Source organism: Mauremys mutica, chromosome 1 (assembly GCF_020497125.1).
Source record: "Mauremys mutica isolate MM-2020 ecotype Southern chromosome 1, ASM2049712v1, whole genome shotgun sequence".
Classification (NCBI taxonomy): Eukaryota; Metazoa; Chordata; order Testudines; family Geoemydidae; genus Mauremys; species Mauremys mutica.
Window position 1 is genome coordinate 282,247,848 of NC_059072.1, and position 144,179 is coordinate 282,392,026.

The window sequence follows — 144,179 nt, forward strand, 5'->3', positions numbered from 1 at the left end:
GTATTGGCAGGGATATTCACACTGAAAATGTTTGCTTGGCCTTCTTGAAATGTCTTTGTTGGTTTATGGGTTGGAAGGTCATGCAGTTAGGGAACAGAACAATATAAAGTAACTTAAATGACCAAGTAAGTGACTGGCAAATATTGAGTTCTCATGGTGCCTAGCCCATGAGCAATCAACAGGCTGAAATTTCTTCACACAGAATATTTTCCAAAATGTTGCAAATAGCAAACGTGTTTATAAAAATCATTTTCTGATAGCAGAAACATGAAAAGGGCAAATAATATTAATTGTAAATTGTTCACGCAACTCCTAACTACAGCTATTATAGCCTGCATCTTCAAAAGTGACTAATGATTTTGAGTGCTGCAGGTTTTGGGTGCCCAACTTGAGATGCCTTAAAGGGGCCTGATTTCCAGAAAATGTTGCAATCAGAAATAACTGCACACCCATCTCTGAAAAATCAGCCCTCTTTAAGGTGTCTCCAGATGGGCAACCAACAACTGAAACACCCAAAATAACTAGTTTCTTTTTGAAAATGTAAGGCACTATTGGTGAAATCCTGACCTATTAAAGTCAACTGCCATTGACTTCAATGGGGCCAGGATTTCACCAACTCTTTAATGAATACATTTTACACAACTGTTATAGGACACTTATAAAATACATTTGAGAAAGAGATATAATACTTTAACTGGCACATTAGCTTTCTTGTGACATTTCAACATGCTCCATTGCCTCACATTCAGAGCTCCGTTCTTTGGACTGTATATCTTCTTCACAAGATTACACTAAGCCACATGTATCTTAGTATATTAATAGGAAATATCTTTCCCTCATGGGACCCCTTCACTGAGGTAGGTAATTTATATTTTTAGTTGAACTATCTACTGAGCTCTAGTACAGGTGTTTAGTTTCAGATTTGTAACATAGTAGACTTTAAACAACCACCAACTTTCTGAGTATGTCACTGAGTGACAACAACATAGCATTTAGTTCAACATATATTAGTTTCAATTTTAGGTTTCTAAAATGCTGCCAGTTTCATGTGTGTGTATACTTTTTTGTTTTATACTAAACAAACACAACAAAAGAAGAATCCACATTCTTCAGAAAGAAGGTAATATCAGTCTAATGATCCCAACCTTCATGCCTCAGGCAAAAGTCTGGGAAAAGAGATTCTGTTCTATTCTCTTCAGGTTCTTTTACTATTCCCATCACCCTGGTATTGGAGTGCCATTCAGAAGTGCATTAACTGATGTGACTAGGATCTATCACATGTTCTTCTTTCTTTTCTCTTTGTCTCCCTAGGAGGGAAATTACGAGTTTTAAAGTTATTTTATGTCTCATGTGTTACATGTTTTACTGTTGAAGACCAAGTCACAGAAATGCACCTTGCAGTATAAACAGAATGCAACAAGATCTTTGGTGGTTCTTAGTTCCTGTAGGAGCTCCTGTGGGAGTTTACTCTTGGACCAGCACCGACTAAACTCTGTCTCTGGCATACATGATCTTTTCCCAATGCTTGAGAAGTGGAGTTGTTGATCATGGTCATTGTCCTTGATCTTTAGGCAATCTTTTAGGGAACCTGGGTTTGGGCCATTAACAGCCTTGAAGATAAAGACTGAGGCCTTAAATTTGACTTGATATTCTCTGGGAAGTGAATGTAGTGAATGGAGGACAGGTTTGATGTGCTCATGGTAACCATGCTGCACAATTATATACTAGTTGGTGTTTTCTAAGGGATGATGGCTTCACTACCAGGTGGCTAGTATTCCTGCAGTCCAGCTGGAAGCTGATGAAAACATGTATAATTTAGACCAGGTAGAATAGTTACTGTGTGAGAGCTCAGCATCAACAGAGCATCCAATAGTACTCCTAAACTACTGACTCAACTGACCAGTTGTGGATGTGTATTCTCAACCAAAAGAGACTACACTGTAGCTGCAGACTCCTCAAAATGTCTTCCTTTGTCCACTAACACAACCTCAATCATGCTTGGGTTCAGATTTGACTAGTGGTGCTCCATCTATGCATTGGTCTTAGCCAAGCACTGGGTGAGCTTGAAGACAGGGAATCTAATCATGACATTAACACTTGATAAGCAAGTACTATGTCCCCCTTTTATGGTGTTTTTAATTTTTTTTTTCATGGATGGGGAGTGAGACAGGGCCAAGTTCATTCCTGGTGTAATTTCATTGCAGTAGAACTACAGCAGGGATGAACAGAGTCAAGAACAAATTCATCTTTGATGTAACCCCACTGGCTTTAGTGGAATTGCGCTAGGGATGAATTTGGCCCAGTGAATTTAACAAAGGTGAGGAAACAGTTTGTGAACATGTCTATTCTGCAATCTTATAGGAATATGACTGACAACACATAGTTCATTAAATACCATACACAAAATACAATACAAAGAACAAGTCCTCGAGGAACATCCTTTCTAACAGTCCCAGTGATGTCAACCAAAAGTCCTCTTTCAAATTGTTATTATTTATAGAGAGTACCTAGGCCATTGCCTTGAGGAGCTTACACACTAGACAAAACAAAAATGAAAACAAACAAACAAAAAACCCACATGATATTAACTTCAAATGACAATAAGGAGTATGGAGACATCACTGATTAGATCACCTGCAGAAAATATTGCAAAAGAAATTGACTACTAAAGTGCATCTGAGGGAGTAAGCCCAGCAGTCTTCAACATGTAGAGGTTGACATGAAAAAAGGCACAAAGCCAAAAGTGAGGGGAGATGACAAAGGGTGAAATCCTTTCTCCAATGAAGTCAATGGCAAAACTTCCATTGACTTTAATGGGCCAGGATTTCATCCATAGGGAGCAGTAAGGAGCAAGAATATGGAGAAGTTTAAGGAGAAAGAGAGGTAGTTAATTCTGATCATCCTAGGACAAGACAATGATCATAATACCAAACGTAACTTTCAAATATCCAATTTTGGAAAGAGTAGTCCATGGATGATTTTGGGTTCCAGTCCTGCAACCCTCATTCAGATGTCTAAGGGCTGCAGGAGCAGGGCTTTATGTTGCTGTCACTGTGCCTCAGAGCTGAGGATGCCAAATTCAGGACAAACTGCTGAGAAATAAGGCAGACACACTCCAAACTGGTGGTTATTCTTCCATAAAATATACTAAGCCAGTAACACTGGTAACATACTGGTTACCAAGAAATCCAAACTGCAATCTCCTTAGGCATCCCAGCCCTTGTTTCACCACCCAGACACTAGACTTTATGATGAGTGTTTATTTAAAACCAATTTTAATCAAATATAAGGTCCTTCTAATCCCAAGAGATCAGTCACCGCCAGGTCAATAGATAACTCAGATCTTACCCAATAATTATACTATTGCTAATCCTTTAGTCTCTAATATCTAAAGATTTATTTATAAAAGAAAAGAATAAGGAGAGAGTTAAAATGGTTAAGTATCAGAGGGGTAGCCATGTTAGTCTGGATCTGTAAAAGAAGCATTCTCCCACGAAAGCTCCAATACATCTGTTAGTCTATAAGGTGCCACAGGACTCTTTGCTGCTTTTACAAAATGGTTAAGGAAATCATATACAGCGATCAGAACAGGAAAGAGGCAAAATGGGGATGCTTCCAGGGTCCTTTATATCTTTTCCCATGTGGAGGGGACTCTCTCAGTCTTAGTTTGTGGAAAATTATATGCAGAAGATGGAGTCTAAGGTCACATGAGATAGTCACATGCCCTTGTATGTTTTGATAACTCATAGGAGCATCCATTTCTCATATTCTGGCTAAAGAGTCCATAGGAAGGCTAACAGGGAGAAGACAAGTTTCATCTATGGCCCATTGTGTTCTTCAATAGGCCATCAGTTTGAATGGTCCATTCACAGTGTGCTGGCTAGACTGGATGTAAACTACCTTGTGGATGTTACTCCATGAGCAAACACATTTGAAATACTGCTGTATAGTCAATATTCATAACTTTAGAAGATACATGCATATGAACAGGATAATCATATTTGATAGATTTCAACTTTTCCATTGTTACCTTACATGCCATACTTTGTACAAGCTTTGTTGCAATTGTCTAGCAGTGGCAATATTAATGATATAAACAGGGCCGGCTCCAGGCACCAGCCGACCAAACACATGCTTGGGGCGGCACCTTGGGGCGGGGCGGCGCTCAGTTGTTTTTTTTTGGTTCGGCCGGGCGGCGCTCGGAGGGGGGGCGCGGGCTTCGGTGGCGTGGCGCTTGGGGGGACGAGGGGCTTCGGCAGCGCGGCACTTGGGTGGGCGGGAACTTGGGCGGTGCGGCGCTCGCGGTGGTTGGGGCCTTAGGCGGTGCGGCGTGGCGCTCGGGGGTGGGGCCTTGGGCGGTGCAGCGCTCGGGGGGGAGGGGACTTGGGTGGCGCGGCACTCAGTGGGGAGGGGCCTTGGGCGGCAGCGCGGCACTCGGAGGGGGCGGGGGCTGTTACGGCAGGGCGGCGCTCTTTTTTTGCTTGGGGCAGCAAAAAGTTAGAGCCAGCCCTGGGTATAAATGGTCATATTTCAATCATACAGCATCACAGTTGCTGTTTATTGTTCTATTCTTTTTTTGTATAATGCACAGAACTGAACCACTTTATAGTTCTCTAGCTTAGGAGACGATTCTGTCATCTTAATTACATAAAATAGTTCTTTACTCCATGAGTAATTTCAATAAAATATTATTCAGTCAGTATAAGGTAGGTAGAATATGGCCTTTAGTGAGCAAATTGTCTGCTACATAGAATGCACAGAATGGATTACACTTCAGAAATGCAACAGCTGATTTGATAGTTTGAAAGCTCTGTATGATAAATCTTATGAAAGAAAAAACAGGCTTGCCATAGTCAAAGACACACAGTGAATCTCTTTTCAACAGTGCAAAGGAGTCACATAGGTTATGTTTTTAATTTTGTTTAGGGAAGTCTTTATAAAGAAGTTTCACCGTTGTTAATGTTTATAACCTGTTATATGAAAATAATTGATTGGCAAAGAGTAGAGGAGATTACTGGCTCCACATGGAGTGTAGATAAGGATATATGAACATTGTTATAACCCTGATTTCAGACCCCTAATTTCTGTCCTGGATTCAATGGGCTTTGGAGAGATGGCCAGTCACAGGATTTTAATTTGTCACAAATCCGCAGCAGATGACTTTTTGTAGAAGCATACCTCTGGTAGTATAAGAAGTTACAAAAACAATCATTCAACAGTTGGAGGATTTTGATATATTTTCCGTTATGTATTTAAAACAAAACAAAAATCACAATGGTTGTCAGTATGTATGTCTTGGAAAATCAGAACTATATTGAGTTAATTAAAAATCTGTAGTTTAAATTCAAGGTACAATAGCCCAGAATTGAAAGGGTTAATAACACATAGTAAAAGGCACCTTATTGTAATAGTTTAAGGTCAATAATACACACTTGTAGAGTAGCATTCTCTAATCCTTACAGCATCACCTCCTTATAACAAAACTGCAAACATTCGAAAATAAAACTATCATATGATAAAAGTGAGAATTTTGTATTTGTACTGTCATCATGCGAGCCGTTCATTAAAAACACCATCCGATTTTATACTTTATGAGGATACTTCCAGTTCTGCAATTTTGTCTCCTTCAACCACCAGTTTTGCCTAAAATATACTTTGTTATAATATGATGGAGGATGACTTCCAGATTTTTTTAAATACCTCACCGCTACCTTGCCTTTGAAAAACAAGTAAATAAACCCAGCAAGCATTATTGCATCACCAACAATAAACAACGTTTGATCTCCCTCTGCTGGCTCTGGAGCAGCAGTTCACTAAGCAAACACTTTCCAGAGCGGTACTGGTATCACGAATGGGGCCTGTGCATAAATCAGAAAATAAACGTAAAGGGCCATGTTCATTTCAACTCTATTATAAATTAAGGGAAAAAAATAAAAGCAATATCAAATGAAAAGTGATAAAATGGCTTAAAAAATTACAAGCTTTGTTGAAGGTATTTCAAACACCTGAGAGTAAAAAAATATAACAAAGTGGATCATAAATTAAATTTTAAATATTTTTGTATCAAATCCAATGTAATGATTCTCAACAATTTTGAATAATGAACATAACACAAGAACTAGAAGTTACCCAATGTAATTAACAGGCAGCAGCTTTAAAACAAACAAAAGGAAGTACTTCTTCATGCAACGCACAGTTAACCTGTGGAATTTTTTGCCAGTGGATGTTATGAAGGCTAAAACTATTACAGGGTTCAAAAAAGAACTAGATACGTTCATGGAGGATAGGTCCATCAATGGCTATTAGCTAAGATGGGCAGCGATACAACATCATGATCTGAGTGTCCCTAGTCTCTGTTCGGCAGAAGTTGGGAGTGGATGACATGGGATGGAACACTTGATAATTACCCTATTCTGTTCATTCCCTCTGAAGCATCTGGTATTATCCACTGTTGGAAGACAGGATACTGGGCTAGATGGACCATTGGTCTGACCCAGTATGGCCGTTCTTATGTAAAAATTAATTGCAATAATAAAAATGTTTAGTACAGAAATTCCCCAAGATAACGACCACTCAAGACAGCAACAAAGTGAGAGCACTACCTTTGAAAATAATGTATTTTAAAAATCTTGGCCTCCTAGGAAATGTATACTTATATCAGTTTCCCAGTCACAAATCTAACATTCTGGAGCAAAGTTACTAAACATATAGTCTAAGAAACAAATGTTCCTTTAACGTGCTCCCTCACTTCTCCCTCCACCACATCCCACTCATAGTTGTTGTCCTTGAGACCCAGAATTCAGAGGTGCTTTCACGTGAGTTCAGCTCCCATCCTGGAGGGGAAAAGGCACCTTGCTTGTTCCTCCAGCCACTCACCACTCACTCCGGTTGCTCGCTCGCTCTGGCTGCTGTTGTTTGACATGTTGTTTGACATTCATTCCACTGTTCTGTTGTTGATGGCCCTGCGCCATCATCTTCTGCAGCCACCTACCACTGTGACCTCTGAGAATCAGTCTCTTGAGGTTCCACCCAGCTCTCAGTGATTTCAGATCTCAGGAGGAAAACCTCACTGCTAGTGCATGCTGGGCTGTCTCTTCCACAGAAACACTATCCCGCATATGACACTGCACCCCATATTATTCAGTGATATTATTATATGATTATGATGTAAAGTGTAAAGCAAAATGAGAGGAGCACTCCTCATAAGCAGCAGAATTCTCACTACCCCTGGATGTCTGAAAGCTTGAGGAGGCACTCTGACTCCCAGGACCTGAATGCCTCCCAGTGATACCCTAATTCAGTGCAGCTACACATTACCCCTTACTTGACTGCCTCAAAGTCAGATCTAGCTGTGTATGTATGTACATTCCCGTGCTTCTCTTTCTCTGGCTGTACATCTTGGCACCTATGTGGTAAGTCACTTGGCCAGATCCAACTAGCTCAAGTTGTTGGGCTAGACGCAGTTATCACTCACTGGGTGAAATCTGTGGTCTCTATTATGCAGGAGGTCAGACCAGGTGATCCCTTCTAGCCTTAAAAATCTATTAATCTATGAATGCTCAATTGTGGTGCAGTTAAGGGATGTTAACTGCAGTAAGGGTGATTCGATTCCCCAGTAGTGTTGGACACAGGGGATTCTGTGCTATTCACCCTCTCTACTGCTTGAGTAAAAGAAGAAAGGTGCACGGCTGGAGAAATAGGGGTGTGGTCAGAATGCCTCTATGCCAGGCTGATCTCAGGCTGCATTTCAGCTCCTGTGAGGCATACTGAAAGGGGCCTTTCTCCTCCTACCCCTCTATGGGACCCAAGCACATATGTGTTCCCTGAGCTAGCCCCAGCAAATGGGGGAGAGTGGGGTAGAAAGGAGGTGGACCACAACCCTGCCCCTATCCCACAGGTAAGGGGATGGCTTTCAGCACCCCCACTATTAAAAATGTTCCAGCACCACTGCCCATACTCCCCTGTGCAGTCTACCTGTCACACAAGTGACAGCAATTGAGGGAGAGCACTCTCTACAAGGCTGTTATACCCCAAACCATCCAGATAAATGTGCCAGTCTGGGGAGTGGGCAAGGCCTGGATTCTGCCTTCCCTTGCTCCTGTCCAAAATGCCATCATACCAGCTGAGCTGGTGCAGAGGGAGAAATCTTTACAAGGTAGGGGTGGTGCAGATTATGTCCCCCCAGGAACAAGAGGGATACTCTGAGTTACAGTATGGTCCCTGGTCTGCTTCTGGGACATCGCAAACTATATAAAGCCATAATCTAGCCCCATTAAAACAAACAAACAAAAAAAAACAAAACCAGGAGCTATCACAAACTGTACTTTGTTCATTTATTTCAAAACTACTATGTTACTTTTAAATACTGATTTTGTAAGTAATTGTTTAGTTGAAATGTAATACGGAGAAATCAGCAATCTTAAGTGACCTCTCAGAAGAGCAACATAAATCACTTACTAGTGGATGCAACCAAGATATCCTACTATAGATGGAGGAGAACTATACCCAATACATTTAGGGATACTTTGGAAGATTCTCCATACCAGTCAAGATTTTATAGACCTCAGTCATATTCCCTCTAATTTTCTCTTTTCCAAGCTGAAAAGTCCCAGTCCTTTTAATATCTTCTCATCTGATCCATACCCTTAATCATTTTAGATACCCTTCTCTGTACCTTTCCCATTTCCAATATATCTGATTTCAGTTGAGGTGACCAGAACTGCATGCAGTATTCAAGATGTGGGCATACTACAGATTTATATAGTAAAACTGGAGGAACTTGGTTTGCCAGACCTATCAGCAAAGCCAATGATGACAACCTATGTGAAAAGGCTGCAAAACACCAAGCCTCTGAACTGCACTGACATGCAGAAAGCCTTATAAGATAGTCACTGTCAAAGCCAATTTTAGAAGTACTTAATGAGACTATTAAGAATGCTGAAGACACAACACAGTTTATGCAAACAAACATGGCTGTTGGATCATACTTTCTATTTAAGCAAGAGATACCATACACTATAAGCTGGAGGCCAATGTTAAGTCCATTGCCACTTGTTAATCCTGAAGTTCAACATTGGTTCCCAACAAGACCAACAAATGCTCACTATCTTTCTGCAAGAAACTTAGCTGACTGATTAGAAGCATGCAGTGCAACAGTAAAGGACTCAGCAGTTGAAAAAGTTAAGAACTCCCTCATCACATTAAAAAAAAATATGCCAACCTGGGCTGATGAATGCACCGATGCAAATGAGCATCAAGTATTAAGTCATTGTGTACATTATCTTGATGTCACTGGCAGGCCAGAAGATGCATTTCTAGATGTTCAGGTATTAGAAAACATATCGGCAGCACCTGTAACAACTCACATCACAGAAGAGTTAAATGCTTGTAAACTGGACCCCAAACAGAGGGCTGCTTTTGCATTTGATGGAGCTGCAAACTTCTCTAGAAGACATAGTAGAGTACAAGCTTTGCTCAGAGAAAAGTGTAACCCTAATCTCTCCTATATACACCGCAAAAGCCATCTACTCCAACTAGCACTAGTATGAGCTGCAAAATCTTCAAAAGACATTAAAAAAGCCATAGCTTTATCATCTTTGTTATATTTTTTTTTCAGCAAGAGTCCTAAGGAACTGAAAGTCTTGGAAAAGAATAGATGATACACTGGCAAGTTCAAATTAGTCCAACCCGGCAAAACTTGCTGGCTTTTTCATGAGTGATCCTTGATTGTTGTCTTAAAATTACCTCAACCATTATTACTGGCTTTGCAAAGTATCTATCAAGATGGAACGGATCTAAGTAGTGAGGCTGGTGGACTACTTTTGCTCCTAAATTCAGAGAAGATTATCGCCATTCTGTCTCTTGTAACTCTACTGTTGAAACCACTTGAGTCATTAAACAATGCATCTGCTACAACAGTAGTAGATCTTTGTCCAGCAATAGAAACCAACACTTGGATCAATCAGAGAGATGTCCATTGAAAATATACTGAAAGATGCAAAGATTTGGTTCAGAAGTTGATTAAGTAAGTCACTTATATTTACTCCTTAAGTGAAGAGGAAAAGAAGTGTTTGTTAAGCCATCTGAAAAAGCAAACATACTTGATTCTTCCAAATCTACAACAGCAACTTCTGGATTCTACTCAACCTCTACATAGCTTTTGCAGATGACAGTCATAAAACACGGCTACCCCTTAAACTTATAAAACACTGACAGTTGAGCAGACTGAGGGCTGCTATGTGATCAGGGTAGAATAGAGAATTTGAACACAGAATGGAATATCATATGAGGAACAAATGAAGAATTGACTTCATCAACTTCTTTATCATCAGAGCCTAAGATCAACGCTTCCGCCAGCCGCAGGACCTGGGGCTGGGCAGCGAGACCCCAGCCGCAGCGCGTGACACCAATGAAATTCAACCACCCCCCTCCCGTCCCATCACTAGTGGGTCGACCCAATCTTTGTGCTATGTTTCCTGGGATGAAAGATGTACGGATTAATCTCTTGCTACTCCCCATCACAACAGCTACAGTAGAGCGCTCTTTGTCCTCACTGAATAGAATTTTATATTCTGAAAAAAGTCGCCTTCTGCCTGATCATGAGCATCTCATGAAGGACTTGAAACACCGGCGACCCGAGAAGTCACCAAAGACGAAGGCACTGCATTTAAGAAGTTCATTAACAAAGTTGTGCAAAATTACAAGAAGGATGCAGCTGTAGTGCTTCACAACAGTCGGCTTGAGTAGCCAATTTTAATCTATGTGATACTCATAAAACATGAACTAAAACTAATAAAACGGCCGCAAAACATACTAGGGAGCCATACAGCTCCCCTTCACCCCCACGGGCTCACCCCTCCTTGGCCCTCATCACCCCTCTGTGTATTCAGACCCCGCCCCCCGCCATTTCAATCGCCGGAGCCTAAGATCAACGCTTCCGCCAGCCGCAGGACCTGGGGCTGGGCAGCGAGACCCCAGCCGCAGCGCGTGACACCAATGAAATTCAACCACCCCCCCTCCCGTCCCTCACTCTCACCCCGCCCCTCTGCAATCCCAGCGCCCTCTCCTTCCTCGCGAGGTTTTTATATTCTCGCGACATTTCAGGGCCGCCATCTTACCTGTTCGTGTTGCGGCTACGGGGGAGGGGCAGGGGCCGCGCGTTCGGGAGCCACGGTCCGCGCTCGGGTCCTTCCTTCGTCCGAGATTTCCCCCGTGTGGTCGGGATCTTCGGGGCTGTTGCGCCGGGCTCCCCGGGGAGGCTGCGGCGAGAGCGGGGGCCCGCAGAGCGCGGCCCGGCGGGTTCCGAGCCCTCCGCGGCGTCGGGCCCCTGTCCCGTCCCCGGGGATCTAGACAGAGCCGGGCAGGCAGCTCGGGCGAGGGGCGCGGAGGAGCCGGGACCCGGCCTGCGGGCGGGGCGGAACCGCTGCTGCTGCCAGGGAGGCGGGAGGCCCGGGCCGCTCTGGATGGTGGCGAAAATGATCATAGAAAACTTCGAGGCGCTGAAATCCTGGCTCAGCAAAACCTTGGAGCCCATGTGAGTAACCGGGGTAACCCCTCCCCCGGGACACCGCTCCCCCCCAATAGAGCCCGTGTGGGTAACGGAGGTAACTCTCCCCCCTTCCCCCCACCCGGGACACCGCTCCCTCTCTGGAGCCTGTGAGAGTAACCGGGGTAACCCCCTGGGGTAATACCCTTCCTTTCTCCTCCGAGCCTGTGTGAGTAACCAGGGTGACATCCCCTCTGTTACAGCCCGTGGGAGTAACTGGGTAAACCCTGCAGCACTCCGCACCCCTCCCCTATAGATCCTGTGGGAATTACTGGGATAAACCTCCTGAAACACTCCCATCACCCCCTCTGTGCTTTTACAAATGGGCAGCGGGTTTTACGAATTCTAAGTATAAGAGTTGTGGGCTGAAAGCTCTTAGATAGATAGTTCTTTAGCAGGACATATAGTTGTGTACCACAGGCAGCAACTTAAGCATAGAAAAGACTTAGAAACGTATCACTGTGGTTAAGATTTGTTGTTTTTATTTTTGTTATGTTTTTCAAGAAACTTAATTTTTAATTTAGGATTGGTTAAAAACTAGCTTTGAGTTATTTTATGTGTGAACATTTCTAAAAAAGGGGCAAAAGGCTTTGCTGGAGGAATGGTGCATAATTATATTATGAGGTGCTGTATTATATTTCCTATATGCACATAGAGGGAATTGCTGGAAGTCCTCTGAGGACTAGTGGCACTCAAGTGGTGCTACTGTATGTCCACAACACAAATGTAGTTGTGGGAGCAGCTGCTGAATTGTGCTACCTCAAGCTTTAGCCTGTACTCACTGACAAACTGTCCAACCGGAACTGAAATCACCACCACATGGTGATTAAGAGGTTATGTGTATGGAAAGGACTCAAGTTAAAGGCAATCAAGTTATAATTCAAGTTAATATTGCGATGAAGACACACTCTTAGACCTACAGGACTATCTAGTTATGCCAAAACTGTGGAGCTGCCTGGAATTCAGATAGTGCAAATGAGTTTTGAGAGTCATACTAGCCAAAAAAAAACCCCAAAAAACCAAACTCATCCCCCATAGCCCGGGGCTGTGTTGTAGGCAATATGAAGATGGAACTCTTAGGACATGTCTACACTACAGACTTATGTTTGTATAACTACACTGCTCAGGGGTGTGAAAAATCCACACTCACTTCTCCCGTCAACATAGCTACCACTTCTCATGGTGGTGGGTCAACTACGTTTACAGGAGAAGCTCTCCATCAGGGTAGCACATCTTCACTTAAACACTGCCCATACGAGTGAAAGTGACCCAATAAAATAAATATTTTTGTTAAAGCTAATGTTAAAATCATATAATACACAGGTTGAGAAAAGAGTGTCTGCGCATCTGGATATAATGCTTGGATTATCCACAAATACAAAGGACTTCCAGTAATTCCCTCTGTGTGCCCAGAAAGGACAGAAGTTCTCCCACAAGTCACTGGGGAAGAATTCATAGAGCATCTCAGCTTATTGCAGTGCAAGGAATGTACCATGGAATATCCTCCTAGAAGTCTTAGTGCCACACGTGAATGAGTGCTGTGCCAATGTGGACACAGCAGCTCCAGTGTTGTTTCCTGGTGAGGCTGCTCTCACTCAAACTGGACTAATGAAGGGATTAACTTGGACATAGATAAATGGAGCTAACTGTAGTGCAGACATACCCTGTGGTTAATGTAGCCTGTCTCCACCTGCTTATGAACTACAGCACCTCCTGTTCTCTGTAATGGAAATACTGTGTCCCGGTCCCTGGCATATCTCCTACACAGGGCTTGCAAAGCTGCCTTCAGAAGACAACTTTAGGTCAGACATTTGCAGTTCCTGTGGTTGGAGAGTCTCCTCCCTAACCATATCTCTGGCTTTTAGAGCCCCTTTATGCCACTCTGAACTATTCATTTTTTGTAAAGGGACTGAAGTGCAGGTGAGAATCTCATCATTAGTGTTTAACATCCACTAGAACCAAGTTCTGGTTTAGCAAAGGTCTAAGCAATTTTTATAGCATAAATATGTCATGTTTTAATTACCTTCTTGTAAATCAAAATTAATTAAAATCTTCTGTTGGCACATTGACTTTCCTCCATACATGGTTTAAGACTCTCAGGTATTGAGGTTTTTTTTTTCTTTCTTTTGGTTTTGGATCTTTGTGCAGGCTTATTTGGTTTGCTAATTCAGATTTATAGAAAAAGTTTACTGTTCAAAATGTGAATTAAAGTAGAGTTTATATGCCATAAGGGCATAGCCTCATAAAAATGGAAAGTATTCCTTTCACTGTGCTATGGGATTTTGGTATTGTAACTACTTACTACAGAGAGAATAAAAAACAAATTGTTTAAACACCATTTCTAACTAATATATTAAATACTTTTATTTACAACATTTCATGGCAAAGAATCTGTCAAAGCACTCTGACCATTATTAGTCTCTAAACAGTCTTTCCTTCTTTCCATCATTTTACTCTCATCCAATTCTATATTGTTAGCTTTTCTCAATTAACTGGACTCAAATTCTTGCTCAGTCCTAACTCTTTTGTAAATTTATAAATTAGGTGAGTGCTGTGGTCTGCCCCACTCTGTTCCTTAATAGAATTAGCAAGCCAACTGTTTTGTGACCATTAAGGTTGTGGCAGGATACCACCCAAAACATTAAACGATTGGACAATCTTAAAATGAAAGACTTGTGCATCCTTTCTACCTTTGTATTACCTACTATGCTATTAATTAACACTATCAACTAACTCTAGAATGCCACAAAGCTTTCGTTTCAATCTCTAATAGATACCGAAAAGCAATATGTACCCCATTTTCATCAAACTTACATTCTAACACAGGGTTGGCAACCTTTCAGAGGTGGTGTGCTGAGTCTTCATTTGTTCACTCTAATTTAAGGTTTCACGTGCCAGTAGTACATTTTAACAGTTTTAGAAGGTCTCTTTCTATAAATCTATAATATATAACTAAACTTTTGTTGTATGTAAAGTAAATAAGGTTTTAAAAATGTTTAAGAAGCTTCATTTAAAATTAAACTAAAATGCAGAGCCCCCCCAGACCGGTGGCCAGGACCTGGGCGGGCAGTGTGAGTGCCACTGAAAATCAGCATGTGTGCCATAGGTTGCCTACCCCTGTTCTAATGTAAACAGTGAATTTATATCAATACTAGCAACAGATCAGCACATCTGACTGTCTCAGGGCTTGTCTATACTTGCTTCTATAGTGCTTCAGTGTAGGTAATCCACCTGCCCAAGAGGTGGTCATCAGATAAGCAGAGAAATTTGTCTGTCGACCTAATGCTGGCACGGGGCCTTAGGTTGTCTTAACTACATTGTTCAGGTGTGTGGATTTTTCACATTGCTGAGTGACGTAGCAGGGTTGAGCTAACTTTTTAGTGTAGACCAGGCCTCATTCCCTGTAATGTTGGAAAATTACTGTACATGAACACTGTTGAGGTAACTGGACTTTACTGGAGTGTGTCATGCTGCAATCTTAATTTCCATTAAACATAGTTTTTGTTTGCTAATTTCCTGGTTTTATATATCTCTTTTGTGCACCTCAGTGGACAGCTCTCTACAATCAGGAAAAAAGGAGCTGTACCTACTTGGGAATCAAGGAGAAACTAGTGCTGCTACTGCTAGTTTCCCCTACTAAAGAGTGAGAGTGGCTGTTAAGTGATTTAGTAAATCCTTTGTTTATAACACTTTATCCCCATTTAAAAGTTTACTGAAAGTGAGTGCAACAAGAACAGCACTGCACTTGAGCATTGACAACATAACTTGTCAATTTGAGAGAACGTTTGTGAAGGAAACTATCATTGCTCTTATACCAAAACACACTCATGGATATTTTGAAATTGGATACAACTAAAAGTGGTTGCAGCAGCAGATTGGGTGGTCCTGCATTACATTAGCAGGTCTACCAATATGCCGAGCCCCCACACTTTTCCAGTATGATGCATACCTCTCTTACATTCCAAAGTACCAGTGTGGGTCATCTGCAAGGGTCATCTTGGCTGAAACTGGGGATTGAAACCATGATCGCCAAAGATAAAAGCATGCATCTCTACAGCGTGTTAGAGCCAGACTCTTAATCTGAAAGCCACCACAGGAGTCTCATCCTCAGTGGACTGGGCACAGAGTGGTATGCATATCGCATACGCTGACAAGTGAGCCACTTTGTAGACCAGCCGCTGTGGGAGGATTGACACACTTTCCCAGTGTGTTACACACATATTTAGCAGTTAGCAGTAGAATATTGCTGATCAGGAACTCCAGATTCTATCACTGGCTCTGGGAAAGTGTAAACTTACAGTGGTTATAGAGGTAGGTTAACTGAAACTGCTTTAGTGACTTTGAACGAAAATCGGTACACTGGGATAAAATTGGCTTTTTCATGTTAGAGACCTGGGTTCTTATGTAACCTCTTTGATGGGGTATGAATCAGCATTCACGTCGCACTCCCCATCAGTTCCTGGCCTGGGCTGGGGAAACTAATGATCCATCCAACAGACCAGTCCTGATCATGGGCCACCTTGAGGCACGTTGCGCCTACACTAAGAAGACTGATTTAAAACATAATGGGGACTGTTCAATAGCTGTTCCTTTTGTTCCTGAGTTGAGGTTCTTGACCTTAGTCAATAATAAAGATAGTGAATTGCATTAGAATTTTTAAAAAGTTACCTCTAGAGTTCAGGGGTATTTGGTGAAGGAATCCGTCGGTCTCTTCCCCAACTTTTCTAAGTGAATGACTGTGTTCATGCTGTGTTGTCAAAAGAAAATTAGGTTCAGTTTGGCAGATATTTTCCATGATGGCTAAAAAGTTATAAAATATTTTGTAAACAAACATTACTTATATATAAGTAATTCTAGGAGTCGGCACAAGGAGCAACAGTGTGGCCAGATGGGCAGGTCCCAGAATATTAGATTTCTTGCAGAAGGGTACAAGAAAAGCGAGATAATCCAGTGAAAAATTGCCCCAAGAGGTGGTTTTCAAAGTCCTATTATTCTCGCTTTATCAATTTGTTTTTTATCAAAACATCATAAATTTAAACAGTGTCCAAAATTTATATTCTGGTTTTAGTTTTTGCCATTTTCATGAGATCTTAACAAAATAAAGGTTGAGAGCTCCTGTTAAAAATGAACTTTGTACTAGCTACTACTGCACCTTAATAACAGGTTTCCCTAAATGCTGCAAGAACAAAATCAGGTAGATGAAGTTAAGGGGAAAATGAGGCTGTGGAAATTTTGACCAACAGATGAAAACTATTGATGTTCATATATTCAAATTTTGGGCAAATCAGAGATTACATTAGGTATGAATAATTTAATGAAGTGATGCTCTCTAGTGCGCACAGGCTGTGGAATTCAGAGGTGTTAACAGGTCTGTGACGATAAAGGCTGATGGTGACCCATTCCCCCTCTCCTTTACAGGTAGCAGCTGCAGTCTGAGATGGAAACTAAGAAAACATTCTTTCCATCTAAATGTTTCAGGCTTTTCTTCATGTAATGACTTAAATAGTAGCTTAAATGTTTCAGCTTGATACATACATTGTCAGTTTCTGCGTCCTTGCCTCCCTCCATGCCGTGCCAGGTTAGAAAAAATTTGCTTGAGAAATAAAATTACAAAGGAATTAGAACAGTGCGTTGTTCATTCTGCACAAGTACAGAATTAATCTTCCCTGCAGATTTTTTTTTTACCCCTGCAGAAAATAGATTCTGCTGTGGAGGTGCTGCAATTTACACCTTTCACCCACCAGGGGTTTCTGTGGCACCAGAAGAAAGGGGGTAGCAGCCTAAGGGTTGGAGCAGGCAGCTATGAAAAGGGAGGGAGCAGATGCTGCTTTCCTCACAGCACCTTGTTTGCAGGACCAGGTGAGGATATATGTGTGTGTGGAGGGGAATGGACAGAGTGGGACACATGGGGCTGCTAGGGGGTGTGTGTGTGTCACATAGACTGGGGTTCGGAAGGGCTAGTGGGAGGGGACAGAGAGGGGCAGAGGAGCTAGTGGGGTGACAGCTTTGAGCCAGGGGCTGAATGGGAGTGCAAAAACACATAGGGATGGGGAGAAGGAGGGGTGCAGGGACACACAGGGACAGGAGCAGATGTGCCTAACTGAATGGGAGAGGCTAGGGGGTCAGCCAGGATCTGCATGGGGAGGCTCTCCAGCTCCCTAACAATCCCCTGCTCAATCCTCCTCCACACCCCAAAAAAAACCCCAAACAAACAAACCTGTTCTATACTTCCCACCCACACCCAACCACCTTCCAGGTTCACTCCCAGGCTCCTTCCAAACAATTACTTCCCTCTCCCTCAGCTCCTCCTTTACCCCTGACTCCCCCAAGCCTTTGCACTGCTGAGCGGTGCAGTAAATACTTTTCTGTATTGTAGTTTAAATGAATTATTACTCAGAGTTGTGTATTAATATGCTTAGTAAGGAATCTGTTTGTCAAAAATCATTTGTATGAATCCTTTTTGTAGTCTGTATTATTACAGAGATACTTGCTGAAAGCTATTTTGAAATAAATTATCAAAATAATTGAAATTGGTATGATTTTGTTGTATTAATTTGACAAAATATGCAGAATTTTAAAATATTGTGCGCAAAATTTTTAATTTTTTGGCACTGAATTCCCCCAGGAGTAGTTACTGTCTGTAACAACCTTAAACATTGATCAACTGTATCCTCTTTTGTTGTAATAGTATAATCTAGACTTGGCACAACTGTTTTAATGGATGCATGTTTCACAGAATTATAGAAATGTGGGGCTGGAAAGGACCTCAAGAGGTCATTATTCCAGCCACCTTCATTGAAGCAGGACCAAGTATACCTAGACCATTCCTGGCAGGTGTCCAACCTGTTCTTAAAAAACTCCAATGATGGGACTCTACAGCCTCTCTTATAAGCCTATTCCAGTGCTTAACTCTCTTTATGGTTAGAAAGTTTTTCCTAATATCTAACCTAAATCTCCTTTGCTGCAGATTAAGGTGATTACTTCTTGTCCTATCATCTGTGGATGTGGAGAACAGTTCATCGCCGTCTTCTTTATAACAGTCCTTAATATATTTGAAGACTCTTATTAGCCTCACCTCAGTTTTCTTTTTTCAAGACTAAACATGCCCATTTTTATTAAATTAATCTCTATAACAGAACCCTTTATCGCTCTTGACCCTTCCTGTATCCTGGTCGGTCCTCTCTAATTCCCTGAATTGCTTCCCTCACATCTTGCCTTAAGAATGCATCAGAGACACTCAACAGTCTGGTGGTCTTCCTATAGGGTCTTGGTGCCTACATATTCGTAGTTTGTTTGTTGTGGGGCTTAGAGTCCTGAAAGTTTGCAGTTTGCTGTATCCAGTCCAACAGAGGTTGCCAGACATGCTGGTCCCTTTCTGAGGTATTCATTTTAAAATCAAGATTGGATATTTTTATAAAAGTTTTGTTTTAGTTCAGTGTTTCTCAACCTTTTTAGGTTTGATATAGGGTTGTAAGAGTTTAACCGGTTAACGGATAAGCTTGATGCTTATTGGTTTCTGGTAACGGTTAAACTCCGCCCAGGGTCTCCCACCTCCAGTTGCCAGTTATGACTTGAGAAACCATGGTCTAGTTCAGAAGCTGGCAACCTCTGGCACCCTGGCGGGCCGGGCCAGTTTGTTTATCTGCCGCGTCGGCAGGTTTGGCGGACCGGGGCTCTCACTGGCCGCGGTTCGCCGTCCCAGACCAATGGGGGTAGCGGGAAGTGCTGCGGGCCGAGGGATGTGCTGGCCGCGGCTTCCCGCCACCCCCATTGGCCTGGGACGGCGAACCGCGACCAGTGGGAGCCGCGATCGGCTGGACCTGCGGACGGGGCAGGTAAAAAAAAACCAGCCCCGGCCCGCCAGGGGCTTTACACAAGAGGTGTCCCAAGTTTGGGAAACACTGGACTAGATGATCCTTCTGGCCTTGAAATTTTTATATCTGAGAACCTGTATTTTTGTTTTGGTGAACTAAGGCAGGATCATTTGAATTCTGTGGCATGTTGAATCCAAATTTTGTGGCAAGAGTCTGGATTCTATAACAGTTTGTTAAAAATTGAGTATTCGTGAAGTAATATGAAAATGAATAATGCAGTCCAGTGTCCTGTATTTTGATAACTGAATTTATTTCACATTTTCCCCAAATTTTTAGTTGTTGGTGTGCTGCACAAGTTCTATACTACCAGTGTTTAACTGCAATGTAGGAACTATCAGAGGAAACCTGGAGATTTTGGTAAATGGGTAAGGGACAGATGAGGCTTTTGTCACCTGGAAGGGCAGAGGAAGTATTTTGGTGTTGTGGTTAAACACGTTACTTGAATGCTTCTGAAAAAGTTAACAGTGAAATAGTTACGTGCTGACATTAAATAGTCTTTTTTTTAGGTTTCAGAGTTAACAGTCCAGTGAAATCAATGGAACAGTTATATCTTTTAGAGCTATTGTTCCAGTGCTGTCTGCAGACTTGGGGAGAGATTACTGCATGGTTTATGCTTGGTTCAAATTTTCAAAGTAACTTAGCTTTGTATCCATAAGGGCTAGAAATATAATAATAATAATAATAATAAAAAATTAGGCCTGGGCTATACTTGAAACTTTTGCCAGTATAGCAGTGTTGGTTGGAGGGGGGGGGTGGTGGTGGTGGTGGTGTTTTGGTGACATTTCTATACAGGTAAAAACCCTTAGTGTAGATGCAGTAATACTAACACAAAAGTGCTTTCACTGGTATAGTTTAGTTCACTTGCTGAGCTAGTATATGTTCTGGCAAAATAACTTTCTTGCTGGAATAAGCTTTCTCTCCACTAGGAAGGTTTACTGGTTGTTTGACAGGGTGGGCCTGCACCTGAAACAGGGAGCGAGGTCTAGGGCACTTGTAACGGATTACCTGCTGGCTATTTCATGTCTTGAACAGTACTGCCAAAAACGAAGCATTCAAAAACAGTGGGTCAAGTCCCCAAAAATCATGACTAAATTAATTTTTTTTTAAACGTTGGGCTTGTTATTTACCTTTGGTTTCTGAGTCTTTAGGGTACACCTGAGATACATTTTTCAGCTTTTCACTGCCACCATGAGAGCTAGAAAGTTACTTAAAAAAAAAAATTTGAAGCCAAGATGCTCACATTATGTCTTTGCTCTAGAAGCTGGAGCTTTAAGAAAAAAACTCTCAAGACTTGCAATAAAATTTGCAGGAAGTCAGGCAGCAGAGCTTTTAAGCCTCTTAGATTGAACATAAGACTGGCTGTACTGGGCCAGACCAAAGGTCCATCCAGCCCAGTATCCTGTCTACTGATAGTGATCAATACCAGGTGTCCCAGAGGGAGTGAACCTAACATAATGATCAAGTGATCTTTCTCATGCCATCCATATCCACCCTCTGACAAATAGAGGCTAGGAACACCATTCCTTACCCATCCTGGCTAACAGCCATTAATGGACTTAACCTCCATGAATTTATCTAGTTCTCTTTTAAACCCTGTTATAGTCCTAGGCTTCACAACCTTGTTAGGCAAGGAGTTCCACAGGTTGACTGTGCGCTGTGTGAAGAAGAACTTCCTTTTATTTGTTTTAAACCTGCTGCCCATGAATTTCATTTGGTGGCTCCTAGTTCTTATATTATGGGAACAAGTAAATAACTTTTCCTTATTCACTTTCTCCACACCACTCATGATTTTATATACCTCTATCATATCCCCCCTTAGTCTCCTTTTTTCCAAGCAGAAAAGTCCTAGCCTCTTTAATCTCTCCTCATATGGAACCTGTTCCAAACCCCTAATCATTTTAGTTGCTCTTCTCTGAACCTTTTCTAATGCCAGTATATCTTTTTTGAGATGGAGACCACAACTGTATGCAGTATTCAAGATGTGGGCGTACCATGGATTTATATAAGGGCAATAAGATATTCTCCGTCTTATTCTCTATCCCTTTTTAATGATTCCTAACATCCTGTTTGCTTTTTTTGACTGCCGCTGCTCACTGCGTGGACATCTTCAGAGAACTATCCACGATGACTCCAAGATCTGTTTCCTGATTAGTTATAGCTAAATTAGCCCCCATCATATTATATGTATAGTTGGGGTTATTTTTTCCAATGTGCATTACTTTACATTTATCCACATTAAATTTCATTTGCCATTCTATTGCCCAATCACTTAATTTTGTGCGATCTTTTTGAAGTTCTTCACAGTCTGCTTTGGTCTTAACTATCTTGAGCAGTTTAGTGTCATCAGCAGATGTTGCCACCTCACTGTTTACCCCTTTCTCCAGATCATTTATGACTAAGTTGAATAGGATTGGTCCTAGGACTGACCCTTGGGGAACACCACTAGTTACCCCTCTCCATTCTGAAAATTTACCATTTATTCCTACCCTTTTTTCCCTGTCTTTTAACCAGTTCTCAATCCATGAAAGGCTCTTCCCTCTTGTCCCATGACATCTTAATTTACGTAAGAGCCTTTGGTGAGATACTTTGTCAAAGGCTTTCTGGAAATCTAAGTACACTATGTCCACTGGATCCTCCTTGTCCACATGTTTGTTGACCCCTTCAAAGAACTCTAATAGATTAGTAAGACATGATTTCCCTTTGCAGAAACCATGTTGAGTTTTGCCCAACGAGTTATGTTCTTCTATGTGTCTGACAATTTTATTCTTTACTATTGTTTCAACTAATTTGCTCGGTACTGATGTTAGACTTACTGGTCTGTAATTGCCGGGATCATCTCTAGAGCCGTTTTTAAATGTTGGCGTTATATTAGCTGTCTTCCAGTCATTGGGTACAGAAGCTGATTTAAATGACAGGGTACAAACCATAGTTAATAGTTCCACAATTTCACATTTGTGTTCTTTCAGAACTTTTGGGTGAATGCCATCTGGTCCCGGTGACTTGTTACTGTTAAGTTTATCAATTAATTCCAAAACCTCCTCTAGTGACACTTCAAACTGTGACAATTCCTCAGGTTTGTCACCTACAAAGGATGGCTCAGGTTTAGGAATCTCCTTAACATTCTCAGCCGTGAAGACTGAAGCAAAGAATTCATTTAGTTTTTCCGCAATGACTTTATCGTCTTTAAGTGCTCCTTTTGTATCTCGATCATCCAGGGGCCCCACTGGTTGTTTAGCAGGCTTCCTGCTTCTGATGTACTTAAAAGCTAGTGTTTCTAGTTTTGCTCTCTTCCCCTTTAAGCTTCTTCTTTTGATGTATGTGTATTTTATTTATTTAAATAAAACGAAGAAAATTTCATAAACTAATAAAAAAGTTAGTTGCGAAGTGAAACAGTTAAATCAGCAGTATAACAGTTAATTGGGAGTGTAGTCGTAACACTCCTCATGTATGTACAGTACATTACATTCTATACATTCTAATTATGTGATCATATACCATTTCTCATAGATTGTTTTGCATCCTAAAACATGTTCTTGTATTTTTAAAAAAATATGTAAGAATTGCCATACCGGCTCAGACCGGTAGCCCAATATCCTATCTTCCGGCAGTGGCCGTTACCAGATGGTTCAGAGGGAATGAACAGAATGGCAATTATTGAGTGAGCCACCTCTTGTCATCCAGTCCCAGCTTCTTGCATTCAAGAGGGGACATCCAAACTATGGGGTTGCGTTCCTGACCATCTTGGCTAATAGCCATTGGTGGACCCATCTTCTGTGAACTTATCTAACTCTTTTTCGAACTCAGTTATATTTTTGGCCTTCACAGCATTCCCTGGCAATTAGTTCCACAGGTTGACTGTGTGTTGTGTGAAGAAGTACTTCCTTATGTTTGTTTTAAACCTGTTGCCTATTAATTTCATTGGGGACCCATTTTTTGTGTTTTGTGAAGAGGTAAATAGCACTTTCCTGTTCACTTTCTTCACAGCATGATTGTCTAAGGTTTTCTGGAAGTCCAGGTACCCTATGTTGACTGGGTTGCCCTTGTCCACATGCTTGTTGACACCTTCAGAGAATTGTAATAGATTAGTGAGGCATAATTTCCCTTTACAGAAGCTGTGTTGACTCTTTCACAACCTACTCTGATAATTCTCCTCTTTACTATTCTTTCAACCAGTTGCCTGGCGCAGAAGTTAGGCTTACCAGCCTGTACTTACCAGGATCGCCTCTGGAGCTTTTTAAAAAAAATCAGTGTTACATTGAGTATCCACCAGTCATCTGGTACAGAGGCTGTTTTAAGGAACAGGTTACATACCACTGTCAGTGGTTTTGCAATTTCATATTTGAGTTCGTTTAGAACTTTTAGGTGAATAACATCTGGTCTAGGTGACTTATTACTGATTAATTTATCAGTTTGTTCCAAACCCACCTCTATTGACACCTCAGACTGGGACAGTTCCTCAGCTCTATCTCCTAAAAAGAATGGCTCAGGTCTGGGAATATCCCTCACATCCTCTGCAGTGGATGTGAGGATCCAAAGAATTAATTAACGTCTCCACAATGTTCTTGTGTTCCTTGAGTGGTCCTTTAGCAACTGGATTGTTCAGTGGCCCCACTGATTGTTTGGCAGGCTTTCTGCTTCTGATATACTTAAAAAAAAAAAAAAGTGCTGTTGGTTTTTGTGTCTTTTTCTAGTTGCTCTTCAAATTTTAACTAAGTCATTCACTTTATATGCCATTTTTGGAAAAATGTCTGTCTTGTAAAACTAAAAATATAAACATTAAAGCTATTTCATCTTCTCTAATTCTGTGTAAAAATGTTGTAACTTTATTAAGACTAGTGAGGATAGGTACTATTAAAGATAAAAAAAAAAATATTGTGGTGTGTTCCATATAATCACTAGACAGTTGTTTCTCTTAGGAGTAACTGGTATACACCTTTCGAAGAGGGAGGGACAAGAATCTTGCTTATATGTGAAGTGACATTATAATTAAAATTGCATTAAGGAACATTAAAATATTAATCTTGCAAAGTCAAGCACTCCAAAGGTAGGAAATACTAGAATTAAGATCGCTTAGAGAAACCACATCTCCACCACTAGACTCCTCATTTGTGTAGGCCCACAAAGATCAGTTCTCCCTTTGGCCCTATTCAACATATGGATGCAGCCACTAGGTGAACCGGTCAGGTGATGTGGACTTAAGTGTCAGCAATGTGCAGATGAGATACAGCTCTATTTATTTCTCACCGTTACTCCTGAGGGCATTATACGCCAAAAAAATTAAAATTTTGCGTACAATATTTTAAAATTCGGCAAATTTTATTTGTCAAATAAACGTGGAGGCTCTAGCATGGCATTGGGGAGCACAGGCTACTGGCTGCACAGAGGTGGGAGGTTACTGAGCAGCTCCCCCCTTCCCAGGACATGGACTCATTGGTGAGGCTGCACCCAACTCTGACACAGCACAAGTACTATGCCTGCCCCAGAAACACCCCAGAGCCCTGCCTCTCCATGCCAGGTGTGGGCAAGCAGGCTCAGCAAAGCAGGATCCTAATGTGGGGGGAATCCAGATGTGGGTTGAGAGGATTCTGGTTGGGGCAGTCTGGGTGTAGGCAGTTCAGTGGGGGATTTGGGCACGGGGCGGGATCTGTATGCACAGGGGCTTGTTGGGGAGGTTCTGGGTGCAATGGTAATGGGACTCTGCAGAGGGGGTCCACGTGAAGGTTGTTGGGAGTTCAGTGGGGGGGGTCTGAGTGTGGGTGGGGATAGAGCTCAGCAGAGGGGTCTGGATGTGGGGGGTTCAGTGGGGGGTCCGGATGCCAGGGTAGTGGGGCTCAGTAGGGTTGGGATCCAGGTGCAGCTGTTTGGGGCTCAGTAGGGTGGGGATCTGGGTGTGGGTTGCTCATCGGGGTGGTACAGTGGGGGTGGGGCTTGTCGGGGGGTACACCATGCCACTACAACCAAGCTGGCCCAATGCTTGGATCAGATCTGCTTATGAAAGAAGAACAGCTGGTTGAAGCTGAATTGAAGCAAGATAGAAGTGATGCTGGTGCACAGAGTTGAAATTTGCAGCTACTATGCAGTCTCCTCTGGATGAAGGTACATAGCCACAATTAGTCAGTTCAGTCTGTAGTTTGGGAATGATCTGATTTCTCGCTGACACACGTTCTTAAGTATTAATATCCTTCAGTAATACTTTCTACCATCCCTGGCTGGCTGGGAGACTGTCCTGTCCTGGGAGACCATGACCTGGTCTCAGTTGTTCATGCCTTTGTTGCCTGAGGACTGGACTACAGCAATGCAATATACCTGGACATGAAGCCTTCAGCCCTTAGGAAGCTCCAACTAGCATAGAACACTGGAGCATGTCTTTTGAGCAACACAGGTTACTGTGAACACATCAGACCTGGCCTCCGCTCGCTACACTGGCTTCCTATATAATACTGAGTCAAGTTCAAGGACTTGGTCCTTATTTTGAAGGCACTCAGTGCCCCAGGCCCAGCATATCTAAAAGTTTGCCTGATGCCTCAGAATGAAGACTGGAGTTGACACCTTCCTCTTCTGGCACAATGAGGGTAAGCTTATTCTGTGTGGGAGACAGAATTTTCTTGTGGGCAAGCTTGAAACTGTGAAACAAACTCCCCCAGTAACTAAGGACCACTACAAATCTCTTGATTGTTCACTGCAAGTGCAAAGCACATTTTTTTGACCTTGCCTTCTCCAATATGAGTAAAGAGGAATGTGTTTATATATGAGAAAAAACAAAAAAACAACCCCAAAAATTCAACAGCAACAAAATACAATGCTCTACTGCAGTGGTTTTCAACCTGTGGTCTCTGTGGACCCCTGGGGGTCTGCAGAAGATGACTAAGGAGTCTGTGAAAGTTGGTCATTACCATAGAACGGTGGTTTTCAGTCTGTGGTCTGCGGACCCATCGGGGTTTGCAGACTGTATCTGATTTCCAAAGGGGTCTGCACTGCTGTTAGAAACTTTTTAGGTGTCCGCAAATGAAAAAAGGTTGAAAACCACTGCTGTACTGTATACGTGTTTCCCCTTGGTGAAAGGATGAGAGAGCAAACAATAAATCACAGATGTTAGTCAACTCACTTAATATAATACTAGACAATGCTCATATCCTACAGTGATGTGTGGTATAAGAACCTACATATCTTAGAGTCTTAATTCAGCCCCATTGTGCATATGCATTATGATTGCCTTACCCAACATCATATTGTCTATGGACAAGCCTGGAAAACTATTAAACTCTCCCAAATGCCAAGCCAGATGTTTAACACAAGGGCATCTCTTCTTAATCACTGTCTATCCATTGAATGAAGGCGAGTTCTGTAGGACAAATAGTATGTGATAATGTAAATAAAGACTGCATTGTTATGCATATGCATTGAGGGTACTGAATTAAATTTGCAGGAGCATCTTTAATTTTTGTATTTCTCTATTTTTGAGTGCTTGATCATGCAACTCTAGCATCATTATTTCAGCTTAAGCTTTATGCATTTCCTTGGTGTTTTTTTTTAAATTAAAAAACAAAACACAGATTTCATCATGTGGAACCATATTGACATCTCTTCCTCCACAGGTCATCCCTCCTGCCAAATGTCAAGTCCTTGCTCTAAAACATGGGGGCACTAGAGCATCTCAAAGAAACAGTTGAAATACATTTTTAATACTGACAATTTATTTTTCTCTAACCTCCTTCTTGGAAACAGATTAGCTTCTTTTTTTTTCTTTTTTTCTTTTTTTTCCCTAAGTCTTTACATCAGGTGGATTTTATATACATATTTTAGAGACTTGGCTGGGCTGGACATTGTGTGCAGATATCACAAACTGGGAGGAGCAAGCCACCAACCAACCACACTGGCACCACATCCTACCATCAGGCCGTGGCCCGCTTTGAGGAGAAATGTCCTGCCCTCGAAGCTGAAAAGAGAGAAGGAAGGAAAAAGAAAGAACTTTCTCCCAGCAGGCAGCTGGCCGACCAGGAAATGTCTGTACCTACAGTGGGCGGATCTGTGTTTTCCAGGATTGGACTCCTGAGTCATTTCAGGACCCATATGTAAATCTGTGGTAGAGATCATCCTCAAATTGAGGGATCGCTGCTGCTGCTGATCTACACTGGAGGTTAGGTCGGCTTACCAACATTGCTCGGGGTGTGGATCTTTCAACGTAGCTGTGTCAGTCTAACATATTTAGTATAGACCTGGCCTTTGAGTGCTTTGCTTGAAGGCCTGAACTTTTATCCTATGTAGCCTTTGCATTAATGTTTTTGATTATTTTTGCCTCAGTGCTTCAATGCTTTTCCTTGAAACCTTCTCCACCCTCCTTCCCCACCCTCCTCTGGCATTTTGAGATTTCATTGAAACTTGAACACACTTGAACAAACTTCAACACCTCATTTCTCCCATGTGTTGGTGCATTTGCCTTTATGTAATAATGGTGTATGAACACTGTTTCCAGGAGTTTTGAAAACAGATTTTTAACCAACTCAGTCTGTTACCAAATACATGACAAAATAAGACTAGTTAAAGTGCTGGAAAATATAGGGTAGGGGTTCTCAAATTTATTTATAATGTAGATAATTTTAATACAATCTTATGGTGCCCCATTCTACCCATTTGTGATTATGCAGATCATCTCTCTTCCCATTCACTATTTGACTTTCCCTGTGGCAACTTCAGGAATTCCTACATGAAAAAGTAGGGAAGTTTATTGTGTTTTTAGTTTCCTTTAAGGCCATTTAGCAGCTGGAAACAAAGATCTGGTACAATGTTAACTGACTAACTCTGCATATTGCTACCAAGAGCTTTGTAGTCTACAGTTTGAGAACCTGTGCTCTAGGGAACAGTCCTCCTTTGGCAATGTGATGGAACTCAAGGATGTTAGAATACAAAGAATCTCTCCTGCTTTACACTTGCTACTCAAGACCAGGGCCGGCTCTAGACCCCAGCGCGCCAAGTGCGCGCTTGGGGCGGCGTGCCGCCGGGAGGGCAGCAGGCAGCTCTGGTGGACCTTCTGCAGGCGTGCCTGCGGAGGGTCCGGTCGTCCCGCGGCTCCGGTGGACCTGTCGCAGGCATGCCTGCGGAGGGGCCGCTGGTCCCGCGGCTCGGGTGGACCTCCCGCAGGCATGCCTGCGGATGCTCCACCGGAGCCGCGGGACCAGCAGACCCTCCGCAGGCACGTCTGCAGGAGGTCCACTGGAGCCGCGGGACCGGCGACCGGCAGAGCGCCCCCCGCAGCGTGCCGCCCTGCTTGGGGCGTCGCAATTGCTAGAGCCGCCCCTGCTCAAGACAACATTTCTGTCTTCCTTACATTTGAAGAGGAGTGAATAGAACTTTTTTCACAGTGCCACTACTTAACTGACACAAGGTCTCAGTTGGATGGGAGGTGTTCTTTCTGGTATAGGGATCAAGAAGAGGATACTAGATATCAAGGGTGAAATCCTGGCACTATTGAAGTCAATGACAAAATTTCCTATAACTTCAGTAGCATCCATATTTCACCCCCCAAAATTAACCTTTACTTGTCATTACAATTCATGTTGCCTTCCTAATTATGCACAAGTTTTTCACTTTAGTAACACTTCAACGCTGATATCTAGATGGCAACAGGTCCAAAATAATGTTTGTGGTCAATGAGAGGTAGTCTATGTTTTGTAGAGCAGGTAGAAATAGCAGCTATTGTTCATATCAGCATACTTCAGAAAAATTTACACTAACCAGGTGTAAGTTATTATCCTCTGCTGTAATCTTATGTTTTGAGATGAACTACAACATGGTGGTTAATATGTGTTGTCTACTGTGCATCAGTACAAGCGTGGCAGAAATGTAATATACATTCACTTCATTTTTCTGTGAAGGAGGTTAAATGACATTATCTTCTTGTGTAACATAGGTAGATGAAGATGAATTGCTAATATCCAAAAGATTAGATATTTTAACATAACTTTGGGTTTTTTTGTGGCCCAATCTTGTCATTTCCTATTGAAATTGATTGGAAGTTTAATTGACTTTAATAGCAGCAGAATTGAGCCCTAGACGTGTGTATTGTACCAGGTTCGGGCAGTCTTGAGTTTTTCATTACTGAATTCTATATTTTTATCAATTATTTACAGATGTGATGCAGATCCATCAGCCCTAGCTAAATACGTTCTTGCCCTGGTAAAGAAGGATAAAAGTGAGAAAGAGCTGAAGGCATTATGTGTTGATCAGCTGGATGTATTTCTTCAAAAGGGTAAGAAGTCTTAGCTGTGACTATAAAACTTCAATGATTTGCTTTGCTTATTAATGTTTGTGTACTCAGCTTAATTTAGGATTAACTGCTATTTATCTTTTTTATGAGCCTTTGTTAAGTGCAGTTAATTCAGTTGCGTGCAGAAAATAATTTATAAAATTTAACAAAAAACAGCAGTATTGTACGGTATCAGGATAATATATATCCTGGGTACAGCTTAAATTTTCCACCAACTATGTAAATAAGGACACTAAAGTTTTTTATTATAATAGATATACTGGAACTGAGTACATATTTGGGAGTGTGAAATATACGTTCCTTTAGCTTCCCCAAAAAATTAAACTTGAGGTAAGATTGAGAGCATACATCATTAATTTTAGGGTAAATTGAGGTAAGGTTGTAGTAATTAAAACAGTCTTGAAATACAAGAAAGTCATTAAGTTTAAATTTAAAAGAAACACAAACATTTTTGATTATGGCAGTGCTGTTATAAGACCCTCCAATAACCTTCATTCTGTTCTTTCTCAGGACATGACTACAGAGGGCAACTCTGAGACAGTCTTATCCACTCATTTCAGTTTTTTTAATTTGTCCAAGTTTTCATCCTTTGTACTGCTTATGTGCCAACCTTTTAGTCTCCATTAAGGTCTCTCCTTAAACCAGTCTTCTGTTTACCCATTCTTTTGTCAGTATGCTGTATGAGTTAGAAGGTAAGATCTTTGGGGCAGGGACTACGTCTTCCTCTTCGGTATACATATGAGGGCATATTGTACTTACTGTACAATTAACAATAAGCCTTCTATTATTGCTTGCAAGTAGACTGGTAGATCACTAAGATTACATCATTTTGGGGATCATATTTCCATTGTGTGTTTGGCAGCGTAAGCAGACTGTCTACTCCCCCTCTTATTACGAAAATACTTCTGATTTGGGGAAAAAATTAGCAGGAATACAAGGCTAGCTGTGTTAGTTGACAAGTCATCTTTAAAACTCCATTCCAAAATGTGTGTACCATGGGCCATCTTACATGGAGTTGGACTTGCTAACATTTGGTAATTAATTCCACCATGTTGACTCATAAACGTCAATGTTATGATCACCTAGTCTGATGACCTGCACATTGCAGGCCACAGAACCTCACTCACTTCTGAAATGAACTCCTAACCTCAGGCTGAGTTACTGAAGTCCTCAAATCATGGTTTAAAGACTCCAAGTTACAGAGAATTCACCATTTACACTAGTTTTAAACCTGCAAGTTTGACCTGTGCCCCATGCTTCAGAGGAAGGCAAAAAACCACCAGGGTCTCTGCCAATCTGACCTTGGGAAAAATTCCTTCCTGACCCCAAATATAGCTGTCAGTTAGAATCTGAGCATGTGGGCAAGACCTGCCAGACACATACCTGGGAAAGAATTCTCTGTAGTAACTCAGAGCCCTCCACATCTAGTGTTCCGTCTCCAGCAGTTCAGGATTTTTGTTACTGACAGTCAGCAGTGGGCCACATGCCACTGTAGACAATCTCATCATTCCCCTCCATAAACGTATCAAGCTCAGTCTTGAAGCCAGTTAAGTTTTTTGCCCCCACTGCTCCAGAACTTCATTCCTCTGATGGTTAGGGTTCATTCCTCTGATGGCTTGTCTAATTTCAAGCCTAAACTTGTTGAAGGCCAGTTTATAGAAGTTAGTTCTTGTGTCCACATTGGCATCTAACTTAAATAACTCCTCTCCCTCCCTGGTATTTATCCCTCTGATGTATTTATAGAGAGCAATCATATCTCCCCATAGCCTTCTTTTGGTTGGGCTAAACAAGCCAAGCTCTTTGAGTCTCCTTTCGTAAGGTAGGTTTTCCATTCCTTGGATCATCCTAGTAGCCCTTCTCTGTGCCTATTCCAGTTTGAATTCATCTTTCTTAAACATGGGAGATCATAGCTGCACACACTATTCCAGATGAGGTCTCACCAGTGCTTTGTATAACGGCACTAACACTTCCCTGTCTCTACTGGAAATACCTCACCTGATGCATCCTCAGACCGTATTAGCCTTTTTCATAGCCTTGTCACTTTGACGGCTTATAGTCATCCTGTGATGAACCAATACACCACCTCCTCTCTTACTTCCAACTGATAAGTCCCTAGCTTATAGCAAAAATTCTTGTTAGTCCATAAATGCATGACATTTCACTTTGAATTATTAAACTTTATCTCATTTCTATTATACCAGTTTACAAGATCATCCAGATCTTCTTGTAAGATATTCCAGTCCTCCTCTTTATTGGCTGTACCTCCCAGTTTTGTGTCATCCACAAATTTTATTAGCACACTCACTTTTTGTGCCAAGATCAGTAATAAAAATGCTAAATAAGATTGGTCCCAAGACTGATCTCTGAAGAACTCTACCAGCAACCTCCCTCCAGCCTGACAGTTCATTTTTCTGTATGACCCTTTGTAGTTGCCCCTTTAACCATTTCCTTACCCACTTTTCAGTTCTCATAGTTAGGGCCCTACCAAATTCATGGTCCATTTTGGTTAATTTCACGGTCATAGGATTTTAAAAATCATAAATTTCATTATTTCAGCTATTTGAATCTGAAATTTCATGGTGGTGTAATTGTGGTGGTCCTGACCTAAAAAGGATTTTGTGTGTGTGTGTGTGTGGCGGGGGGAGGAGTGGGAGGGAGTTTGTGGTACAGCTATACTTACTTCTGCGCAGCCGCTGCTGGCAGCACTGCCTTCATAGCAGGGCAGCTGGAGTGTGGCACCTGCTAGCTGGAAGCCCAGCTCTGAAGGCAGAGCTGCCACCAGCAGCAGCACAGATGTAAGGATGGCATGGTATGGTATTGCCACCCTTACTTCTGCATTGCTGCCTGCAGAGCTGTGCCCTTAGTTAGCAGCCACCACTCTCTGGCCACCCATCTCTGAAGGCGGCAGCGCAGAAGTAAGGGTGGCATGGTATGGTATTGTCACCCTTACTTCTGCGCTGCTGCTGGTGGGGCGGTGCCTTCAGAGCTGGGCGCCTGGCCAGTAGCCGCTGCTCTCCAGCCTCCCCACCCCCCGAAGCTCTGATGGCAGTGCAGAAGTAAGAGTGGCAGTAGCGTGACTCTCTTAAAATAACCTTGTGACCTCCTTCAACTCCCTATTGGGTCAGGACCCCCAATTTGAGAAATGCTGGTCTCGCCTGTGAAATCTATATAGTATAGGGTAAAAGCACACAAAAGACCAGATTTCATGGTCTATGATGTTTTTTTTTCATGGCTGTGAATTTGATAGGGCTCTCTACTCATAGAAATCTCCATCTTCTCCAATTTAATAATTTCCCATGTGGAACTGTATCAAATGCCTTACTGAAATCCAGGCAGATTAGATCTACTGTATTTCCTTTGTCTAAAAAATCAGTTATCTTCTCAAAGGAGATCAGGTTGGTCTGGCATGATCTACCTTTTGTAAAACCATGTAGTATTTTATCCGAATTACCTTTCACCTCTATATCCTTAAATACTTTCTCTTTAAAAATTTGTTCCAAGACCTTGCATACAATTGAGGTCAAAGTAACAGCCCCATAATTTTCTATATCACTATTTTTCCTTGCTTAAAAATAGGAACTGTATTAGTAATTCTCCAGTCATAAGTTACGATCCCTGAGTTTACAGATTTATTAAAAATCTTTGCTATTGTGTTTGCAATTTCATGTGCCAGTTCCTTTAATATTCTAGAACGGAGATTAATGGGACTAAATCAGGGGGCCCGGATAAACTGTGGTAATTTCTAACTCCATATCCTTGTTGCCATTAGCTACAATGCCACTAATCCTAAACTCTTTGTTAGCCTCATTAAAAACTGAGGCAAAGTATTGGTTTAGGTGTTGGGCCATCCTCAGTGCTTAGTGGTCCCACTTCTTCTTTCCTTGTTTTCTTCGTATTATATGACTATAGAACTTTTTACAATTGGTTTTAATTCCCTTTGCTAGGACCCACTCTGCTTGGCTTTTGGCAATTCTCACTTTATCCCTACATTTTCTGACCTCCAAGAAATAGCTGTCTTTGCTGATCCCTCCCATCTTCCAGTCCTTGTAGGCTTTTTGCTTTCACTTGTTTGAGATGCTTGCTCATCCAGCTTGGTCTGCAACCCTTCCCTGTTAATTTTTTCCCCTTGCTTGGCGTGAAGGCTTTCACATACCTTCTGCATCTTCGACTTAAAGTAATGCTAAGCCTCCTCCACGTTCAGATCCTTGAGTTCTTCAGTCCACTTTCCTAAAAATGTCCTTAATTTTTTTAAGTTAACTCTTTTGAAATCAAGGACCCTTGCTGCAGATCTATTTTTGTTTATTCTTGCGTATTGTTTAAACTGAATTAACTCATGATCACTCAAACCAAGGTTGTCCTCTACTCACCAATACCACATCTAAAATGGCATCACCTCTTGTTGTTTCAGCACCTGTTTGTTGAAGAAATCTGTTAGCTATTACATCCAGGAAAATCTGGGCCTTACTATTATTAGTAGCACTTGTCCAATCTATATCTAGGAAGTTAAAGTGTCCCATAATCACATAATTCCCAGTAGTATTTATTTCATTCAGAATGTTAGAGGTGTCTCTGTCCATATCCAAATCAGATCCTGCTGGTCTGTAACACTCCAGTATCAGGGGAACCTTTAGTAGTTTTCTTCCCCAAAGTGATTTTGTCTGAAACAGACTCCGTTATCCATTCCATCACTTCTGATTTCTTTACTGTCTACCTCATTGTTAATATACAATGCTGCTCCAGCACCTTTGCCTTTATTTCTGGCTTTCCTGAACAGCACATACCCTTCAATACCTGTTCTCCAGTCATGACTACTATTCCACCATATTTTTGTTGTCCCTGTAATATATGGTTTCACTTCTTGCAGCAGTAGTTCTAGTTCCTCCATTTTATTACCCAGGCTCTTTGCATTAGTGTACAAACATCTTAACTGTTTCTGCTTGGCTTCTCTCATGTTCCTCACCCAACTGGGTACAGTCATTCTACTGCCAGTATTGCCTATCTGACTGGTATTGGCAATATCCTTCCTCTTAATGTCCATTTTCATACCCACTGCTGTTCCTTTCTCCATTGCTGCATCCATTCTTTCTTGATTTTCCTCCCTTTCAGTGTTAAAATCGGGTGTGGAAATTACATGAGCCTCTCCCAATAGTCTCCTCTGAGTTCCTAGTTTAAAGCTCTTGGAATGAATTGTGCCAACCTCCATCCCAGAAGTCCATTTCCCTCCCTACTTATATGGAGTCCATCCCACGAGAACTGTCCTCTATCCATGAATGCCTCCTCGTGGTCAAACATCCAAAAGCCCTCCTTAGAGCATGACTGCCTGAGCCACCTGTTGATCATCATAATCTTGTCTCATCTTCGTTTTCCTCCTCGAGGGACAAGCAGAATCCTACTGAAGATCACGTGAGCCTCCATTTCCTTAAGCATCTTCCCCAGCCTGGCATAGTCTCACATGAAGGGTAATCAGTGGATTCTTTCCTATTCCTGTTAGGCTCCTCTTCATCCTCAGGTCCACATCCGGTATCTAAGCTCCTGGTAGACAGCGTACCCTTTTGTTCTTTGGATCAGCTCTGGTGACAAGCCTGTCTGTTCTTAGTAGGGAGTCCGCAATCACTTAGTCTAGGGATTGGCAACCTTTGGCATGCGGCCTGTCAGGGAAATCCGCTCGCGGGCCGGGACAGTTAGTTTACCTGCAGCGTCTGCAGGTTCAGCCAGTCGCAGCTCCCACTGGCCGCGGTTCGCCGTTCCAGGCCAATGGGGGCTGCGGGAAGCAGCGCGGGCTGAGGGATGTGCCGCTTCCCGCAGCCCCCATTGGTCCGGAATGGCGAACTGTGGCCAGTGAGAGCTGCGATTGGCCGAACCTGCGGACGCTGCAGGTAAACAAAACGTCCTGGCCCGCCAGCGCATTCCCCTGATGGGCCACGTGCCAAAGGTTGCCAATCCCTGACATAGACCTACCTTTTACTAGTGATGGTATGATTTGCTGGCCTTCCTCCCGTTCTTTGTGGCTGCAAGTCGTCTTATCTTTTATTCTCCCTTGTAATTTTCTGCAAGTCATCCTGTATCCTCCTGTGGCTCTGAACTCTGGGTATCTCCTCTCAATACATCCAGCCAATCAGAGCAAAGAATTCAAACATCCCCTCGATCATTAAGTTTGGCTCTTCCTTTCTTCTTACAGGACTAGCTGTTCTACTCTTCTTCCTTGCCCTCCTTCCTTCAGTTGCAGCCTGCTGTGCTCCTTCTTCATTATCCAACTCAGCAAATCTGTTCCTGAGCTCTATTTCTCCTTCACTAACTGATCTTTTCCTCTGCCTGGTTCTTGTAGCCACATGCTTCCACTGACCTATTTCCTCACCCAATAGTCTCCCCTCTGAGTTCTTCAGTCCAGTTTGCACCTGCTAGTCTTGACTTTTCCTCTTGCCTTTGCTCCATCATTATTCAAAACCCCTTCAAAACTCAGCCATGCTTTCCACCTGCATCTCCAAGCCTTGAGTCTTCTCTTCCATGAGCTCTGTCAAGCAGCGCTTCATACAAAAGAAGCTTTTTTCAGGTACCTGCTCTAGGATCATGTACATCCTTCAGCTTCCACATCCAGTCACATTCATTGTCTCTTCCATGGCTTCAGTCACTACCACTGCTGCCACTGTACCTCTCATAGCCTTCCTTACTAAATTCCTGCCATGGGGGAAAAATAAAAACCACCAAAGACCAAAACAAAACCAGAACACCACATACACCTCATTCCCACTCAGACTCCCCTTTTTACAGATCTGTTTTCTGCTCCTGAGCCACTGGCTGACTGGTTGCATTTATAAGGCCCCTAACCATGGAAGCCCTACCCCCTAATCAGGGCTCTGCTTCGCTCACAGCACACTGCCCCCTACCGGCCTCTACAAAATGAAGAGGAGGAGGAGGGGAAGCCACCCACACAAAGCAGAAAAAGACACACTACACCCACAAAAAACCCTCTCACTGCCCCTAAAGACCAGAAGCTTGTTTCCTCCCTTCTCCAACAGAACTACCATTCAAACTCCCCTATTTATAGTTCTGTTTGCTACACCTGTGCCACTGCTCTTAAACCAGTTGTATTTAAGATCCACTTTTTAAAGTCTTTAATCAGAGTAAATGCCCTGATGCAAAAATCCATCTCTAAATGTTTTGCAGTGCCTTATTTAAAGTACCCTGTGTATCTGTGGTCCTATTAAAACCATATTTATGATCTTGATTCTATTTTCTTTGCCCCTTAGTTGTCCAGGAATGGAAACTGATCTTTAAATACATTTGCACTGCCTAAATTGTTCAGAATTTTAGAGTAATATGTTCTCTAGCAATTAAATACAGGGGAAAAAAGCAGTCTGCTACATAATTATCTTCATTTAAGTTAAATAACTTTTAACGATGCAGTTTATACTGTTATGAAACAATTCCTGGTGAGCTATATATTTGGAAGATTAATCAGTATCCATTATTTTCATTGCCAATAAAAGTATAATACTTCTAACTAGTGTTCAGTGGTTTGTAAATGTAAGCAAAGGGGAAAAGTTGCATTATATTTAAACTGACTGCAGAGGGTTGAAATAGCCAGATATTAGAAGAATTCATTTATGAATTCTTGGAATCTTTGTTTTTCCCTTAATCTTTAGAGACCCAGATATTTGTTGAAAAACTTTTTGATGCTGTGAATACAAAGAGCTATCTACCTCCGCCAGAGCAGCCATCATCAGGAAGCCTAAAAGTTGAATTTTTTCAACACCAAGAAAAAGACACAAAAAAGGAAGAGGTAAGAATTTAAATCATACTTTGCAGTGCAGTCCAGTCTCTATCCCTGAACCTGTAGCAGTTTTACAGGATACGCCACTCTACGCTGCTTCTCCTTATCAGTTTCTTATCAACAACTTCCCCTTATCAGTGCCAATTGGTGCTGCAGGCAGAGGAGCCTGAGCAGTAGCATTGTGACATCAAAGTTAGGTCAGCCTGTCATCACTAGACCTGTGTTAATTGGTTTTTTGGTTTGCTGTTAATTCCCTAATGAAACCAAAATTCATTTTGGGTTGACCTGAAAATGAATTTTTAAAAATTATAGCAAATCAAAAGGTAACACACACACATATTGTTTTGACCTGGAACAAAACCGTAAGCTCTAACACTCCTGCCTGCCTTGGTGTCTCTCTTTGACAGTACCCATTTTATAACAGTTTTGACTAGGCAAAACTTGGCTACTCCTGAGTCAGACATAGTGTGGACACAGTCAAAGGGCCGATCTCCTAAACCTGTTCAATATAAGCATCTGATCTGAAGCAGTTCCCGCTATTCCAGTCCCAAACCCTGTGCCTCCCAACTCTGTCCAACCACCTCAGTCCTGACCTGCAGTGTTCTTTCCGGACTCATTTCAAGCAATGGGATTGAAGTATGGAGATAAACTGGAGGGAGTGTCACAATGTTCCGCTAAATGGCCATTGCGGGAGTCAGGCTTTTCTGGTGGTTTTCCAGTTTCCAGCTGTCATCAAAATAATAGGGTTCTCCTATTGATGCTCAGAACATTCCTTGAAATTTTGGAATAGGTCGGGCACAGTCTTAAAAAGTTATCATGTTTCAGAGATGCCATCAAGTTGAGTGTTAGGCCTCGCTTCACTTAGCCAAAACTGAATTCCAGATTATTTTATTCTAGTTATGTCTGTTTAAAAAAGCCTTGTGTGTTGTGCTTATCTTTGATTTCCTGTTTACACTTTAAAATCCAGATAATTAAAGAGGAAGAGCGAGAAAAAAAGTTTTCTAGAAGACTAAATCACAGTCCCCCTCAGTCAAGCTCTCGGTACCGAGAAACTAGGTAATTATAAACTTAGTTTGACTCTTGCATTATATCAAGAACCAATTATATTGGCTTAAATTTTGAAAGCTTTTTTTTTTTTGTGGTGCTGGTATATCAAATGTTTCATTTTTCTGCAGTGATATGCTTCTAAATGTTAATAGAGTACTTGTGAAGCAAGCTCTTTTGTGGATTGCATTTTTTATATGCAATCTTGAGATAAGTACAGTTTACAAGCAACAATGAAGACTGTTCATATTTTTATTAACTAAAAATGATCAAAACTCAATTTAAGAAACGTTTACAAAGCAGATTTGAGTGTAAATGATTGGTTATATTACAACATAAAACCCATCTAATTTTGACATTTAATCTGAATACTTTGTTTAATACAGCACTATCATTCTCTTCAGTAACTCTCAGTTGTTGTGATGCTGTTACCTTGGTGAAAATGCCCTACTGGGAAAGTAAGTCCTGGCACAAAAGCAATATTTTACCCACATTTTCTTGATATGGTGGTAGGCTTTTATACAACAAAAAATTACACAATCAGATGATTGAACAGGTTGGTTTTTTTTTGGGAGGAAAAGAGGACCGATAGTTAAAGATTTCATACTCTGTTAGAGGCATGCATTCAGAATGAATCAGAACTGCACAAAAGTCAATAACAAATTTAGCATCAGCTTCAGATGTGTATGTGCCAGTATTCTCTAGGAACAGGACTTTTTAATACCTACACTTATTACAGGTTTACATTACAGTGCAGAAAATTTCAATGTTTCATTTTCCTGTTTTAAGCACTTACAAATACTGGAAAAATTCTGTTCTTCGAATATGATTTTGATGAGATTTTAGTAGCCATTACAAGGTTTGAGTTTACATTTTAAATGATCTTTTTAAAATGTTCTTATTTTTAAATAACGATTAACTCCCCAAACATTTAGAAGCCGCGAGGAAAGAAAAAAAGATGACCGTTCTCGCAAGAGAGATTATGACCGTAACCCCCCTAGACGGGATTCATATAGAGACAGGTACAACCGAAGAAGAGGACGGAGTCGGAGCTACAGCAGGAGTCGAAGCAGAAGTTGGAGTAAGGAACGATTGCGGGACCGGGATAGGGACAGGACCAGGAGCAGAAGTAGAAGCAGAACACGAAGCAGAGGTAGGTGTTTGTTAGTCTTTAAAAATATGGGTTGATGATCCGTATCAAAAACAATATTTATCTTGAAGTACAACAGCTTTTTACTGAATAAACTTATCTACAAGACTGTAGGTCAAAATGTTAAAACTTGGGTGCCTAAAGATAGGTTTAATAATCCTCATTTTAGGCACGAAATATCCTGATTTTTTTCAGAGCTCTGATGTACTTCAGCAAATACAGTATAAGTGAATGAGGGCTAGAGGTGTTCAGCACCTTTGAAATTCAAGTTACTTTTATTTATGTGCCTAAATGGATTTAGGAACCTAATTTTTAGGCACTAGGTTTGGGAATTTTGGCCAGAGCACAGGCGCCCATTTTTCTGGGAGCCCCCAAATTGGCCAGGGCCCCTGCGTTAATCTGTCAGGGGACTAGCAGCTTAGGAGCCTCCCATCTCTGGGAACCTCCTCTAGCTTCAGGAAGCTTGGTGGCTGCTGCCTTCAGATCTGGGCTCTGAAGGCAGCACAGAAGTGAGGGTGGCAATCCTGTGTCATCCCCTCACCCCCCCAACAACAACTTTCAACACTCCCCTTCTCCCCCCTGCCCATTATCCCATTTTGGGTTGGGACCCCCACAGTTACAACACTCTGAAATTTCAGATGTAAACATCTGAAATTGTGAAATTGACTCATTTAAAAACCCTCTGAGCGTGAAATTGACCAAAATGGTCCGTGAATTTGTTAGGGCCCTAGGCTTTATAAAGCTCTACATGAAGTTCTGTCTTACGGTATTTGTGCACAAAACTCCCACTCCAACTGACAATTAAATTCTCCATTTAATGGTGTGTATCCTCATCACTTTATATAATGATTTTAGATCTAAAGCACCTTAACAAAGTGCTTCGATAACTTGAAAATTTTTTCTGATTGATAATTCTTTGAAAGTACTATGTATTTACTTTCCATATTTATTTTCTCTAGCATCATATACAGGTTAGACTTGCTCATGAGTGCTGGACTGTTGGTGGTGCATTTATTCCCTGACTACAAAAGTACATTGAAATTGTTCCTCCCTCTTTCTTCCTCTTCTCCCCCTCACCCCCAGGGTGGGGAAGAAAGAAACCGTATATAAAGAATTGTATGTATTTTAGGCCTGGTCTGCACTGGGTGGGGAATCGATCTAAGATACGCAACTTCAGCTATGAGAACAGCATAGCTGAAGTCGACGTCTCTTACATTGACTTACTTCGCATCCTTGCGGCGTGGGATCGATGGCTGCCGCTCCCCCGTCGACTTCGCTTCCGCCTCTCACCTTAGTGGAATTCCGGAGTTGACGGGGAGCGTGTTTGGGGATCAGTGTGTCACGTCTAGACGAGACACGATACATCGATCCCCGATGGCTACCCACCGGTCCGGCGGGTTGTGTAGACATAACCTTATAGACACATACAAATCCAACAGTTAGTCTAATTTTGGAGCTTACAATCTTTGACATATTGTTACTTTTAAACAAGTATATTATTTTCTTACAGAAAGAGATTTGGGAAAGCCAAAATATGATTTGGATAGAACAGATCCATTAGAAAACAATTATACTCCAGTTCCGTCTGTAACAAACATTTCATCTGGCCATTACCCTGTCCCCACACTGAGTAGCACTATTACAGTTATTGCTCCTACTCATCATGGTAATAACACTACTGAAAGTTGGTCAGAGTTCCATGAAGAACAGTTGGACCACAACTCATATGGAAGACCTCCACTGCCAAAGAAACGTTGCAGAGACTATGATGGTAAGTTCAGATACCTTAAACATATATGCAACAATAGCGTCCAGTCACTGATGTAATTTTGCCCTTCCAAGCTGCATTGCCTCCTTCTTTTAGCACTCCCACCCCAAAAGCAGTCTCCTTCTACATCTCATTTTCAATCTTTTTTTCTAGCAAAATTCTTAAAAGCTAAACTTACCTTTATAATCACTTATCTTAACCAACCTCATTGATTGTTTCCAGCATAGTTTCTGTCCCTGTCATATTACTGGCATTGCCCTTTTACATGAACTTATTGGTGGTGATCTCTTGTTTTACCTTAATTCTCTTACTCCGTATCACTCTCAAACCTAGTCCTGTATTTAATAGTTTTGAGCATAATCACCACCTTATGGTATGATCCTGTTCACGGAACTCTTGGACATTTTGTTCTCTTGGTTTTACTCTTACCTATCTGCTTAATTTTTTCACTGGCAGTGACCTTGAACCTCACATTTTAGGCTCTTCTTCTCGGTGCACCACTTCACTGTCTTTTTTAAAAACTTACTAAGTGCTGTGTTTATACAGGCAATACTTTAAATCTGTATCTTCTACACTATTGAATCATTTTGCACACTTTCTGCCTGTATCAAATCATGTTTCTGCTACAGTTGGCATTTGTCTCAGTGAGTCAGATTGATCCAAAGCAGATACCCTCTTAACCAGTAAGAACTGCATTTTTAGCCAGAGTTCTACAAGTCCCAGCTATTTTCTCATGTCAGATCTCATACTGGCAGTAGCTGTTGAGGATGTAGGTCAGGTTTACACTTAAAACTTTTCCCGATATAGTAATGTCTGTTATAGGTGTGATTCTTTTTTGCAACTTTTTTATATTGGCAAAAGCCTTAGTGTAGATGCAGTTATCCTGGCAAAGAATTGCTTTTGTAACTCTAAGCTGCTTCTAAACTAGGAGGGTTTGTCAGTGTAGCTGCTTTCTAGTGTGGACTATGCCCTAGAAGTTTGATTTGATCCCCTACTCAACATCCACATTTCTCAGGTGCATGAATTTTTATACTTTTATTTCTGAAGTATTTTCATCAGTTGCGATTGCTGAAACCTAATTTTTTCTCTTTTCATTTTCTATTGTCACCTAGATATCACTTTACAAAGTTCAGTCTTCTGAAAATATAGTAGATAGTAGCCTAATCATTGTCTGAAAACTATCCTTAAAATCATCCTGTATTTTGTCCATTTCAAAACCTGATAGTAAGATCTCAGTCTTCAGAATCTTCCTTGGAGTTGTCTCCCTCTCTGTTCTAATGCTTGTTACCTACATTTCTCTCTCCTCCTTCAGTCGTTAGATTGTTCTGCTATACTGCCCTTACCACCTGGAGCAGCTTTTCTGCCTCTTTGAATCTAATTGACACCCTTATTAACTTTTCCAGACACATTTCTTCTCCCTAAACTACTTTAGTAAAACAGTGAAATCCTACTAACTTAGTTTTCCAGTTTCTGTTCTATCATTCTCCCTGAAAGTAGGCCGGGCCACTGTATCCTCTTCTACTCTTATCTGGTAATGGTAAAGAATGAGAAGAATTAAAGCTTGTATTTCTTATTTTACCTGTGGATATCAACTGTTTTAGCAGGTGTTCCTATAATACTTATGGAGAATATTGCTAGACCCAGTAACATTGTACCTCCTAGTAAAAAGAGAATTACTATTTAAAACAAAAACAAAAAACCAAACTATTTTATTACTCTCTTGCATGTACAAGTGCAACAAAGAATGTTGATACTTTTGGATAAATATTGCAGTACAGAAATATTTTTATACATGGACCATTGACTAGTGCTGAGTAGTCAATAATTAGATACTAAATATTTTCAAAATGAGATGTTTTGTCAATACCAGTTTCTTCTGCACTTAGCTAAAAAAACCAAAAAAAAAAACCCACTAAGTTTGCATTGAACTTGCTGATCATGGAAAAATCCATGATTATACTTCAAAAATCTGAAACTTGCTCATTCCTAACACTATTTCATAACATCCAGGTTCCCCTCTTTTACCTCTTTGTTAGAAATAGGCTATGTTGGAGAAAGAGCCAATTTGTAAATAGAGTAGGTAGAAGTCGTGCTAAATGACCAGATGTTCACTTCCTAATTTTTAAGTAATTTATATTGTTATGCAAAAGTCTTACCTTTCTAACTGCTACCTTATGTGCAGGATATTTAGTATCTGCTTATAGATCAAACGTCAGCTGTTAAATGCTAGTAACATTTAATTGTGCTTTTCATTTCTCAGAAAAGGGTTTCTGTATGAGAGGAGACATGTGTCCCTTTGATCATGGAAGTGACCCAGTTGTTGTAGAAGATGTGAATCTTCCTGGCATCCTGCCTTTTCCAGCACAGCCCCCTGTTGTTGAAGGACCACCTCCGCCTGGACTTCCTCCCCCGCCACCAATTTTAAGTCCTCCACCTGTTAATCTTAGACCGCCAGTGCCACCTCCAGGCCCTTTACCACCTAGTCTTCCACCTGTTACAGGTAAAATAAATAAATAAATAAAATTTCTTAAAGATTTAAAATACCTTTAGGTTGCTTGAATTGTATTCAGTATTGAATAGATTAAAATGGCCTTCAGTAGCTTTTTTTTTCTAAAATGCTTTTAGGACTCTGGTTTGCACATCTTAACCAGTGAGTCCTTCAGTATATGTGTGTTAATATTGGTAAAATGGATTCTCTTCATGGCAAATTGTTTTAATTTCAAAATGTCTCTAATGATACTATCTCTGAAACATTTGATCTCCAAAGCTCAAGTGGCCAGCTTCTGAGAAAACATTTAAATCTACAACAAATGGAGCTAACTCCTTTGAACTATCAAAGTTAAAGGCAACTTCAAAAATTAAACTTTTGTCTGAAAAACTTGGAACCTATTTTTTCTAGGGATGCCCAACATTATAGAATGGGAAAGGTGGTGGTGGGGAAGTGTGCATTTGGAAGTGCTTTGGCTGAGATTTTCAAAGCCGCGTAAGATTTTGATGCCTGTTTCTCTTTAATTTTAGTGGGAATGGGGTGTAGAAAGTGTTTAGGCAGCTTTGAAATATTCAGCTTTGGCTTATTGTTGGTTTTGTGACTTTCCCTCTGTTGATGAATAAGAGAAAAACAGAACGAAGTACAAATCACAGTAATTTCGTAGAACTATTCAAGAACAATTAGTACCTGAAATTATTTTAAACTCTTAAAATGTCTCAATTTTAAATTGATGGTGTAATTTTTAATGATAAATAAGCTTACTATTCCATTTTTTTTCAAAGATACCTTTTTTGGTGAATGTCTCTTTGCCAGATCCAATTTTTAATTCTAAAAATGAATGGATGGGCCAACATCATGTTACAACCATCCTCACTGGCACCTTAAACTGTTAGAATCCACCTAGCAGAGAAAAGAATGTGAATAGCTTAATAAACTTTCAAATTTTGTTCCTCTGCATGTGTTCATAAGGCCAAACATTCATTGCCAACCCAGTATTACTTCATGTACTGAATCTTCCAAACATTGTTGTATAAAAGAGAAAAGACAAGTTAGATCTTACAAATTCAGTAAAATAAAGCTTCTGTAGTCTGTATGGAACATAACAATTTGACTAGTCAAAAATTATTTTGATAGATATGAGGTACTGATTGCAGTTAAGGTTACTACATGCAATTCAATAGAATGTTTGAACTGTTCTTAACCCTTTCTTTCAAACATATTTCTTTGCAGATGTAGTTGTGACCTTGGATAGCTGAGTCCATTGTCAAGCAGATAAAAATATTAATGCAATATTTTTCTTTGTTTCTGGTTTGACAGGACCACCTCCTCCACTTCCACCTTTACAACCTGCTGGCATGGATGCTCCTCCAAACTCAGCAACCAGTTCCGTTCCCACTGTTGTTACAACTGGTATTCATCACCAGCCACCTCCTGCTCCACCATCACTGTTTGCAACAGGTGTAGTACTGATACTTCGCCCACAATCAGAAATAACTTTCTAAATTTATTGCATTCAGTGTTTGCAAAATAGAATAACGTTCATTGTTAATATAATCGTATGGTGATGCTAGACATTATACTTTTGTTTGGGAGGATAGATTCTTACCTCTGAAGGTCACGTGACATCAATCTGAAACCCCTGCTTTTTATGTTAATTCTGTCCTAAAACTTTGCATTCAGGTTGTCAGGGTGGGAAGAATTTTTTAAATCTATTTTACAAAATTTTGACTTGACTATTTGCTAAAGTGCTATAATTATACAATTGTCTGTTCCATTTCTCATATTAATCTTAGCAAGCATTAAGCCATTGAGAACTTGGATTTTTATATTTACAGGTAATTTTAACTAAACAATTTCTTTATTATCAGACACATATGACACAGATGCCTATAATCCTGAAGCTCCAAGTATAACGAACACTTCAAGGCCCATGTACAGGCACAGAGTGCATGCCCAAAGGCCTAATTTGATAGGACTTACATCAGGTGATATGGATCTGCCCCCCAGAGGTATTGCAAAAGATTTTCTTACTAGTGTTCTTGGTATTCTTGTGTTACTACAAATAGTGGTCACTAAATAGAGTTATAATGTTAGAAATCATAGCAATATTATAAAGCTCTTTCTGTTTTTCTACTAAAAACCAGTTTATAAATAGGTCAACAGTGAATAATCTAGACTTCAGTGTTACTGATCCATTATTTTGAAGGTTCATGAAAGCTAGTACAGTGAAACCTATTAAGATAATGTAGAGGTTTCACGTTTTTTGGCTGTTATACGTGTTCGCTTAATACATCATGAGACACATTCGGATAATTTTCTGGCATTTTACAACAAAAATAAACAAGTAAACTATTATGTACCACACATAGGAATGCACAGTTCTGGCCCTAAAGATCTTACAGTTCAATAAGACAAGGGAATACAAAGAATGAGAGGTGATGGATACAATCCAAATTTAGATCTGTACATTTGGGGTGGGGTTAGGTTGGGGCTTCCCAGTCTGGCTCCTCTTCCATAGTCGCAAGTTCCACTCCCTTGCTGGTGCCTAGTTTTTTGGTGCTCAGTAGTGCCCCATTCACCATTAGCCCCTTCTCCAATCATCTGCTACCTCATAGTGTAATATAAGCTTCTACAAAAATAGTGGCAGGATCAGAGCAGTGCACAGAATGCTGTGAACAGGATGGGTCCAGTCTGTGGCAGATGCCTTCTGCCTCACTTAACCTTCATACAAAAATTTCTATAATAGGGGCAATATAGATGAGATTAGGTTCTTTATGATACAGTGATAAACTGAGATTAGGAGGAAACGTCCTGTATGGGCAGGATGAAATCTTTCTTTAATTGTCAGTATGGAAATTAAACAGAATGCTGGATTAGTTGAGATCACTAGTTTGAACAAATACAGCAGTTATGATGTTCTAAAAATCAAAAGGCATCTTGTAATATCAGGGTGAAGTCAGGTAATAGTTAGGAACAACAAAAGTCTTACTACAACAAAATGCACAGAAAATATAAATGAAAAATTAATGCAGTCTCCCATTTGCATGCAGAAAAACCTCCGAATAAAAATAGTATGAGGATAGTGGTGGATTCTGAGTCCAGGAAAAGATCAATTGGCGCAGGGGATGGAGGAATTCCTACAAAGAAGGCTTGGTTTGACAAGTGAGTGCTCGTCATTAAAACTATGTTTAGTTTAATAATCCTGTTGAACTTTAGGGGAGTTCTTGTTTCCTGTTCTGAAATGAACTGGTTGGAATGTTCTTGGGCCTCTGAGGTAGCCATGTACTCGGTAGGCCTTCGAACTTGTACAGGTGGCGTAGAGGGTCATATATCTTAAAAATGAGGTGATTTAACATGACTCATGTTAGAGGGATGAGACACTAAGTGTGATAACCCAGCATGAGTTTTCATTTTATTTCCTTTAAGAATAACTGGCCTTTTAAAGGTGAGATAAAGTTGAGAGGTCTGAAAAGTTACCTGCCAAGTGGGATGCTCTTATTTACATATGTGATTTACATATCTAATTGATTAATATTGTTTTGACTTCAATATTGACTTGGGATGACAAGAGTGTAATAGTGTCAGATTCTTCATACATCAGTCAGGATTTTGATTTTACAAACTTGGGAGTTAAGGAATTAGACTAAAATATTTTGCATCTAGCCAATGATTCAAATTTTTTTAAACCATTTGTTGCTTAAAAGTCTATAAAGTGTCTTGAATTCTGGCTGACTTGATTTTTAATTTTATTGCAGGCAAAACTTTAACAGAACAAACAATCCTGGTTTTCAGAAGAAGGTGCAGTTTGGAAATGAGAATACGAAGCTTGAATTGAGGAAAGTTCCACCAGAACTTAACAATATCAGCAAACTTAATGAGCACTTCAGCAAATTTGGAAACTTAGTCAATTTACAGGTAAAAGCCACAAAATTCAGTGTTCTGTGATCACTTCTTGTATTAAAGGGACACTCAAATGGGAAGAAAGTAAGTGTGGGCTCTTTTTTTGCTGCTTTATAATTAACGAAGGCCTGAAAGCTTTTGCATTTTTTTCTGCCTATTTTTTTTACTTTCAAATTATTATTAATATAAAGTCTTGTCTTTTGTTTTTGATGGAAATCTCCTTGAAAGTTCACAGATCTAAAATGAGAGCTTTCTCAGTCCTTAAATGAAGGTTTCAGGGATTAATGTTTTAACTAAGATCTTCCCCACAGCTATTTTGTCTGGCACTTACGATAAATAATTTAAAACTCTTAAAACCAATCTGACCAAACATTTCTTTCCCTCCTCAACTGTTCAAGTTTCATACATGTCATAATCCAGCTATTTTCCCAACCTTCCACAGTTATTTAGGATAAACAGGGAGTATACAAGACCTGGATTTCTCAACTTCCATAATTAAGATATGGTTTCTTCTTGACATTGGCACGTACAGAGGACTGGTAGACTTTTTAACCAACCATATTTAAAAATTGAAAATATGAACAATGGAGTGTAGATATGTGATGAATATTCAAGTACTGTCACAACAATTGCTGCTTAGAAATATATATGTGAAGTTCAATCTTAACTTTGCTCTTGTACCCAATCTCAGAAACTAGATCAAAGGTGTGCTTACTGTTGCCCTCCATCATGTTTGACTGCACATCCAATGCATGGTACACAGACCATCCTCCAGTTAACCTGTGTTGCCAGATCTTTATATGTACAGACACTCCCTTGCCCCAACTTCACATTGTGAAGAGACCACAACATACTGTGTCTTTTTATATATTAGTACCATTTAGAAAAAATAGTTGCATCTACCTGTCTGCTATAAGGACAGCCTAGTCTACCCTCTCCATCCTTCCAATACAGGAAACTCCACTATAACATGCAGGTGCCTTTACCCTAACTCTCTCTTCCTTAAATCTTATACATCAGAGTACCATAGTTTAAGCAAGTAGTATGATTCAGCAAGATGAATAACCAAAGTCTTTCTGGCTGCCCATGTTACTCCTGAAGACTTTGGCTTTTATTCTTCAAGGTGTGCAAAATGTATTTATTACTAAGATCTAAAATCAAACTGGTCTTATCTAGCCAGACATCAAAACCAGATAAAGAGATTGAGTTTCCACATAATTCCTGTAGTGACTGTGTATAGAATCTTGCTTACTCTGACGTAACCTCCCCATAGCCTTTCCAGTGGCTATGCTTTGTTTTGTACATTTATTTCAAACTGTGTGAAATATTAGGGTATTTGACTATTTAGCAACCTTCTCTGTTTTATTCAGTTTTTTTAAACAATCTGTGGTATGCATATATTTACTTCAGCTTTCAGGTAAAGTTGCTTCTTGACATTAAGGATGTTTATCTGTTGATTTCCTTGTGGCTTTCAAAACATTGGGCCGGAGTAGAGTTCCGAACTTCTGCAGTGTCCACATCTCTCCTTGGCCTGCAGTATGTAGGAGCTCTGAATAGTTGTAGGGTCCCCACACTTTTCCTTTCCACATGGTGCTTAGAAACTCTTATGTACATGCTTTGCTGGCTTTGTCTGGCCTCTGGAAGCTTGTACAGTTCTTCAGGTTTTCTCAGGAGCCTGAATTCCACCATCATTACAAGGATTCCACTTCTCCTTGCCCTGTATAGTATTTATAAAATATAACTAGGCCTAATGCACATCATTATGCTGGACAAGGTAGACTTTTAAAACATTTTTTTTTGTTAAAGTTGGCCTATGCCTTATATTTTAACTGTTTAGTTGTACACATTTTTTCCAAATAAGCTGTTTTTAGGTAGACAGCAAAAACTTCTAACATTTCAAAATGTAACTTTAAACTAACTAATGTAAATTGTTTGAGCTATTAATTGCTTTCTTATTTCAGTGACTTAGAGTTATAAAATCTCCTATGCCTAGTGGCACATAAGGCAACCCAGTATTCCCACTCTTGTCTGTCCAGCGCAAGATGTTTGATTCCATCGTAAGTTGTCTCCATGATGGCAGCATCATTTCTGATTTGTCCTATATTAGTCATTCTTTGTCCTGCATGCTCTCTTTTCCCTCCAGGTGGAATCCAGTGTAAGACTTACGTTGTATTTCTGCCACAGGGTAGCCTGATGACATGGCCAAGCCACCATAGCTGTCTAATTATTCAGAAGGCAGCCTACTGACATATGCAGCACAGCACTTCCACTTTGGTTTCACAGTCTCTCCGATAAATTCCCAAGATTCTTCTTAAATAAAGCTTGTGGAATATATTCAGCTTTCTGTTGTGTACTTTCACTATCTGCCATGTTTTTGAGGCATACTGTAGTGTCAAAAGGACAGTAACTTTGTACAATATCATTTTAATGTGTAGATGTGTCATCTTACTCGCCAGATCTTTGACAGATGAGAAAATGATCCACTACTTTACCAATTCTTGCCTTCGCTTCTTTACTGCGCTGGCCATTAGCAGATATTGTACTTCCAAGATAGACAAAAGTCATCAACTCTTTTGTAGTCTTCTCCATCAGTCAAACATCCACCAGTGTTGACAGTGTTCTCTCTTATCTTTGTGGTCTTGGTCTTCTGCATACTGAATGAAGTCCCACTTCAGCAGCTTCTGCTTTTATACTCATTAACAATTCTTTTTATTCCATCCAAGTTTGTATCCAACTTGACTATGTAATCTGTAAAACCTGAGTCTCGCAGCTTATCTCTCATCGGAACAATACCGTGTCCTTGGCAGCAGCTGTTGCTCTTTTCGTCACAAAGTTTATGACAGTGCACTGTAGAAACAGGGATAGTATGCAACCTTGCTATCAGTAACAAATTTAAACTGTTCTGTCTCCATTTGTCACACAAAGCTTTTACTAAATTAATGATCTTTGCTGGAATTCCTTAGTGTCTCAGTATCCTCTAGAGGGCTTCTCTGTGGACATTATCAAATGCTTTCGTAAAATCAAAAGTTTAAAATCTTCTGGTATTCTAGGTCTTTCTCAATAGCTCTTCTCAAGGTGAAAATCTGGTCTGAACTCAAACTACCAGATTGAAATCTAGCCTGTCCCTGAGTACTTTTCAACAGCAGTTTTCATCCTATTCAAAATGGTAGTGCAAAACAGTTCTTCGGATGCTGGTAGGACTGTCACCTCTCCATAGTTATCACAAATAAGCTAGTCCTCCTTTTAAAGGATTTTATAGATGACATATCTTCTCCAGTCTTCAGGACAGATCTCCTTTTCCCAAACTATTCTATACAACCTATACATGTAATTCACCATAATTTTCTCGCCTGCTTTTAACATTTAATTATCTATCTTATCATAACCTGATGTTTTACCATTCTTCAGCTGGTTTATGACCTCAGTTACTTCCTCAAAGGCAATTACTTCTAGTGATATAAGTAAGTCTGCTATTTCTTCACATCTCTGAGTGTGTTAATGGTTCTACCTGGGTGGGCACAACCTGGAAATATTCTATTCAATGGGTTCACAATCCTTCCTCTCCAGTTAAAATTGTACCATCTCGAGCTTTCATGATGCCACAACAGTTTGAGAATTGTGATGTTGGTTGTTTATCTATTAGAAAAAGATTTTTAGAATACCCTGCCTTTTACACCACGTTGGCTTCTTTTGCTTCATTTTCCATCCATTTTCTTCTCTGTTCTGGCTGATCTTTTAACTTTCTTGTCTTCGTCTGCATGCCCTTATTGCAGGATAGGTCTTTTACTGCTGTCTCATTTGTGGTGAATTCTCTTCTTTAGTTCTTTCATCTCTTAAACTAGCCTCCATGTGTTTGGTTGGAGCCATTCTGCTTTCTTCGATCTTCTCATCTCCACTGTAGTCGTGGCTGCATCCACACTTGATTTTTTGAAAATTTGCTTGTATAGTTTTCCACACACAGTTTTCTGATTATAACCATAATTATGAAGCTGCTACTGAATAAACTCTATAATATCAGAAGAGGGAATAATTAATATCTTCTCTCAGCTGTTTGGAAGATATAGGATTTTTTGCTAAGTGTCTGTCTGCTCACTGGTCTACATGTTTATGTACACTGTGACCAATATATTAGTTTACTTTTATATTGCGATGTTGTGTATATATCTTGGGCATTACTAAGCTATATATACCGTAGAAACTTGGAATATTTCAATTCAGTGTGCTGGATATTTCAATTTAAAATACAAAAAATCAATCTTAGGAGGCGTGATGGTGCTGAAATTTTAATAATACATTGGGAAGATACTAATAAAATTTCTCTTAGGCTTGATTTGTTGCACATAGATTTGTAATTGACTGAAATGAGAGCAGGCTTGTTATCTCTGGGTATCCACACATACAAATATATATACAGAAACCACATTAAATCAGAGTGCTGATGTATATGAACCCCAAACTATTGTGTCCCATAAGCTTAGTTTGTACTTTTTTTGAAAAAATAATATATATATTTCAATATTTCAGTAGCAAGAAGCACTAATTTTCAGTAAGGACTATTTGTATATAAAGGTGTCTGGTTTAAAACTGGTGTTTTAATTTACAGGTATATGTCTCCCTATTTTTAATAACAGCCAAACTGACATCTGAAAACTGGAATATTAAAAATAAATCTTTTACGTTTAAAGTCACGAATACCAAATACCTAACTGATAGTGCATTTAAATTGGAAGCTTTTGAGTTTCTGAAAATAGTGGTTTAATGGTTATATTGACTGACGTCAGCTTGAGTATGTGTTGTAGGAACTGCTGTGTAAGTTTGACTTTTCAATATGAAATCTTAGGTAGCTTATCATGGTGATCCAGAAGGTGCCCTTATCCAGTTTGCCACCCACGAAGAAGCAAAGAAAGCTATATCAAGCACAGAAGCAGTATTAAATAATCGCTTTATTAAAGTCTATTGGCATCGAGAAGGCAGTGCTCCACAAATGTCAGCTCCCATGCAGAAGGTAAAGGAGTTAAGTCTGTGTACTGGAATTTTATCTAAATGTTGTTAAAATTGGTCATTGTAATTAAATTTACTGAAATATAGACAAGTTAGTTTTAATAGTATACATTTTAAAAACAGTAACTAATACTAGTTGTAATTGATTTTATTCAGAAGTTTTATAATAGAGCCTTGCTTTTGTGTCTCAGGTATAAGGTTCAAAAGCTGATTAGCAAAATATGAATTAAGGCTCACATGATGGTTTTACCCAAGTGCTATTATGTGACTTGCTGCGGGGTAGGGAACTCAGGGTTGTGAGTTCAATCCTTGAGGGGACCATTTAGGGATCTGGGGCAAAAATCTGTCTGGGGATTGGTCCTGCTTTGAGCAGGAGGTTGGACTAGATGACCTCTGAGGTCCCTTCCAATCCTGATAGTCTATCATTCTATGCTTCTTTTGGTAGCAAGGATAACATTTTATAATGGTAGAAAGGAAATAGAATAAATTTAAAAGGCGACAATAACAGCTTCATTGTACCTTTATTGGTCTACATAGGCAGCAGTCCCCTATTGTTAGTATGTTACTGTCTTTGATTTAAACATTTTTTTTCTTCTTTTGAAGGTAATACAGCCTTTAGTTCAGCAACCCAGTTTACCAGTAGTGAAGCAGTCGGTCAAAGAGCGATTAGGTCCTGTACCGGCAAGTAATATTGAGCCTGCAGAGGCTCAGAGTGCCAGTACAGAAGTTGCTCAGGTATGTATAGCTTGACTAGAGAAATGTCTGTGATAAGTAATTTAAAATAATAATATCTTTCCTCATGATATGTTTGTAATGTTTTCATAGCTCAAAAATGTATGCATAGAGATAATGTAGTTGTGGAGGACACCATATAAAAATGTGCATTTATCACATGAATGTATCTGTCATTTTGTACGAGTAACATTTCTGGAGAGTCTTTCTAAATCTAATGATATTTGGCTAGTTCTATTGTTTGGGTTTGCAACACTGCAAAGGAATAGTTCCTAGCTTTTCAATTAAATTTTCAAAAAACTTGAAAACATTTCTATCCATGTTAAATCTTTAATAAAGAAACTAGTTTTTTCATTATTTCGAAATTAGCTTTTATTTTTTTGATAAAAACCTAACTATCTTTCTTGCATCACCTGAGTTGCGATATAGTGGTTGGTATGGCGGTGCCTCTGAACTCATTTTGAAGATCACTTTTTAGATGCTGAGTACCTAATTTTTGTTTTATGTTGCTATGTTGGACAGAGTAAATCTTGTCACAGTTCTGGGGCATGGGTTAAATTTATCGAGCTATTTCTACCTTCCCATTGCTAAAGCACTCAGGCACATCATGAAAAATAATCTTTTACAGAATAATAAAACAATAATATAAAGATTTCTCAACAGAATAATTTGCATATTATCAGGAAAAACCCCCACCTCTATTAAAATAGGTTAACCAAAAGCTTGACCAAATAAAGCTGTCACCTTTAAATTTCTAATGTTTTGGAGCAAACATAGGTCATCCAATTGATATCTTTTTATTTTGTTGCATATTTTGTTCTGATTGTACAAATATTTTCTTAATATTTGCATTAAATTGTGAAACAGCTAATACTTGCACAGTGTAGCATTTATTAAGAATTGTCACTTTAAACACTTTTGCTTCAATAGTCACTAATTTATTTTAGATGGCAAAATATGTGTTAGAAATCAAGATAAATAGGAAACCAAATTTACTTGTCCAGTCCATCTCCTAAATGTCAGTCCACTGCAGTAAAAGCTGTGGAAACGATTGAGTCCCATTTCTTGGAATTCATTGTACCTTCATAGAGCCCCGTTGACTTGCAGGGTTGGAGCCAAACTGTCTACATGAGCAAAATTTTAAACATATTAGTAAGGCTATGTCTACACTATACAAGTGCGGCTTAGGATGACCTTACTGTGTTGCACGGGACATGACATTTTTCACAGCCCTGAGCGACATAGTTAGCCTGATCTAATTTTCAAGTGTTGAGCAGGTCTAGGACAGCTACTTTCTCATTAAATAAGAGAACACAGTCTCTAGCGTGTATTCTCATTTTGAACCACATACATGGTACTCATACCTATGCAGGTTGGAAAAGGATGGGGCATCTTTGTTCCCTAATTTGAGTGATAATGCAGAATATTCTTAGCGGAGAAAGAGCTTTCCTAATGAAGATGGACTATTAGTGTTGCCAGCTTTCTTCAGTAACCATTATCTTTGATTTTAACTGTCTCCTCCTTCTGAAGTCAGATACTTAGATTCTTGATGAAGATGGTTGTCAGTAATTGCTCCTGTTGAACCTGCATTGTAAATGGTCTGAGGCGCTATCCTGCGATGGGTTTTGTCCTGTCTACCTTCACAGTTACTGTTTGGAGCACTGTTTCAGGGGACCAGTCATTAAGAGGTGGCAGAGAGAGGTCAGATCCTAGTTCATATGGTGCTTAACTTGTCTGCAGAAGCAGTTAGAATCTTCACCTGCCAAAAATCAACAGATGTTTAATAGATGTTTCAGGCTTTTGACAGCTCTGCCAGCTCACCAGCAGCATTATGAACAGATGGTCAGCTTGTGGTTTGGAAATGTTTCCAAGAATTTTACGTAACTCCTTAATACAAGGAGGCAAAGCACCATAGTACACACTATGATTCCTGAGAGATTTCAAGATGAATTTCTACCTTTAAATACTCTTCAGGTATTGGATCATGTCTATAAGTAGACATTTTCAGATTCGGACAATTATTTAACCCTCTGGCTACTCCAAAAGAGGAAGAAAACCTTAGTTTAGAATTTGCAAAATGCGTAAGTCCTGAAAGTGCCTGTTTTGCAATTGATATCTGGAAACTGCAGCTTATAATGTTCTGTCTTTAGCAGGATTTCCTTTTAAATTGTGATTTATTTGTAAGTGCCTACAGAGATACTCCTTGGTCTGCTAGTGTGAAACATACTTTTTCCACAATAAGGCCACCGATGCTACAGTTGGATGTGTTTGGGCAGATCCTCATGCCATGTCAATTCAATTTTGGAATCAGTGCCTATCTTACCAGACAGCTCTTACATTCAAGCATCTGATACCATTTTACCTAGATTGTCTCACTTAAAATCTGGTAATTTTTAGGTCTTAAAAAAAAAAAATCCTCCAGACTTTGCTGACCCCTTTTGTTATAGTCTGCATTCAGCATTGTACAGTTAAAACTTTAGTACTTAGTTATAATCTTATACAATTACACAGGATTAGAAAAGAACTACTTTTTTCTTCTTGTTGTTAGAATGTGACTAAATTATCGGTGAAAGATAGGCTGGGTTTCGTGTCAAAACTGCCTGCTCCAGCAACAGAGAAGGTAAGAAAATGCATGTCGCATTATTCCTTCTGCTCACGTTTGTCTATCAGCTGTATCCTTGATACAAAATTATTTTTTTATAATTTTGTTTGAACTTTGCCCTTATCATAAACATCTAATTGAAATACAATTAACTGCCAACAATAGTCTCAGAGAAAATATACAGCAAGTATACTTCGCTTAATAAATGGTTAAATTGCAATAGGAATAAAATGCAATGGGGCATGTACTACTGTTTCACATTTTGAACTTCAGATATTGGGTTGTATGCTTTCTGCCACCAAAAATTTGTCTGAACTGAAATGCTTTTAGAGAAACTATTCTAGAGCCTAAATTGTTTAGCACATTACTAGGTTGAACTTTCATTGCAAATACATTTTAAGTAATATTTAAGTAGTTTAGCTGGTCTCTCCTTTATTGTTAAATGGCTGCTGATTAATCTTTGTTTCTGTGTGTCATGGCAGTAGTAGCCAGAAACTTCAGGAGATAAGACTGGATTTAAAGCGAATATCAACATTTTTTTTTCTTTCATTGGTTTCCTGCCTGTTTATGAAGCAGACTGTCCTGAAGGCATTTGTAGGAGGACAGTTTGGAGGAGTGTGGAATTTTTTGTAATTTGTTAAAGCAACATTTCAGCTTATCTTTAATTAGCCCACTAAGGCACTTCTTATGGGCTTTTACAATTGACATTGATAATAACACTTCGATTTTTTTCTACTCTCAACACATCCACTCTAGAAAATACTGTTCTAGTGGAAGGAGTAGAGGTAATAGTAGAATAAAGTTGTAAAGCCCTTTTTGTGATACATTTCAATTGTAAATCCCTCTTTGTAAGGGATTCATTCTAATTCATTTCTTTCTGCTGTTTCCTTCCTGTCACTTTTTTCTCTTGGTATCATTTTTTTATGGAGTACATGGCTGACCAGTGGATTCACCAGCAAGCTGCATGCAGTTTTTAATTTTAACTTTCTCCTAAGTTATATTGAAGCTATTTAAATGCCTATTATAGAAATGCAGTGGCCTCCTAATGAGGCAAGTAAGGTCATACCTTGATTTTTGTGATATTTATTTAAACATGAGTGTGACAATTCCAAAGTAGCCTAACTGGCTAAAGCAGATAGTTGATGTAATGCTGCATTTTTCTTTATCATTTAACTCCAAGCTACTCCGAACTTGTTTGTTACTTTAATTTTGATATGGTGATGAATTATAATCAAAGAAGGCAAAAGGTGTCTATATTGTGGAAAAGCCAATGCATTTTGAAGCACTGAAAAAAATCTAAAAACTGACATAAAATGATTTCCTCTTATAGGTATTGTCCACGTCTACTGGCTTGACAAAAACTGTATACAATCCTGCTGCTTTGAAGGCAGCACAGAAATCTTTGCCTGTTGTTTCCACTTCCATTCTAGAGTCCAATGAAGCACAGAAGAAAAAACAGGTAAAGTAAATATGCTTCTTTATAAAACGGGTATAGTAAATTTAGGAGTTCTGTATTTGATAGAGACAGTGTCAACACATTTCCTCAGAACAGCATAGATGGAACAAGTTAATCAAATTATCCTCACTAATAACAGTGCAGTTGGTGTTGAAAGGACAAAAAAATGCTTTCAGAATTTGTTCGCACTCTTTACTTTTTTCAGTATATTTTCTATCAATATAAGTATATGGTTGACTTAAGATCCTATAGGAACTCAAAATCTGAAGCATCTTTCATGGAAATAGAATCTCCAGTTGGAGACACAAATTGTCTCTTGGATAATTGTGAGAAGGTAGTACACAACAACCCTAACTTTATCTTCCAAACCGTTTAAAACTGACCTGCGTTTTTGCTACATTCTGGATTCTTAGTGACCAAGTATATTCTCAACAGAAAACTGTCCTGCTGTTCGTCCTACAGTTTCTTGACTGCACTTTAGTCCAGAATCTTTTTTATTATTAAGTCAAACTGAATTTTGAGGTCCTCATAATTTTACTTTGAGATTATGGAAAATAAAGCAAAAAAGCATGCTAATCTCTGAATGGGTCAGACCATCTCAGCTAAAGTTAGGCTTAAAAAATGCTTTTGATTCCTGTAGTTAATTTTTCTAATTTATGTCAACTAAATACAGAATAAATGTTGTTCTTCGAGTGGTTGCTCATGTCCATTTAACTTAGGTGTGTGTGCTCATCACATGCACTGCTGCTGGAAATTTTTTTACCTCAGCAGTATGCGTAGGGGACTGGCTCCAGCACCCTTTGAAGTGGTGCGCACATGCTGCGGTATACAGTGTGCTACCGGATCCCCCCCACCCTCAGTTCCTTCTTTCCCTCACTGACAGTGCTGGAACTGTTGCTGGTTCAGCTCGCACTGTTGCTTTCTCGTTCGTATTATAGTGTATATAGTTTTCTGTTAGTGTTAGTAAATCCCTTAGCTATAGTTAGAGACTTCATAGGTCCTGAACGAGACTTTGCCTCCGGATGGGATATGCCCCGGCCCCAGGCTTTAAGCCCTGTGATCGCTGCAAGAGACCCAGGCCCGTTATTGATCAACCCAGCAGCCATCTGTGTTGCTTGGGCGAAGGGCACATTAATGAAAAGTGCAAGATTTGGAAGTCCCTCAAGCCAAGGACTAAGAAGGAGTGCGATATTCGTTTAATAATGCTTGTTATGGAGTCGGGCCTCACCCCGGCACCGGAGCAACGCTCTGACTCAGCGCCTAGCACCGAGACCTCGGTACACTGTCCAGCACCGGTCCCCATCTGTGGCTCCGACCAAGAACCCCAAGAAGACAGTGTGAGGTTGGTCTCTAGCTTCCCACAAGGGAAAGAATAAGACTGCGTGTGAGCAAGGTCCTGCGCTGGGCAACTCTTCACCCCTGTCGGTATCTCAGGCCCATGCTCTGGTTGAGTGGTGTAGCCCAGCCTGCTCCCCGCCGGCCACCCTGGTTAGTGGCAGAGGCTTCAGCCAGGTCCAGTTACCATCCGTGCCGGAGGCCCTGCATGCGGCGCAGGAAATCATGTACCTCCTGGTGCCGCGCACACCAGCACCTGTGGTTCCTGTTCATGAGGTAAACCCGCATTTGGACCGCCATGGTCCCCACTCATCGCGGGGAACATCCCACCGGTGTTTGCCCTCTCATAGCCGCCATGCTCTGACCATGAAAAGACCTTGGCCATGGGCAGAGAGGCTCAAGGCAGCTCGCCGATGACTGGGTGCAGACCTCTGGAGGCACATGCCCCCTGGCAGGAGTACTGGTCCTGGCACCCCGTATCTCTGTGACACAATACTGCTTCAGGGACCCATCGAGGGATTGATGCTTCCATTTTTCGGACTGTCACCGATCACCTAGGAGGGCATCACCGTGTGGGCGCTTCCCGGCCCCAGGCCCATTCCAACTCCTGGTACCACTCCTCATCTTGGTACGGTTCGTCAAGTGCGAGACCATCCCGGATCCATTGAGCGCCACCGGTCCCCAAGACCCTGTTCCAGATCCGACTCCAGGCAGAGTGACCAGCATCAGTCGGGACAGAGCCACCATTCCACTGTCTTCTGGGTGCCTGGGAGCAACCACTCAGGATCCAGCCCTGGTTCTGAGCGAGGTTCCCTGACGGCGGGACAAGCTCTGGTACCAGCGATAGTGGCTACATTTTCAGCACTGAAACTGGCTCCATGGTCTCAGGCCTGGTGGCTGGCGCCGTGGTACTCATGGAACCTGTGGGGGTTCACCCAGCCTTTCCAAGCCGCCCGTTCCATATCCGGAGCCTTGGAGAGACCAGCTGCCTCTCTCTCCTGCCCTCCTCTTGTGCACAAAGCCTCGGGTGCAAGGACCCTGCAGGTCCAAGAGGGAGCAGGGGAACAAGCCACTGGGCCACCGTGGAGGACCCTACGGCACCGGCGTTTTCCTCGTTGTCGCCTGATGATGCTATAATGGGTCTGTCTACCCCGGATGACACTAAAGCGCACCAGGAGCTATTGAAGAGGGTTGCTGTCAATCTGGGCCATCAGGCGGAGGAGTTAAAGGAGCCCTTGGACTCTCTCTTTGATGTCCTCTGCTCCACAGCACCAGCCAGGGTGGCTTTGCCTCTTCATGAAGGGGTCTCGAAGATCACCAGTGCCCTGTGGCAAACTCCTTCCTCCCTGCCCCCTCTTGTAGAGGTGGTTAACCACAGAGAACGACACAGTGAACCTGTGTCTACCCCTAAAAATAAAGACACCAAGAGACTAGACTTGTTGGTAAGGTTTATTCATCCTCTAGTCTCCAGTTGAGGGTGGCCAACCATTAGGCCCTCCTGGAGTCCTTTGACTTTAACATGTGGCAAGCCATGGCCAAGTTCGAGGGCTCCCTTCCTGAGGCTTCTAGGAAGGCGTTCCGGGCTATTATGGAGGAAGGCATAACTATGGCCAGGGCGATGCTCCAGGCAGCGTCGGATGTGGTGGACACTGCCGCCTGAACTGGTTGCTATGCACCGGACATCCTGGATGCTCCTCTTTGGCTTATCCATGGAGGCTCAGCAGTTGATGCAAGACCTTCCCTTTGATGGGCAAGCCCTATTTGTGGAACAGACCAACAGTAAGCTCCATGGCCTCAAGGACTACTGCACGACCCTTAAAACATTGGGCCTATATGTTCACGGCCCTGCCCACAAGCAGTTCAAGCCACAGCAGCCTCAGGGCCAGGGAAGCCACCCTTGCCAGGAGCCTCCCCATAAGAAATCCAGAGGCTATAAGTGGCGGCCTAGTCACCAGGCTTTGCAGTCGAGCTCTACTTGCAATAAGCAGGCGGGCAAGCATCCCCTACAGGACTGTTCCCAGGATCCTTCCTCCCCTATTTTTGCCTTTCTCCTTTCCTTCCTACGTGGCCATCTATAATATCAGACTGATGGGTCCTCAGTATGGCAGTGCGGGGTTACACCCTTCAGTTGCTTCCTTCCCACCCTCTCTCCCGGTCCCTCCTCAGGGACCCTTCTCACGCGAGGCGAGTCTCCTCGAGCAGAAGGTAGAGGGGTTACTGGAGCTACGTGCAGTGGAGGTCGTTTCTCCAGAGTACAGGAACAAGGGGTTCTATTCCTGCTACTTTTACGACCTATCCTGGACCTGCTAGACTTGAACCGCTTCCTACCAAAGCTGAAGTTCCACATGAAGTTCCACATCGTCATCTCCCTGGGTCCGGAAGACTGGTACGCCGACCTCGATCTGAAAGATGCATATTCTCACATCGCCATCTTCAAGGGACACAGATGCTTCCTCCGGTTTACTGTAGGTCCAAACCACTATCAGTTTGCGGTCCTCCCGTTTGGCCTAGCAACAGCACTGCCGGTATTTACCTCAGCCTGTTGGTAAACGACAAAAAAACCACGTTAGTTCTGGTATAGAGGATAGAGTTCATCAAAGTGGTGCTCGACTTTACCTGTGCCAGGGCATTTCTGCCACTGGAGAGATTCAGGGTATTGACGGATCTCGTCGCGGAACTATGTTTCCCCTGACCACAGCCAGGGGTTGGCTGTGCCTCCTAGGTCACGTGGCAGCATGTACCTATGCAGTGCGCCACACCAGGCTCCAGATGTGACCCTTGCAGCAATCTATCTACTCCCAGTCCAGGGACCGCCTGGAAATGTTGTTACCATCCCCGCAGCGGTGCTTACCTCGCTGGGATAGTGGACCAACCCCAGCAAAGTCCTGGAAGAAGTTCCCTTGGTCAGCACTCCTCACTCAGTCGAGTTGGTTTTGGATGTCTCGGCGGGGGAGGGGGGCACCTCAGCACTCTCCAGACCCAGGGTATATGATCCCCAGAGGAAATGAGGCTACACATAAATGTCAAAGAGCTCAGGGCAGTGTGCAGTCCTCCTACCTCACCTGTCAGGCAGAGTGGTCAGAGTCTTTACAGACAACACAGCTTCAATGTTCTACATCAACAGACAAGAAGGAGCACGATCCTCTGCGAAGAGGCGTTCCGTCTCTGGGACTTCTGCATCGACCATGGAATCCACCTAGAAGTGTGTCACCTTCCGGGTGCCAAGAACACTCTAGCAAATCACCTACGCAGGGACTTCTCCTCTCACCATGAGTGCTTACTCCACCCAGAGGTAGCCGGCGTGATCTTCCAGAGGTGCGAAACTCCCCAAGCGGATTTGATCGCCACTAGGCAGAACAGGGATGCCACAGGTTTTGCTCCAGATGGGGTCTGGGTAAGGGCTCCCTCTCTGATGCCTTCCTCCCCAACGTGGTGTCTACTTTCCATATGAGTCAGGACATCTTCCTTCCGGTCTTCTGCCCCAAGCCCCATAAGACTAGTGAAGAGAGGCACCTTCACGCTTTGGACGTAAGCAGGGCCCTGGCTTTCTACCTAGTTTGGATAAAGCCTTTCCATAAGTCGACTCAGCTTTTCATTTCTACAGCTGACAGGATGAAGGGCCTCCTGGTGTCCACACAGGATTTCTAAGTGGATCACCTCTTGCATTCGGACTTGCTATGAGTTGGCGGAAGTCCCTCCACTGCCAATCGTCAGAGCCCACCCAACAGAGTGCAGGCATCCATGGCGACCTTCCTGGCACACTTCCAGATCCAGGACATCTGTCACACTACAACATGGTCTTTGGTGCACACGTTCACAGCCTGTTATGCCATCACTCAACAGGCCAGAGACGACGCTGGGTTTGGCAGAGGTGTGTTGCAGTCTACATGTCCGTGAACTCCTACCCACCTCCACGGGGTACTGCTTGGGAATCACCTAAGTTGAATGGACATGAGCAAGCACTCAAGGAAAAGATAGTTACATTTTTCCGTAAGTGGTGTTCTTCGAGATGTATTGCTCATGTCCATTCCACAGCCCGCCCTCCTTCCCCACTGTCGGAATTTCTGGCAAGAAGCAACTGAGAGTGGGAGGAGCCGACGGTGCCCTACATACAACAGCATGTGTGCGCCACTCCAGATGGCGCCAGAGCTGGTCCCCTATGGATACCTCTGAGGGAAAAAAACTTCCAGCACCAGTGTATGTGGCGAGTGTACACACCTAAGTTAAATGGACATGAGCAACACATCTTGAAGAACACCAGTTACGGAAAAAGGTAACTGTTTTTTTTCAGTTTATAACAAATGAGTTGACTCTGTCCAATTTAGGCTCATAAAAAAGCATTGAAGATGACATAACTCCTGTATAGAGTGTTTAAGTTGATAAACACTAGCTATAGAGATCTTCAAATTTAACACATACGCCTTTGTTTACTGCATGCCACCTGTAATATGGGGTCAGATTTTCAAGTAGCCTCCAACATTATACAGCTATAACCTGACTTTTCAGAAGGCTTGAGCACCTGTAGCTTCCAGTGACTTCAGACTTATTGAATAAGTCTTAAAGATAAAGAGAAACAAGAAGTTTTGCCCTGTTGCTGGTTCACTTTTTCTGCTGCTCTTTGCTGTCTGAAGAGATGTATATTTATTATAATACAATACCTGTGAGAAATTCATGGCTCGTTGGGACTGATGTCAAATGTAGCTCCCCTCTCCTCTTCCTGTCTTCCTTTTAGTTTTCCCCATCTCCCTTTCCTCTCCTCATTCTCCTATGTTTATAATCCTCTATGGACTGCAGCCACTGGAGAACAGGATCACACACTATAGTAAATCAGATATTCTGAGCAGGCAGAAGTCAGGTTGATGTTTGGGAGGAGAGAGACACAAACATAGCTTAATATTAACATTAGTGTTTTGTAGCTGTCAACATATTTGCATTCTGCATAAGGTAATTCGCCTTGCAGTCTGAGCCCAGCTGTTGGCTGACTTGGAAATGCTGACTCAGAAATGCAGGTAGATTTTTATGTTCCTTCTTCCCCCTCATCAACTATGTTTGTATAAAATCCCTAAGCTCTTCTTGAAAAATATGCTGAATCATGAGCTTCTGCTCCCATTCTGTGCTATAGAGCAGGAAGTGATTGTTTTCTTTCCAGCAGCAGAAGCTGAATAGAAGCTCTGGCATCTCTTCCGCTCCCTCCTCCAAGAACAGTATTTTAGAAATAGAGTAATACAATTTTGAAATGGACAGATTTACATTTCATACTTCTGTATTCACAAATATGTGGCAAGATTCCACTTTTAAAACTTTGAGTTATGTTTCGTATAAGTTATTCTAGCCAATCATAATAAGGTTACTTTCCAGGTAGCAAGCTTTTGATGATGTTATCAAAGTTTTTTAAAAACTTCCTATGAACTTTTGATTTTTGTGGCCTGAGACTGTACTATGAAATATAGCTAATCTATTGTAGGACTCAACATATGGTTGCTTCTAGGATACTTCCTTTACATGTCTGAACTTGTGCAATAAAATCATGGTTGCATTATAAAGAATACCAAAATTCCTCTGGTAATGTGGTAATAAAATTGTCTGCTTTTCACACTGGCGTAGTGATCTGTAAAATGATTACCCTAGTCCTAGGGATAACAAAGTTTGAAGCTTTCCTGGCATCTGTTTAACTAAGTCTGGTATCAGATTTACCACTAACCCTGATGTTTGATGATACATCCCTAAGGATAGCTTTGATAACCCTCTTTTTGTACATCAGGTGAGCTTATTTCTATTACTAGAATTTATTTTTGTCAATTTTTTTGTAATCACTTACTACAGTAGGCAAACTGATTATTCTAGTTTATTCAGTGACAGAAAATTCTCTTGACGAATTCTTGATTCTAAAAATCTTAGGAACTTTCTGTAATTTAATTTTATGCCCCTAGGAAACACTAAGACTTCAACAAGATGTGAGAAAGAAAAAACAGGAGATCTTAGAAAAGCACATTGAAACACAAAAGGTAAAGTATTTAGATGCTCCCTGATTGGAGCTTTCTGCAGCGATAATAAAAGTAACAGTTGACATTATGAGTTGTAAAATCATTACAATAGTTTGTCATAATCATAAATTGCAATTATTCGTATGTAAATATATAACAATACTGTGCTTTTCATCCATAAATCTCAGTGCAAAAGAGGTCAGTATCACACAGTGTTCTGACTGCTGGTTCTCATGCTTCCCTCATTAGACACTGTGGGATTCTTTTATCTCTAAGATTTTTTGTTAGTGGGGGCCAGTGTTTGAGCTTCCTATGTTTTCCCTATCATGCACTGCTGATCCCTCAATCTCTAGAACTATCTAACCAGTTCCTTCTTGATTGTGTTCAGCAAAGGAGCCACATGTGGACTTCCAGCTGTTGCTGCTTCTGACCATATTGCCAGCCTTGTCCTCTAGGTATCTTGTTCCTGGTGTCCTTCCTTGCAGTCAGCGCTGTAAAGAGAGAGAGGAAGAAATGCTGTTGTGCTTTTATTGATGCTCTGGTTTACTTATTTTTGAAGTGCCAAGTCTGTCTGCCCTTGTTTTCGTGGGGGGGTGGTGTGGTGTCTCCAGAGTTGTTTTGGCATTTTGTTCCAGTTGCTCAGTATATTGGAGTTCTGTATTCTGTATGCTCAGTTTTTCTTGTTGGCACTTCCATGTTTTTTACTGCCTTGGCGCATTTTTGTTGGTGCTCAAGTGCCCTGGCACTCCTCCTCAGCACTTTGGCACATTTTTCTAATGGTGTATTTTTGTTCGAGGAGGATCATTTCCTTTGCTTCCTTCCTTCAGCTTTGGAAATTTTAGGATAGTGGTTCCGAGATACATGCTTGGGGCAAAAAATTCTAATACAGTTTAACCTGATTGCTGCATCTTTTACCTCACAATTGATCATGGCATGCAAGGATGTCAAGTACGCCTGGAAACTTCACCCAGAGCAGTCTACTTTTGTACAGGCCCCATCAAATACTTCCTGCTGGCACTCACGGGAAACATAAATTCAGTCAGCGCCAGGCTTTGGAATGCTTTAAAATGAAAGCCTGAGTATAGTCATTTTTGCTGAGCCCTGGGACTTGGTGTTGACAGCTCCTGCATCATCACACCCCCATGTGATCATTTTCCATTGCTGTTGGGAAGGCTGAAAGGGAGTCTATTTGTAAACCAGGGGTACATCTTTTTTTTTAAGCTGTATTTACTGCAGACTTAGACACTAGTGATCAAAGTTAAACTTGTTTTTATCTAAAATAGTTGTTTTCAAACACACAGAATCAGTAGATACAAACATGAGCTCTTGAGGTTAAAATGTAACATGGTAGAAACTGGCATGTTCATTATAAATAGACCCTTGATCTACAGGAAAACTGAAGTAATAGGATATGTAATCTAAACCGACATCCACTAATGATGTGCATGGCACTACATAGAAACAGACTTAACCCTTGTCTTCAGTATGAAAAAAAGGTGTGTTCTTAACTTGAGTTAACTAACTCAAGTTACAATCCTGGTAAAAATCTAAGCAGTTCATAGTTTTTACTCAGGTTAGCTGGTTGAGTTAGATTAGTCTTCCCCATAGTCTTTAACTTGACCTACTATCTCATTTGCAAACTACAAACTGTCTTGTCTTCACTAGGATTTTAACTTGAGTTAGATAACTCAAGTTAAGAAAACACCTATTTTTGTGCTAATGGCATGGCCAAAGACAGTTTCTGCCCCTAAGAGCTGTTGAGATGAGCTGTCAAGGCAGAATCCCCACTCTGTCACTCCGAGTGCAGAAGTGGGGGCTGACAAGGATTTTAAAAATTAATACATGCACTCCAGGCTTATATTACACTCACAGGGTTACAGCTTTTCTCTGACCTTGGCTTGGTAAATGCTGCCGCCACCCAAATGCAAAAAAAACCCTTTGAACCCAGGAAGTAGCACTTGGGAACTCCTCCCTGTGGGTACCCTCAAGCCATTTCACACACCCCTCTGGGAAGAGCTGAGAAAGAAAACAAAGGAAATTAGCTGTGGCTAGCAGCTAATCAAACAACATGCACAAACATGCACAAACCTCTTAGAACACCAAAAATCCAATCCAATAGCTCTTTTGGTCAGGTGCCTGCTTTTTTTTCTTTACCTGGGGGATTTTTTAACCCCTTACAGGTAAAGCAAGTAAAGAACAGCTACGAAGAGGGATTTTACAGCTAACTGTCTGGCTGGGTGTCCATCAAAGGGAGCTATCCCCCCGCTTTATTTATCACATGAGCACAAGAAAAGATACATAGAACAGTCGGGGTAGAAGGTGAAAGGCAAAATCATAATTTAGGTTGGGTAGAATGCCTGAAAAACTTTCTGGTATGTTGAACTCTCTATTGCAGAATTTGAATTCCCTCTTAATAAGATTCTCTTTAATCATTACAAAAAGTAATAGTTAAATATACCCATTTACCTGAATATAAACTATATAAACAACCATGTTGATCTTGAAAGCCAAGTCCGTTTTCTCTGTTATAGCATTTTAATCAACATATCTAGAAAAACCCACAATTACATCTAGAATATTAGATACATTAATCCTCCCAACTATAATAAAACTGGTTTGAATTGGACAGATGCTGATTTCAAAGCTGGAGAGGAATAAACCTATGATGAAGTCAGAAGACAAGGCAGAAATAATGAAAACTCTGGAGACTTTGACTAATAGCATTACCAAGTTAAAGGATGAATTAAAAGGTGTCTCATCTGGAGGTGCTCCTCTGAAAAGCTTGAAAACTAAGGCTCAGGTACTCAATTTCTGTTTGTTTTTATTAATGTTATATAATTGCATCATGTGCTGATGCCACTCAGCTAAAAAAAAATCCCACCACTTTGAGTCTACCAGTAAGTAAGATTATTTTGTTTCACTCACTTTAAAGGGATGCATTCAATTTAAAATCCAGGTAGCTGTCTGAAATTGTTTTTTACCTTGTATTGTTACTTGTATACCTAAATTTAGTACATCTGAAATATATCAGAAGAAAAATATTTTTCACTTTTTTTCTTTTCTCTTACCTTTGACAGGACTTTATTAGTTTCACTGCTTCTCTTGAATAATCAATCATGTTCTCCTTTTCATTGTGGGTCTTTCAAGCAGCAGTGGGGGGGGATGAATATTTTTTTAAACAAAAGGAAACTCACACTGTAAGGGTTGGATTTAGAATAAGAAACAACTACTTAAACTCACTAGATTTAAGTTGGTGTCCCTTCATGTTTTGATTGTGTTATACAGTGCTATCAACTAAATTGTCATTTGGGTGGGCCATTATAATACTGCATTGAACTCTCACTGTGAACTTGCCCCATATGCCATACTTTTTAGATTTGAGACAATGTCAGTGTATTTATTGTCAGTCTTTTGAATTCACTGGTCGTAATGAGGTTTTCGCTGGGAGAGTAGTTTCTCTTCAGTGGTTTCTCTTTTTGCTGCTACAGAAGGCTAATTACTCCCTTTGGTTGTTTCCAGAGTTAGACTTGATCTGTAAACCTTTGTTTTCTGACCCAATTACATGACCTTTTTATGATCCTGATATTTTGTTGTCTCTAGGACGATCTTCAGCCCCAGATTGGAGTGAATGAACAATTTTAAAAGCCCTGGAAAAGTAACAACATTAAGGAATTAAAATGATCCTCTAAACATGTCATTCTAAACAAATAAATCACACATTTTCTGTTCTACCTTACTAACAGACACAAAAACATAGAGGGAAAAAAACCCAGGGAAGGTTTTTTAAAAAAAATACCTTGGTGTAGTGCAGAGTGTTTTATCAGATACTTCTCTGGAAGACCACAACCAGTCTTTATCTGTTCCAGTTTATGTTCAGAATGCCAGTCCCTTGGAATGTTTATTTCTCCCTTCTAAAGTTTTAGTTTTGGGATGTTACTCCAAAGACTTCATGACTTCACCTCAGACTGGATTTTAGGAAGGATCATCAGCTTTAAATTTGCAAATCATATTTGAGAAAATACAAGGCAGCCTTACTTAATAGGCAGATTATAATGAAAAATAGTAACTATAAAATAATACACCGCTACCCCAATATAACGCTACCTGATATAACACGAATTTGGATATAACGCGGTAAAGCAGTGCTTCGGGGGGGTGGGGCTGCGCACTCCGCTGGATCAAAGCAAGTTCACTATAACACGGTTTCACCTATAACGCAGTAAGATTTTTTGGCTCCCAAGGACAGCCTTATATCGAGGTAGAGGTGTAATTGGGACTGGCAGTTGGACTTATGCTTCTGTGTGACTACTTCTAAAACACATCTTAGTTCTCACTTTGAGTTCTTTCTATTAAACTCCTGAGATTGCTATATTAAGAAAAGGATTAATTTGGGTGCCGCTAGTTCTTGGATAGAAATTGTAGAACAGGGTTTTCCTAATCTTTTTCGAGCTGATGACCCCTTTCAGATCAAGAAATGTTTTATGACCTCTCTCCCCCAAAACCTCCTACCCCAACCATAGGATGAACTTTTTCATACCAGAAATAACTGAGGTTTTGGAAAGTGATCTCAGTTATGGAGATAAATTACAAGAATATTTGTTAGGTTGAATTGTATTGCTGATGAAAGATGTTCAGTGAAGTTGAATTGCAGAAATAGTCTTGAATATTTTTTGTTGTGGTTGATTCAGATAAGTATGCCCAGTGGTCTGTGATGGGATGTTAGATGGGATGGGATCTGAGTTACTACAGAGAATTCTTTCCTAGGTGCTGGCTGGTGAGTCTTGCCCACATGCTCAGGGTTTAACTGATCGCCATATTTGGGGTCGGGAAGGAATTTTCCTCCAGGGCAGATTGGCAGAGGCCCTGGAGGTTTTTCGCCATCCTCTGCAGCATGGGACACTGGTCACTTGCTGGAAGATTCTTTGCAGCTTCAAACCAAAATTTGAGGACTTCAGTAACTCAGACATAGGTTAGGGGTTTGTTATAGAAGTGGATGGGTGAGATTCTGTGGCCTGCATTGTGTAGATGAGTAGATGATCATAATGGTCCCTTCTGACCTTAAACTCTATGAGTCTATACCAGCACTGCTGGGGATTTTTTTTGTTACTGCAGCTGAAAAACAATTTGATTAAAGCTTTAGAAAACAGCCAAAATCTGCTGAATTCCTGGCTATAAAATATCCTGTAATATTATAATATACTATAATATAACATATTGTAATATTATAATATACTTTACTATATTATTATAATCTGACAGAAGAACTGTCAGTTTTTCTTGCACTGATTCAGTGAGTTCTACAAGTAGTTAAGAAGCTAGTCCTACACTTGGGGGGTAGGCGTAGCTCAGTGGTTTGAGCATTGGCCTGCTAAACCTAGAGTTGTGAGTTCAGTCCTTGAGGGGGCCATTTAGGGAACTGGGGTGTAAAAAAAGAAACAAACAAACAAAACACACTGTCTTGGAATTTGGTGGTGAAAGAAACCTGTTATCTGAGCAACTGGAGATGAGGGAAAGGGAGAACCAGCATTCATTATATAGCCTTAGGTTAAGTTCACGACTTTGACTGCTTCATGAGGTCCCGGCCACAGGTTTTCAGGCATTTTTTGAACAATTAAAGCTTGGTAGTGTATGAAGTCCCGAAAGCATAATGCATGACATATATGTGACCAGGCCGTAAGTTTTATTTGTTCTTGCCTTGGTGCAATCTAAGCAGATTATAATACACTGCTCCCATTGAAATCTTTGTCTCCTTATATGTTGAGTAATCATTTTCTTCTTGAGGGAGTTGCACAGCTTTACAAAAGAATCCTCAATAGAAGCATCAGCAATATACCTAAGAAACTCCAGAAGTTATGAAACACCAGAGTTTCTGACTAAGGAATTTGAATTGCTAAATAATCACTTTTCATGAGTTTTGAAAGCAGTTGTTTTCAGACATCCACAGCCATGTTGCTGATACACTTGCAAAACAATATTTATCAAAAGCACTGCTTTTCAATTTGGTAATCACTGCATGACCTTTAACTCTGGAAACTATTTTCATTATTTGTGCATTTTATTTTTTCTTTGAGGCATGATTTGGAACATCTGGACATGGTCCTCTTCACAAAACCAGTCCATGTTTCAAAATCACCCCTTAATCAGAACCAAACTCCAGTGAAGATTGATGTATGCAACGTGATCATATGAAGCTCAGTCGTGCTCTCAGACCTTAGAAATTGCAGCCAATATGTGTGGATTTCAGTTCAGTGACACATTTTGTCATGATTTGTGAGCATGGGTACTTGCAATTGGTGTTGTATATAACATTTTTTTAATAGTTCATATACTGTGTTCTGGAAGGAAAAGCTACATACACAAAGAGGCTGACTTTTATTAAGAGAGGTGCTAGTAGTCTACTGCACATACCTGTGTCCTGCCTTAGTCTGCAGTGAACTACCATTTGACGTTCTCACATTACAAAAATATTTTGGTGTTAAAAGAACTTGCCATTAGAGTGTGTATTGTGTATTCATTGTCATTTAAAATGTACTGAATTGTGTTTTGCAGAACTTTTTAGATTTTTGGGGCTCTTCCCACCATCACACAAGTTGCAACCCATTACTGGGGTAACTCCTGCTTTCAAAGAAGAAACACCAAATTTCATTATCATGGTTGGCTGTTAAATCAGTACTGGGGGCAATGACAATATAAAGTTTTTGGAGACTTCCCGTTATTAAACACTGAGTTTAACCTTCCAGTCTTAACCTCCTAACCTCATGCATAGTTCTTTGGAGGCTGCTCACAATACCCAATATAGTAGCAAGTACTCCTGCTAAGTAACAACAATAATATAATTTAATAAGCTAAAAATGAAAAGCCCATCATCTAGATTCCCAACCCTTTTCTTCTGTGCTTGGTTGCTCCATTTTCCAAGTACAGAGAGAAAGGGGAAACTTTCTGTTGCCGTAAGAGTCATCTAACTCACTTGGAGGCCCTGCTTATTTTTAAAATAGCCAGTCACGACTTCCCACTACTAGCAGCGTTGTTCTGGGCCATCAAAACCTTGGTCATTATCAGCGGAGTCTTTTCTCCATTAGGGAGTAAGGAATGTATAAACTAGTAACTTCACCTTGACAATTTCTTAGATGCAGAAAGAATTACTGGATACTGAGCTTGATTTGTACAAGAAGATGCAGGCTGGTGAAGAAGTGGCTGAACTAAGAAGAAAGTACACAGAACTGCAGCTTGAAGTATGTTTGTTTTTTATTTCTTCAGTTAACCACATATTACAAAAACTTTCGTTTAGTATATTTTGCTTAACTTGCATGTTACTTTACAGTGTAATCTGTTGTGCAATTAAAATAGTTTTTAAAAAATCTTCTTTTGGTAAGTAGTACACAACCCTTTTCTCTTAGAGTCAAGGTGGGTGAGGTAGTATCTTTCATTGGAATAGCTTCTGTTGTTGGACAAGACAAGCTTTTGAGCTACACAGGGCTCTTCAAATCTGCAAAAAGTAATCAGTGTTGCAGATAAATCCAAGATGGGACAGATTGTTAAGCATAACACGTTGCAGGAGACCAGTTAAAGGACACCTCTGCAGTCATGGGGCAGAGGAGAATTAGTGGGTTGTGCATTGGTGTAATGAGTCCTAAAACCAATGTCTCTAAGCCTCTGAATTTTGGTATCTAGCAAAGTTATGAATTTAACTTCCCAGCTCATCTTTTGATGGTGTTGTGCAGGTTTCGTTTGAGGACGAGGACTGAGAGTTCCAGTGTAGAGTGATCATTTTGTGAAAAGTGTTTGCCCATAGATGACAGGGTGTTTTTGTCTTTTATCATTTTTCTCTGAAAGTTTAATTATAGACAACTATATCCAAGAAACCCAGGGATCACCATGCTTACTTCCCTGGATCCAGGAACCACTGCAGACACTAAAAAAAAATCTTATCTACAGCCAGGCACTCAGCTACTGCAGCATATGCTCTGAGGAAAAAGCCCAGGATACACACCTTAACACTTTCACCAAACAAGGACACTCCACCAGAGGAATAGATCATATCATGGAACTGGCCACCCAAGTACCTCAATGGAGCTGGCTTCAGTATGGAAAAAACGCAACCCAACCACCACACAGTGGAACCCATATGGGATATCATCAAACAATTGTTGATTGTCTGTTTCACTTTAACTGGTCTCCTGCAACATGTTAATGCTTATGTTTAACTATCTGTCCCACCTTGCATTTATCTGTGACACTCTGATTACTTTTTCCAGCCCTGAGGGCAATCTCTTTGTCTCTTGAAAGCTTGTCTGTTCCACCAACAGAAGTTGGTCTAATAAAAGATATTACCTCACCCACCTTGTGTGTCTCATGTCCTGGGAGCAATGTGTCTACAACAACACTGCAAATGTTTCCTCTTAGGATATTTAGCAGGGATGCTTCACCTCTTCAGTCTCTGGACAGTACTCAGAAATATGCCATTCTGGCTGTCTTCTATTTTGATCATTCAGCTGCTGAATGATCAAGATTTTTACACTCTAAAGATTTTTAAAGGGTATTGTCACCTGATACTTTATAGATTTGCAGTAGGTAACTTTTGTTAGCATGCATTTTAAAATTTTGTCTGTAGATGGTGCTGTGGGTGTTTATAAAGAAAGGCTAAAGCTGTCCTTACTTACTCTTTTCTTTAAAGGAACATCAGCCTGTTAAAAATAGCCTAATATTAACAAAAGTGTTAAATGTATTAGAGAGAAACAATGTTCTTCTCTAATAGTTGTTTTAAAAGGTTGTAGATTAACTCTTGTGCTGAGATTAAAATTCTGTTACAAAAACTATATGTAAATAGAATTTGTTCAAGAAATGTGCCATGTACAAAAATATATGCCTGCATTTTTTTTAGAAAGTCTTGTTTGAAAAAAAAAATACCAGCTTTAAAAAAAAGTCTGATTTTCATAGCACGCACTCTTAAGCAATTTTATGTGCCATTCAGGATTACTAATTAATAATTATTAAAATACTCTGGAATGTATAATATCTATTTATTGAATATATTTATAAGATACTGTAATCTTTTCTTTACCATAAATTTATGGGTCCTAATTGTCTTCAATTAAAAATTAACTGAAAGTTTTGCTGATAGTGTGTGTATCGAGATGCAATATAGCTTGCTCTTTAACTATAGTTGCTGGGCAGTGCTGACAATTGACATGTCTTTCTGTAGTTACACTGAGCAGACCACACCAGGGCCGCCCGGGGGGGGGCAAGAGGGGCAATTTGCCTCAGGCCCCGAGTCCCACGGGGGCCCCCACCAGAGTTTTTCGGGGCCCCTGGAGCGGGGTCCCTCACTCGCTCCGGGGTGCCTGGCAAACTCTTGTGCGGCCAGGCGCAGGAGCTTCTGCCGCTCCCGGTCTTCGCTCCCGGTCTTCCCCCTGGTGGCGAATTACCGCCGAAGACGGAGCGGGACCCGCCGCCGAAGTTCAGCTCAGTCTTCGGCGGTAATTCAGCGGCGTGGGGGGGCCCTTCCTTTCCGGGACCCGCCGCCGAAGTGCCCCGAAGACCCACGGCGGGGCCCCCCTCCGCCAAATTACCACCGAAGACCGGGCTGCGCTTCGGCGGCGGGTCCCGCTTCGGCGGTAATTCGGTGGCTGGGGGGCCCCCGCCGCGGGTCTTCGGGGCACTTCGGTGGCGGGTCCAGGAATGGAAGGGCCCCCCGCCGCCGAAGACCCCGGGCCCCCGGAATCCTCTGGGCGGCCCTGCACCACATGGAAATGGTATACATTTTCAAACAATACGTTTTCAAGTGTTAAGGAAAATAAATGTACTAGGAGTGTACATAAAAGCTGTGAAAGAAGTTTCACATAATTCAACTGCTTACCAATATTCAAAATACTAGATTTTCAGCAAACTGAAGGAGAAGTTATTGTGCTTAACTTGCATCTTGATTATTACTTCCTTGCTGACTAACATATGCTTTGCTTGTGGTGCTCTCATTTGCACTGTGTAAACTGTTTCTGACAATTCCCTTTTGTTAAAATAATTTCTGTAACCAAAAAGAAAATTCGCATTTGTAGGCCCCTTTTTAACTAATGCTGAGACAATACTGTTAATTCCTTACAGCATTTTTCTTTTCCAAATGGCCTTGTAATGCCTTGATGATAGGTTGTAAAACTTATACTTCTGAAATACTGTGGCAAAAATACTGTCACTTTTATTTACATTTCATATGAGAGATATGTGTGGATCTTATACTGCAAGATTTTGAGAGGCTTTTCATATGAATTTCAACAGGGAGGTGTAGTCTTAGGGAACAAAAATTATTTGCAATCTATAAAAAGAAACTTTCCCAAATAAGTTAGCTTGAGGGCAGACATCTGGCATGGGAAATATCATCTTGACCATTTAAAAATTGGGAAAGTTAAAAGCTACTGAAAACAGGTTCTTATAATATGAAGTGTCAGACCACCTTTAGTGTTTGCAGTGCAACCAACTGCACCTATAATAGGCTTCTAAATTGCAGAGACCAATAAGATACACATTATGTCAAATATGTGCCTGTATGCTTAATTACATGGCCATTTAACTGTTGATCTACTCCAAATATTTGGATTCACAAGCATGATTGGAATTTCTGGAGAAGAAAACTACACGTTTTGGCATCTCAATCAGTATGAGTGGTTCTGAAGTTTTTCCTCCTTCAGGCAAAAGGAGGATATGTGATGCAGTTAACAATATTCCAGTATTATATGAGGAAACAAGGAATCACATTGTCTTCCTTGCTCAGCAGTGATATTTTAGGACTGGTGTATTAAGTTCAGATTTATCAAATAGCCCTCAAGTTGTCAGGGAAAGGCATTCTTATAGCTTGAGTCACAAGCGGCCTTGTGATCCCTAAAAGACTTGGTAGTATAATCTCTATTCAGAAAGTGGAGTGATTGGTAAAGAGACTTGTGTTTCAAGGAACACTCAACGTATATCCTGTTCATGGCTTAAGTGAAGAGAGGTCCAGATTTCCTGAAGGATATCTTCCTGTTTGATTTGGTTCAGGACTTTCTATAAAGTTTATCTTCCATTACCCCTATTTCCACAAAGTCTGCAAGATGCTTGAAGCAATGTCTGTGTCTACTTCTGCGTTTGTATAGTGCCTAGTAAAATGGGACTCCAGTGCTGATAAGGGTCCTCTGCTCTCTACTGAAATATGAATATTAACAATGAGAGATACTTTAATGGATTCCCTGGGTGTATTCTGGTATTCAGATCTTCTGGGCCTGTCATCAGTCTCTAATTCTTCCTATACTTCTGAATCTTCTGTCTAAGAGTAAGATCAAATTCTCTGTCATCATTGGGCTGTTTGGATCATGGTACCTTGTTAGAAATTAAGGTGTTCTCAGGAAGTGCACAACATATTTTTACACTCTCAAAAGGCATTTACAAGAAAATGTAGTGTTCTAAAATGAATGAGCTTTTCACTATGGATCTTGGCTGTCAAATTGTCACCTTTTGTCAACATCAATTCCTACATTCTTGGACTGCCAAAAAAAAAAGAAAAGCCAAGACAGTCTTACTATTGTTAAGTGCACTTGGCAGCCATTTCTGCTTACCATCCATTAGTACAAAGCTTTTCTGCCTTCAGTCATTGTAGGATTACAAGATATTTGAAAGTGCTGATGTGTATACACCAGCTTCAGAATCTCCTCCATCTTGGGACTTTTGTATGGTGCTTATAAGATCTGTGTAAATTCTTACTCCGGCACCCATCACTGCTATGAGTACTTCACAAAATTATAAATTATACACAAATGTATTGTTAATTCTGTCAGTCTCTCCCTTTATGTCTCCAGAAATTGGACTCTATTTTGCGGGTTCAAGAGAAGAGATTAGTGTTCAATACAAGAAGGCTAAAGTTGTGTGTTGCATCCTAATCTAAAGACAGTGGTGTTCATATGGTCATGACTTCAGGCCCATAGAGTTGTACTTCCCATTTGTAATTTTCTGCATACACAAGTTTCACCCTTGACATTGATAATTCTGTTGTCTCAGTGGAACACAGCTGTTTCGGGAGGTCATAATCGTAGAAGGCCAGATCATGGAGGGATTTGAAGATAAGGACCGGAACTTGGAACTTCACCCTGTTTTCAATGGGGAAGCCACTACGGAGAGTGGAGGACTTTTTCTAGTGTCCTGTGTTTATCTTTAGTTTTTTTAGATTCATGGTTTCATTCTTAGGTACAGGGAGTTACAATAATCATGCCTAGAGGCCATGGATGAATGAATCGTGGCTAAATTTAAAATTGACTGGCATGACTGTGACAGGATGTATTGAAATGAGGAATCGAGGTAAACACCAAAGCAGAAAAGTAGGGTTGAGGGTGATGTTATAACGGTGGCAAGTTTTTTGGAGTGCTTCCTTCATCCCATCATCAGTACCTTAATTTAATCTCTTCTGGATTCAGTTCTAGGCAGTTGTTAAGTCACTTGCTGATTGCAGACAGGCCCTTTCCTTGGAAAACTCGTGTGGAGAGGTGTTTCTTGCATCTTATGTGCACGTGGAGTAGAACTGGATGTCTTCTGCATATTACTCACATTTTAGTCCCTTCTATTTCGTGATCTCCCTTAGTGACTTAGGGACCCACAGGTGAGGGTTCTGGAGGCTGGGGAATAGAATCTCCCCCTTATTCTCAGGGTGAGTGGCATAAAAGCACATTTCATAGTCAGCTGTATCAAATACTGTAGATGTCCAGCAAAGAGTTGTCTGACATATGCCCGTGACCAGGAGATCATTCTTTAGAGTCACCAGTATGCTCTGTTCCATGTCTTGGCCTGACTCCTGATTAACAGGGCTGTAGCATATTGGCGGTATCTAAGACCATGTCTACACTACAAACTGTGGTTGACACAAGTTACATCAGCTTACAGCTACCAAAGTTAGTATGTCACTTGTGTGTATGCATATTTGGCTGCTTGCATCAGCCCTGCATGTACAAATTAGGAGTGCTTGTGTTGATGCAAAGAACGGTGCACCATGGGTACGTAACCCAGTGTGCCACATGCTGCCATCTGCATTCACAGTGTGGAATAGAAATGAGTCATGCAGGCATCTCTGGGAGCTAGTGGTCAAGTTCCAGCATGCAACTTTCTCCATCCCATAATGTCATCCATATACCATAATTTTTGTGCCTTTTTTTTTTGTATTCCACAAACCTGCATGGCACTTCTCAGTGTCCAATATCTTTGACGAGGAACATGGAGCCTGCAGAGTTATAAATTCTCATGAGCGTTGCAAATACAGGACTTATGCTTCTCTTGTACTTGCAGACCTGCAGGAAATTCTCCAACAATGGGGGGACATGACAATTAAAAACAATTCAAGTCTGTTGTGTTCATGGAGCAGTTGTAGGTGGAGGTGTGCCACTTCTATGACCAAGAAATGAGCATTGACTGGTGGGATCACATTGTAAGACAAGTTTGTGACAATAAGCACTGGCTGCAGAACTTCTAGATGCGAAAGAGATGCATTGACAGTGGAGAAGCGAGTGGCCATGACACTCTGGAACCTTGCAATGTTGGGTTGCTACTAGTCAGTGGGAAATCATTTTAGAGTTGGAAAATCCACAGCGGTGGTCATTGTCATGCAAGTGTGTAAGGCCATTAATCGTTTCGCTCAGCAATGTGCAGGACATAGTTGATGGATTTTCAGCAACAAGGTTCCCAAACTATGGTAGGGTGATAGATGACATGCACCTCCCTAGTTCGGCACCAGCCCACCTTGCCACAGACTACAACAACAAACTCTCAAGTTTCCTTCTTTCTTGTGGTTATCAAAGAATTATGAGCAGCAAAGAGTCTTGTGGCACCTTATAGACTAACAGACGTTTTGGAGCATGAGCTTTCGTGGGTGAATTATGAGGATCTGTGGGGTTAGTAAAGAAGCAGTAGATATTTCAGGGCCAGAATCTCTATAGCTTTCCTTGAGTGGTCAGTGACTCACTAGATTGACTTGCCACGAGGAAGATTAACTTGTAAGGATTCACTGTCGTTTACTGGGTACTGAAATGGATTACTGTGTTTGATGCTTCTTGTCTGGAGTTAGATGGATTCTAATCTTAGTTTCGATATGATAGTAGAAAACCCAAGTTAGGGGGAATGTTTCATCTTTTCATTTCCAGTGTGATCAGCTGAGTGTGTTTAGTTCCCGAGATTGAGCAACCAAGAGTGCAAAGTGTGAAGCCATGGTTAAAGGCCATTATACTAAAGATGTTGTCACAATAGTAGCTGAGGTGTCCTAGGACAATAAGTCTTGGAAACTTTATAGATAAGTTCATGGAGGATAGGACAATCAATGGCTATTAGCCAGGGTGGGCAGGGATGCAAAACCATGCTATGAATTGTCCCTAGCCTCTGTTTGCCAGAAGCTGGGAATGGGCAACATGAGATGGATCACCTGATGGTTACCTGTTCTGTTACTTCCCTCTGAAGAACCTGGCCGTGGCCGCTGTCAGAAGACCCAGCTGACCCAGTATGGCCATTCTTATGTTCTTGTGTTTTTATGTTCAATGACATACGAAGAACATAAGAACGGCTGTACCGAGTCAGACCAAAGGTCCATCTAGCCCAGTATCTGTCTACCGACAGTGTCCAATGCCAGGTGCCCCAGAGGGAGTGAACCTAACAGGCAATGATCAAGTGATCTCTCTCCTGCCATCCATCTCCATCCTCTGACAAACAGAGGTTAGGGACACCATTCCTTACCCATCGTGGCTAATAGCCATTAATGGACTTAACCTCTATAAATTTATCCAGTTCTCTTTTAAACGCTGTTAAAAAGCGTTCGCAACCTCCTCAGGTAAGCGTTCGCAACCTAGCCTTCGCAACCTCCTCAGGTAAGGAGTTCCACAAGTTGACTATGTGCTGCGAAACTTCCTTTTATTTGTTTTAAACCTGCTGCCTATTAATTTCATTTGGTGACCCCCTAGTTCTTGTATTATGGGAATAAGTAAATAACTTTTCCTTATCCACTTTCTCCACATCACTCATGATTTTATATATCTCTACCATGCCCCCCCTTAGTCTTCTCTTTTCCAAGCTCAAGAGTCCTAGCCTCTTTAATCTTTCCTCGTATGGGACCCTCTCCAAATCCCTAATCATTTTAGTTGCCCTTTTCTGAACCTTTTCTAGTGCCAGTATATCTTTTTTGAGATGAGGAGACCACATCTGTACACAGTATTCGAGATGTGGGCGTACCATGGATTTATATAAGGGCAATAATATATTCTCAGTCTTATTCTCTATCCCCTTTTTAATGATTCCTAACATCCTATTTGCTTTTTTGACCGCCTCTGCACACTGCGTGGACATCTTCAGAGAACTATCCACGATGACTCCAAGATCGTTTTCCTGACTCGTTGTAGCTAAATTAGCCCCCATCATATTGTACTCTCCCAGCTTATCTAGGAAACTGGATTAAAAGGCTGTAAACTACTTGTCTCTGGGTTCATGGAATAATTAGAACATCATGTATTTTGCCCTATTCATCAGGCTATACACCACTGACATATTTAGAGACAGAAGGCCAGGGGTCAAAGTAATATTAAACACCCGTGGCGGCCTGGAGCCCCAGGCCCTTTTAAAATGCTGGCCCCAGGGCAGCTGCTCCTCCCCCCCCCCCCATCAGCAGCAGGGGGGAGGGAAAAAGGGGCAAAGACGTTAAAGCGCTACCCCACTGTTCTGTTCCTAACACTGCTATTTGTTGTGTTTGTGTGAAGGTCACATTAGGGAAAGGTGTGACATCTGTTGTTCCTTTTAAAAAAAAGGACTCAAAAATTGAGAGAGCTTTGCCTGAGGGAGTACATGATGGACCAGTGTCTGACTCTGAATATATCTGGGGCGATCCCTCCCTTACCAGATCCAGAAAAATCTTATTGGCCTACTTAATCTTTGGCGAGATGGTCGAGATCACGTAGCAGGTGAGCTTCTTGCTGTGTTTACTGTAAGAGTTGTCCTTGGGACTCATCTCAGTGGCCACTTATGCCTTACTCTGTGGCCCTATTGGGCACCCTGAGGAGTCCATTAAAAGTGCACGACTTGTCCCATCTCAGCACAGTTCTTCTCCACCCCATCCTGCTCCAGGGGCTTCTACGATTTCTCAGACCTCTCAACAGCTAGACCTTCCTGAGTTTGTCCTGGTCCAACCAGCAGACTAAAGTTCACATGGGAATCCATCCCATCAAGTAGAAGAGCTGTCCCCTCTTAATACTTTGTCTTCTCCTGATGAGGTACTACTTTGAATCCTTGTCACCAGCACCAGATGACTTTAAGACTTATCAAGATCTTATGAGAAAGGGTGGAAGCAGCTGTGGGAGTGAAAGCCGAGTTTGTGCTGGAGTCTGTCCTCAGCTTTGTGATATTTTGCAGTCCTCAGGTCCAGGCGGAGTAGACTGCCTATTAATGAGGCACTGTAAGATTTTGCAGGCCCCTTTGGCAGACTGCAGCCACCCTTACCCTGACAACAAACAGATGCTATTAGGTACCTGTTCAGGGTTATGAGCTATTGTATTCACATCGAACCTTGGGCTCCCTGGTACTCAGCTGCAAATGAATATTAGTGCCACCGTCATTTTCACACTACACCATAAGAAACAGTGCTAATGAAACTAGATTTATTTGGCAGGAAAATATAGTTCTTCTCGAATCTACAGTTGCACATTTGTAACTATGAGGCGCTTCTGTCTAAATATGATTATATGTATTGGGACTCCATGAGTAAATTCACCATAAGAAGATTGTTGTGGCTTCAGAATTTGGGCATACGTGCAGAAGTGCAACAGATCATTGAGGACTTGCCCTTTGAGGGATCTCTGGTCTTTTTTGTCAGATAAGAGAGGAGATGAGGCCTGACATAGCCTCAAGGACTCACTTGCCACACTGTTCACTAGGGATCTACATGCCAGCTCCCTGAAAGAAGCAATACAGACCACAGCAACAACTATGACAACCTTTCTACCAACCCAGATCATCTTCTTCTGTCAAATGGGGTCTCATGTCACAGAGGAGGCATCATTTGCCTCTTAGTCATTGACTATACAGCAACTAGCAGGATTGGACCAGTCAATTTGACTGCCCACGAAAGAGAAGAATACCAGTAATATAAGTTCTTCCTTTTTCTTCTCCTCCCTTTGGGGACAGATTCTGCCATTTTGTGGTGCTTGGGTATCCATCACCTCACACCACTGGGTCCTGAGTTCCATGAGCTTGGGGGCTTATGTACACAAACACCTAGTTCACAGTAAACTTGGTTGTAAATCTACCCCTCACTAGCCTGCTGTGCACTGTGTGCATGTGGCCCCTGCTGCCATGCACTGAAGTTCCATATAACTTAATCTACTCCTGTTTCAAAACAGAGTAGATTGACGTCACTACAGAGCATTCCACATCAGTATGTTGGAGCTGTGAGCCATACATAAAGCCTGTCAAGTCTTTCTACCTTGAATCAAAGACCAAACTATCCAAGTCCTCCAGGACAACATGACACCAATGTTTTATGTCAACAGGCAGGGAAGTGCCATATCCATACCGTTATGTCACAAGGCCATCCACCTATATAACTCTTGCATCCAGAATGAAATCACTCTGTCAGCATTTCACCTGGGAGCTCAGAATGTCCTAGCAGACCACCTCAGCAGGACTTTTCAGGAGGATCATGACTGGCAATGAAGCTCAGTATACTCAGATTTATTTTTTTGCAAGTGTGGGATTATCAGTATGAACCCGTTCGCAACAAGACAGAACAGGAAGTGCCATCAGTTCTATTTCAGAGCAAGTCTGAGCCCAGGCTCTCTTTCAGATGCTTTCCTCCTTCCCTGGAGGTCAACTCTGATGTATGAGTTTCCTCGAGTACCACTCATACACAAGGTCATACTCAAGCTATAACAGGATAGGGAGAGATTATACTGATAGCCCATTCTTGTTTGAGGCAATATTTTTTTCTCAGACCTGCACAGACCATTCAATCAATATTAACATTTTGTCCAGACAGAGAAGGGGACATTCTCTATCCTCATTATGGTCAAGTACTTCACTCAAACCCCGACTTGAGTACCCTTAGCTGCTTTCTTTGCTATCCACCCTTCTATACAAAAGTGTTTGGTATTCTCTAACTCTATGGTGGGTTAGATTCTCTAAACGGGTAAACAGAATTTACTCTCCCCTTACCTCTCAGTTAAGCAGCTGGTTCCTCCTTGATACTTGAACCTTGTACTGTCAGCTTTTAATCAGATCTCTGTCTGAGCCTTTAACAACCTGCTCCTTAGCCTACCCGTCGGCCAGTTTCTTTCTTTTTGTCTATCTGCAAGAAGAGTAGGTGAGCTGCAGGCTTTAATGGTGGGACATCCCCGTTCACTGTTTTCTTTAAAGTCTCCATGAGGGCACATCCAAAATTTATTCCGAAAATGGTGTCCAACTTCCACCTTAATCAGGCTGTCTATTTACCCACCTTTTTTTCCTAAGTCTCATATGCATAAGGGCAAGGAAAGGCTCCATTCATTAGACATCTGATGTGCCCCGTCCTTCTATATGGACAGGACTAAATCGTTTAGCTAATCTCCATGTCTTTTTGTGCAGATATAATGAAAGGGCAGATGACGTCAGCTCAGAGACTTTGTTACTGGATAACTGTGTATAACAAGAAGTTATGAGGTAACAAACACTTTAGCTCCTTCAAAGGTGTGAGCTCATTCCACCACAGCTCAAGCAACTTTCTTTGCCTTCTTGAGAGATCTGCTTATAGCAGACATCTGTAAAACGGCAACCTGGAATTAGTACATGCTTTTGCCAAGTAGTATACGATTATTGCTACCTGCAGAACTGACTCAAACTTTGGAAGAACAGTCCTGTAGTCTCTCTTCAAACAGACTCCTTGTTCCACTTCCACAGTGGGAGTCACTTAAGAGGAATAGACATATGCAAGCACTCAAAGAAGAAAACATGGTTACTTATCTGTACTGTAATGTTCGAGATGCATTGCACATGTCTATTTCACAACCTTCCCTTCTTCATCTCTGCTTCACAATGTATTCATCACGATGCCACTGTGAAGGAACTGAAGGAGTATCAGGGCAGCTCTACCCTTTATACCTTCGGCATGAAGCAGTGCAGGGAGCATGCCCTGCTCTGACAGGTACTGCTACATAGAACTCTCTGGCTCAAATGCACTGAGCGCGTGCACACACTTAAGTGATTTGCAACACATCTCGTATAACAAAGGTAACCTTTTTTTTCAGAATCATAAAGGCATTCACAATGGTTCCTTAGGACAAGTCTGAGAGTTAGTTTACTTGAATTTTGAAGGTGATCATCTTAAAATGCTTAAATTTATTTGAAACAAAACCCACATCCACTTCTCTTGCTAGGAATAAGTCTCTAAATTTGACATTAACAAAGATTGTGATTGGAACATGATTGTATTTTAATTCAGTGAAAATAATGTTTAGCCCATGTGTTGTGGACTGAAGTTATGTTTAAACTTTTTAGGCTGCAAAACGAGGGATTCTTTCTTCAGGTCGTGGTAGAGGAATTAATGCACGAGGTCGGGGTGCATCACGTAGCAGAGGCAGAGGAATACGAGGCCGGGGTCGTGGAAGAGGGGTTCCAGTTCATGCAGTAGTGGATCATCGACCGAGGGCGCTGGAGATTTCTGCATTCACAGAAAGTGATAGAGAAGATCTTCTTCCTCATTTTGCGGTATGTAGTAACTTCAACATTTCTTCTCCTTGGATTTAGTAGTTTTGTGGTAGTGCAGGGAAAAACTTCCAAGGGGTGATTCTAATCAACTAGAATCCAGTATTTAATTAACCAAGGAGTTCTAAAGTAGGTTCTCTACCTTTAAAAAGAGCTTTCTGTTTCTAAACTATGGAAGGACTTCAAACAAGGTCGGGAAAGGAAAAAGGTGAACTTTTACTTAACTCAGGTGGCATTCTTTAGAAACAGCCGAATAAAGTATTAATATGTGACAGGCAGAAAATAGTACAGACCAAAGTGCACCAATGCCCGGTGCCTCTTCAATGGCAGGGAACTGATTAAGTGAGATGTATCAAGATGATCTTGCAAAGTGACTAACACCCCATGCTGTAGATAGAGGTGGGCAAACTACAGCCCGCAGACCACATCCAGCCTGCGGGACCGTCCTGCCTGGCCCCGAGCTCCTGGCCTGGGAGGTTAGCCTCTGCCCCCTCCCCAGCTGTCCCCCTTCCCCACAGCCTCAGCTCGCTCACTCCACTGCCGGCGCAATGCTCTGGACGGCGGGGCTGTGAGCTGGGCAGCGCAGCTGCAGAGCCCAGCCTGAACCAGTGCTCTGTGCTGCGCGATGGCAGTGGCATGGCCTGGCTGCAGCCAGGTGGCGCGACTAGTGCCGCCAGCCACCGGTGCTCCAGGCAGCGTGGTAAGGGGGCAAGGAGCAGTGGGGGTTGGATAGAGGGCAATGGAGTTTGGGGGGAGTGGTCAGGGGATGGGGGTGTAGATAGGGGTCAGGGAGGAGAACAGGAGGTTGAATGGGGGCAGTGGTTCCGGAGTGGGGCAGTCAGGAAGAGGGCGGGGGGATGGGGGACTGGATGCAGTGGCAGGGGGTAGTCAGGGGAAGGAGTTCCAGGGGCAGTCAGGGGACGGAGAAGGGGTGGTTGGATGGGGCAGGGGTCCCGGCGGGGCCATCAGGAATGAGAGGAGGGGTTGGATGGGATAGCGAGGGTCCAGGAGCGGGGGGGTGTAGATGGGGCAGGGGTCCCGGAGGGGCCGTCAGAGAACCGGGGGGTTGGATGGGGCAGGAATCCGGGGGGTGGAATGGGAGGTGGGGGCCTGGCCATGACCTCCTCCCCTAACCGGCCCTCCATACAATTTATGAAACCCGATGTGGCCCTCAGGCCAAAAAGTTTGCCCGCCCCTGCTGTAGAAGGAGAAAAATCATCCAAAGTTACTGCCAAAGAAAAGGAGCATAGGAAAAGGGTGAAAGAATCATACGTGATGCTAAATTGTTCCCTGTTTGTTTACGTGGGTGTTGTGTACACCAGGGAGAGAATCTGAAGGTAAAATTTTCTATTGTCAATTATTCAATATCCTAGCATTCTACTGTTAGAGTGGTGGTAGTAGTAAGTCCTTGGGTAAAAATCATGCAGAACAACAACTGGTAATGGACATTTGCCAGAACTGGAGGAGTATAAGAATGAAAAGAAATCTTGGACCACTCCTCTAAACAACAGAATACCATATTCAAAAGAGATTAACAGACGTCTGTGTTGTAACAAAACAGGGTAATGTGTAAACAAACTGCCTTTTTGTAGATACACTTGCTTCAACTTTATTTATGCCTGACAGTCCTGTCTCAGTGAGTTATACCCACTTTTTTGAGTTTGAGAGTAGAGACCAGAACTGTACAACAACTGCAAGATCTTAGTACCACTCCCAGAAGTCTTTGTGTCCCCAAAATGGCACACGGACAAAGCCAGAATTCCCTTTTCCTAACTTCTTAATTTTAGGGCTGCAGTTCAAAATTTGATGCTGGGTTTATATTTGTCAGCAGTCCGTTATATTAGCATATAGAAAATCAAACAAGAGGCAAAAATTGCCTGATCTATATCTCTTCTTTTCAAGCCTGCAATGAAGGAGAAACCTATTCATTTTGCAGAGTGGATACTGGTGATGTTACAGAGCTCTCAAAAATAAGTTCAGGCTGTGTCACAATCAATTCTCTTGAGATTTAGCTCTTGTGGTTCTTACTGGTGGCTGAGAGAGTCCTGCACTGAGATTGTGGAGCAGTCAGTCAGGTCTGCCTTCTGTTTGTCTTTGAACATTCACCACAACAGGAGCAGCCTGTGTACCAGGAACAGGAGTCAGTTGTGGCCCAACAGCTCTCAAGATGTGGTTGACTTAGAGGATAAGACACATAATCTTATGTCAGTTTTTATTCTTCTGTAGCAGTCACATTTCCAGCAGCAGAGTATGGCTATACAAATGGATGTATTGAAATGACTTTTTATTATTATTGGGAAACTTAACTAGTTATTATATGGACATTAGTAAGATTCTTCAGCCAACATTACATTTAGATTTTCAGTTAAAACAATATTTTAAACTCCTCTACGAGGCATTAAAATAAATGTAAATCAGAATTCATAATAATTATACTACTTTTAGTGTAAAGAGTTAATTTTCTGGAAAGTCAGACCTCACATTTAACCTGTGCATATATGTCAAGTCTGAATATTTGCTGATATTACTGAAGTTGTAATTAAAGTTGACCTCTGAAGCTTTTTTGTTTACTTTTTCAACTAATTTATGATCCATGAAGAGCTGCTTTTGCCTTTGCTTTTGACAATCTGTTTTCATCATAGTTTAAAAAAAAACAACAACAAAAAAACCTAAATAGTGGCTTTGCCCCCTTCCTCTGAAGAAACCAGAGTGAGAAGAACTTGAGCTCCAACCCTTCTTACATCAGTGCTATCCGCATAGCAAGCGGATGCAAATAATCTCTCTTAATTTGCACGCTGCTAGATTGTATTGTTAACATAGCTAAATTGCTGCCTCTTTGTACAGAGAGACTGAGAGGGGGGCGAACTCAGACTGTAGTCAGTAATTAACATGTCTTTAAACATGGGTTTGGCATGTCACTTTCATAGAAAATAGTTACACAAATTGCAGAAGCAAAGGTGTGTGTTCAAAAACACCAATTTCAAGGCAAAATAAGAACTGGAAAAAAAGACTTTGGGGTTTTTTGTAAATATCTAGTAGGATTTTAAAACATAAGCTCACACTAGTGCCATTAAAAAATTTTCCCCAAAAACTTTGCAAGGTCACCTTTAAGATTTTGCATTCTACTATGAGAGAGGTTAATGTACTCTGTTTATTGTCTCCTTATCTGGAGACAGAAGGAAGCTCCTTGTGAAGAGACGGAGTCTGCATCTGTCAATGGAAACCTGCTGTGTGGGGATAGGTTTATGGTTATGATATCTCTCATAACTTGTCTTTTCCCTGTTTCCACAATTAAACCCTTTGATAGTGTTGCATTTAACTAATTTTGTCTTCTTAATAAAAGTGTTTGGGGACTTTGCGGGGTTGGGGAGGAATTTTCTCCCACATCAGATTGGCAGTGACTTTGGATGTTTTTTTTTCTTCTGCAGCATTAGGTCTGAGTCACTTGCCAAGATCATCTTGATATCTCTCACTTAATCAGTTCCCTGCCATTGCAGAGGCCTCGGGTATTGGTGCACCTTGGGCCCTACTATTTTCTGCCTGTCTCACACAATAGTTTAGTCTTCTGTGGACTATAATACTTTGGTCTAATTTTGGTTGTTGAGTTTAATGCGCAGGTGGTGGTGCTGGGTTGGTGGCCCATGATGACATACGATTGGAAGGATTCGTTTTTTATCTGTAAATGTTGGTAAATGCCGATTTCACCATACATGCACAAACCAATGGAAAAAACCACCTTCCCTCGATAGTAATAAAAATATACACATAGGCAAAGTAAGAAAAATGCTACTTGAGAATTTTTGTTTTAAGGATATTTACTTATGACAAGCCATGTTGACAGTTTGTATCTTAAGTTTTATAATGTCTTAATTTTTTTGACCCTCAACATCCACTATCAATAAATAATTTTCTGACCACCACCCTACCTGTAGTTTCCTGCAACTGAGACAATTTAAATTGATAAAAATTGGGGGGAAAAGCTTAAAATATATCTTTTGTGCAACTGATTATTTAAACGGATAAAAATTTAAAAATATCACACTTTAAATATAAACATCAATATTATGATGCTTATCAACAAATTGATGCAGAAACCTCTGGCACTTCATCATGTGCCTTACAGAGTTCTACATCAGTGTTTGTTTTTAGTAGCTTTGCTCTTACAGTGTTTGCAACTATATTTCAGACCAAAATACTTCTAGTTGAGAGAAAATATGGTGAGATCATATTTCTCTTGCACAGCAATTTGAAAAAAGTTTGTCTTGGTTTGTATTAATATGTATATTATCTGCTACAGTTTAAAATATTTTATGGTCCTCTTCTGTAAAACCCTGAATGAGCTAGAGCTCAGTTATGACCACATCTCTCTGCACTCTAACTACGCAGATGTGATTGTCAGGGATGCTTGAGGAGATGGAGCCCAAGTATGCTCCATAGGGACCAGAGCAGAGCTTTCTTGGTAGAGAACCTTAAGCTCTGGAACTTGCTGTCACTGGAGATAAGACTGAATTTGAGTCTTCTCACCTTTTGGGCACATTGTAAGATTAGTCTTTCTGCAGACATTTTCCTGACAATGATGGAGTCAGTGGCTCTGAAAGAGAAGAGGAGAGCCATGATTCATCCTGATAGTATGCACTAGTAAATTTTTGCAAAAGGAGTCCAAATACTTCAGTGTTCAGTGTTTTAAAGTGCATATAAAAATTATATAGTATTTCTCACAAAGACAAGTTAACCATTAAGGTCTCTTCAGTGTGTATCAATTCCAGTTCTATCTAATTTTCAAGTCCATGTGATTTTTTTTTAGGGCTTGTCTACACTGGCAATTTACAGCGCTGCAACTTTCTCGCTCAGGGGTGTGAAAAAACACTCCCCAGAGCACAGCAAGTTTCAGCACTGTAAAGCACCAGTGTAGACCAGCACTGGGAGCCATGCCCCTCGTGGAGGTGGGGTTTTTTTTTTTTTAGAGTGCTGGGAGAGCTGCGCTGCGACCGCACAAGCCATGTTAAAGCGCTACCGCGGCAGTGCTTTAGCGCTGCCAGTATAGACTAGCCCTTAGTACATAGAAGAGGAATCTTTCAATTAGTTTACATTTTTCTCTTATTGAAAGCAATATGGTGAAATTGAAGATTGCCAGATAGACGACTCTTCTCTCCATGCAGTGATTACTTTTAAGACTAGAGCAGAAGCTGAAGCTGTAAGTATATTCTTCATATTAAAAGTACTTTAAAAGGATATCTCATATTAGCCATACTTAAACTGAACTAAATTTAAATGTAAGAATTAAGTATAATTTCAGAACAGTTGAATCTTATGTTGACTGCTTTTGAGTTGATTATCAAAGAGGAATCCAATAAACACACAGGTTTGATTTTAGATGAAATTAGATTACTGAGTAACATATTTTTTTCAAAAAATCTTTCAGACCAGCAGATTAACTGAATTCCTTAAGAGGAGGGAAATTCTGAGCTAGTTAAAAGTATTAAAGTATAACTTGCATGAGTCAAAGCAAGACATCCCCCCCAGTGGTAATTCATGAATGGATGTCTTGCTTTGGCAGGACCCCCCTACAAGTTTATTGTTCCTTATTTTTGCCAATGAGAGTTACCTCAATTCCCCATGGCTTGATTGTTTTCCCTTTCGTTGTAGTTTACATCAGAAATGCAGAATCGTGAAACAAGTTATTCAAAGGGTTTTCTTTATGTATTTTTTCATGTCCCTTATTTGTATAGAAGTTTTGATTTCTTGGGAATTTGTAGGGTATATCAAGTCCTAGAAATTTGTTTTGACTATGTATCTTTAATTTCTCAATTCACCAACATTTCTAAGAGATGATATAGGTTGTGATTACTGAAATTTAATTTGGGAACTAATTCATTATTCTTTGGGTTTACTATGCAGTTATATTTAATTCATCCAAAGCATCAAGTTCACTTTGAAATAAAATTAGAGTGCTTGCTTATGGAATAATGTATCAGTATGAAACTTTCCCTAAATATTACTGCTTTCTAAACATTTAATGAAACTATTAAATGTTAATTTGTTAATTAAATGGGAGGAAGCATGCCAGTGCAGTGCTTTAATAAGTGGAACTCAGGGAAACTTGGGTTCAATTCCCTACTTTGTCACAAACTTCCTGTTTGACCTTGGACAAGTTGTCTGTGCCTCAGTTCCCCAGTGTAAAATGTGGATGACACTTCCTTACCTAACAGGTATTGAAAATAAATACATTAACATTTGTGAGGCATTCAGATGCTATAATGGATCCATATAAATACATAGGACAGGTAAGCATGTTAGAATGTATAGGAAACTCACACTTAATCAGAGTAATGATCCCTGTATGGTTCCATGTGATGAAATTTAACTTAGTTTTTTTCAAAAATTTAGGAAATTGCCTACAGACTAACTTTAAGCAAAGTCAAGCACTCAAAAATTAGGAATTGCCAGGTTTAAGGTTGTCCTTGGATTTGGCCCCTTTGCTATATGCAATTTGTGATGTTTTGGGAATCACTCAGACCAGTCCAGGGGCTCTCTTACCATCTGCCGTATAACTTTGTGTGCCTTAATGTTATGCTCTCAAGGCTCAGAACCTTGACACCAGTAGCCAGTTTACAGGCATAAAGGTCTCATCCTGGCTTCCTCCAGCCTAAATACTCATTGCAGGATGACTTCAACAGCCTTTCCAGTCTCAGGTCTCCTTAAATCTATCTACCCCGAGCTCTTAAGTACCAGACACTGACTATTCCCATTTGGTTTGTCAATCCCAAAGGAATGAAACCTGCACCCCAGTTATTACTTCATTTGGGGGACACACTACACACCATTTGCACAACAGAGACCTTTTGGGGTAAAAAATAAATAAAAGGTTTGTTTGAGGGGAAAATTACAGATTAAAAAATGAAGTAATAAGGAAAGCAAACACCATACAAGTTATGGAGAAAATAAACATAGACGCAACCTTACACTTGCTCATTTGAATCCCTTTTAAGACAGGTTACCTATTGCCTTTGCTCAGATTCCCAGTTTATAGCATAGCCCTGAAGAGGGATGTAGGGTTCGTAGACAGCCCCCCACCTTTGAGACTATCCCTTAATTCTGGATCTATTTCACTTCAAATCCCTTTTCTTTTCACAATGTTTGCAGGGGTAGTTTTGTGTGTGTTAGTTTTTAAATTTCTCAGACTATGGTGATTCATAGTGGGGGAAATTCCTTCCTTTCTTAGTTTTCAAGACTGGGGTTTTCTTTTCAGCTGCAAGTTGTTTCAGTGTTTTCCCATTAATGTAATGGCCCATCACTTGTTTTTTCCTTGCTTTAAAAGATAGTAGGTGCTTGGAGCTAGCCCCTCCCTGCTGAGAGGTGGAGCTGAATGTTGCAGCACAGATTATGAGCACAGCTTTATATATACATCATTAAGTAAATTCATACCACAGTCTGTGTATACGTATCTCATAATGACCACCAAAGTCAGAACATTACAAGCTTTCATAAAAGACCTTGGTATATTTTTGTACACAATAACAGTGTGTACAACCACTTGATTCAATTGCTTATTCTTTGGGATTCAGACTCCTTCTCACCTTGAGGGTAAAAGTAAATATTGAATAGTTATCTATGTATTGAGTGCCATCCAAGCTGTCCACTGAACAAGGCAGGTGTTCTGTGGGGAAAAAAGCACATCATTGTGTAATTAAAGACTGTATCATAAAGCGTACTCACAAGGGTGCCAAATTGTTTGCGACCTTAATTTTGGCATTTCATAACTTTTGAGTGCTTGACTTCGTAATGTTAATATTCTTTTAACACAAATTTTATATGTAAGCAATACAAAGTGTGTATAATGTTAATTGAAGAGAAACTCCACCTATACAGTAAACATCATGAAAGAGCCTTTTTCACTGCAAGCTCGTATGGCAATATTTTTTCATAATGATGAAGAGAAGACATTTGAACTTATTATGAAATAGGAATTTGCTATTACATAGTTTCCCTCCCACATTCTGGTATGACTTGTAAAACTAAATCTAGAACTTTCAAAGAAATCAAATTTATTTTATAATTCAAAACATGTTGGATTATAAATTGTTTGGTGCCTGTTAGTAAATCAGATTTTAAGAGTAGTAATTGGTAATGAAGATTAGTTGCAGAACTAGTTGAATCATAAAAGCTTTCTTTGGGGCTTATTCAGAAGAAAATGTAATATTTTACCTTTGGCTGAAAAAAGCTTAAGTTTTATGGTGGTGGACATTTTAGTCTGGAAGGGAGAGGAGGATTCCCTAGCTATAAAATGTTGCATTTTTATGTAGCAGTAATTTCTTCAAAAGATTACAAGTTGTTTCTGAACCTAAATGTCATGTATAAGTACTTATAAAAATTCTAGTTGTGTGACATTGTGATGAGACCATGAACAAAAAACTCCTGAGCTGCATTTTAATAAGCATGGAATCTTTTAAATTTATCATAAATTTATATGTACAGATTTAAAATTTATACCTGGGGACTTTAATATCACACAATTCATGTTCAGATGTCATTGAACATGTAATTGTTTCTACATTTCACATTATGCTGTACTTTCAGATTGTACTATAAATCTTTTGTGACCGTGACAGTTATTTCGAAATGTTGCTAACGCTGATTTATGCTAGTTCATGTTACTTTAATTTGAACATACTATTTCCAAAGCAGCCACTTAATGCATCTGGTACTTAGAAAGGCATGAATATCCCATAAGTTAAAATTTTTACATTTCAATTACAAAGGGTTTGCAGGAAGTGGAGCATTTTCCAGTAGAATAAGTTGTAATCACAAAGTTTAATTTTTGTTACATTTGAATCATTTGTATTTGTGGGATGCTTGGTTCTTGTAGCAAGTAAATGTATTAAGTGTTTTTTCAATTTGTGTCCATCTTTCAAGGGTGTGAAACGCTGATCAAAATTCAGTAAGGTGTTCATGACAGTACGTTAGCCATGTCATGAATTGATCCATGACTTACTAAGCTTATTTTCTTTACTTCCATTTTGATTAATACTGTATTTTTTACTTTTTGTAAACTCTTAGCTGAACAGCTCTGTAAATGCATTTGATTATCAAGTCCTGAACTATATACACTGTAATGGTATGTTTAGTAAATTTATTTAGATTTTAAGATGTCCATAATAGCTCATAAATCAGTTTTACAAATGTGTAAAAATCACTTCCTCCACACACACACCCGCCAACCCCCCAGTAAAAGCTTAGTGTCTGTTTACTTTTGGTCTCTGATCAACTGTTGATTATTTTATTTCCCTTTCACAAAGAAATGTGAAACTAAGAACTTTCTAACTTGCTTCAGGCTGCTGTTCACGGATCTCGATTCAAAGGACAGGATTTGAAGTTGGCATGGAATAAGCCAGTTATTAATATGTCTGCTGTTGAAACAGAAGAAGCTGAACCAGATGAAGAGGAAGTAAGTTCCTTTTTCTTTTGATTTTCTGGCAAGATGAAAGAATATAGATTGTTTTTTCTAAAAATAGGTAACATCTGTTGATTCCCACTCTGTTCCTGTACCATATAGGGATTTGTAGTTTGATTACATAATGTATACTTTCTTGTCTGTGCTACTACTAAGCTTGCCTTCTCCATTCTTCCACTGTGAACTTATTGTTGATTCAAATCTTCCATCATATCCTATCAGGAGCATTGTATCTCTTTCACAACAAAGAACAAAACTGTGATGGTCCATTTAGTAATTTATCAAAACAGGAGTGTCTCGTACAAAGGTTGGGGGGGATTAGGGGGAGAGCGCGGCGCGGAACCCAGGTGTCATGTCCAGGACAATCAATGGAGATAATTGTAAATCCACTGAATTATAAAATAAAGTAGTCTCTTGTAAGTTTCTTTCCCTTGGTTATCTAATGTTTTGATTTTTTTTTTAAACTGCAACATTTTTTTTCCCTTCAAATTGAATCAATCTCAACATTTCCACCAACTCAGGTATTTTTGTCTTGGTTATTTCCCATTTCTGTTCTTTAGTATTCTGATATTTTATAATTCAGTGGATTTACAATCACAACTAAAAATTACTAATTGAGACTTGACTAATTTCTTTCCTACAGAACTCATTTATTGTGCAGAACTAGAATTTTTTTCCTACTGTAAAGGTGTACCTTTTTTTTCTGGGTTTTTTTTTTTTAAAAACCTACATAGGGACAGTCCCATTTTTGGGAACTTTTTCTTATATAGGCGCCTATTACACCCACCCCCTGTCCTGTTTTTTCACAGTTGCTATCTGGTCACCCTACCAATAGCTAGTTCATTCCTTAACATTAATGTGATCTTTCTCCAGCTCTCCATACTCTAAGCATAAAGGACTTGTAACTGTCAGTAAACTGATTCCTAATCTCCTCTCTTCAGTCCAATTGACAGTTTATCACATATCCATACTTTGTGACCCTTCTTCCTTCTGCATTATGTACTTCCAGCTCTGCACAAATTGCTGTGCAGCAGTTTTCACTGTAGTTGTAACAGTTCTCTTTTTTTCTTAATTCCACTTAATTTCCAGGTTCAGTTTTAAATATGATCCAATTAATCTAAAGGCTAAAAAGCACCTTCTTGAGTCATGTGTTCTGTTTCATGGGCCATAGAACCATTGATAGCAATAAACTTTTTGAGCAGTAGGTATGCCCAAATGCATGTTGCTTCTGGAACCTAGAGGGTAAAAGAGAGATCCTGCTCCCTAGATATCAGCTGGTTCCTTTTTCCTTCAACCAGTACAATCACAGAATCAGCTCATGGTCGTTTTTTACATTTAGATTCTTTTTCCATAGGCCTAAAACCTTAATGAGAAATATCTCTAAAAGATTCCCCAAGATCTGTTTTTTACAACTTTCCAAGTAAAATGAACTTAAGCTAGGACAGTCCGAGATCGAAGCTCTCATGGCGAGACCTTCTTATAAACTGTTTCACAGTTATAGCTGTACCCAACAGTTCTACTATTTTCATTTGATACTAATTCATTTCTCTCTCCTTTTCCAGGAGAAGTCAGATTTACATATCAGATTGCTGTCTCTACATGTACTTAAACAGATGAAATCTTTTGAGGTTTAGAAAAAGGGATAGACCAGGCCACTTCAGTTCAGACTGTGCCTTCTTGGAGCCTCCAAATTTGAAATTTGCAAATTGCCACTTAGATTTCAATTTATATTTTAATGAAGCATTGTTTTTTTTTAATTCTTAAAGCCAGATCAGATGCTTGAATATGGAAAGCAATGCTTCAGTCTTGGTTCTCTGTCTTCCTCCTGAAAGCAGTCACTGCTTGCTAGTTTATTAGTGGGGATCTGCTGAAGAAACTTCTTGAAGGAGCAAAAGTGAATTCTGGAGTTGTCTGGCTATATTACCCTGTAGATCAACAGTAATTTTATTCGCTTCTGAGAAAAAGAATAAAGGCAAGTGTAAAGTAAGCTACAATTTACATAGTGAGGGGGTGTAATGTCCTTTAAAAACACTGGAACAGAGGCAGGAAATTGATTCTCTCTTCTATAGATGGGCTGCAGTCAGTTTCATTCTACAATTCCTGCTGAAACATCAAGTCTGGAAATTGGGGCCTTCAGCTCTAGAGAGTGATGTGGGGTTGGGGGAGATACAAGTTGGGAGCAAAGAAGCAGGGTTTTGGATGTGATGAATGCCTTGGTAGAGGGGAAAAACCTCTCAGTCCTGGAAAGAACTAGGTCCCAGAGACAAGAGAATCACTGCCTGCCTGGAAAAGGGACCTCTGATGGGGCTTCCTTGAGGGGAAGAGAAACTCAGTGTAGAGATTTTATCCACATAATGAGTCAGGTTTCCTTAATGTAATGGGGGAAAAAGTTTAGGGACCAGCTAGCTACATGTTGGTGTTTTCTCTGTGAATGTAATTCACAAACTGTGTGAAACCTTGGTGAATGGATGAGACTCCCCTGACTTTTCATAGTTGAAAGTACCGAAGGTGTGATGCAGGATATTTGTTTCTCTGGGACTGGAACTGAAGCTGTAGCTTAGGAGTTAAGTTTTTGTTGATCCTTTGCATTATTGTTTTGATTAACCTTTTTTTTCCCTCCTACTAGCCATTTCGGGTCTGACTTTTGTTTTTGAGTCTTGTTATGGCCATCAGTCCAATGTGGCTCTTGTGGGAGGGAGGGTAGTGGCAGTTTTTGGGTCAAATCTGTTTTCATAAGCTCTAGCAGATCATTGCTTTTGTATGCTTCCTAAAATCTTCATATTATTGTTGAAATAGTCTCTGAAATTTTAAATTCAATGTCTTCTGATCATAATTATTTTTCCAACTGGGTGGATCTTTTATAGATGTCCTAATTATCTCCTTACCAGGATGATTTTGGTATATGTATGTTCAAGCAATCTAACTTCTTATGTCATTTTTTCCTATCATATTCTTAACCATACAAGCTTATCGTTCCCTTTTATCTTGTTTACTTAACCAGGTTGCATTAATTTCCATTCTCTCCAATGATTACTGAACTAGTCCCCTCTTTCCTTCAGTAAAGTCCCATACATAATGGATTTCCAATCAAAGTTCCTTTAAGACCATTTTGCATTTCTTAAATGTCAGCTTTTCCTTTAAGAGAACTTCTGTATTACTTCTAGCCCATGCACTCGTGAGTATTGGAAATATATACACTGATTTTAAGTAGACAAATTCTAGAACTGGTCAGCAGTCTTTGGCACGCGGCCCATCTGTAATCCGCTGGCGGGCTGTGAGACATTTTGTTTACTTTGTCTGCAGGCATGGCCCCGCGCAGCTCCTAGTGGCCACGATTTGCTGTTCCTGGCTAATGGAAACGGTGAGCCACAGGGACGTGCTGGCCACCGTTTCCTGCAGCTCCCATTGGCCAGGAACAGTGAACCGTGGCCATTTGGGGCTGCGAGGGGCTGTGCCTGCGCCAGTGGATTACCCTGATGGGCTGCGTGCTGAAGGTTGCCGACCCCCAGTCTAGAATAACATTTCAGAAAATGCAGTGGTCATCAAATTGCATAAAAGAGAAATTCCACACTGATTCTTCCTTTCAGTTTTGGTTTTATCCCAGCCAGTATCAGTTTTTTTCATTGTTTCTATAATAAATGGTTCTGACTTTCATGCACGCTTCGCTTATAAACTGAAAATACCTGACTGCCTTAGTAGTGTCTGTGGACACTCAATTCACCCAAGTATTTGACTTCTTGTTTACAAGTTCCATTATCCATAAAAAACAGGTTGTGTGTTTGTATGGGCACAAGTAATACCCTAAGAGACAAAGAAGGTGGGCAGATAATTCAATAGATTGCACTCTTTCCTCTGAGGCTGTACTGAACCAATACCCCAGAATGGCAATAGGCATAGTTTCCAATAGTCCTAATCTATTGGCTGAGATTTAAATACAGATGAAGCAGGTTGTGGGACTAATAAAGATCATTTCTTCCCCTGCCAAATTCCTGTCGTTCAAAGTTGAGGGACTCTGAGGCACAGGAAAATGGACATCAGCCACTACTGTTATCCTCTGATGGTGGCCCTGGGAACTGGAGCAGAGGATTGGCTCAGCGCCACAAACTTGGAAACTGACTGATCCGGGAAAACACTCCATCACTCAGCAATGGGCTTGAAAGAGCCTGGAACAGACTTGAGCTTACCATTGGAACTGTAGTAGCAACATCTGTTTTGGAGGGGTCTAACAAGTGGGATATGGCACTGCTAACAGTGGCTGCCTTCTCCCACAGCTGCTGCTTCTGTTCTCATGCAGCTGGAACCAACATAGCTTTAGGTTCCTTGACTTTCCTGACAGGCTCTCTCCAGTGCCCTTGAAGCATTGGTAGCTTTCTCCAAAGGAGCATAACTCTGCACAGATAGCGATCTGCACAACTTTGAAGTCTCCTTACTTAAGGAAGCCACTGAAGCCAAATCAGTCCTCTTCATTTGCAGAACCTCTGGAACTGGACAGTTTAGTGGCCAGAACTTCTTTGAGCTACAGTACCTAAAGCCTGGTCTGCCTATCCTTACAAGTTCAGGAAGCTAGTCTGGCAAATGGAGCACCCAGAGGTGAATGTATCTTGCCCAGACATTTCAAAAGCCTCATATGCTTGTCCGACACCCAGAAAACAGCAGGGCACCAAGCAAATCTCAAAGCTCAGGTTGTTTTTTTTCGGAGGTTCTGCCATAACACAAAGGAACCTACCTTAATAAGCGTATGCACTATCTGTATGAAAACACTATTTTATACTAACTGTACTAGGAGTAAACTACTATAAATCTAACAAGGCACTTAGAATGCCCCTTATCTGAAGGACCAGGTGAGGTAACTTCTATTTACCATGGTGGTTGGAGGGAACTGAGGTGCTAGAGGGCACGGCACTGCTCACATAGCCTCCACCTCAGAACGTTCCCAGACACTGAGGGGAGAGGTGGGATGGAGCACAAGTGCACTCCAGCAGGCACTGTTTGGAGAAGGCTCAACCATGAGGTGCCACCAGGCAGCACAGTATCGATACATGGAAATGTGCAGAGCCACGTGAAGAGGAAAAGCTCTTAAATATAATTTATTAAAAAAAAAATGGGGGGAGGAATGAAGCTGAACTTTCTTTATTGTAGAAAACATAAAAATGGGAGACACTCTGAAGACCAGATGATGCGCATCTCATGTTTTAATAGTTCTTATGATTCTTCAATGTATTATACATGTCCAAGCTCTTATGCTGCCAGGAGCCTTAAAACAGTATACTGGAAAATAGTCTAACTCATATGTTCATAGTCACTTTGCCTCTTTACAACCAAAGGTACTTAATCTATCCCATTTGATATTTTTCCTCCTGCAAATCATAGTGTCTAAAATGAGACATTACACTTCAACAATTTACAATCAAGTTCAAAATTGAACTAGATAGGCATAGTGAATATGCCTATACCTAAAAATAATTACTAGGGTGTCTAAAAAGCTTTTCCTTTAAGAATCATGCATTTTTGCAGTTGAGACAAATGAATTCAACACTAGAGAAAAATTATGGGGAAGGAATGAACATATGTCCAAAACCGCCTATTGTCTTTGTTTACCATAAGCTTACTTTCTTTCATTGTCTCTTCATTCTTCAACCCATTCTCTCTTTTTAAGATGTCTAATTATCCCAAACTCATTTTTACTTTCTGTAGCACAAGTCTAACTTGACAAATATTTCAATTTCTGTACACTGTTCCAATCACCTTGCCAGAATGCATTTCACATTGTAATGTTTTTTGATAAATTATCTGTTGGAATCATAGATTATCAGGATTGGAAGGGACTTCAGGAGGTCATCTAGTCCAACCCCCTTCTTAAAGCAGGACTAATCCCCAGACAAGGGAATCTTCAGCTTTTTAAAAAAATCAGTTTGATAACAGCAGATAAGGCGAGCATTAAGCATAATACACTTAGATGAAGAGGAAAGGTAATGTAAATCTCCTGAAGTTTCTGTTCATGAACTATGCAGATGATGTCACATTAATGTTGGAGAATTGAGCTGCTGTACAGAGGCAAGGTGCTGATTTTTATATTAAATTTCACAATATTTTAAAAAGAAAATCTTTAGAGTACAAAATGAAGGATATTAAACAACTTTACACACTCTTAAAAGTTTCATTTATTTTCAGTGCTATAAGCTAACTCTGCTCTGAGGCAGAGCTTGTGGTGGGTGAGGTATCATCTACATGGGATCTGAAGAAGAGCTTTGTGTAAGATGGAAAGCCCCTCTCTCTCTCTCTCTCTCTCTCCAACAGAAGTTGTTCCAATAAAAGATATTACCTCACCCACCTTTTCTCTCTAAAGTTCTGAGACCAACACGGCAGCAACCACACTTGTGTATTTTCAGTACTTGAGACAGATGAGCTTTTGGAAAAATTGAAGGAGACTAGCTCTAGTGTTCGTTGTCTGGGTCTCATGACCAGGAAGAGACCACCTACTCCATCATTTAGATACCAGAGACAGTATTACCCACAGTTGTCAGTCTTATTTTGTGTGTAGCCAGAGGTGTCAGCAGCAGCAATCCGTGTCTTCATTTCAGACTGAGCATAAGAAGGTCTTTCAGCTCTAGACCTAAAATGAGGCAACCAGCTCCCTTTTCTTCATCTTCAGCTAACACCATGCCTCAGATTTGATATCAAGATTTGAGGATCAAGAGTTGTTGACCAATCAGTGAGGATCATTCTCCTCTGTTATTCAGAGACAGACTAGCCTGATTTATCAACTGAGGGAGGCTGATTACATTGGATTTATGGGTACTAGACATTATAGAAAAAGCCTATGTCATTCAATTCATGAAACTGCCCCCTTTCAATTCCACCTACCTTTGCATTTTCAGGGACCCTTTTCGTGGGCTGATTTTGCTTACAGAAGTTCACAAGCTGCTCTAGGTAGGAGCTATCAAAGAAGTATCCAAATATCTTTGGGAACAGAGGTTTTATTGAAGTTATTTTCTGATACAGAAAAAAGATGGGCTTAAGTCCAATTTTAGACTTAAGAAATGTGAATACATACATTCGAAAATTCTACTTTAGGATGTTAACCATGGCATCTACAATTTCCTTGCTTACAGTTGTGGATTGGTTCACCACTCTTGATTTCAAGGACACACATTATTGCTATGTGGCACAGTCATCGAAAATACCTGTGGCTATTGGTGGCAAGATGCCATGTCCAATATAAGGTGCTCCCATTCAGCCTGTCAGCAGCACCAAGAGTTGGGTTCCCCCCCCCCCCAGCGCCTTTCTGTGATAGCAACACATCTGAGAAAACAGGGTATTTTTGTTTACCTGCATTTGAGAAATTGGCTACTGAAAGTGACTACATGCAAGGTTCTCTTACTCGATGTTGAGGTTAAGATCTTGCTCTTTTCAGATCTGGGTCTGTTTCTCAATGTCAAGAAGTCAAATCTGTGCCCAACTCAGAGAATTCCCTTTATAGGTTGCTTACTGGACTCGGAGTTTGTCTACACTTAAAATGCTACAGTCACGCAGCAGTGGCTTAGGTAATCCGCCTTCCCAGGAGGTGGTGGTGGCTGGATCAACGGGGGAATTCTCCCATTGGCCTAGAACTGTCTATGCCAGAGTTTCGGTTGGTGTAGCTGTGTCATTCAGGGTTGTGGATTTTTCACACCTCGAGTGAGGTTATACTGACCTAATTTTCTAGTATAGACAGCACTTCAGTAGCAGGGAAAGATTTTCTTCCAGAAGATAGGTTTCTAAAAATAGAACAAGTGATTTTGTAAATTCAAGACTGTCAGTACGAGAAGGTGATGGAGGAACAAGTCTTTTCAGGGGTGCTCTGTTCAGTCCTCCTTCGCCTTCATTGACAAAAATGTCAGATGCTTCCAACGCTGGATGGGGGAGCCCATCTATAGCTCAGTATACAATCCAAGGTAGCTCTGTTTTTCAAGAGAAAAGTTTGCACATCAACATGTTGGAATTAAGAGTCATTCATCTCTCAAGTCATTCCTTCTTCATATACAGGGGAAGGTAGTCTAGGTAGCAATGGACAGTACAACCACTTTGTCTTACATGACCAAACAAGAGGGAACTCACTCACTCCAGTTATGTGCTGAAGCAGTTAGGTTATAGGATTGATGCATTTGTCAGGAGCACTATCCAGTAGCCCCACATTTAGCAGGGGAAGGCTGTTTGTTAGCAGATCATCTCAGCAGGGACAGCTCTCAGATTCACAACGGTCCCTGAAGGATCAGGTTGTCATGACATCTTTTCCCATTAGGATCAACCTGAAATGGACTTATTTGTGACAGAAATCAACAAAAAGCCTTCCTTCTACATTGGGGAAAGGCTCTTCTGTATACTTTTCTCTTCTTTCCATTGATTCAGAAAGTAGTGAAGATTAGACAGGACAGGGAAAAAATTACATTGATTGCTCCAGCTTGGCTGAGACAGTAGTGGTGCATGGGCCTGCTTCAGCTGTCGGATGGTATGTAAATCTTCCTCTGTCTCCAGATATTTTGTCACAGCTGCAAGATGGGATTCTTCATTCAGATCCACAGCGTGGGCCGTCATACTATGACTACTCACGAGCAACTATGTTCTTCTTTGGTACAAAATGTATGGCTTAACACTAGAAAACTGTCTATGAGAAAGTGTTACTAGTTAAAATGAACTAGATTTGTCTGGATGAAGGGAAAATCTGATTTGCCAGTGGTAGCTTCCATACCCTGTATTTGGAATATTTAATGTATTTGAAGACTTAAGGATCGTCCTTTAAAAGTTCACTTGACTGCTATTTCAGCTTACCCCATTTTGGTCGATGTTAGATCCCTTTTTGTATGATTCTGTGAAAAGGTTTGTGAAGGAGTTTGAGAGAATAACTGATGTTTTAGACCAAGGAGATGCAGTAGATCTAATCTGCCTGGATTTCAGTAAGGCATTCGATACAGTTCCGTATAGGAAATTATTAGTTAAACTGGAGAAGATGGGGATTAATATGAGAATTGAAAGGTGGATAAAAAACTGGCTAAAGGGGTGACTACAACAGGTCATACTGAAAGGTGAACTGTCAGACTGTAGGGAGGGTTACTAGTGGAGTTCCTCAGGGATCAGTCTTCAGGGACCAAACTTATTTAACATTTTTATTACTGACCTTGGCACAAAAAGTGGGAGTGTGCCAATAAAATTTGAGGATGACACAACGTTGGGAAAAAGAGGAGTCCTTGTGGCACTTTAGAGACTAACCAATTAATTTGGACATAAGCTTTTGTGGGCTAAAACCCACTTCATCAGATGCACTTCATCAATTCCACTCCATGCATCTGATGAAGTGGGTTTTAGCCCACGAAAGGTTGTGCCCAAATAAATTGGTTAGTCTCTAAAATGCCACAAGGACTCCTCGTTTTTGCTGATACAGACTAACATGGCTACCACTCACAAACTTGTCACAAAGTTGAGAGGCATAGCCAATATGGAGGAGGACCGGAATATTGTACAAGAAGATCTGGACAACCTTGTAAACTGGAGTAATAGAAATGAAATGAAATTTAATAGTGCAAAGTCATGCATTTAGGGACAAACAACAAGAATTTTTTCTACAAGCTGGGAACTTATTAGTTGGAAGCGAGAGAGGAGGAGAAAGACCTGGTGTACTGGTTGATCACAGGATGACTGTGAGCCATCAGTGTGATGGCAGCCATGAAAAAGCTAATGCGGTCAAAGGATGCATCAGGCGAGGTATTTCCAGTAGATACCGGGACGTGTTGGTACCATTATACAAGGTAGTGCTAGGACCTCTGGAATACTGTGTGCAATTCTGGTCTCCCATGTTGGAGAAATGAATTGAAACTGGAACAGGTACAGAGAAGCTCTACTAGGATGATCCGAGGAATGGAAAATCTATCTTATGAAACAAGACTCAAGGAATTTGGCTTGGTTAGCCTAACCAAAAGAAGCCTGAGGGGAAATATGATTGCTTTCTATAAATATATCAGAGGAATAAATACCAAGGAGGTAGAGTTGTTGTTTAGGTTAAGTGCCAGTATGGACACAAGAACTAACTTCTATAAATTGGCCATGCATAAATTTAGGCTAGAAATTAGATGAAGATTTCTCTACACCAGAGATGTGATTCTGTAACAGTTTCCCAAGGGGACCAGTGGGGGCAAAAACCTGACTGAACTTGATAAGTTTATGGAGGGGATGGTGTGATAAGATTGCCTACTATGGCATGTGACTCATTGGCAACTGCTAGTAGCAAAAATACCCAGCTATTGGAGACAGGATACTAGATGGGGAGGGCTCTGAGTTACTACAGAGAATTCTTTCCCAGCTATCTGCCTGGTGGTGTTTGCCCACATGTTCTGGTCTAACTGATCACCATATTTGGGGTCGGGGAGTAAATGGTGAATTCTCTGTAACTTGAAGTCTTTAAACCATGATTTGAGGACTTCAGTAACTTAGCAGTATGTTAGGGGTGTATTTGAGGAGTCGATAGATGAGGTTCTGTGGCCTGCAAATGTGCACGTGGTCAGACTAGATGATCACGATGGTCCCTTCTGACATTAAAGTCTGAATTATATAACATGTGTATCTTCCTCTACGGGATCCCGTCTATCTTGAGATCTTAATTTGGCCTCATCTACGCCTATGAGGTCATTCTTTGAACCATGAGGAAGTGTTCTTTATTTTACTTATCTATTAATGTGGTCTTCATCACTGATATCACAGCCAGAAGGTGAGTGAGTTGCATGCCCTGATAGCTGAGCTACCATTTACAAATTTTCACAAAGATAGAGCAGTTCTTAAACTTGCTCCCAGATTTTTATGAAAATGTTTGAGATCCATTTCAATGAGACAGTTTCTTTCTGAAACCTCATGCTAATAAATGGGAGTCCGTTACATGCTTGATATTGGGGTTTCTCAAACAGGGGGTCGCTGCTTGTGTAGGGAAAGCCCCTGGCGGGCTGGGCCGGTGTGTTTACCTGCCCTGTCTGCAGGTCCGGCCGATCGCAGCTCCCACTGGCCGTGGATCGCTGCTCCTTGCCAATGGGAGCTGCTGGAAGGTTCTATCCACCAGGTGGTGCACTACCATAAGTGTGAATATGAAGTCATCTTGAAGAACTTGGATTAGAAGTAACCTTCATTTTTTTCTGTTTCAAATTAAAAAGGGAATGTCCACATATAATCTTTGTCCTCATTAAAGTCTATGTAGCAGAAGTTTACTTTTTGTTTTTATCTTTTACATTCTCTGACCTTTTTTGAAATGGAGCCTAACACATTTTTCTTTTGAAGTTTCAGGAAGAATCCTTGGTGGATGACTCATTGCTTCAAGATGATGATGAAGAGGAAGAGGATAATGAATCTCGTTCATGGAGAAGATGATTCAACTGATCAGAGAAAGTGCTGGAACTGTACCTACATTGCATTAGTATTACCTAATGTACTTTTGCTTGTTTGTACTAAAAGGTTTTTTGGTAAATGTGATGAAGTTGGATTTCAGAAATAGACTAAAAAGCAGCTGATCAATCCTGTATTTTGCCAGATTCATGTTTGAGTTGTTTCAGTAAATGATTGCTAAAGACATCTTATTAGGAACATATGCAATGTTTTTATTACATACTTCTCCTGAAAGTTAGAGAATTCTTTGGATTCTTTGTAATTTAATGAATTGGTCGGAAAAAAGACCAAGAGTTGTTATAACATAGATAATTTTTGTTCTATTCCAGATATGGAATGAAAATTTGCATTTAAAATCTTTGTGAATGTTTTCAGAAATGAATAGATAACAGTACTAAACTGAAGTCTCTAAAGTTATGTATTCATAATATTGCATAGTAGTATGCTTAGGCTTTACTATGTACTAGCCTTTTGTTGGATTTGTGTACGTATTTTACGTATGGGTTTTAATGAAACAGTGTATGACTGCTTTGCATATAAGTCCTTATGACTTTAAGATGTTTAAAAAAATAAATAAATGGAATGGTCTTTAAAAAAAAAAAAAGAAAAGAAAAAAAAAAAGAAAAAAAGCAATAACCAAAAAAGCTAAGACAATGGCCCTTGAAAATGGAAAAAAATAAAAAAGGAAAGAAGAAAGACCATTCCAAATGGTGACCTCCCCACCCCCACCCCCATACTCACAAAAGGAGCTATAATCACTGTCTTTTTTTTTTTTTTACATCAACGTCCTATTGAATATATAAAAAAAACTACTAACTTGAAATGTGAAGTCTCATTTTTAGGTGATATACAATTGTATTTTAGTATATGGTTTTGCTGCATAAAAGCCTTGGAAACATATTTTAAATTTTAAAACTGATAACGTAATTTAAGTCAAACTGCTTCAAATAGAATAACATTTAATGAATAAGAAGAACATTTGTATGCATATACTGTGGACCCACAGAAGAGAACTTGATCCCACAAAGATATGTGCACTAAAGAAATATAACAGAAGAATACATTAAGAAAAGTGAATGGTAGGTATTCTAGTCTTTAGAACTTTGAGCCTATATATTAATATATCTCCTTTGTCCTCGCAAAGATTTTTTTTTCCATTTTAAAACTACATTTGGGAAAATGATCAGTCCATACTATGGTCTGTTCATTTAGTTACTTTTTAAAACTTATAAATGTGAGAAATGCTAATAGAACTGAGAGCTTGCAGAAATACTAAATACGCACTTTTTCCACAGGGCACTATCTTCTACATTGGTTTCATAGGCTTGCAGTTCTTCTCTTTTTAGAAAAACCCTAAGATTTAGCCCTGTAGAAATAGAGTAACTCCTATACCCAAAAGAAAGTGTTTCACCTTCCTTAAAGTAGCATTCTGGCTCCTCCTCAGGTCTCTTGTAGGCATATCTGCTATTGGAGCCTTGTGTATCCATCAGCCCACAAATAAGTGTAATATATATCCAATACACCTCTCAGCAGACAGGTGCAGAGGTGGTAGTTGGATCTTGTAATATTTTTCTCTGTGCAGTCTTTATTTAATTGGGAGCAAATTACCACCTCCCCTTAAGTCTTTTCTTGGAACATTATTACTCTGCAGGCAGCCCTTTTATTCGTAAAATAGGAGATGAAGGGAAATGGAAGTAATATCATCCCTGAGGTAAGAGGGTCCTTCAGAGTAGCTTTCTAAATTGGTGGTCTGAAGGGTTTTTTGGTGTGTGTTCTGTAGTGTTCTAAATGAGCTATTCTGGTTCATTTAGTAAATACATACTTTTCAACTTTTTATTTTTTAATTATTTAGTACTTCTGAAGGGTGCCAGACTGAAATGTTGGAGACTGAAGAGTTGTGTTTTTTCACATATCAGGTACTGCAGATGAGGACTGTGCATGCTCCATAGATTGAGTAGTTTGTTAGGGTGTAGGTTTTTATATGGGTCCATATTCAAAGAAGCTGAAACTAAGTCATTTCACCTAGATATCAGATAGTCACAACTTTTGGTGATTGCTCAGTTGTACTGACTTCAAACTAGTGACACAGCTGTGTGAGATTCCATTTCATATTAATCCCTTTAGTCATGTGGTCTTCCTACGAAAAACTTAAAATTATGTGCCTCCAAAATTAGGGTGAAAATGAAAACATTGTTGCTGTCATGTATTTTGTACTCTTTCTTGTCATATCTCTTCTAGTTACTGAAGAATACCAGGGTCACAATGCTTCAGCTCACTTTCTCACACATTAAAGAAACAAGCACAGCCATTTCCTCCCCCAGCTAGAGTGGGCCACTGTTTGTGTTTAGTGCCCAGAGGACCCCCCCAGTTATAATAGTAATGATTGAGTTCTGTACAGCATATAGACCATTCCACAATCTAAACTGGTTTCCCATTTACTTCTGAATCCTTTTCAAGCTGCCCTTTTTGGTTTTTAGACACCTTATGGTTTGCTCCAAACTACATGCCATGTATGTCTGCCATCTTCCTGGTTCCTTCCTATTGCCTAGCACCAGAGTCCTCTTTGTCCCTTCACACAGTCCGACCACGTTGAAGTCATCACTTGAAGTCTCTCTTGTGGAGCAGCCTTCTTTTTTTTAATCTAACAATCCATACATCTCACAACTTTCATTTCCCTACTGAGTTGATCCCCCTGAATGTGATTCTGCTCATGTATGCATGTGTGCTTAGCTAAATTGCTCTGTTTTGTATCCAACAGTTCTGCAAATGAATTTTGCTAGTATGAAACACCAAGAATAGTTGCCTTGTTTTTTCCAGTAAACTTTTGCCGACTTCTAAGGAAAAAGGTAATTTTTTTTCTTTCTTTAAGATGGCCTTTTGTTAGATGTTGGATGATGAAGGACTTAAGACAGAAAAATACAAAGCTGTAACTCATTGAAAACGTTGAGTTAAAAGAAAATGATGGGAAAACTATCAAAGTTGTGGGGTAACAGGAAGAGAAAGTCAAAGAAATTGTAACTTGTCTTTGTCTCAAAAGCCATGTACAAAAGAGTGAGAATTTCTTTTAAATACAGTCGAACCCATTTATCTCGACCTCGGTTAACTTGCCAATCCTATTAAGTCGACGTTTTAGAAGTGGAACCGCCAAACTCCCTCTTTGTCTTATCGGTTTCTCATCGGTTATGTCGATTCTTTAATCTCGCCGAACCCTAATATCTCGGGCACAGAAGAGCGCCGAATTTGCCACTAACCGAGGTCGAGATAAATGGGTTCGACTGTAACTCCGGCGGCGGCCCTGCCCGGCTCCTGCCGCATCCCTCCCCGGCCACGCGACTCCTGCCCTGGCCCCGGCTCCCCAGCCGCGCAGTTCCCCAGCCGCCCGGCTCCCCGCGTCCCCGACCCACCGTGTCCCCAGCCGCCCGCTCCCCGGCTCCCCAGCCGCGCTGTTCCCCAGACGCCCGGCTCCCCGCATCCCTGGCCGCCCGGCTCCCCACGTCCCCGGCCGCCCGCTCCCCGGCTCCCCAGCCCCGCGTCCCCAGCCCCGTGGTTCCCCGCGTACCCGCCCGCCGGTCCCCGCTTCCCCGGTCCCCGCTTCGCCGCCCGCCCGGCCGCCTGGCCCCGCTTCGCCGGTCCCCGCTTCCCCGGTCCCCGCCCGCCCGGCCCCGCTTCCCCGGTCCCCGCTTCCCCGGTCCCCGCCCGCCCGGCCCCGCTTCCCCTGTCCCCGCCCGTCCCCGCTTCCCCGGTCCCCGCCCGTCCCCGCTTCCCCGGTCCCCGCTTCGCCTGCCGCCCGCCCGCCCGGCCCCGCTTCCCCGGTCCCCGCTTCGCCTGCCGCCCGCCGCCCGGCCCCGCTTACCCGGTCCCTGCCCGCCCGCCCGGCCCCGCATACCCGGTCCCCGCTTCGCCTGCCGCCCGCCCGGCCCCGCTTACCCGGTCCCCGCTTCGCCTGCCGCCCGCCCGGCCCCGCTTACTCGGTCCCCGCTTCGCCTGCCGCCCGGCCCCGCTTACCAGGTCCCGCTTCTTTGGCTGCCCGGCTCCGGGTCCCCGTCCACGGCCGCCCGGCCCCGCTTCCCCGTCCCGCTTCGCCGGATCCAGCCACGTGCAGGCACCGCGGTAAGGGGGTAGGGAGGGGGTGTTGGAGAGAGGGCAGGGGAGTTCAGGGGTGGGGGGGTGGATAGGGGTTTATCTCGATCATCGGTTATCTCGACACTTTTTGGCAAACCCCTAGGCCGGCGACATAACAGGGTTCAACTGTAACTCTTAAAGCCAGGGTTATAGAAATTGAGAAATTGAGTCGGGGGGTGGGGGTTGTAAAATGAACAAGTGAAAATTTGGCTTAAAGAAACCGGGAGGAAACATAATTTCTTTTTCAAGTGATTGTTCATGTCCATTACACATTAGGTGTGCGCACGCTGCGTGCACGGACGTCGGAAACTTTTTCCCTTAGCGGCGCCCATCGTGCCGGCAGGGGGGGCCCGCCAGAGCGGCACCCCGCTCTGGTGCATATATACCCCTGCCGGCCCGACCGTCCCTCAATTCCTTCTTACCGTCCGTGGCGGCGTTGGAACATCTTCTATCTCTCGACTGAGAGTGTCCCTTAGCATTGTTATCAGTTATCAGTGTTAGTTGTTAGCAGTATCTTAGTAGATAGTTAAGCTTCATTTGTTCTAGGTTTTAGATAAATTCCGGCACCGGCCCTGGGCGGCGGAGCATGTCCTATGCCCAAGGCTTCAAGACTTGTGCCACGTATCGCAAGCCTATGCCGATTAGCGATCCCCATGACTCGTGTCTCCATTGCCTGGGGGAATCACATCAGACAGAGCGCTGCAAAATCTGTAAGGCCTTCAAGCCAAGAACTAAAAAAGAAAGAGACTTTCGACTTAAGCAGCTGCTCATGGAGGCTGTGTTACAGCCCTCAACTTCGGACCGTCCCACGGCTCCAGCGGCCTCGGTGCGGAGTGCTCCAGCATTGGTTCGTGATCCGGCACTGGTGGGGTATTTTAAGCCTACGGCACCGAGACAACACGACCGGCACCGGTCGACTTCACCAACCCAGTCAAAGGGCCAACCCAAGGCCCGAGGGCGCTCCCCACATAAGAGAGCAGTGCCCATGAAGGACTCGAGTGCGCAAAAGGGCAGTGCTGCCCCGGGACAGACCCTGGTACCGGTGGCTCTGGCGCCTAATGGCCCGTCGAGCCCCGGGGTAAGCGCCTTGAGTGAGGAGGAGGGCTGGAGGAGCTCCCAGAACAACCCTCCATGCCAAACACGTTTGCGGTGGCAAAGGGCCTCATTGAATTGTCTGTAGCGAGCCTCCTCCTGACCAAGGAGAAGCCTCCGGCACCGAGACTGCCATCCAGAGGCAAACCGGCAATGCTGCACCCATTGAGGTCACCATCCCGGCACTGCTCCCGGAGTCGGTCCCTAGTCGAGCTCCGCCTCAATAGACTCCAGGCTGCCCTTGACTCAGCAGGCCTCGAAGGCGTCTGGTCCCAGCCCGCACTCAGCACTGGCCCCGCCGTCCCAGCGTTCCCCGGCTCCTTCTCCAAGCAGACACAGGAACATTTCAAGGCCGGGCCCGACCGCTGGCCGTCATTCCCGGTCTCCAGTGTATCGGTACCGATCCCGGTCCCAATCGGCAAGGCGCCACTCCCGATCCCAGTCCTGGTCAATACAAGACCAGTCCCTGACTGGCACCGTTCCTCAGCACTGCCGCGGCCCTCGAGGTCGCCGTCCGTGGAATACGAGGCGGACTCGGGCCGCTCTAGCTGTGCCTGCAGGGCACCAGCCAGCAGAGAGCACCAAACCTCGTGGTACCTGCAGTGGGGCCCACCAGGGCAGTGGCCCTTCTGGACACCATGGCCCTACCACTAGCAACAAGGGCCCCCCTCCAGAACCTCGAGGTCCGACTTCTCAGGGCATTGGTCCCACTCCCCGCATGGCCATCCCTCCTCTCACAAGGAGGCCATGGTTTCCAGACCACCAGATGCATCGGAGCGTGAAAGAGCTGGGATGGCACCGAGCCTGGCCTAAGAGGGAAAGGGTTCTACTCCAGGTATTTCCTTATCCCCAAAGCAAAGGGGGGTCTTCGACCCATTCTGGACCTACGCGGACTCAACAAATTTCTAGTCAAGGCCCGCTTCCGCATGGTCTCCCTTGGCTCTATTATCCCATCCCTGGATCCAGGGGATTGGTACACTGCCCTCAATATGAAGGATGTGTACTTTCACGTCGCCATTGACCCCGCTCACTGGCGGTTCCTGCGGTTCACCATAAACCAGCACCATTACCAGTTTACGGTCCTACCCTTCGGCCTGGCAACGGTCCCACGGGTGTTCATGAAATACATGTCAGTGGTGGCAGCATTTCTTCGAAAAAGGAAAATGCGGGTGTATCCATACTTGGATGATTGGCTCCTTGCGGGCCGGTCCAAGGACGAGGTCTGTTCCCACGTGACGATGGCACTAGACTTGTTCCACAAGGTAGGTCTCCTAGTCAATCTGCCCAAGTCCTCGTTGATACCTACGCAAAGACTGGACTTCATAGGGGCAGTCCTGGACTTGGTACAGGTGTGAGCAAGCCTATCGGTTCCCAGGTTCCTAGCCATCCAGTGAACCGTAATCTCTATGCAACGGTTCCCCACAACTACAGTCAGATGCTGCATGCAGCTTCTGGAGCACGTGGCAGTGTGCAAACATGCCTGACTGAGACTCAGACTGATGCAACTGTGGCTAGCCCAAACATATCGTCCCGTCAGAGACCCCTTTGACCTTTCGTGACAATCCCGGCTCAAGTCTCAGACTCCTTCCGCTGGTGGCTCAATCAGCAGATAGTTTGTGAAGGGGTCCCCTTCGCTACACCACAACCCACCTTGACGCTGGTAACAGACGCATCAGACCTAGGATGGGGGGAGCACGCTTGGGGGACCTGCAAACGCAGGGGTTGTGGTCCAGGGAGGAAATGTCGCTCCACATCAACGTAAAGGAGCTAAAGGCGGTCCACCTTGCCTGCCAGACCTTTCACGCTACCATAGAAGGCCACAGCGTGACAGTTCTGACGGACAACACTACCGCCATGTTCTACATAAGCAGGGTGGTGCCCGTTCCTCTCCCCTCTGCCGTGAAGCGCTTCTCCTGTGGGACTTTCGTATAGCTCACTCAGTCCAACTAGTGGCTTCATACGTTCTGGGGGTACAAAAGAAGCTGGCGGACCGCCTCAGCAGATCGTATCAAGTGCACGAATGGATGTTATGAACAGACGTCTTGAGATCAATCTTCCGGAGGTGGGAATTTCCCCAAAGAGATCTTTGCCACCCAGGACAACAGCCAATGCCCTCAGTTTTATTCCTTCCAGAACCACAGCCCAGGCTCGGTGGTAGATGCTTTCGCAGTTCCAGGGGGCGGGACTCTGAAGTATGCCTTCCCACCACTCCCACTCATCCACAGAGTCCTGCTCAAGGTCCGCAGGGACAAAGCGGTGATGATTCTCATCACAGCGGCTTGGCCACGCCAGCATTGATTTACAACCCTGCTGGAACTGTCAGTGACTGCCCCGATTGCCCTGCCCCTGCACCGAGATCTCATCACGCAGGACAGAAGTCGCCTGCTCCACCTGAACCTACAGTCTCTACATCTCATGGCGTGGAATCTTTGTGGCTAAACGCTATGGAGAGTAGGTGCTCCCGCCAGGTCCAACAAATTCTCCTCGGTAGCAGAAAACTTTCCACAAGGGCGGCATACCTCCCCAAGTGGAAGAGGTTCTTGTACTGGTGCAAACCTAAGCTAATACAGCCTCTTCAGGCCTCTGTCCCATCCATACTAGAATACTTACTGCACCTCAAACATCAGGGTCTCGCCTCCTCAATCAGAGTACATCTGGCTGCCATATTGGCGTTCCACCCTGGGGAGTCTGGACATTCCGTGTTTTCCAACCCCACAGTAGTCCAGTTTCTCAAGGGGCTGGAGAGGGTGTTTCCCTACTCGCGCCCATTGGTTCCCCCATGGAACCTTAACCTGGGCTTAACTAAGCTCATGGGACCACCTTTTGAACCCCTAGCCTCTTGCTCTCTCACACACCTCTCATGGAAGGTGGCGTTTTTGGTGGCCATTACGTCAGACTTTGGTGTCAGAGCTGAGGGCCCTCACTTTGGAACCCCCATATACAGTTTTTTTTAAATAAGGACAAGGTGCAGCTGAGGCCACACCCTAAATTCCTCCCTAAAGTGGTCTCTCAATTTCACATGGGTCAGGTCATTTGTTTACCAGTATTCTTTCCGAAACCACACACGGACCCAAGTCACTGCAGCCTGTATACCCTAGATGTCTGTAGGGCCCTGGCGTTCTAACTGGAAAGAACCAGGCCTTTCCGCAAGTCGACACAGTTGTTTGTTGCCATTGCGGAGAGAATGAAGGGCCTCCCTATCTCGGCACAACGGATTCCATTGTGGTTCATGGATTGCATCCGCACATGCTGTGAGCTTGCCAAAGTGCCAGCCCCGATGATCACGGCTCACTCGACTAGGGCTCAAGCGTCCTCGACGACTTTCCTGGCGCAGGTTCCGCTCCAGGAGATCTGTAAAGCAGCCACCTGGTTGTTGGCGCACACATTCACAGCGCACTACGCAGTCCATCATCAGACCAGAGAGGATGCGGCAGTCGGCAGGGCTGTGCTTCAATCAGTTGTTCCTTGACTCCTACCCTCCTCCTATGGTAAGCTTGTGAGTCACCTAATGTGTAATGGATGTGAACAATCACTCGAAGAAAAAATGGTTACCTACCTTTTCGTAACTGTTGTTCTTCGAGATGTGGTGTTCACGTCCATTACACTTCCCACCCTCCTTCCCCTCTGTCAGAGTCTCCAGCAAGAAGGAACTGAGGGAGGGTCGGGCCGGCAGGGGTATATATGCACCAGAGCGGGGTGCCGCTCTGGCGGGGCCCCCCTGCCAGCCCTACGGGAGCCGCTAAGGGGAAAAGTTTCCGACGTCCGTGCACGCAGCGTGTGCACACCTAATGTGTAATGGACGTGAACAACACATCTCGAAGAACAACAGTTACGAAAAGGTAGGTAACCGTTTTTATGTTGAAGAATGACATTTTGAAATCTTTTCAGTATTTAAACATTTTAAACTTTAATGAGCATCTTTGTCCTCTAAGATCTTGTATGTACAGCATGAGCAACATCAGAGGAAGCCTCCTTGTACAGATCTGCCAATATATCTTAACCCTGTTGTAAAGGACCCACTCTTAGAGAGATGAAGTGGTAGCTTAATCTTCATAGATTGGCCTTTCGCATCTTTGCTCTGATTGCCAACAATAATGCTCCTCTAGTCAGTTGTGATGTTGGTTTTGTAACATGGATATTTGTCCACTAGGCAAAGCACATCCAAACGCCATCAGATACAAAGAATTTTCATCCTCCACTGATATGGCCCTGATGTAAATCAGGGACCTGGAAATGAAATGTCACACAGTTTATTACCAGTTCCCTGAGCCTTCTAATCCCACTAAGGATCTAATAATAATTATTCCCAAACCTGTTGTTAATTTGCCTTTTTCTTTATAATGAGCTCACTTGATATCATTGACTGGGATTTTTGGATTTTCTCCTGGTATTTTTTCAGCCACAAAGTGATCACAGGAACTGGCATAAGTTTCCATCAGTACACCTCATTTACTGTATTACAGATTTGTCCAGGTGCATTGATTTTTTTCACCTTCCACCATCAGCTACTGGCCACTGGAGAAGGTAGCATATTAGATGTAACCCAGTACTGCAGATCCTATGTTACTCTTGTTAACCAGTTAAATTACTGTGGTTAAAACAAATGAAATAAATAGCACAAGAATTTGAAGTTTCTTCAGAAAATACTGGAGTTAATTTAGAGATAAGAGATCATTACCCTGATTTTGGTTAATATTTAGCTTTTCGTTTCTTGAGTTGGAATGGTGTTGATTTTTACAGCAAGTGTGCTGCTGTGGTAGCATTCCCATTATCATCTTCACATGCCGCTATTTTATTAAGACAAAAAAGATTTATCCTAGAAATTCTTCAAAAGAAATTTCAAGATGAATATGGTTTACTAGCTTTTCTTTGAAAAATCAAACAGATTATCCGATTCTTGGAAATTAGCTCTTTAAGCATTGTGAACCCCTGGTAGGGCTTATGCATGTATCTTCATAGGGTTTTTAATATGTTCAGCAGGATTGCTGCCCGGATACTACGTTTATTGGTGCTTTATAAGTATTATAGATCAATTGTCAAGCAAACATTTTGCAAATCATTTATCTTTGTATATTTTCCCCAGTAGATAATTGCTTTGAAATTCATGCTGTCTGAGCTTTTAGCATTGTTATTAGATAATCAGAAATTATTTGAATGTTAATATTGCATTTTTTTCTTTTCTTTGTCCAGATGTGTCAGGATTTCGTTTTTCCAGTGGGCTTGTAATGCTGAGAGCCTATTGATGTCTTTGGAACTGCGTATTACCTGATCCTCTATTACTTTGTTACTGATGTGGTCATATGTTCCTGACCTCCACCGTACGCCAATACAGTAATTCAGCTTTTTGCCTTTCTCTGACCAAGGTTGTGCAAGGTTACATCCTGCAATGTTAGCTGCACAGGTGTATGAACAGTATATTACCCTTTCCTATCAGCAGGTGGAGAGACATAAAACTGAGGAAGTCATTCTTAAGACTTTCTTCTTAAAATAGAAATCATGTATCTATTGCAGCAGTTTCCCTCATACTTCAGCCTTTTTGCGATATATATTGGAAAAATGTTTCTCATGAAGCCACTAATAATACGTACTTCATTTATTCAATACATTTTACAAAGACTAATTCTCAGAACACCCGTCTGTTGTAGGTGCTGGCTCGCATGTGAATTTTTGTTGGAAGCTTGTCAGCAATTTATTTTCTTATAAAAAGCAGATCTGTTTATATCACCAAATCTATTAAGAAAAAGGAGGATATTAAACTAGAGGTATAACCCCTCTTGATAAGCAATGGTAGGACTATCTTTAACAGCTCACTTTGAATATTAGATGTGAAATCCACTTCAGGCATTTGGAAGCTGGTTCTTTTCTGGTCTTGGATGGGCATCAAAGCAGTTCCTCTGTTTTATCAATAAATGGTGACTCATGCTTTTCATAGGCTTCCATAGTGCCCTTCTAACTGTAAAGGAAGAAGGAAGTACTATCAAATTTCTCCAAAATGTTTTCCTAATGATCTTCAGCTAGATGGAAGGTTGCTTTTCTCTGAGGCAAACTAAGCCTTCTCTCTATACAATAATTTGCTTTCTACAATCTATGAAACTTGTCTTATCTCACTAAAGACCACAAATTATTCTTCAATTTATATAGACTTCCGTTTAATAAAAAAATATTTGAGCCAAATTCTGTTTTCTGTGTGTGGAAATAGAAGACATTTGACAAATATGTATGTTGATATGCAGTCCATTCAGATTGCCTGTAAACATCCATATTCTCATGCCAAGAGAATGCATCATCTTAATTCACATTCGCTATATGTGGGATATAGAAAAGTGCTGAAATGCCTTAAGGGCACAAGAATTCATCCTGCAGAGCTTCTAAGTTCTGTGGGACAGTGCTATATAAAAGCTGGGAAAGTATCGTTTCCAATACAGCATCCTGTTTTTAACATGGGAAGAATGTCCTTTCAAAGCATTTTGAAGTCTCCTTCCTCTGAGGTTGTGAAACTTTTTTTTAAGGCTCAGATAAGGCACAGTGTTTTCTCATTTGAATGCTAGAGGGCACTATGGGTACACAAGTGAAACTGCCAAAAATTGGAAGTAATGTGCTGCCATTTCAAGCTTTTCCTGCTCATACAACTATTTTCAGTTCTTGCAGAAGATAGTATCCATCGCTACCAGGGCAACAGAAATTCTATTTTTGTGAATGGACACTGGTTACACCTGCTTGTATTTAAACACCAATGATCAAATGTGGCCCTACACATTTAAATCTGGATAAGATTGAGAAGCATTCCCATCTTGCAGGATGCCTATTCTCCCCCCTCCCCACTCCCTGCCCTCTTCCTTTTTATAAATTAATTTATTGTATTTTTCTGAAGAGACCATGATGAAAACTGCAGTAAGATAATAGGGTAGGCAATTGCCTCCAGTTAGTCAAGGCTTTTTGTAAAGTAATTATTTAATCTGCTGTAAGCCAGCCCTGGAATTAGGTACATATGCAGTGAGTGCAGAACTAAAAGTCACATCCCAATCAGAAGTACGATCTGTCTGTATGTGCAGTTTTGTTGTAGCCATGTAGGTCTCAGGATATTAGAGAATCAAAGTGGATGAGGTAATATCTTTAATTGGACCAACTTCTGTTGGTGAGAGAGAGACAAGCTTTTGAGTTTACACAGAGCTCTTCATCAGCTCTGGGGAATGTGCTCAGGACCACAGCTAATATAAGGTGGAACAGATTGTTCAGCATAAGTAGTTAACGCACATTTCAAGGGATCATTCCAGGTGAAGTGGCCAGTTAACATCTCTCCAGTCAGAGGGGAGAAAGGAGATAAAGGATGCGGGGAAGGCTGGGAAGGGAGATTATAGATTGTAATAAACCATAAATCCAGTGTGTTTATTCGATCTATGATTTTTAGTGGCTAGCAAAGTTATGAATTTAGGCTCCCTTGCTCATCTTTTGAAGGTGTGCAGGTTTCTTTTGAGGATAAGCACTGAGAGGTCACATATACATTGTTTTGTGAAAAGTGTTTTTATAAACCACGCAGAAGAAACAACAAGCCAGGCTACTAATATAGGTATAAGGGAAATTTCCATCAATGTGATCTTAGTTTTGTGGCAGACTGATATTTCTAATGCTTTGGTTTATTCTCTAGCTCCACCTGGTTTCAGGAACCCTACATGCTGGGACTGGTACAAAGCAATTTACAGGCACCAAATTTTCAGGTATAAAATACCCATTTTTTGAGTAGATGCAGCCTTGAATTCCACTTAGGGGTGTGCGTGCCCAGTGCACCAGAGCTGGAGAAGTTTGCTTAGCAGTACCTTTAAGAGGTAGTGCTTATGCATCATGCTCATATACCCTCCTATGGCTATATGAGGTGGTGCCACATTGACCTCCCCTCAGTTCCTTACCCACTCATGCCTGGAGTTGGAGCTCTCTATAGTTCCTAACCTCACAATCTCTATTCCTTAGTGCCTTTTTTTGAACTGTATATAGTTCATTAGTACCATTAGTATAGTATTAGTTAAATTTAGTCTAAGTATTTCCCTGGTGATGCCTCCACCAGGGTTTAAATATTGTCCATCATGTAGAGGAGTGATCTCCAATAACAATCCCCACATCAAGAGCAGTGTTCGATTTGCAAATTGTTCATGAAATGGATTCAGGTAGTGAGGAATCTTCCATCTAAAGTAGCACCTTCTTGAACAGGCCATGCTGTCTGCTTTGGCACCTGCATAGTCCTAGCAGGTCCATTGCCTCCTGATACACTGCTGGCACAGAAATAGCCAGTGCTGGCATCACCCTCATTGGTACTGGACTCAACGGACACCCCAGGGCCAGAACCAGAATCGACAAAGCAGTGTCTTGCCCCCCTCCCATCTCCCCAGTACTGGGGCAGCGGTTAACAGGACCTGCTCCAGCCTGTGTGTCAGCATTCACGTTGTTCCATTCTACACTCCTTCTGGAGGAGGCAGACAAGTCCCCACACAACCTGGGCGGCTTCAGTTGGTCTTATGAAACTTTTTCCTTGGCACACGCGACAGGGAATGACTCCATCTCTTCGGAGAGGTGCTGGATCCAAAGCACAAAACAGCAGCACTCCCAGAATTCGAGGGTGACCAAGAGAGAGGCACCCTGGCTGCAGAATTTGAGCATTGTTCCCAATGTGCAGCAAGATAGATAGGATTTGCCCTTTGATGTCAGAGTGCATTTTTTGGACAAGATAGATGAGACTGCATTGCTTCAGGGATTCTAGGGCTACCCTACAGTCCTTGGACGTGTCCATGCCGGGAGTGCAGAGGTGCCACTGTAGTGGTCAGCAGCATTATGGTCTGCAGTGTACATTTGGGCAGTCTTTCCCTCCCCCAAGACAATTGAACTATTCCAGAAAGGTGCATAGGTCGCAGCTAAAGAGGCATTTAGGTACAGGGTTTGGCCAGTTGACATGCTTTCCCGCTGTCATCCCCCAAGTGCCCATTTTGATTCCCTGATCCAGAGCAGTGGTCTAGTCATGGCTCCCTTTTCCCCATCCCCTCCATTTGGGGACAAGCTGGCTTGCTTGCTTTCACAGTGCTTGGGTCTCAACCACCCCGGACAGCTGGGTCCTAAATACCATCAGATTGGGCTATGCCATCCAGTTCCTTTCCTTCCCTCCCTGTCCCTCTTCAGGGGCCCCTCTCATGAGATACTTCTCCTCAAGCAGGTCTGCTCTCTACTGGCTTTGGGAGCAGTGGAGGAGGTTCTGCTGGAACACCAGGGTCAGGGCTTCTATTCCTGGTATTTTCTGGTGTCCAAATCCAAGGGAGGAGTAAGACCAATTCTTGACCTTCATGGCCTCAACAGATGTATCAGATACATGAGATTCTGAATGGTCACGCTATTGACTGTTCTCCCCACCTCAGAATGACTGTTTTGCTGTTCTGGGCCTTCAGGACACCTATTTTCATCCAGTCCTTACCAACCAGGTCTATTGTCATCAATGCCTCTTTGATGGGTTGGAGAGCACATCTGGGGTTGCTGAAAGTTCAGGGTCATGGTCAGAACAGGAGGCCTCACTGCATGTCAACATGCTGGAGCTTCAGGCCATCCGCAATGCCTGTCACATTTCTCTGGACCATATTGGGCTCAGTGGTTCACATACTTACCATCAATATCACCATGATGTATTATGAATAGGCAAAGGGGAGCATACTACAGGGTTCTCTGCCAAGAAGCAATCAGGTTGTGACAGTTCTATGTCGAGGAAAGTATCACTCTGATAACTGATCACTTGCTTGGGGTCTAGAATCATCTTACGGACCATCTCAGAAAGAACTTTTTCCTGAGTCATAAGTGGTCTCTGAAGCCAAGTGTCCTCTGGGTCATCTTGGGGTATTCCGATCGACCAGTTTGCTTCAAGGAACAGCAAGAAATGTCATCTGTTCTGCTCTTGGGGGGGCCTGTCTGCCACTTTCCACCTTAGTTGGCAGTTGACTGTCCTGTATGCTTTCCCCCCCAAACCCTATCGTCCCACAAGTTGTTAAGATGGGGTGGATCGGGCTGAACTCCTTGTCGTTGCCCTGGCATAGTTGAGGCATGGTTGATGTCTAGCCTTTTATCTGGGCAGGACTAAACTGTCGCATGCCTTGCCTGTTTGTGTCATATGCAGATTGCATGAAGGCTCAGTTGGTCTCTTCTCAGATCTCTAAATGGATAACATTCTGTATCAAGATTACATATAAAATCACTTTGGCTACACCTCAGCAGGTGCGAGCTCATTCTGTGCGAATGCAAGCAATGTTAATAGCATTCTTCAGTGGCGTCTCAGTGTTGGACATTTGCAGGGCTGCTACGTGGCCGTCCATACATACATTACGAACCACTATGCCATTACTATATCTGCCAGAGCAGATGCAAATTTTGGTAGAATGGTCTTACAATCCTTCGTTAGACTCTAAGCCCTGCTTCCTGGGGTGGGTACCACTTGTGCGTCACCTATTTGGAATACACGGTTGCATCTACTTGAAAAAGAAGAAACCACGTTTAGTTAGTTACTTTGATTATTCGAGTAGTGTCCCTTTGTGTGCTCTACTCTAGGTGCGTTTGCATCCTATGCTCCTCAGATCAGAGATTTTAGGTAGCACTGTCCATTTGGCCCACGCATGCGCTCTCCCTATCTCGTGCCCTTCACCAGAGCTATATAACGCTTCATGGATGAATCACTGTCAGGTCCTCAACGGCCTAAGCCTGAGACAGAGTTTGAGCAGCGTCCAAGTTAAGATTACATTAGCTGTATTTTTTCTCTTGTTTGTGGTAGTGTTAGTTCCTAGAGTTTCCATTAGTTGTTGGTAGTAATCCCTTTCATTTCTTTCTTTAGTATATAAACAAAAATATGCCAAAATCTTTAAAAAAATTCTTATTAGGATAGCAGCTGTTGCCCGTCCATCAATTTTTTTTTTAATTTGTTTATTCCCTTCATGCCAAGAGGCTATCCTGGTCAGTGAGGGACATTCCCGCTGTATAGTCTCTTGGGGAATCACATGTCCCTCAGAAGTGTAATTTCTGCCTCAAATGACAGTTGAGGGCCAGAAAAAACCAGGAGCTGAAACCACTTCTACTTAGGATGGAGAGTTTGCTCTGACCAGCTTCTGACTGAGGGACCGACCTCCTGCGCAACGACCCCTGACTAGGTCGACCATGTCAGGTTCCTTGGCACAACACCTGTCTAGAGATTAAAAGATGAAATCACTGGACTCCTCTCAAAAATACTCTAGGAAGTGGGCTTCAGATCCCTTGGGTAGAGAATTTACCACAAAGAGACAATCTCAGGCCAGATCTACCACCTCGGCACCCACTGGTCTCTGACTCCGTATCTACAAGGCTGAAGGCTTCTCAAGTATCTCTACCACCAGTAAGCCTAAGGACTCTGCGTTCAGGCTCTGGAAGATCAGTTAGCATCAGTTGATCAGAGATGGTAGAGAGGAAACCACAGTTACACTAAGTAACCATTTCTTAACTCTAGTGACACTTCTATTAGTGTTGCATTATGCGGTAACATGACATAAATTCATTGAGATGTTGCTGTTCTGTGTAACCTGGCTCTCCACTGATCTCTACCCTTGGAGTTCCAAATATGGACCATGCAACATGAACTCAGAACCTTTGAAAACCTGTTTAGATCTACAGCACAGAGACTGTCTTTAAAGGAGTCATGACTGATCTCACCTTTCAGTTCCTGTTTTCTTACCTCTTGCTGTTGGACTTGAAATTGTTAATGTATCACCAAGGTGATATTTCTCTTGATCCAAATAAATCAGGTATGTGGAGCTTGGTGTACACATTCATTGAGCATTAGCAGTTTTCCAACGTGGCCTCTGTTTCTTCATTTGTGGAATATATGCCCCCCAGGCTTCACTCAGCTTCAGCAAACTTCTATAAAAGCAGTGCCCTTTCTGGCAGCAAACAATGAATGCATAATACACCACCGGTGCAACTGCACCAGTGATAGTAGGGATAGAAGCTGTAATATAAACACGACTGAGGAGTTTTTTCCACAATTTAACTTCCCTTAAGGAATCTCTGAGCTACTAGTTAATGTCTTCAAACTAGTCAGACTACTGTGCTCAGAGCAGTGTTAGATGATGTGGTAGAAGTACCCAACCCCTGTCAGCCACCTTTCCTGCCATATCCATCATTAGTGAAACAGAATCTCCTCTTCCCCGGTTATCTCATTTACCAAAATACAGGGATGAAATCATCAGGTATTCTAGTTTATATTGTAAGGCACTTTCAGTATGTTTTATCTGTTTTTTTTTTACAGCATCCAGCACAGTATTTGGGTGCCTCAGTAATATGTTACTACTAATAACTTTTTGCAGCACAAACTTTTATCTCCATTTGGGTATCAGAGATGAATGTGTGGAATGTAACTGGATAGAAAATAGGGATATGAATAGACAGATCAAAAGGGAGGCCACAGAGGGAAAAAGCCATGGCCCACTTTTCTCTCTCTTCTGTGAGATGGCAGCTTCCATCATGCAAGGCAAAAGCTACTCAACCATGTAAAATTTGAAACCAACAGATTTCTTAGCTATTTTTATTTCTAAACTTCTCTGATATCCTGTGTTCATATATACTCATGTGTCCTTTGCTTTAATGTTTAATGTATAATCTTTGCCCTCTTGAGAACATAATAGACAAAAATGATGTAGCTCTTTGAAGGCAGAATAAGGAGCTTCCCATGTAATTCTTATTTCTGCTTATAAAGCATTTCTGTTCACTACAATATGTATTTGAGTTTTTTACCTGGCCCTAGTTGTTCTCAAAGACCCACCATAGATGATAAAATTAATCGTATGCAATGCAGCTGGAATTCTCTGAGGTCAATTCATTAGTTTCCCAATATTTTTTTCCCCATTTTTGTGATCTTATGGTCTTTGCCATTTTAACTCTTATGTCTGGGATTCCTTATGGTAGAGTTTGTGTTCCTGCTTAAGAGCCTCTTTCATGCAGTGTAAATAACTTCCTGTACAATCTTCCACAAACAAAGGTTAGTCTCTTCATGGTTCAGTAATTGCAGTCTTGAGGATCTTGGGAATAAATTGCTCATGCACATACAGTTGAGGAGAATGTTGAGTCGTACTTTAAATCTTGCAGCCTTAATTTTTGCCAGATCAGGAAAAAATCAAGGTAGCACAGTGCCAAAATTCTGTGCTCAATGAGACTGTCTGCTGACCTGATAACATATTGTGTGGATCTGATGCCCAGGGCCATGGGTTCTCAGCCTGGAGGCCATGAGAATAGGTCCGTAGGGGTCATGACCATCTTTTTTTTCCCGTATGGCTAAATGGACAGAAGCCTTTTTCCTCTTTTGACATAGGATTGCAATATGAAAAAAGTTGAGAATCACTGACCAAAGCAATATTATGCCATACTTTTACTGTGATCTTAAACACAATTGAGATTCTTGTTGGCAGTATCAGTAAGCAGGCCAAGGATTAAATTAATATGGATTCTGAGCCTAGTCTTTAGACCTACTGGTAGTCTTTCAAAGTTGGTAAGACACATTTATATGGAGAGAAGGAGGCTAGTACTGCTGTCTCCAAATAGAGTAATTCATCTCGTTTCTGAAAAATTAAAATTTGCATTAAAATGCTAAATATATTCTTGACGAGTGTCTTTCTGCCGTAAAGAAACCTGAGCACAGGGCTATGAACTACTGAATCTTTGCTTTTCGTCTCATAAAATTTCACTTTTGTCAATTGATAAAGCCCACCTGCGTGGATTTTTAAATCTGATAACCTAGAAGTGGCACTTTTTTGCCTTTAAATTTGGATTTCATAGTTTTTAGAATCTGAGCCTCATGTTATGTATTTACGCTTGTTTTTTTACTAATAGAAGAAATTTGTGCTACCAGATTCTCCTTTTTCTAAAAATAAAGGGTGAAAGAGAAATCAGAGCAGTAGGTGTGGTGCTGATTTCTGTCTTTTGTGATGGAGGTGATGGGAAGCTGGCCACTTTGGCTGGTTACCAGACCTAGTGGTAGGAAGAGATCTGTTTCCTGCTCTGAATTACAGAAAAACAATTTTGGTGTAAGAAGCTATCCTCAACAGAATCTTTAAAACATGATAAAATGAGAGGTGACATTTTTATAGTTCAACATTTTTATCCCAAAATGTAATTTACATGAGAAATCACCATTGCATTTTGTTACTATAATATGATTTACTTATACATTAGTATTTTCAACCTTGTATTAACAACTTACTGCAAAAATGCTTGGATCACTTTATTTTTATATTGGGATATTTGTTACTTTTTATATTAAAGAAATATTTAAAAGCTATGCAACTATTTCCACTGCATATTTTTGAAGTATAACTATGTGTCCCCTATATAGTTTGTCCACATATGTCTTCGGTTTGTCACTACATCTTTCAGGACATTTTTTATTACTAGCACAGTTCCTTGCCTTCAGGAGATACTGATCGGTTTGTCTTCTTTTTTTCTTCCCTTCTCTTCCTCTTCTCTCCTCCTCCGCCCCCCAAACCACTGGACTATATACTGAGTTTTACACGGTCTGCTTGTTATCTTAGAGAAATAAAAGGACTCGGAGAGAGAAAGAACTTTGGTTTTTATATGTTTTATTTAAATAGTAAGGGCATAAGCAAATAACATGGGACAATGAAGTATGGAATATTTAAAAACTGACAATGTATGGGATGTCAGTGGCAGATCTTTATAAGATTGAATACTTAAAGTGCTAGGTGTAGATAAGCTTTTCAGAGTATTTCTAGTAGATAATTACTGGTGTTACAGTAGTCTGAGCCAGGTTTGATGGCAGTTTGATTGGCTGTAACAGTTACTAAAGTTCACATTTTATGACCTCCTTAAAAATATAAATGTAAAAGCTTGTGAATTGCTCTCTGGAGTCATCCTGAACTAACAAATACTGGGTGGTTATAGCTCCTTAAAATTTTTCCACTAGATTATTTCTATGCACCACCATCAAACTTAATAGTTTTTTAAAGAATTCATGTGTGGTTAGTGCAGACCCTTTCATAGCAGCACGCTGGTTTGTCTCAAATTATTTTCAGGAAGTTGCTAGCTGCCATTCTGAAAACACTACTGGGATCCCTGGCCTTTTTTGTTTTGGAAGGTTGGTTAGGCAAATTTCTCTCTTCATGCATGTCTCTCAAGAGGTATCTTGTTGCCTTCAGTCCCAGTCTTTCTGCGAACAGCAAAACTTGCAGCTCTCTGGATTTGTTCTTCCATTCTTTGTTTTTCTTCTCTGCTGTGGCTTCCCTCCTCCCTCTGACCTACAAGATCTACCTGGTTGAGAAACAGAGGTTTTGCCACCTCTTTCCTCTCTCTCAATCAAATGTCAGTCTCTGTTGAGTTGAGCATGGGACTTGCTAATTATTAAAGGGCTAATGTGTGGTAGTAAAAATGATTATGGGTTTAGTGATTTTGCAAGGGACTTAGCCTAGCTGTAAATTTAAAAAAAAAAGATTTTTGTGAAGTTTAAATACACAAAAAATAAAGTTGAAGTATTTGAATATAATGAACTTGAATTTTGGAAAAATCCTTTTTTCATTTGCATGAAATTTCCTAATAGTTTCTTTTAATCACCCAAAGACACCGAATGTGCTTTGTGGGGAAAAAGCCAGTTAAATATTGACTTAATGACTTGTTCAAATTAATTCTGCTCTTAGGACAGCCCTGACACATTCACAGAATGAAAATGGAAAATAGAAAATTGGAAATTTTCTGTAGACAGGAAAAATTAGAGAATGAGGGGGAAATTAGGATTCATGTGAAAAGGTAACCAGAAGCTAAAACTTTACATCTGAGAAATCACTTAAGATCCAGTAGTTTTGGTGGTGATGACCAGGCTTCCTGATCTTCTCCCACTGGTTTCTTTTTGGTCCATTTATGGTTTGGACCTAATGGAGAGCTCAAAGTTTCCTTATAATGTGTATAAAAGTTCCCAAAGCCCATGGGCAAATACTTCCAGATACTCAAATGCCAAAGTTGTCTCCATGACACTGGGTACTCTTCTCTATGCAGCCTTGGAGGCAGTCCAGACCTGTCAATCAGAAGCAGATGATGTGTGACTGCACCACCAAGGAACTGCCAGATTTTGTCAGCCTCTCCAGCTGCAGAGCAAATTTAAGGGAAGAGTTAAAAACAAGTTTAATCTCCAGGCTGTCAGGGTCTGCCTTTATCAGCAGAGAGGATTCCCTTTCACCTCATAGTCATCAGGACTCTGTGCCCCCATCTCATCAATGGGAATGTAGCATGGCAGAGAAGGCTGAGAGGGAAAACAAGACACTGTCTCTTGCACCTCCCCTGCTGATTAAGTGTCTGCATAGAGATCAAAGCCTGATCTGTAAAGAACTAGGCCTCTCTCAACTGCTCAGGCAAGGCAGTGTTTCCTGTGGCCTCCCTGCCTGAGCAGGATAGCTCCCAGGAAGTATTGGCATAGTCTCAGCAGCAAATACAGTATCAAAGGGCCGGGGAAGCTTCCTGCCCAGCCACTGGGGCATGCGCTCACAGCCATAACTGCTGACCACAGAGTGGCTGCTCAGCTCCTCCCCCACACCTGCTGTGACAGCCTGGAGCTACTGACAGGGCTCCAGAGACAGAGCAAGGTGAGACTGGTAAGGGGCTCTCAGGTCCAAACTCTCCCTCCACCCCCGTCAAGCTCTGCAGAGGCTCAGGGCTACTCCCTGCCAGCAATGTCAACCCATTGCTGCCTCCCATTGCAGCAAGCATGCCCAGGACTCTCTTTGAACCTGCACACTTGAAGCCTGGTGCCCTTGGAGTGGAATCAGAGTATCCACATCCAAGAATCTCTTGAACAGAAATCCCTAGAAAGCCCTCTTCTGGAGTCCAGTCCAGCACAAACTCCACTCTGAATACCCTCTTTCTCAGAGCAAGAAAGCTTCCCAAAAGAATAACTACAAGATTTCTCTTCTCCCCGCCCCCCTCACCCCCCAAATCTGCAGAAGGTCTTCAATCTAAAATGTGTCTCTCCCAATCTCAGGAAGATGGGGATTAAGAAGAAAGGGGGGGGGGGGGCTCACAGATGTTCAGACCCCTCTAGTCACCCCAGTGTAATGCATTAAAATAATTTTTGAAGAGTGTGATGCAGGGGATTCCTCTAGGAGGAGCTCTAAGGCCTGGTCTACACTATGGGGTTAGATCAAATTTAGCCGTGTTAGGTTGATTTAAAAATGAATGCGTCCACACAACCAACCCTGTTCTGTCGACCTAAAGGGCTCTTAAAATTGACGTCTGTATTCCTCCCCGGCGAGGGGAGTAGCGCTAAAATCGACTTTGTTGGGTCGAATTTAGGGTAGTGTGGATGCAAATGGACAGTATTGGCCTCTGGGAGCTATCCCAGAGTTTTCCGTTATGACTGCTGTGGACAGCACGTTGAATGCCTATGCACTAGCCAGGTACACAGGAAAAGCAGGGGCGGCTCTAGGCACCAGCAAAGCAAGCACCTCCTTGGGGCAGCCCATTTGCAGGGGTGGCAGCCATCCAGCCTGGTAGCTGAGAGCCAACAGGGGGCTCTGGGAGCTGTAGTTCCTTGGTTAGCTCCCTGCCTATAGAGCCAGCCCTGGAGCAGGGAAAGAACTACATTTCCCAGCATTCCCTTGGCCGCTATCAACGGGAAAGGGATGAGGAGGGAGTATGGTAGCTGAAACCTCATGCAGCAGCTTGCTGTGAATGGAAAGCTCACTGCTAGAGCAAGGTGGCACTGTGAATGGGGAACAAGTGTGCCCAAGGAGTAGGCTTTGGTCCAGATATACCCTTCAGAAGACATCCCCAGACTGGATTTGGGATACTGGTGTGACCTCACCTGGCAAGCCCCAAAGAAGGAATTGGGTGGACTAAATGGACAGTGCCCCTCTCTATCTGAAGCCTAGCAAGGGAGGTGTGTGGATCCCACAAGAATTTAAAATGAAAACTAAGGGAGGGGAGACTCTACTGGACCTGGGCAGCTTTAGATACAGTACTGGGCATGTAGGAGGATTTCCACTTCTGAGCCATGGAAGCAGAAATTGACTTTTCCTTTCCAGATTTAGCTAATATTCAGAAAGGGAATCTAGCACCTGCCTTCCAGATTTGAACACCACAAAAAAAGAGTGCTCAAGCTCAATTTGGGCAGCTGTTATTTCATTTCTTCCAAATCAAATATACTGATCCACTGTAATGTGCTGTAGAAAAAGTAGGACAAAATTGAGCAAGAAATGCTTCCCAGTGGTTCTTAGGACTGAAATTGCTATTTTCAATAGACATTGCCTTTTGAGTTTTATTTGTTTAAAAGGAAGACAGTGATATTGCACTGGCAAATTCCCCACAGGAACAGAGTGGAACAAAAGAATAATAAAGGCACCTCAACTTTTCCTCATTTATGGAGGACAGTCTTATAATATGCATCCAGATATCCTCCAATCACACAAGCTGAAAATTGTTCCACTTTACTGCAGTTCTGTAACCATATGGGAACTAATCCTGTCTTGTTCTGTGCACATCCAAAATTCCTGCTGAATGACCCGCCCTGGGAGCAAGTTACCAGTGACCCAGAGCTGGGACAGCAGGAGGGTGCAGGTGTGGGGGGAGGAGACCCCAGGGCTGGGGTGGCCAGGGGAGTGGGGGGGTAGGGGGAGCCCAGGGCTGAGGTGGCAGGGGGTGCGGGTTGGGGGGGGGGAGAGCCCAGGGCTGGGATGGCAGCGGGCTGCGGTGGAGGCAACCAAAAATTTTTTTGTTTGGGGCAGCAAAACACTTGGTCTGAGGAAAAGCCCTGGGAACTTTGGTCAGCGTGGCGAACTCAGCAGCACAGGTGACCATGCAGTCCCTCCAGAATCATAGAGCATAGAGTGTTTCTACGCTCCCCCTATCATCTCTGTCCCTGAGGTTATCCCTGATTAGAAGGCAAAAAAAAACCGCACTCATGATGACATGTTTTCTGAGCTCATGCAGTCCTCCCACACTGATAGGGCACAGCTTAATGCATGGAGGCATTCAGTGGCAGAGGCCAGGAAAGAATTAAGTGAGTGTGAAGAGTGGAGGCAGGACGCGATCCTGAGGCTAATGGGGGAGCAAACGGACAGGATGAAGCGTCTGTTGTGAGGAGCAAAAGAACATGATGAAGTGTCTGGAGCTGCAGGAAATCCAACAAGAGCACAGACCCCCGCTGTATCCACTGTATAACTGCCTACCCTCCTCCCCACGTTCCATAGCCTCCTCACCCAGACACTCAAGAACGCGGGGAGGAGGGAGGCTCCGGGCACCCAGCCACTCCACTGAGTATGGCCCAGGCAACAGAAGGCTGTCATTCAAACAGTTTGATTTTTAGTGTGGCTACAATAAGCAATGTGGCCTTATCCTTCCTTCCTCTCTCACCCCACCCAGACTACCTTGTCTGTTATGTCATTTTTTTAATTAATAAAGAAAGAATGCATGGTTTCAAAACAATAGTTACTTTCTTTTGAGGGGGGGAGGGTGGTTGGCTTACAGGGAATTAAAATCAACAAAGGGAGTGGGTTTGCATGAAGGAGAAACACACACAACTGTCACATGGAAGCCTGGCCAGTCATGAAACTGGTTTTCAAAGTCTCTCTGATGCGCAGTGAGCCTTGCTGTGCTCTTCTAATTGCTCTGGTGTCTGGCTGCTCAAAATCTGACACCAAGCGATTTGCCTCAACCTCCCACCCGCCATAAACATCTTCCCTGTATTCTAACAGTTATTATGGAGCACACAGCAAGCAGCAATAACAATGGGAATGTTGGTTGTGCTGAGGTCTGACCAACAGTGCCAGTGCGCTTTTAAACGTCCAAAGGCACATTCTACCACCATTCTGCACTTGCTCAGCCTATAGTTGAACTGCTCCTTACTACTGTCCAGGCTTCATGAACAGATCCCCTGAGCTTGTCGCTGGGGAGCAGGAGAGCAGAGTTGCAGGGGCAGTGATGGAGCTGTACACCATGCTCTGGAGGTTGCTAAGAGCCAGGCAGGGAAGACGTTCCCAAAACTCCCAGCCAAGCTACGTATCTGAGGACGGTTACCAGTCCTACTACACCGTCTGCTGCCAGCAGCACCCAGGAGGACCAGAACAGATCCCCTGAACTCATCGCTGGGGAGCAGGAGAGCAGAGTTGCAGCAGAAGCGGTGGATGATGATGATTAGCAGTCTTACTGCACCGTCTGCTGCAAAGGCAAGGAGCTGCTGCTGTGTAGCAATGCCAGCTGATGAAGGTGCTTCTGTGTCGAATGCTTGGAGGTCTGGGTAAGGCAAGGTACCCTGGCCAAGGCAAAAGAGCAAGAGCCCTGGAGCTGTTACATGTGTCAACCACAGAAGTGCTATGGGGTGTTACAGTGCTGACCTGATTGGAATGTACGGCTGCAGGACTTCACCAGCGACAAAGGACAGGAATATGATGCATCTGAAATTTAAAAAGGCCCGCTCATTTCCCGGAGTCACTACCCTTGATAACAGAACGTCAATGATTGCATTGGCTACTTGGATCACAGGAGCCCCCACAGTAGACTTGCCCACAACAGCATGGTGATTGTGAGCTGAGCAGGCTCCATGCTTGCCATGGTATGGCAGCTGCATGGGTAACCCAGGAAAAAAGGCGTGAAACAATTGTCTGTCATTGCTTTCATGGAGGGAGGGGCGACTGACGACATGTACCCAAAACCACCCGCGACAATGTTTTTGCCCCATCAGGCATTGGGAGCTTAACCTAGAATTCCAATGGGCGGTGGAGACTGCAGGAACTGTGGGATAGCTACCCACAGTGCACCGCTCCGTAAGTCGATGCTAGCCATGGTAGTGAGGACGTACTCTGCCGACTTAATGCGCTTAGTGTGGACATACACAATCAACTGTATACAATTGATTTCTAATCGACTTCTATAAAATCGACCTAATTTTGTAGTGTAGACATACCCTCAGAGACGCAAAGTGAAATCTGTTTCCCTGCCTTCAGCTGCATAAATCTGCAGAGTGCAGCAGGGCAGATAATCCTTGGTGCCTGGTTTCCCTGTTCACCTTTGCTGAATGCAGCATGAGATAATTATCAGTACTGGGTTATCCTGCTCACTCTCATAGAGTGCAGCATGGGAAATCAATGCAGAAAAGATCAGGTCAGAGACATTTGCTGTTTCCTTTAGGTGTGCAAACACAATTGGAATTCTCCCTACGTAGGGGAGGAAGGCCAGCACTCCACATCAGAGCTCGAGACGCAAATAGTAAAATATTAAAAAATAAAACTCACAGAGGATAGAGTTTCAGGCAAGCATGTACTGAGTATTCTGAGTATTGAAACTACAATTTGTAGGTCTGCAGATGCCTTCGAAAAGCTGTAGGGTCTACAATAGTGTGATAGGGATTTTCCTGCCTTACCTAAAAGACAGGGGAATTATTGGGCTGTTGTCCTCAGCTGCTGCTGTGGGTTGCCAAGTCCTAACTATTGGTCTGTCATTCACAGCTGCTGCTCTAGGTCACCTTGATGTCTTGGTTATTACTCTGTTTCTCTTGCAGGTTGCCTTGCCTTGCTTCCACCTTCTTCTCCCATCTTGCCAACAAGAATGAATAAATAAACAAAACAGAACTGCCACCTGAGGTGCTTGGTAGGTTTTCAGAAGCAGTGCTAGCATGGGTGGATGGTAGTGCAAGTGTGGTCCCTCTCAACCTGTTCAAAAAAATGAATTGCTTAATGGGTTTTCCCTGAGGAAGAAGAGGTGTCAGGGCACCCTTATCCAAGATCCATCCTAGATCTCCTATGAATGGAAGTAATAGAACTTGTTCCTCCTCTTCAGAGAAAACAGAGCCTTTACTCCATATGGTTCCTATTCTCCCCCACCATCCCCAAAAGTCAGAAGGCTAAAGAGCAGTTCTTGGCATCAAATATTTCAACAGATCTGTTAAATCAAAATTCAAGATGGAAACGTCAAAATCCAAAGTAGCTGCCATCAGCAGAGGGAATTGGGATAACATCAATAGATGTGAAAGATGCTGTGACAGATGGCAATTTCCTGCAATATCTTGCACAAACCTTACTGAATTAAGTTATGTATCTTAGGTGCTCTTGCATTAAAAATGCAGATGTTTGTGGTATGTAATGTGGTATGACTAATGTAAACCATGGTAAGTGTTATGCCTTCAAAGGACTCTTAAACAATGGGCCTAAGACAAGAAAGAACTGTTAGTTGAGTGGGATTCCTAGAAAATGCTTGCGAGGAGTGGAATGCAAATGACCATCCTTTTGAAGCTGAACCTTGAGTGGAAACCCATTGTTTGAAATCTATTTGCACTCTCTTTGAAGACCCAAACTAGATAAAAACAACAAGGAGTCCGCTGGCACCTTAAAGACTAACCGATTTATTCAGGCATAAGCTTTCATTGGTAAAAACCCCAGTTTTTCAGATGCATGGAGTGAAAATTACAGATACAGGCATAAATATATATTGGCACATGAAGAGAAGGGAGTTACATTACAAGTGGAGAACCAATATTGAAGGCCAATTCAGTCAGGGTGGATGTGGTCCACTCCCAATAATTGATGAGGAGGTGTCAATACTAAGAGAGAGGAAATTCCTTTTGTAGTGAGCCAGCCACACCCAGTTCCTATTCACACCCAAATTGATGGTGTTAAATTTGCAAATAAATTGTAGTTCTGCAATTTCTCTTTTAAGTCTGTTTTTGAAGTTTTTTGTTGAAGAATGGCTACTTTTAAATCTGTTATTGAATGTCCAGGGAGATTGAAGTGTTGTCCTACTGGCTTTTGTATGTTACCATTCCTGATGTCTGATTTGTGTCCATTTATCCTTTCATGTAGACACTGGCCAGTGTACATGGCAGAGGGGCATTGCTGGCACATGATGGTATATATCACATTAGTAGATGTGCAGGTAAATGAGTCCCTGATGGTGTGGTTGATGTGGTTGGGTTCTATGATGGTGTCGCAAGAATAGATATGGGGACAGAGAAGAAAATGGTGTTTGTTACAGGGATTGGTTCCTGGGTTAGTGCTTCTGTGGTGTGGTGTGTAGTTGCTGGTGAGTATTTGCTTCAGGTTCGGGGGCTGTCTGTAAGCAAGGATTGGCCTGCCTCCCAAGGCCTGTGAGAGTGGGGGATCGTTTTTCAGGATAGGTTGTAGATCGTTATTGATGCACTGGAGAGGTTTTAGCTGGGGGCTGTACGTCATGGTCAGTGGTGTTCTGCTATTTTCCTTGTTGGGCCTGTCCTGTAGTAGATGACTTCTGGGTACCCGTCTCGCTCTATCGATCTGTTTCCTCACTTCCCCAGGTGGGTATTGTAGTTTTAAGAATGCTTGATAGAGATCCCGTAGGTGTTTGTCTCTGTCTGAGGGATTGGAGCAAATGTGGTTGTATCTTAGGGCTTGGCTGTAGACAATGGATCGTGTGATGTGTCCTGGATGGAAGCTGGAGGCATGTAGGTAAGTATAGTGGTCAGTAGGTTTCTGGTATAGGGTGGTGTTTATGTGACGATCACCTATTTGCACTGTAGTGTCCAGGAAGTGGAGCTCTTGTGTGGACTGGTCCAGGCTGAGGTTGATGGTGGGGTGGAAATTGTTGAAATCCAGGTGGATTAGCGTGTAGGTTCTTTCAATGTTTTAAAATGTTCTCTCTGTAGTACTTTAACCTTAAGAATAAACGTGCTTGCCTATAAAGAGCTGTGTGGTAGTTAACTGTGGCAATTACAGTATGTACCGCAAAGCAGGCCCTCTCAGGTAGTCTTTGCTGGGAAGTTCTCACTGTAGATAGGGAGCTGTGCAGCCTGGAAATACCCCAGTCAGGAGGGAGAGAGACAAATGTCTGTGCCCAAGAGATGTGACAGCTGGGGAGCCGGAAGCCTAAGAGTGGGTGCCCTTGGTGGACCATAGAGGGTGAATACAGGTGCAGTTGCTCTGCACAGTGACAGATGGCACTCTCCCACACCCCAATTCAGCAGTCTTGCAGATGCTTCCTCAGCTTTGCTCTCAGAAGACAACACTACGGTACAGGTCCTTGCCCTTTGATTTAGCAGCAGCATCACAAGTGTTACAAAAGTGCTGGAAGTGTTAGCAGCTCTCCAACAGGAAGGGGTCTATGATTACCCCTTCCTCATGAGACCTCCGTATCAAAGCCTCATCTAGATTTAGTCATAGACACTCTACCACTCCAGCAGTAAGGATGCTGCAGAGCCACAATTTTATGAAAGTCAGTTAAGCGTCAGTTCTTGGATTAGTAAAAGCAACAAAGAATCCTGTGGCACCTTATAGACTAACAGACGTTTTGCAGCATGAGCTTTCGTGGGTGAATACCCACTTCTTCAGATGCAAGAACTGGATTAAGAACTTCTTGGATTAAGAACTGACACTGTCCTCTGCAAAGTTCCTTGCTTCAGGAAAAAACAGAGAAGCTGAGAAATGGTTTCTAAATTCCAAGTAGCGAAGATACTGTATCTCAGACATGTGCAAGTAAAAAAAAGTATAACTCCATCTTCCAATATCAGAGTTCACTCCCACAGAGCTGTGGCAGCTTGGTGGTCAGAAAGATCAAACCTCTCAAAAGAGGAAAACTGTAAAGCAGCCCCCTCACTACCTGTTCATACCACTTCATATTCTACAAGGTGGACATCCAATCCCAGTAACTGAGGAGAGGGTTAGCCCCTTTCACATCTGCACATAACTGTATGTGTGTCCCTGTCACTTCCTGCTCCTCTTCCCCTCTCCTTGAGGGGACATTGCTATGATAATCCCAGTGTCATGGATCTGTGGACCTCATTAGAAATAACAGGAAAAATTATCCATGCCTTACTTAAACATTACCTTTCTTGGAATAGTGAGGTTCACAGATCCAACCCACCCTGAATGGTTTGTTAATTGGTAAAGGATAAGCAGGAGAATTGTTCTATTTAGTCTTAATACATAATTTTCCTAACTGATGTAGAGTGGTTAGTTCTTCTTAGGCTATGGAAGCATCTCAACTAGTGGTTTCTAAGAGGTGGAGCCATCACCACTCCACCTCCGATTGACAGGTTTACTTTACTTGGAATCTCCTGCACCTAGTGGCATGTGAGCCAACCCCTTTTTCTCGCTGCTGTCTCTCAGGAGCAAGATTTTGACTCCATTGTAAGTTGTCTCCATGATGGCAACATCATTTTCAATCATCCTCTGATAGGTAAGTCTTTTGTCCTCCACATTTTCTCTTCCCTCCAGATGAAATCGAATCTAAGCCATAGCTTGGTCTTCTGCCATGGAGTATCTTGATCTAATTGCCAAACCACCATAGCTGTCTCTAATTTTTGAATCCTCAGTTTGCTGACCCATGTGGTGCAACACTTCCATGTTGGTTACATGATCTCTCCAGTGAATCCCGAAGATTCTTCTTAATACTGGTGGAATGCATTCAGCTTCCTTTGGTGTACCTCCACCATCTACCACATTTTCAAGGCATACAGTAGTGTTGGGAGAACAATAGCATTGCACAACCTTATTTTAGTGTGTAGATGTATCCTTGAGGAGGCTACTTAGGGATCTGGGGCAAAAATTGGTCCTGCTAGTGAAGGCAGGGGGCTGGACTCGATGACCTTTCGAGGTCCCTTCCAGTTCTAGGAAATTGGTATATCTCCAATTATTACCTTTTACTTTTTTTACCTTTATCTTCTTACTCTTCCAGTTGTTTGACAGATGGGAAAATGATCCACTAGTGTTACCAGTTCTTGCCTTAAACTTCTTTAGTAAGTTGTCATATTATACTTCCAAGATAGTCAATTGATACGTTTAGTCTGCCTTCTTGGCTGCATGTCATGGATCTGTGGACTTTGTTACTCCAAGGAAGGAAATTTACAGGTAAGGCATGGATAAATTTTCCTATTCCATTTTCAAGGAGAATGCTGTATTACAGTAGTACCCCAAAAGAGAGGAGTCAACAGTCATTTCCCCAGCAAATATCCTGTCAAAATTGGATTTGTACCTCCAAATACTAGTGTACCCTTCTATTTCAAGACATTTATAGACTACCGTAGCAACTACTAACATTTTTAATGTCTTGGTTGCCATCATTGCTTGCCATGTCTGAATGGGACATTTTCAGTGGAAACCAGTTAGCAGTGATTGTGATAATTTCTGACTCCATTTTGTGCTTGTTTTCACCAACATCTAGTCATAATGGGTGAAATTTTCAAAAGTGCCTAAGTGATTTAGGCCTCAGCCCCATTATAAGTCAATGAGACTTAGGTGCTTCTGAATTTCACTCAGTGAATTTATAGGACAAAATTACCACTGATAACTTTCTCATTATACCACCAAAATTAAAATATTGTGCAGCTAAACTTTGTGTTCCAGCAGCCATGTTTCTGCTCCTGCCTGCCACTGCTTGCATATGGACTTTGCAAAGTGAGAGCAATTGTCTGCAGCTGCTTTTATATCTTGATTTGATAGTGTCTAATCTGCTGCCTGACCACTGCAAACATTTTTCCAATGTGTCCTTTCAGCGTCTGCTTTCTGCAGAATTCTTTGGCCACACAGATTCTTCCAGTAATAAAGTAATAATTGGAGATATACCAATCTCCTAGAACTGGAAGGGACCTTGAAAGGTCATCGAGTCCAGCCCCCTGCCTTCACTAGCAGGACCAATTTTTGCCCCAGATCCCTAAGTGGCCTCCTCAAGGATTGAACTCACAACCCTGGGTTTAGCAGGCCAATGCTCAAACCACTGAGCTATCCCTCCCCCTCATGTCCAGACTGAATGTCTGTATTCAGTCAGCCAATTGTGCTGTGTCTTCATAAGAGCTTCCTGTATGTCTTCCTGTCACTCTCTCTAGTAGCAGAGCTCAGGAGAGACAAAGGTTTATTCATCCTAATAGCTTCACTGGTTCAGACAAGTATGGTTTTTCAAGTGCCGGTCCGCATGTGTATTCTACACGTGTGTATGCTTGCTCTCTGTGCACCTGAGACCAGAGATTTCTAGCAAGTAGTGTCCATTGGTCTGCACTTAAGCAGTTACTCTTTTAGTAAACAGTGTTCCTGTTTACACACCCAGCTTCCAATTCCCTGGTGGTGCAAGCAGCCCCTGAGAGGTTTAGGCTACAGCACCCAAGACAACACCCACTGACAGGGATGATAATGCCTTGAACGCCGGTATTTTCTTCTACCAGCCTTCAATTTGTAATTACTAATGACCAGGCCCCATTAGCAAAGTATGATTTCACCAATTACTCCAAATCCTTGGACTTCGAGGACAAGATCCACCAGGAGGACAGGGCCCAATTCCAAGCCCTCATAATAAGGGCAGCTAAAACATCTCATCAGGCTGCAATGGATGCTGCTGACACTGTTTTAAGAGGGATAGCTACCACAGTTATGTGGTGCAAATCTTGGTTCCACTCCTCAGGATTCCCCAGGGACATACAAAATACCATTGAGGATCTGCCCTTTGATGAGGCTAACTTCTTCAGTGGGCTTTTATACACTGGTTGCAAAGAGGAAACACGCTACAAGCAGGTGTACTGACAAAGACAACCCTCTCAGCTGTTCAATCATCCATGCCCTTACAAGCCACTGCACAAATGTCTTGAGGGTACATAGACCCAGGTACACAGCTTTCTCCACATCTACTGCAGCAGTTCAACTCCATCCGTCATCTAGGAGTTTCTTTTGATGGCATGTTCAAGAACCATGTTCCTTTATGATGCCATACTAAACTGTGCTCCAAAATTTTGGTGGCTGCCTTGCCCACTTCACTCACAACTGGAGAGCAATACAATGGATTAGGAGGTTCTAGAAATAATTCATTCCAGGTTACACAATCAAGTTTGTCACCTCCCCATCACAAACCCCCTTTCTGGCTCCTTTTCAGGGACCGCTTTCAGGCGATCCTCCATCAGAAGAGGGGCTACAGAGCACGTGCCACCTCACTGTCAAGGGTGAGGATTCTACTGCCCATATTTCCTAGTTCCTAAGAAAAACAGAAGAAGGAGATCAATTCTTGATTTATACCAACTGAATGTCATTATTTGAAAATCAAAATTCTGCATGGTCACATTGGCATTGATAATATTCTCTCTGAAGGAGGGCACATGGTTCAGGGCTTTCAACATGAAAGATGCTTACTGTCATGTGGACAGTCATCCATCCCATCCCACTGAAGGTTCCTCCGTTCAAACTAAATGGAAGGATAAACAAAAATAGATCTGTGACTAGGTTTTTGATTTCAAAAGGTCTAACTTCAAAAAATTAAGGAAAGTAGGGAAGTGGATTAGACTGAAGAACTTGTGGATCTAAAGGCGGAGGAGGCCTGGAATTACTTCAAGTCAAAGTTGCAGAAACTATCAGAAGCCTGCATCCCAAGAAAGGGGAAAAAATTCATAGGCAGGAGTTGTAGACCAAGCTGGATGAGCAAGCATCTCAGAGAGGTGATTAACAAAAAGCAGAAAGCCTACAAGGAGTGGAAGATGGGAGGGATCAGCAAGGAAAGCTACCTTATTGAGGTCAGAACATGTAGGGATAAAGTGAGAAAGCCCAAAAGCCATGTAGAGTTGGACCTTGCAAAGGGAATTAAAACCAATAGTAAAAGGTTCTATAGCCATATAAATAAGAAGAAAACAAAGAAAGAAGTGGGATCGCTAAACACTGAGGATGGAGTGGAGGTTAAGGATAATCTAGGCATGGCACAATATCTAAACAAATACTTTGCCTCAGTCTTAATGAGGCTAATGAGGAGCTTAGGGATAATGGTAGGATGACAAATGGGAATGAGGATATGGAGGTAGATATTACCACTGTGGAGGCCACAACCAAGACACCACATCCAAGGTAGAAGCCAAACTCAAACAGCTTAATGAGACTAAATTGGGAGAGAGGGGGGGCAGATAATCTTCATCCAAGAATATTAAAGGAACTGGCACATGAAATTGCAATCCCATTAGCAAGAATTTTTAATGAATCTGTAAACTCAGGGGTTGTACCGTATGATTTGAGAATAGTAATAGGATGAAATTTAATAGTGAAAAGTGCAAGGTCATGCATTTAGGGCTTAATAACAAGAATTTTTGTTACAAGCTGGGGACGCATCAGTTCGAAGAAACAGAGGAGGAGAAGGACCTCAGAGTATTGGTTGATCACAGGATGACTATGAGCCGCCAATGTGATACAGCTGTAAAAAAGGTAGCGCGGTCTTGGGATGCATCAGGCGAGGTATTTCCAGTAGAGATAAGGAGGTGTTAGTACCATTGTACAAGGCACTGGTGAGACCTCATCTAGAATACTGTGTGCAGTTCTGGTCTCCCATGTTTAAGAAGGATGAATTCAAACTAGAACAGGTACAGAGAAGGGCTTCTAGGATGATCCGAGGAATGGAAAACCTGTCTTATGAAAGGAGACTCAAAGAGCTCGGCTTGTTTAGCCGAACCAAAAGAAGGCTGAGGGGAGGTATGATTGCTCTCTATAAATATATCAGAGGGATAAATACCAGGGAGGGAGAAGAATTATTTAAGCTCAATACCAATATGGACACAAGAACAAATGGATATAAACTGGCCATCAGGAAGTTTAGACTTGAAATTAGATGAAGGTTTCTAACCATCAGAGGAGTGAAATTCTGGAACAGCCTTCCAAGGGGAGTAGTGGAGGCAAAAGACATATCTGGCTTAAGGACTAAGCTTGATAAGTTTATGGAGGGGATGGTATGATGGGATAGCCTAATTTTGGCAATTAATTGATCTTTGACTATTAGCGGTAAATATGCCCAATGGCCTGTGATGGGATGTTAGATAGGGTGGGATCTGAGTTACTACAGAGAATTCTTTCCTGGGTGTCTGGCTGGTGAGTCTTGCCTACATGCTCCAGGGTGGATTGGCAGAGGCCCTGGGTTTTTTTTTGCCTTCCTCTGCAGCATGGGGCACAGGTCACTTGCTGGAGGATTCTCTGCACCTTGAAGTCTTTAAACCATGAGTTGAGGACTTCAGTAGCTCAGACATAGGTTAGGGGTTTGATACAGGAGTGTGTGTGGGAGGGTGGTGAGATTCTGTGGCCTGCGTTGTGCAGGAGGTCAGACTAGATGATCATAATGGTCCTTTCTGACCATAAAGGCTATGATTCTATGAAATTCTTGGTAGGATAAGAGCCCTATCAATTCAGAGTGCTCCCATTCGGACTAGCTACAGCACCCAGGGTCTTCATAAAGGTCTTCTCAGTTGTGGCAGCCAGGATGAGACAGAATGGCTACACCATCTTTCTGAATCTGGATAACTGGCTCCTGAAGGGCAGATCAGCAAGGAGATCCGGTTAGTGACCCTATTCCTACTCCATCTATCTTCTTGGGAATCTATGTCAACAAAGAAAAGCCCTCTTTGTGGGTCTCAAAGACCCATAGACTTTATAAGGGAGACCGTAGAATTGACCATAGCAAGGGTTTTTTTCTGTTAGAATATAGATATGCAGGCCTCCCTGTAAAGGCCTATACTTTAAGAACTTGGGTGTATTTTTATCACTTAGCTAGTTATAGAGGTATAAAACAAAGAATCAAAATCACAGTCTGCCTGTGAATGGACCTTTTCTCACCAAGATAGTCTGAGGCCTTCATCTTAGGCTAAGGCCTTTGGCTAAACAGAAGAGGCAGCCATAAGCTGAGAAGCGTAAGGTCACATCCTCACATTCCAAACAAGTCACATTGAAATAAGGTGGTATTGGGCTGTTAGGAATATAGTGCTATCCTGATAGTGCCTATAATCACCAGATAAAGAAAACAGATCTTAAGATGGTTAATGAAAATTTAGTTTGGTAGCGTCCTGTCTGGCAAAAAATCACTTCTCAGTGGTTGTGGTTGTGGTTGTGAAACCCTAATTTCTGTATGTTTTATCGGTATGGCCCCCACTTTTCTATTATGAATCTGTCTGGTTCTCTCATTGTTTGTGTCTCCTGTATAATTAATTTTGCTAAGTGTAAGTCAATTAGTGTAGTGGGATATAATTGGTTAGAGAATTGTGTTACAATATGTTAGGATTGGTTAGATAGATTTCAGTAAAATGATTGGTTAAGTATAGCTGAGAATATTGCTATATAAATTGTGTTCAAACAGGAAGTGGGTGGGAAATTGGAATCAAGCTTGCTGGAAATTAACCCCAATAAACATCACATTATCTGCACTTCGAATTTCTGGTCTTTTGCTGCTTGCTGTCTGCGTGACAAGAACCAGGGAAGTGGGAGGGTGAAGGGAAAGCCCGTTAACCATTTCCCTATGTAAAAATTACACTCAGACTTTGGGCCACAGTCAATATCTGTCTTTCCCGTGACCTTGTGTGCTTATATAACACCATTTGCCATGCTGTACCTCAATTACATATGAGCCTGGCTTCCGTCTGTTTACTCACCAGACAGAGAGAGCAAGAATACTAGGGTAACAATTCCTGCCAAGTTCATGGCTTCTCTTGTTTGCTGGATGAACTCAGAACATGTGCATGTGGGAGTCCCTTTTCTTACACCCACACCTAAGGTGACCATTATCATGGACACATTCCTCATAGGGTGGGGATACTACATGGATATTCACACTGCACAGGGCACTTGGACGCCTCAGGGAGCCAAGATGCATATCAGCCTACTGGAGCTGAGAGTAGTCCATCTAGCCTGCAATGTATTCCTTATACTCCTTTGGACCTGCCATATCCAAAGATAATGTCAGACAATACAACTATTTTCCTGTATAGACAAGGTGGAGCAAAATCCCTTCCGCTCTGCATAGAAGTGGTCATCTTAGGGAATTGGTACACCAGGAACCACATAACACTCTCAGCAACATATGTATCAGGTGTGCAGAACTCTCTGGTGAACTGTCTCAGCAGGCACTTCTCCACACCATCAATGGGAGATAAACAATTTTTTTGTGAATGACATCTTCACCCAGGGTGGACGCCATCCTAGGACCTGTTCACTTCCAGACAAACAAGAAATTTCCCCTGTACTGCTCCAGAGCAGCTTTGGGCTGAGGCTCCAAGAGCAATACCCTTCTTCTCCCTTGGACAGACCACCTCAGGTATTCCTTTCCTCTCACCCTGCTACCCCCACTAGTTCTATGAAAGATTCTCATTCACAGAGCTTCGACCATTCTCATTGAACCCAACTGGACCAGACAGTTTTGGTTTTCAGACCCTTCAGCAAATGTCAACTCAACCTACCATCAGAATCCATTTACTGACTCAAGAGAAGAAGTGAGGCCAGACATCCCAGTCCTGGCCCTCTTCATCTCACAGCCTAGTATTTGGAAGGGCATCAGACCTAAACCATTCATGTTTGGAATTCATTGTCTATTCTCAAGGAAAGCACAAAGAATTCCACCTGAAAATGGTATATGGCCAAATGGAGACATTTCTCCACAGGGACACACAAGAACCAAATATCCTCAGAATTTACTGGAATTCCAGATGTTTTAGACTATTTACTCCCTCTCAGAATGTCAGGCTTTCCATTAGCTTGCTGTGAGTGCACCTTGCAGCAATCGCTGCCTTCCATCCTCCAGTTGATGGCTATACTATTTTTACTTATCCAATGGCAATCAGATTCCTGAAGAGCCTCATTAGAACTTTCCCACTGGTGATTAAAACCAACAATGCAAGGGTATCTTAATCTTGTTGTTTTGGTACTTAAATGACCTCCCTTTGAACCTCTAGCCACTTGCTTCATGTCCTGTCTCTTCATGAAGGTTGCCTTCCTACTTACCATCACATCAGGCAGAAGGGTGAGTGAACTGGGAACACTTATGGCAGATCCGCCATGTATCACAAGGCGAAGGTTTCTCTTTCCTCCACTCTAAGTTAATTTCTGAGATGCATATGAATCAATCTATTCACTTATTGATATTCTTCCCAAAATGTCATGTTCCTGATGAGAGAAGATTTCATTCTCTTGATGTCTGATGGGCCTAGGCATTCTATCTGCAGAAGTGTTTAAAATATAATCAGAATTTTGCTTTGGATACAAAATGTGCATAAGTATAACAATTTTCTATATATCACAAAGTATGAGTGAAATAATATTGAGGGTTAGGAATGTCACCCCTAACAGATCCAATCCATGATGCAATCTATATATTATGCTCATCTCTATGGAACAATCACTGTAATTTCCATGTCATCAGTAACCACTTTACATCCTTTATGATTGTCCCTACTAGTTCATCAGAAATATCTTCTTTTCATGCACCTAAGCCCAGCCTGTTTTGTTGGGAGTTTTGAATGCACCTGGTTATTCAAATGCCTTTCTGTACGAATGTCTATATTTGACACTGCATCTCTCATGCTATCATAAATGTTAAATTAATCTAGTGTTACTACATTGTCAATTTTGCCATTCCGATTTAATACAGTTCTTCCAGCTAGATCAGGAGAGCCAAATATATGGCCCATGGGACAGATCCAGCCTGTGTGTTGGTAAGCTAGCCCACAGCACATATTCAGATTCTCAAAAATGTAAGCTTTAGGTTTCTTTAAAAAATAGAA

The 144,179-nt window shown here is 41.9% G+C and overlaps 1 protein-coding gene across 2 annotated transcripts; it reads left to right on the forward strand.

Annotated features, from left to right (window-relative positions):
• The first annotated feature begins 11,131 nt into the window (after positions 1-11,131).
• Positions 11,132-116,881, forward strand: RBM26 (RNA binding motif protein 26). 2 transcript variants are annotated; one of them, XM_045011054.1, is made up of 25 exons: positions 11,132-11,533; positions 29,547-29,665; positions 37,327-37,463; positions 38,422-38,510; positions 39,434-39,651; positions 41,159-41,419; positions 43,677-43,916; positions 45,222-45,362; positions 45,773-45,913; positions 46,955-47,066; positions 47,660-47,819; positions 52,645-52,809; positions 53,409-53,540; positions 56,086-56,157; positions 57,470-57,598; positions 64,861-64,935; positions 67,544-67,714; positions 72,042-72,146; positions 84,418-84,627; positions 89,732-89,818; positions 93,956-94,069; positions 105,371-106,554; positions 107,328-107,391; positions 108,234-108,321; positions 115,880-116,879. In XM_045011054.1, exons 1-22 carry the CDS (start codon positions 11,463-11,465, stop codon positions 105,458-105,460), a joined length of 3,039 nt encoding a protein of 1,012 aa, XP_044866989.1. In that variant the 5' UTR covers positions 11,132-11,462; the 3' UTR covers positions 105,461-106,554; positions 107,328-107,391; positions 108,234-108,321; positions 115,880-116,879. The 2 variants fall into 2 exon arrangements, with proteins under 2 accessions (XP_044866989.1, XP_044866982.1); XM_045011047.1 differs by having other exon boundaries at positions 105,371-107,391; positions 115,880-116,881.
• The last annotated feature ends 27,298 nt before the right edge of the window (positions 116,882-144,179 follow it).

Coding starts and splice junctions, on each gene's coding strand:
- RBM26 (XM_045011047.1), top strand. CDS start 11,463: ATGGTGGCGAAAATGATCATAGAAAACTTCGAGGCGCTGAAATCCTGG. Junction 11,534..29,546: donor AGCAAAACCTTGGAGCCCAT/GTGAGTAACCGG, acceptor AATTATTTACAG/ATGTGATGCAGATCCATCAG. Junction 94,070..105,370: donor CTGAACCAGATGAAGAGGAA/GTAAGTTCCTTT, acceptor TTTCTTTTGAAG/TTTCAGGAAGAATCCTTGGT.